This window comes from Camelus dromedarius, chromosome 31, assembly GCF_036321535.1.
Source record: "Camelus dromedarius isolate mCamDro1 chromosome 31, mCamDro1.pat, whole genome shotgun sequence".
NCBI lineage: Eukaryota > Metazoa > Chordata > Mammalia > Artiodactyla > Camelidae > Camelus > Camelus dromedarius.
The window spans coordinates 17,613,167-17,757,345 of NC_087466.1; the positions used below are offsets into that span (position 1 = coordinate 17,613,167).

The following is a 144,179-nucleotide window of genomic DNA, read 5'->3' on the forward strand; positions in this document are numbered from 1 at the left end:
TGACAGCTGCAATGGTGTGTGTGTGTGTGTGTGTGGCTACATCACACTGCATACGCGAAGAGTAAATATTAGATCTCTCGATTCTTAAAAGCCCTTCAGGCTTTCCCCCCTCAGAGAATGGCCCCTTGCTCCTCTTTCTTCCTCTGACTTGTCCAAAGCAGCAGTGTCCCTATCGGCAGGCAGTTGGCATCTTCTCTCTCTCTGGGTCCATACCCATGTCCTGCTGCATCAGGGCACACACCATAGATTCTGAACAAACTTTCCTTCATCTTTTCCTGCCCGGGGTCTCCCCTCTCCTTTTAGTTTCTCCTTCTGCACGTTGAGCAACTATTCACTTGGCAGGATTTGTAAGTCAAGCCTCATTCATCACGATGAGGGTCTCCCCCGCATGAAAAAGTCACATCGCATCGTAGAGGGGGGTGGAGGAAGAGCTGAAATTTTTAAAGTTCCAAGAGAAATAAGCCTTCCCTCCCTGGATGAAGCCTCTCAGTTTCTCAAATCAGGCAAGCAGTTGTCTTATTTGATTAGGATTAACAGATTTTCCAAAGATAACCTATTTTGGTTTTATGATTCTATCTCTCCAGGCAGTGTTTACAATATGTATTTGCAGAAACAGAATGTATGCCAGCAACGAGGCGAGGGCCCTCGCTGGCGCTCACACAGTCTGTCATAAATATAATATTAGGATGACGCCTGAAATTAATGTGAATCATTTCCCAATAAATATAGTCAGTTAGTGAGGTGTTCCAGGACTGCTGATGGGAGATATATTTTGGTAAAATATGGTTTTTTTATCGGTTGGGCACTGGGGGTGGGGGTGCGTGGAGAGCATAAATCTCCACGGAAGAAGTATCCTTTATGATTATTCAATTCCACAGTAGCTCTAAAAGCCTAAAGTAGATTCATATTTACAGTTCCTGGAAGCACCTGGTTTTTATATATTGGGGGCAGAATTAGCATCAGGGCCTCCTCATGGAAATCACTGACTTACGGGTGGGGAGGTGAGAAGACTTGGTGTTGGGCGAACTCTCTGGGACTGTGTTCATTTCATCTGCTTTCGGGTGTGGAGCAAAGGAAGCTGCCTGAAGCAGTCAGATGAGAAGGGGCTGCTGGGAAGGTGGTCCTGGCTGGGTCCACCTCAGGAATCTGGGGTGCATGGAGGGGTTAGGGCCCTTTTCCATTGGAAAAGGGAAAAGTGTGCATGGGAGAGAGCTGAAGCTAGCTAGCTGAAGTTGACGGTGACAGGGGTGGATGTGCCCCTGTCCCTAAGAGCTCAGGCTAAGCGTAAATATCTGTGCGTCATCCCACCTGCCCAGATCCTCTCAAAGGCCAGAGGTGGAAGAAGAAATCCTGACCTTGTCACTTGATGTTAACTTCCCTGCATGGGTCTTATTTACTTCATCTTAAAGTTATCTTTATTGTTTTATTTTTTCCTGCAAACAAAAGTGATATAGGGCCACAATCCATTAGCTAAAATCCTAAAGTCCAAAAAGCTCTGAAAACTATGAATTTTTATTGCTAACACATTTGATGGCAAAACCTGCTTTGAACAGACATGAAGCTATTTATATTCTTTATTCACCCCACTTTGTGAGGAACATTTATACCTTTTACTGCAAAAATATTAATGTGTCTGATTATAGGGGGCTGCCCCAGACCTCACTGGGAGTGTCAGATAAGATAAGGCATATAGACCCCAATGCCTTTCCCATAGCCAAATAGATTCTGAATTCTGAAATACATCTTCCCTGAGGGCCTCAGATAAGGGATTGTAGACTTGAACTTGCTAGCTGTAATAAAAAAAAAAGTCAGATGACATAATGTAGAAAGCGAAAGCCTTAAGGAGACAAAATTCTTAAAACTTTCCAGTCTCCTTACTTAAAACTTAAAAGATGGGCAAAGCATGTGGATAGTCACAGAAGAAAAACAACTGGCCAGTAAACTTGGAAAGAATTCAACTGCCCTCGTAATTGAAGGTGGCAGATGGAAACCACAATAAGCTTCATCTTTAGCAAATTAAAAAGGGAGATGGTCTGGCGTTGGTTCACGATGTGTGGAAAGATATTCCCATCCACGCTGATGATGGGGGTAAATCATCCAACTATTCTGGAAGACAATTTGACAACACCTATCCACATTTTTAAAGTATATGCTCTTTGGAGAAGCAATTCCACTTCTGGGAATTTAGTTATGCTCACCTGTGCAAAGATATTCATTCAAGGATATTTGTTGCACCACAGACAAAACAGCAAAAGCTAGAAACAACCTGAACTTAGTGCTAAGTGTCCACAATAGAGGGTTGGTTACATATACTCAGAGCATATAGACAATGGAATAGTAAGAGGCAGTTAAAAAGAATGAAACAGATCCACACAAAATGGCTTGGAAGGATGTCTGTGATACAGTGCCCCACGAACAGAGCAAGAGACATAATTCTACAATTCTGGTTTCACTTTCTAAAAGTAATTCTATATATAGTGTATGCTCACCCTGTGCAAAGAAAAACTTGTGGAAGAACATACCCCAAATGGTGGTTGTACTTTCTTTAGATTTTATACATTTTAATACATTTTGTAATTAAAATAAATAAAAATAAGTGCAGTGAGGGAAAATAAGAAAAATTTCCCCATAATTCCACCCTCTTGCCCAGAGATTAGTTTTGTTAAAATTTTGGTATTTTCCCCCTTTTCTTACAACATTATTCACAGAGGCTAAAATGTGGAAGGAACCGAGGTGTCTACTAATGGATGAATGGATAAGCAAAATGTGGTGTATACATACAATGGAATATTATTCAGCCTTAAAAAGGAAGGAAATTCTGACATACGCTATGACATGGATGAACCTTGAGGACATTATACTGAATGAAATGAACCAGGCACACAAAGACAAGTACTACTTAGAACAGTCAAATTCAGAGACAGAAAGTAGACTGGCGGTTGGTAGAGGCTGGGAGGAAAGGGTAGTGGGGAGTTAATATTTAATGGGTACAGAGTTTCAGTTTTTCAGAAGAAAAGAGTTCGGAAGATGGATGGTGGTGATGGTAGCACAACAGTGGAATGTATTTGACACCACTGAACTAAAAAATGGCTAAGATGAAAAGTCTACAAATGATAAATGCTGGAGAGGGTGTGGAGGAAAGGGAACCCTCCTACACTGTTGTGGCAATGTAATTCGGTGCAAACACCATGGAAAACAGTATGACAATTCCTTAAAAAACTAAAAATAGGAGTTACCATATGATCCTGCAATCCCACTCCTAGGCATATATCTGGCGAAAACTCTAATTCAAAAAGATACATGCACCCCAATGCTCATAGCAGTACTATTTACAATAGCCAAGACATGGAAGCAACCTAAATGTCCATCGATGGATGAATGGATAAAGAAGTTGTGGTATATGTATATGTGTATATGTACACAATGGTATATATATAATATATACGATATATATATGTATCTACAATGGAATATTTCTTAGCCATAAAAAAGAATGAAATAATGCCATTTGCAGCAACATGGATGGACCTAGAGATTATCATACTGAGTGAAGTAACTCAGAGAAAGACAAATATATGATATTACTTATATGTGGAATCTAAAAAATTGATACCAATGAACTTATTTACAAAACAAAGAGACCACGGACATAGAAAACAAACTTATGGTTACCAAAGGGGAAGGGTGGGTAGGGATAAATTAGGAGTTTGGAATTAGCAGATACAAACTACTATACATAAACTAGATAAACAAGTTCCTACTGTATAGCACAGGGAACTATATTTGATATCTTCTTTTAGCCTATAATGAAAAATAATATGAAAAAGAATACATATATATGTATAACCAAATCACTTAAGCTATACACTGAAGCTAACACAACATTGTAAATCATTTATACTCCAATTTAAAAATATGGCTAAGATGGTAAATTTTATGTGTATTTTATCACAGTAAAAAAAGTGGTGTTCTTTTAGAATTTTCTCCATGAATACATCTAGCTATATTTACATTCACACACCTGCGTATTTCTTTTCTATGCACAAGAATGAGTTTATATCGCCCAAATTCTTCTGCAATTTTCCTTTCCCTTCTAATGCCACGTCCCGGCCATCCTTCTGCCCAGTGCCCGTGGACCCCCCCCGCCTGGCATGGCCCCCATGTGCCGGCATCATCTATTTCACTCGCCACCTTTTGATGGACACATGGGCTGGCTCCAGCATGGGGGCCTTATGTTTTGGAAGACTTTTGTCAACCAAACTGAATTTATTAAGTAATAATTAATTCTTTTCCCCATTTTTTATTCATCAAAGACACACAAACTGCAGACCAGGGCTTCCGATTAGCAGGAGGCTCCTGGAGCCGAGAGAATCCCAGCCAAGAGGAGAGAAGGTGGGTGTCGGAGGGAGCCCGGGTGGCCCTTATGGAAGACAAATGTCTGAGTTCCTGTTGTGTGTAAAGTTTTTGCTTTTTTAACACAGGAGTGAAGCTGACCCCAGACAGACGGAGGCAGGGGGTGGGGGAGGTGGGTAGCGAGGGCATTGAGAGTGGAAAACTCTGGTGGAAGAGTTTTCAAGGCAAGGGGATCAGCAGTTACAAAGGCACAGGAGAAAGAGAGAAGGTGGTTTAACTTTCTGAGCCTCTGTTTCCTTATCTGTGTGATAGGGGTTAGCTCGTTCCTGCCTCCTCACAGAGTTATTCTGAGGACTTGCACAATGGCACATAGTAGGGCCTCAAGAAATTCAATAGATAGTAAAAAAACAACAACTGAAAATGAAGTGGGGCTTCCAGCTTGTATTATATCAATAAATAAATACTGAGCTCAGGGCTGACTGCAGGGGATGTAGACGAGAGTGAGACCCAGTCGCTCCCATCCGGGCTGTTCTGTGTGTGAGGAGAGATCCCCACAGGAAAGTCATGTGTTGTTCCAGAAAGGGAACTGGGCGCTGGACAAGGCAGGCAAGACAAGCTAGGAGAACACAGGCTGATGGATGCCAGGGGCCAGGGGAGGGTAGGTGGCAATGAGTGCTTAACGGGTACAGGAGTTCCCTTTGGGGTGATGGCAATATTATGGAGCTAGAGATGGTGGTTGCACAGCATTGGGAAGGTGTTCAGTGCCATTGAATTGTACACCTTATAGCAGTTAATTTTGTGTTCTGTGACTCTCATGATAATAAAAACAAAAATCAACTCACTTAAGGGCACTTAAGGGCAAAGGCAGGGAATCTGGACCCCGACTTCCCGGGATCAAATTCCAGCACATCCCTTCCTAGCTGAGTAAAGAGAAGCTCAATACATAACCTCTTGGTGCCTCAGTTTTTCCCTTTCAATTGGGGGTAATAAACTTCTATCTCATAGAGTCGCCAGAAGGATTAAATCAGGTAATAGTTGTAAAGCAGAGCCTGGCCCACAGTAAGTGATCAACAGATGGCGGTTGTTATTTACTAGTGAGGGGGAACAGTGTTCAAGGCAAGGGGAACAGCAATGACAAACACAGAGTTAGGTGGAGACATGGCACAGGCTGTAAATAGCAAAATGTTTGGTTGGGCTGGAGATGCCTGCAGGGGTGAGGAGGGGATAGTGAGATGCCTCTCTCTAAATCCAACTTAACGTGCTAAGAGGGACTTCAGGGAGTCCTCAGATCTCATCTGATCATAACATTTATTGCAAAGAACAAATATATAGTTTCCATGTCATATTTCTTACCAGACAAGGAAAACAGCCATTCTGCCAGCATCTGGGATGCATATGACGTTTTTAAAGGGACTGTGACAAGAGCAAGGTTCGGGTCAGTTGCAAACATCCCATTGTTTCAAGTAACTTTTTGTGAGCGCACGTGAACTATCTCTTGTCTGTCTTTGTAGAAAACCAATTATGCATTGTTGTTTGTACGATACATGGAGGGTTTTTAAATGCACATTAAAAAATAAAAATAAAAATGCACATTGATGGCTATTCTGCTGTTTAGGGATGCTGGCAGAGCTTTGGGTAGCAGCACCTGTGGACGATATACAGAATGTGCACTTAGCCCCATCAGATATTCTGGCACATTTTAGGTACTCCATAAATGTTTGTTGATTGAATGAGTGAAAAAGTAGGTGAAGCTGTAAAAGGAAGAGGTTGGGTGCGGTTGATTTAAACTGGCAGAGGAGTAGCATCCCCTGAGACATATTTTCCCAGCTTTCCACTAAAATACCTAAGAAGGCAGTAAGAATCAAAAGCTCACAGTGCTGACACCCAAGACTGACAGGCGCCTGTTGCCAGAATCTGGGAGGAATTTCCATAAATACGAGGCAGATGGAGCTGGGTTGAGATAAACAATCGGGAATCTATTCAAGTCATATTTTCTGAAATCGGGCGCTCCTCTGGGGCAAAGGGAGGTAGGAAAATACGCAGCCCCCTTTCCCGTGTGCAACCCCAGACCCCGAGGCCCACAGTTCATGCCAATCAGAAGACTGGGGGGGTGGGTAGAGGAGGGGTTTTCTCCACTTCATGGGGGTCAATTCTGCAGGCAAATTACTCTTCCTCTTGCTGGCCCAGATTTCTACCACATAGAGACTGGACTTTCCAGAAGGCAATAGTTCAAGGGGGAATGGAAGAGAGGGAAGAACGTCAAAGGCATTTTGTATCCTGAGAGGAACAGCTTCCAGGAGTGCCACAGGTGAGGGAGGAGCAGACACAGAGCGCACGCTGGGGACTGTAGTTCTTTCTGCTGAGGGACCAGGGGTGCTGGGGGACAGGAGAGGATCCCTTCTCAGTTGAATGAGCACCTGCTTGACACTCACTCTCGCTGCTGTACAGACGAACCAGCCTTCCCTCTCCAGGTGCCGCTTATGAAGTGATGGGGGCCGGCCAGCACTTTAGTGGACAGTGAGAGGTACCAAGGACAATTCGAACACACTGACTCTCATGCGTCCCAGGATAGCGTGTATTTTGTCAGGAATCATGCACACCTCTCTGGAGCTCAGGAACAACATCCTGACACCCAGTAGAGAATAAAAAGCACTACGAAGCCTCCAGACCAGGGATCCCAGACTCCAGTGCCTTTAGGGGCTGGCAGGAATTGTCCGAGGATAAGGTGGGTCAAGTGTAAGAGGGAGTTGAGGAGAACCGGGGAACTGGGCCCCTTGGTGTCCATTTTACAGACGAGAAAAGAAAGCCCTCAGAAAAGGGAGTGACCTATTCCAGGTTTCAAAGTAATTTGAACCAGGGTAGCTTCTTCATTCTGGAAGCTTCCTTAGAGGAAGCTTACAGCATTGCTATCAGCCTTACCTGGAGGTGGAAGTCTGTGTTTCTGAGGGGTAGAGGTGGAAGCAGCCATCAGCCTGGGGCTCACGGCTCTGCCGCTGGGCTCATTGGTCTTGCCAGGCCCCCCAGCCTTCCCTGCCCCACTCCTTCCTTGAGTCTGTCCTCGCACTTCCTCTCCCTTCCCACCGGCCTTCCCTCCTCCCTCTGCAGTTTCTGCCTCCCTCTCTTTGTCCCTTCTTCTCTTTCCCAGTCAGCCAGCTCTTAGTGAGCACCTACTGTGTGCTCATCCCCTGGGCTGGGTCCTGAGTGTGGCCTCATTCACACATCTGGATGCCAGAGCATAGCTCCCTCTGCAGCTTCCAGATCTGCAGAACCAGGATTTTACAGGAAAGAAATACAATGACTTCCTGCAAAGCTCATGATAATTACCCTGCAGGCACAGTCACTAGAAATTAGCTGGGAAACTAACCTGGTCTTTGAACTCTGTCCCTCCCCAGTAATTTCGACACTGGAATATCGTCATTTATACTTAAGGACGAGCTGGGGAGCGGGATGGGAGATATGGCCTTTGTGGGGCCTGCAATAACTCGGCACACTCAGACTGAGGCGGGCTCCGGCGTCCAGTCTGCAAGGCCTGCTCTTCTCTTCCTCTTGGGTTCATCCCTGACCCTAGTGGGTTTCCTTCCTTTCCTGGGCCGTGGGGGTGTGGGCTCAAGTGAAGGAAATGCTTCATCGTAGGACTGCGCTGGCCTTTGCACCAACACACAAATGACAACCCCCACCCCCACCCCACGCCACCCCCCGCGATGGTGAATTTTATGTGCTAACTTGACTGTGAAGTATGATTTCTGAGTGCTGCTGTGAGGATGTTTCCGGGCAAGAACAGCATCTGAACTGGGGTACACAATAAAGCAGCCAGCCCTCCCCAAATGTGGGTGGGCATCATCCAGGCCTCTGAGGGTCTGAATAGCACAAAAGGAGGAGGAAGGAAGAATTCGCTTCCTTTTTTGCTTCCCTCCTGACTGCTGAGTTGGGACATCTCATTCCATCTTCTCCCACCTTCCTACTGGGATTTAAACCATCAGTTCCCCAGGTTCTCAAGCCTTCGGACTCAAACTGAACTACATCACTGGCTTTCCTGGGCCTCCAGCTTGCAGACAGCAGACGGTGGGACTTCTCAGCCTCCAATGCCGTGTGAACGCATTTGTCATGATAAATCTCCTTTTATATTTCTACAGGCTCCGGAATACACCCTCCTTCCTCTGTTCTCTCCCTTCTCCCTCCCCAGTTCCCAGCCTTAACCTCCTTCGGTAAAGTCATAATGTGCTATTTGCCCTGGGATTAAATTAAGCCCAAACTTCTGGTTCCTCCCATCGCTGCGTCATCACACTGCAGTGGCGGAATTCAGCGTCCTAGGTTGGTTTGGGTCCTCCACGTCCTTTCTTGGTGAAAACCATCATTTTCACGATAACTTTCTTTTAAGCTTGTGCAAATTATTTTACGCTTTTATGCAGTAATCAAAACTATGTGAGACAGACATTATGTTGAAAGAAAGAAGCCAGATACTGTATGAATTCATTTATGTGAAGAGTAAGAACGAGCAAAATGAGTCAAGGTTAAAATAATGATTCCCTTCAATGAGGTGGGGGTAGGTATTAACGTGCAAGTGACACTTGGGAACCTCCTGGGACCCTGGGCACGTGCTGTATCTGTATCTTGAGCTGAGGGGTGGTTATATCGGCATAGACGCTTGTCAACATTCATTGAACTGGACACTTAAGATATGTGCTCCCTACAAGCATTATACCTTAAAAAATACATGACGGCTAGTCTCTTTCCAACGCAAGTTAGTGCTAAAATTTCTCCATTTTCTGCCGTCTTTTGTACTATTGGCTCTGCTTTATTGGCAGAAAAATGTTGTTCTTTGCTTCTGCCAACTTGTTTTTAAGGAATGCTGCTAAGTTGCTTTTCTAGACTGCCCTCCCTCATCATAATATTACTCCCCACTTAGAGCTCATAATCCAGAAAGGAAGCTAAGATTCATATTCAAGTAACAGCAACGGAGAGTTTCAGTGGGAATTGGGGGGAAGGGTGAGAATCTCTAAGAATGAACGTGAGAATTAAAGAATGTTCTCAGCACAGTTAGTCCAATCTAGCTGGAACACAGGAATAACACACTGGGATTCCAGAAGTCTGGAGTCAGACAGAGAGGGCTTGAATGCCAAGCTACAGTTTGGTGTAGTAGACAGGGAAGGAGCCACTAGGGTTTTTTGAACAGAAGAGGCGCATGAGCGAACACATGCTTCCCAATGAGGAATACAGCAGTGTGACCAAGATGAAGCAAAGCCTACAGACTGAGGAATCAGTTAAGAGGATACTGCAGTGGTCCAGGCAATGTGTCAGGGCTTGAGCTAGTAGGAGAACTAGCTGATAGAGGCCATAAATAATATGACCAGTGGGTCTAGAGGTCAAGGAGGAAAGAGGAGTTGAGGAAATGGAGGACACAAGGCATGGCAGTTGGGAACGTGGGCTCTGGAGTAAAAGCACCTGGGCCTGAATCCCAGCTCCCCCAACATACTAGCTGTTGATTCTGAGCAAGTCTCTTAACCTTACAAAGTTTTCATCTTCTTGTATTTGAATTGGTGATAATAAAAACACCTGTTGTGTAGGATTAAATGAGATAGGCTCATAAGGCATCATTATAACATCTGGAACTCAGTTGGTCCTCAATAAATGAGACTTATATAATTATTTTCATTATCATTATAATTATTCAAGTTAATATTAAGAATGCCTAAAAGATAGCCAATAGAGAGTGAAGGGATGGAAAGATGATGGGTCCAGTCTTCTTTTCAGCAGAAGCTAAGAGGACACACATGGTTTATCACATTCCCCTCTTTCCCCTCTGCCATGAGACCACTGACATCCCAGGCAGAGGCCACTCCATTGGCCTGGATCCCAACAAGAGGATGACATGGAACAGAGCCACAGACTGCCCATGATTTGCACGTAACGTGAATGAATAATAAACCTATGTTGTTGTAAGCTATGGAGATTTAGGAGATGGTTGTTACTGCAGCATGATCCAGTTTCTCCTGACTGTTGTAGAGGGCGAATGAATTGCCCAATGACCCCAATCTGCGATATTAACAAGGTTAAGGCAGAAAACTGCCGTGGGTTCCTACAGAAGGATTTATAAATAAGACATGGCTCCAATCTTTTCCATCATAACAACAATCACAGCATCAGACTGTTAGCACACGCCAAGGGGGATAATTTGGGTGGAGTGGGTAGATGCTCTGTACCCAGTATTTTACTGTTAAGGGCAAATTTGCAGAGATTTGGAAAATTGGGTGCTGTGTGGAGTAAACATACTGAACAAGTTTTCAGCTACAACACAGCTGAGCTCCAGGGAATGGGGTTTGATAGTTAGTGTCAGCATAAAGAATTAAAAAAAAAAAAAAAGGGCTCCAGAATGTCTGCAAAACACCGTCAAGTTAAAAATTGTGCCTGTGGGGTTTTTTAAAGCAATTTCCCTAGCCACTCTGGCTAATAATATCTCATTTTGTTAACTCTGAAAGAAGATCTTTTTAAAAATACTGTAACATGTTACTTCCTATTTAAATTCTTTCAATGTCTTTCCACGGCCTTGACAATCAAGTTGAAAGTCTTCAAATGACCTACAAGTCCCTTCTTCACTGGCCCTGCATGCCTGTCCAGTTTCATACCTGGACACTCTCCCTTCACATGCTATGATCCCACCACTCAAGGACTGAAAATTTCTACTAAAAGCTACACCCCACTGTGCCTCTGAGCCTTTGCACTTGTTGTTCCCTGTCTGGAACATCTCCTGACCATTCAGTTCATATGTCGGGCACCAGCAAAACAGATGCTCCAAGTGTTCAAAATAATTTAAATTATTCTTTTCTGAAAAAAAAAAAAACATTGACCACACGGGAAGTCACAATGTTTTTTTAGCATTTCCAAGTACTTATTTTGCTGTTTAGTATTATTTTTCTTTAGAGTCATACACAGGGCCCCATCATAATCTCCACCATGCTTATATCTAAGATAAAGATCTTAACCTGACCTGGTTTCTGGCTCTGCACCTGGCTAGCTCTTCTTTATTCTTCAGGGTTTAGAATAAATGCAACTCCTCCCACCACTCCTGGCCCCTCCTCCTGTGACTATACCCCTCCCCCCTCAAAATTAGCAGCTTGCCTGTAAGTTACTAGAGTCCCTGACACTTCTTCCATGCCTCCAGGCCCACAATGATCATTCAGTAATTTTTACCTAGAACATAAACTCATGGAGGGCAGAGATGGTGTGAGTTACCGCATTTCCAACAATTAGCTTGATACTTGACACATAGTAAGTGCTCAATAAACATTTCATTGAATGGTAAAACTGAAATATGTATCTCTACTCCATTCCAACCTCAGGCAGGGTCCCAGGGCCTGATTTGGGGGGTAAATTGATGTGCCTAATTGCATCTGGCAATCAGTATAGATTTGGTCACCAAATGGGCTGTTAAATTCAAGGTATGAGTTGTTTGAAGCAGGCACTTAGCTCTCAGAATCCATCCCTATTTTTTTTTTAAACTTACTGTGGTAAAATATATATAACACAAAATTTGCCATTTTAACCATTTTAAGGTATACACTTCTGTGGCATTAAGTACATTCACAGGATTGTGAAATCATTACCATTATTTCCAAAACTTTTTCATCACCCTGAACAGAAACTTAGTATCCATTTAAGCAATATTTCTCCCTACTCCTCCTTCTTTGAACCCCTGATAACTTCTAATCTACTTTTTGTCTTTATGAACTTGTCTACTCTAGATATTTTATAAATGGAATCATACACTAAGTGACCTTTTGTGACTGGCTTCTTTCACTTAGTATCATATTTTCAAGGTGCATCCACATTTTAGCACATATCACTACTTAGTTTCTTTTTAGAACTGTATAGTATTCCATTGTGTGGAAAGATCATATTTTGTTTATCCATTGTTAGTTGATGGACATTTGGGTTGTTTCCACCTTTTGGCTACTGTGGATAATGCTATGATGAACACTGGCATACAAGTATCTGTTTGAGTCCCTGGTTTCAGTTCACTTGGGTATATATTTAGGAGTGGAATTGCTGAATCATATGGAACCTCTGTTTCCCATCCCCCTATTTTCAGGTAGCAATAGTATTGTTTGCATGGCTCTGTGCTGGGCACACGCTGGGACCTTTATCTGAGGCTGTGAGAGCCTCTGACAACTTTCTGCTGTATATGCATTCATGCAACCCACTTTGTAGGTGGGGAAATTGAGGTAGGTCCCGCAACCTGCCCCAAATTACACACCCAGTAAGTGGCAGAGCAGGGACTGGAACTCCAGAGTCTCTGCTCTTAACAACTACAAGCAGCCTTCCTCTCAAATTGCAAAGTGTGGTGGGGGGAGAGGGAGGGAGGAAGTCGGAGGGAGCTGGATGAGACCCCCCTTTCTGAGAGCACCGTTCATCCGACAGGTATCAGCTGTGAGTGAGAATCCTTGCTTTGTGGTTCCAGGACTTAAATTTATTTAAAGGTTTAATACTGTTTTGATATAACATCATCATTTGATTATTTTATATGAGAAAGGAGAAGGCTGGTACTATTTTATGGTAAGAGCAATGTCCATTACCAATAATCAAAATGAAAATGAAGCAAACAAGCAAAAAGAAGAAAACATTAAAAAATAAAACCCCCAAAACTATAGCTGCACCTACTCAGAGGCTATCACTATTAACACCTTGGTGCTAAGGATCCTTCCAAATCCTCCTTTATGTGTATGCAAATACATGGGGATTTTCTTTTTTAATGAGATCATACAGGGTATATAATTTCTTAACATTTTTTCTCATTTAATGTATCACAGCTATATTCCTGGTTAATAGATCTATTTCTCCAACATAAATTTATGGTTATTCTATTATTTCATTTATTCCCTCAGCAATTTTTTTTTTACCAAATGCCTGAAATTGTGTCTCAGAAGGGACCTGTCTGAGTCTCTATTATCGTATAGACAGGTTCTTCCCAACTTCTTACTTGGATAAAGAGCACTGCCCTAAATATCTTCGTAACTAAGTCTTCGTATATATACTTGGATTATTTTCTGGAAATAAATTCCCAGAAATAGAATTGCTTGGTCCAAATGAAACCCCTTGTGGGCTTTTGATGCTCTCTCAACAGGCATATTTGGTTGTCAGAAATAGACACCACCTTGAACTAGCTCAAGTTATAAGTAGCCTATGAAAAGAACGTGGGCCTCAGACAGAGCGAGGGCAGAACAGCATGAGGTTCTCAGCAGCCAAAGTACGTGGCCTTTCAGTCTAATGCTCCCACTGATGTGACTCCACCATCAACCCTTTGTTTCAACTTCATCCAAATTCTCAGGAAAGAAGGAAACTGTTTGGTGTAGCTCAGCCTATGGGACTGGCTCTCCTGGGTCAGGGAGCTTCATGATCCAGGAGGGGCCTACCTGGAGCCAGCTGGGAACAGGGGGGCTCGTCTGGAACTGATAACTTCCTATCACATGAAGTGGATCTTAATCATAGCTTGAGAATAGGAATGTGCCAGTAAGAAAACATTGCTTTCTTTTCCTTTGTAAATGGATTGCCATTCTCAGGACATAGATTAAACAGCATTCTTTTGGTAGTAAGTGACAGAAACCCAGTTCAAACAGGCCTAAACACAAGGGTTTGGAAGAGTCATTAGCCCAAGGTGTCAATAGCTTCACTTGATGGGGAAGTTCAGGGCTAGATCTGTCATCAGACACAGCTGGATCTAAAAGGTCCTCACTGTCACCAAGACTCTCTCTTTCCCTCTTTCTCTGCTTTCTTCTGCAATGGAGTCATTTGCAGGCCACCTCTCTCCAGGACAAGATGTAATGGCTGCCTGCAGTTCCTGGGTTGTCTCCCCAAAATGAAGAGGGTACCCTTTCCCACAAACTCCAGCCAGAGTCGCAGAGTGGGCCAGCATGACTGAGTCGATCATCAAGGCCAAGGGAAAGGAATATCCTGATTGGGCAGTCTCAGGTCCTGGGCCTGCTCCTGGGGCTGGGCAGTGGGGTCAGCCCCTCTGAACCACATGAGAGTAGGTGAATATCGAATAGGAGTCGGGGTGACTCCTAAAACAAAACCAAGATGCTTTTGCCAAAAGCAGGGGAATGTTGCTGGCCAGGGAACACCAATTAAGTGTCACTACAGAAAGATTGTAGGGTTTTGGTTTTTTCCAGTAGAGGGGAGGACTCATACTGAGCCATCCTGAGATTCTTTTCTCATTTCTTCCAAACAACAAATGGGAGGTTTTGTGACCTTGTTGAAAGAAGCAGTGTTGTCTAATAGAACTTTCTGTAAAGACAGAAGTCCTCTCTATCTGTGCTGTCCAGTACAGGGGCGACTAGCCACAGTGTTGCTACTGAGCACCTGAAATGTGGCTGGTGGGACTGAGAAACTGAATTTTTAATTTTAATTAATTTAAATTTAAATAGCCCAATAAGGTCAGTGGCCACTGTAATTGGATAACGTAGAATCAAAGCCTACTGAATTTTCCTGTTAGCATTGTGGAGAAATGGGAGGTCTTCAACGCATTGCGGACATCAGGAAAAGAAAACTCTCTTGCCCTTGTCTGCTGGCGGGGAAACTTTCTCAGGGAGTTTTTCCACCAGAGCGATGGGAGGTCTGTGCCGTGTCCATGGGGCCGGTGGTGAATGCGGCACCTTGTAATGAAATAACAGAAACATCATTGTGACTGTAGAATCAAGGGTCTTCCCTCCTTATCTCCAAAGCGCCTGTGTTTTACATGAAAAAGCGTTTCTAATTAATAGGCCAGCCCCTCTTGAGTTTGATAAAAACAGAGGAGAAAAGGATTTGATTAACCCACAATCTTTTCAATTTGGCGTGTTCTGCATGAGTGAAGTGTGTTTTCTGCAACGGAGCCAAGCCAGGCCTGTCCTGGTTTACCGCGATAACATTCTTCCCTTTGTGCGGCCCTGATTCACCCCCATGCCTGCCAGGAGAGGTTGGTATGAAGAGATTCTCAGAGTTAATCAGCAGCGCAGCCCGCGAGGGTAATGTGGATTCTCATACAGACGGTGGTGGCCCATCAAAGGAGCAAAAGATGACAAAGGCTTCCATTGTCCCCAAGTAAGAGAGTTTGTTCCGTCCCTAGACGGAACAAACGGGATGTTTGCGCCGAGCAGTGATGGGAAACACCATGCGGAAGGTGGGTGAGACACCCAAAGTCAAAAGGTCAGGGACTGGGAAACGGGGCTGAGGGGGAGAGCCAGCTGTAGCCATGTCCAGCGCAATGGTGACCTGGTGTCGGCTGGCTCTCCCAGCTCCAGCGTGAGCCAGAGGAAGCCCTCACTGCCTGGGGGAGAAGCAGGTCTTAGAGCCATGTGTTCTTTGATCAAGGACCCAATTTTGTTTTTCTCTATGTCGACACAGAGATAAGAAACTTCTTTCTCCTTCTCTTTGCTGAAAGGGACAGGCTGGGCAGCAGATAACGTCTCTCTAGACAGGTGTGGCTGTTTTAAACATGACTGCAAATTCTTAATTCTCTTATTGAGATGGGGGGGATCTCTCTGTCCTCTCCACTTAAATCTGGATGGACCTGTGACTGCTTGGCCCCATGGAATCTAGAGGAAGTCACACTCTGCGACTTCTGAGGCTGAGTCTTAAAAGGCCATCAGTTCTCACTTTATTCACATGCTTGGAGGCCTAGGCTACCATGTGACAAGTCACTCGGTTTGTGGTACTTTGTTACAGCAGCCCTAACGAACTGATACTTCTTCAATCTTACTTTGTTGTTGTCAGAGATTTTTTTGGTCTTTCTTTTCCAGTATTTTATTATGAAAAATTCCAATCATACAGAAAAGTACTCATGCATTCACCTCCTAAGTGCTACTATTAACGTTATGCTTGCTTTATTAGATGGCTATTAACTTCAGCATCCTTCTTTCCACCTATCAATCCATCCTTTTTTTTTTTTTCAAGGTAAGTTGCAGGCATCATACACTCCATCCTTAAGCACTTCAATTTGTGTATCATTAACTAGAGTTCAATATGTTTTCTCTCTTTTAGGTGAAACTGAAATACAGTGAAATGCACAAATCTTTCCTATGTCGTTTCATGAGTTTTGGTGAATGTCTAAACCACGTAACCCAAATCCCTATCAAGGTACAGATCATCACCAAACCCAGAAAGTTCCTTCATGTCACTTCCCAGTCAATTTCCACACCTGCTCTCCCAAGAGGATACTACTGCCCCGATTTTTCTTGATAGAGGCTAGTTTAGCCTATTCTAGAATTTGAGATCTATGGAGTCATCTGACATGTACTGTTTTGTGTAAGGCTTCTTTCACTCAATATAATATTTTGATTGATTCTTATTTTAAGAAAGCCATAAGAATTGGTCCAAAGTATCTTAGCCCCTTTTTGAGCAAACTAAATAGTAAATAGCAAATAAATGACACAATGAATAGGAATAAGTGTTCCACCCACTTGGTGCCAGACAATGTGTTAGGTGCTTGGAATACAATGTTGAATAAAGCACAGCCCTGCCCTCAAGAAGTTCACAGGCACCATGGCCAGAGGAAAGGAAAGAGTCAAAACAATAGTATAATTCTGAGTAATAAAGATAAGAACAGAGGAATGGAGCAAGTTGTCAAACTTGGTTTCAGCAGTATTACTGTTCATTTGATATTTTTCTTTAAACCTATTCCTTTTATTTTGCTAAGCTATTTCCGAAGTCACAGTGCCCTTGCTAATTTTGTCAGGCATGCAGTGTGTCTAGCTAAAAATGTGTTTTCAGACTCCCATGTAGCTAGGAGTGGTCAGGAAACTTAGTTCAGGTCAATGAAATGTAGGCAAAGTCTGTTCAGTAAAGTTCCCAGAAAACCTTTTGCTTTCCTATTTTAAAAATTGATAATGATGATGATGGTGTGGTGGTGGTGGTTATGGTGATAATGGTAGACAGATTCAGCTGGTATAGCTTTTACCCTCCCCCTTTTCCCTTCTTCCTGCCTGGAATGAGGATGCAATGCCTGGAAAAGAGCAACCATCTTGAGGCCATGGAGATAAAAGCCTCATGCCAATGCTGTACACCAGAAATTGACACAACATTGCAAACTGACTATACTTCAATAAATATACATATACAAAAAAGAAAAAAAAAAGCCTCATGCCAAAGAAGAAAGCAGGAAGTAAGGAAGGACCCTGGATCTTTCACAATATCCTTGGATAGCTGTACCAGCCTGGACTGTTGATGTCCAAAAATCTTGGTGATTGAAAAAACTTAACGTCTTACTTATTTAAGCCACCATTGGTTGCATGTTCAGTTATTTGAAACCAAATACCTCCTTATTTAATATATTTGGGTTTGAAAGGCTACTTATTTTTTTCTAGTTTAAATCAAGTAAATATACAATTATTCAAATAAAACTGCTTTTGGGTGCCATCTAAAATTGACTTATATAAATCAGAGGAGGGTGACACTTTTAGAAATTCTGACCTAGTAGGGTTATGACTTTGATCGAGCATTTCAGACTTTACCAAGATTTTCCTTATTTAATCTTCATTTATTTAATGGTATAGAGGAAATCTAGAGGCCTGAGGAAGCATGAAAGAGGGTCTCTCTTCTGTTTAGTTGCTCCCCCCTCAAACAGATCATGAGGCAAGAAGTAAGAACAAATGGATTAGGCGGAGGTGATCTGGAAGTGCGGGCAGAGGAGTGAGATTAAACAGGGATATGTGCTTATAAAGGGAGTGGTAATATGCAAATCTTATGCTGTGGCAACTGGGGTTCAACCCACCACCCAGGGGCCCTCTGAACTGTGCAAAACACAGCTCAGAATTGCCTCACTGGGGTAAGAAGCTGCAATATTTATTTACCACCTCTTCTCCCTTGTTGGCTGAGAGCAGCTCCTTGGGGGCATCAACTCCCCAGAACTCTGGCCTGTCCCATGCATGGGACGTATACAGCTAATGCCTGTCACAGGTACCTAATCTATTGAAGGAAATGATGCAAATGGAACCTCTTTTTTTCCCCACATAATGCTGCAACCCGACAACACGAGACAGACTGTTAAGACAGGCTGACTTAATGCTATAAAATGCTTACATATCTTGACATTTGACCTGCTGTCTCATCCACAAGGCTGACCCAGGTTGAACCAAAATCCCATAGTGAAGCCCGGGGTTTCAGGCAAGATCAAAACACACTCCCTTCCAGAAACCTCTTCAGGAACCAGTCTCCCGTGAGGGACCAGGGAACCAGCCTCCAGTTTCCAGCTTCGCCTGGGCTTCCTGTGGTGCATGCTTCTGTCCTCGCTGACACGCCGAATGTTCTCCCCCAAATTATTTCTGAGTTCTCCTGGCAGCGGGTCTGCCTCCCCCGCCTCCCCTCCCCACTCCCTTTGGCAGATCTGTGTTATAAAATAAGAGGCTCAGGATTATGTCTGTCTGACAACTGAAGAATGAGCAACGGAGCAGATGCAGAGTCTTACAAATCCCGTGAATTATACATGGCCATCTGCAGCCTCGAGCCGTCCAGGATTTCCACCCCACACCACAGCGTTCCATATGGAGTCATATGTTTTTAGTACCGGAGCCATGCTGTCAACGTCCAGCAATCCGTCATGTGCCACATGTGTGATGCAAGTGCCCAAATAAATGTTACCAGGCCCAGAAGTGCTGAGCAGAGGAGCGTGGCGGCTCCCACCGCCTTGTCTTCTCAGAGGGTGGTTGCTTGTACAGTTTTTTGGAAATTTTAACAAAATACTAAACACATACTGAATCTCTTTTCTATCACTAGGAAGGCAAATCTCCAACCCTCCATCTCACAAATGCTCTAAGAAAGGGTTGATTTTAAAATGAAATGCAAAAAGTCACTTGGTTTCAGTTTCACGCCGGTAGATTTTAATGGATTCTTTTGGGATGGGTTTCCTGGTTCCTACCACCTTCTCTACGAGACTTGGGCTCTTCCACGGTGGCCTGAGATCACAGGACCCAACCGTGGCCAGAGCTGATTGGCTCAGGCTGGCGCTCCTCCGAGCAGCAGGGCCAATCAGATTCTCTTATCCAGAAACTGGGAATCAGGAGCACTACCCAGGCTGTGGTGGGACCCTAAAGATAGGAAATTTGGGGGGAAAAAAAAAGAGAGAGAGAGAGAGATAAAGAAAGAGGAAATTTGGTGTGGTGAGGAAGCCTTTGGGCCACGGGCCAGGAAGGGAGAGAATCTGGGCTGCAGAGGGAGGGAGGGAGGGAGGGGAGAGAGAGAGGGAGAGGGAGAGGGGAGAGGTGGGGAGGGAGGAGAAAATGGATATGATAATCTCTTTGCCAATCCCTTGTTCTTGTCCCTGTGTCTAAATTTTCCTTCTTGTCTAAGGGCTGTTTCTTGGCTGAAGGTTTGTGGTGAAAGAAGGAACCAGTTCAAGATCTCCGGGTCAATCAGCCAAAAGATGGTGTGTCTGGACAGAATCTCCTTGCTTCCCAGTTGGGAGAGGCAAGGGATGGAAAGGATAGAGGCCAAGGCTTTCAGGGCACCAGGAAGAGGGGCTGAAGAGAACACACTTGTACTGGGCCTGGGTAGCCATCCCTTAGAAACACCATGGGCGTCCAAGAAACTGAGAAGGTGACCCAGCTCTTTGCTGTTCCAGTAACAGGAACATCTGGATCTTGCGCTGTTTTGGACATATCAACTTTATGTCCTTAGGGGATGTCGTCTGTCCTCCCAGACATCTCTGCCTTCCTCTGATAATCCTGATTTTCCTTTGGGAGTCCACCCCTCTCCCAGTCGGTGCATGCGGTTTAGCTGGACTGATGATCTTGTCTTGACCCAGGCCCAGACCATTAGAGCTCTAGTCATGGTTTCAGGAAGGAGCCTTTGATCTAATCTGGGCCAATGAGAGTTGAGTGGCGTAGAAGGCGTCTGCTGAAAATATTAGGAAAGAAGTGCTCTTTTTCTACAAAAGTCACTGAACTGGTAAGCTGTAAGCCTGGAGCTGCTGGTGGCCACTTTTGCCACTGCAAGAGGAGAAAGAGTCAATACAGAAAAAAGGGGGGAGAAGAGATGGGACACAGGTGGAGAAAGGAGTGAATGACAGCAGGAAAGAGATGGATAAAGTTTAGATGACATAATGTAAAGCCTAGATCCAGCTATGCCTGAAGTCCTTCACACTGGGACTTCTCATTTGCAGGAGTCAATAAATCCCCTTATTTATGTAAGCCACTGACTATTAGGGTTCTGTCACTTGGAACTGGTGGAGTCGTAAGTAATGCAACATCCAATACACCCCAAATAAGCACCACTTCCTTGAAGCTAAAGAAGGAGAGGCTTTGGGAATGACCAGAGGATAGAGGGTTCCCTGGAGAGACCAGTGCAGATGGTGGTTGGGAGGATGGGCAGAGAACCAGGCTAGGTCATGTGATATGAGGCTGTGTGTGAAGGGCTCTCCTACCTCATCAGGAAACTGTCTCAGTGGCCTCTGCCTCTGTGGATAAATGTCTAAGCGTGTAAAAGCAGGTTCTCATGGCCCTGAGGAATCTCAATTCCTATGAAAGTGACAGCTGAGAAGACAGAATAAGACCCTTTTAGGCATCTCAAGAACCAGGACAGCCTTCAGAGATCCCGAGACTTGTGGTTGAGACACACCTGGCTTTTGGCAAGTGATACTGGTTTGCCATTGATAACAGTGATCTAAATTTCCTTTTCAAATAAATTTACTGAAATAAAAAAGGGGGCCAATTTGAAGAGAAATATCAAATCAAAAGTAGTACAGATGGCACTTTCAAAAACTGTGTAGGGGACTGGATCAACTCAAAGAGGAACACACCAAGGCACATAAGTAATCAAATTGACAAAAATTAAGGATAAGGAAAAAGTATTAAAATCAGCAAGAGAAAAGCAACAAATAACATACAAGGAAACTCCCATTAGGTTATCAGCTGGGTTTTCTGCAGAACTTCTACAGGCCAGGAGGGAGTGGCAGGATATATTTAGAGTGATGAAAGGGAAGGACTTTCAACCAAGGATACTCTATCCAGCAAGGTTCTGGTTCAGATTCGATGGAGAAATCAAAAGCTCCACAGATAAACAAAAGCTAAAAGAATTCAGCACCACCAAACCAGCTTTACAACAAATGCTAAAGGAACTTCTCTAGTCATCAAGCCACAAGAAAAAAGATACATGCACTCCAGGGTTCATAGCAGCACTATATATAATAGCCAAGGCATGGAAGCAACCTAAGTGTCCATTGACAGATGACCGTATAAAGAAGTTATGGTATGTATATATATATATATATATATATATATGATGAAATACTGCTCAGCCATAAAAAAGAATAAAATAATGCCATTTGCAGCAACATACATGGACCTGGAGATCATCATACTAAGTAAAGTCAGCCAGAAAGAGAAAGAAAAATACTATATGATATGACTTATATGTGAACTCTAAAAAAAAAAAAAAAAGAACACAAATGAACTTATTTATAAAACAGAGATAGATTCACAGACATAGGAAACAAACTTATGGTTATGGGGTGGGGAGGGGGAAGGAGGTGAGGAGGGATAAATTGGGAGTTCAGGATTTGCAGAATACTAACTACTATATATAAAATAGTTAAGCAACAAGGACCTAAGGTACAGTACAGGGAACTATATTCAATATCTTGTAGTAACCTCTAATGAGAATATGAAAAGGAATGTTTATTTATGTATAAATGAATCACTCTGCTATACACCAGAAACATAACATTGTAAATAGACTATACTTCAAATAAATAAATATTAAAAAAAAAAACTGTGTAGGGGAACTTGAATGACTAGTCCAAGACAGTGAGATAATGCCTGATGCCTGGTACAAGGTAGGTGCCCACTAAAAGTGCATAGATGGAGAAGAGGTGGCATTTGGCCCTGGCTGCAGGGCCTTGACTGGATGGAAACACAGGAGAGGGAAGATGCCAGAGGTATGTGACCTGGTGGGGTAGATGCTCTGATGCCTGATAAAGTGCCAGTTGCACAGTAGGTGACTCCAAGCGGTTCTTAAGGGGAAGCATGAATCTTAAAGGAAATGATTCTGAGACAAGTCAGCCCCAGGCCAAGCCCAGGCACTTGCAGGAGTGAATTCTAATCCGCTCTTTGGGTCTGGAAAGCTTCCCACCTCAATGCGTGAACCCTCTTGACAGCTGTCATCACACCCAGCAGGCAGGAGGAAGAGGAAGCCCCAGGCAGAGTCCTGCAAGATGAGTGCTTTTAGCTGCTGGTGGAGGCCATGGGGATGGACTCTAGTCAGGTCACCTTCCCACTGGGACCTGAAGACAGAGTCTTCCCTAGAGGGAGGAGTCAAAGGGGTCCCAAACTTGGATGGCTTTTAGAGGGCTAGACAGGGAAGTAAATGAATAAAGTTGTCAGATGTGAAACAAGGATCCTGGGGGTGGTGGCTCACCAGAGGGCGCATGTGCCCCACCCAAGGTGACCAAATTCACTGAGTTGCTTCATATCACATGAGATCCTGTATGTAAGTGCTTGGCACCATTCCTGGCACCCAGACGATACTCAAGAAATGGTAGCTATGATTACTTTGGCTACTTATCAGCCTGAAAGGGAGGTTTAGAACCAAAGACTGCCATGTCCCAAGAAAGTCCAATGCCCTGTTGATTTCCTGACACCAGCCCACAAGGAACCTGGGGAGAAGAGGAAGGAGAGACAATTGAAAGAGTTAAAAGTGATTGGTTCAGGAAGTGAGAGTTCAGAGTGAGAAAGGGTGAGACAGGAAGTAGAGCAGAGACAGAAGGCTGATCCTCTGAACACCCATCCCAACCTCCTTTTTCCAGCTTTTCTACTATAGAGGCTGAAAACTGAAAAAGACTAACTTTCACCTTCCCTGACTTCTTTGCAGCTGGAAGTGGTCACAAGATGCAATTCTGGTCAATGACATAATCAGAAACCTGCTAGGTATTTCTGGGAATGACTTTGCCACCTTCTACCTACCAGGAACCCAGATGTGATTGGTGACTTGAGGAGCTGCAGCAGCCATTCTGTGGTTATAAGGGAAAGGCAGAAAGAAAGAAAAGAAAAGAAAAAAGAAAAGATAAGATAAGATCTAACCTAAAGTTGTTGAGCCACTTAACCAACCGCTTAACTCTGGACCTTTGGTTGTGAACAATAACTAAAATATTAAAGCTTATATTACCAGCATGCGGGTTTCTTATTACTTGCAATAATGTGCAATCCATAACAAATATGAGGACAGGTTGACTTTTGCATCAATGTATCTGTAATATTTTGATAAACACTAAAATTAAATTTAAAAATAGATAGAACATTTAGAACTGGCCACAGGGATTGCCTGGCTCACACATGGCTCCCATCATTTTTCTGTCAAGGCCCAGTTCCCTTTCTAGAACCCCTATAGTTCCTGGGCCAAGTCCCCCTAGTGTCTTCAAAGATCTCTCTGGCAGTTAGGGGAGAATATTGCCAATGTAGTGGCCTCTTTGACAATCCCCATTACACTCCTGCACTTCACATCTTGACGTTTATAGATTTTTACCTAATGCTGTAAATTACGATAATTGTACTGAGGTCCAATTAATTTAGTTAAATTTCCAGGACAAACACAAGCCAAAGCTTGATAATTGAGTGGAAGCCTGAGCTCCTTTCTGTTGCTTACTCCTTTCTGATAAAGCTACTGCATGAAGGTCTCAGAAAAACATTTCTGAATTCCCCTCTGCCCCACCCTTGTTTCTTTAGAGGTGAAACCCAATAGCCAAGAATCAGAACCCTGCCCGTCATCTTTGACACCTCCCTCATCCACTCTATCCTCAATTCCTGCCTATTTTACCTCCTTGAAATCTCTCAAGGCCGTCTCCTTCCCACCTCCCTGGTTACCACTCTGACCCAAGCTGCCATCAATAAGCTGATGTCATCCTCTCTTCAAAACCCTCCAGGAATTCTTTCTCACTCAATGTGAAGGCTAATAGCCTATCAGGCCCCTGGTGATCTGGTCACATGTGACCTCTAGCCTCTCTCTGGTCCACTTTCCCGCACTCTCCCCATTTCAGCCACATATGTGCCAGGCCCCCTCCTACCTGAGGACTTTTCTCTGGAATATTCTCCTGCCCACCCATCTCCACATGCTTCCTTTGCCTATCCCAACTCTCCCAACTCCTACTTATTCTTTGGAGCTAACTCAGTCCCTCCTCCAAGAAGACTTCCTGGATTCCCATTGTTGTAAGAGCTCCCTAAGGGCAGGATCCAACATTTTCTGTTGTAGCTCCAGCATTTCAGCAGTTCCTGACACATAGCAGGCGCTCAACAGATATTTGTTGGATGAATAAATGTTGGTAGACAGAAGAAAATAATCTAATGTACTAATAAGTTTATAACAAACTTACAATTACAAGTGGCAATGAGGGCCTTGAACACAGCTGTGTTTGGGGTGAAAGACTGCCCTCCAGGGCAGCCCATACATGCTCTGTTAGAAATGTTTTGGGTTCAAGTAAATTCAGCAAAGATGACCAAAAATAAGAGTTGGCAAACCATGCTCCACAGGGCAAATTTGTGGCCCCTGTGAACTTTTGAAAATAAAATTTTACAGTCACATCCAGTTGTTAACATATTATCTATGGTTGATTTCAAGATTCACAGAGTTGAGTCATCAGAACTGAGACCATCTAACCTGTAAACTTAAAATATCTACTATGTGGTCCTTTACAAAAAATATTTGCCAGACCTTGGCCTAACTGAACAGGGGTTGACTTTTCTCATATAACAAGAAATCTGGAGGAGGAGGCTTTCAGGGTTGGTTTGGTGACTGAGAAATACTCAGGGCATATGGGCTTGTGTCTGTTATTCCCTCAGCATTCCCCTCATGGTCACAACATGGCTGCCACAGCTCCAGGCACCACACCCTCACACAACTGCTTTCTGAGGAGGAAATAACTTAAGACTTATAACAGAGGGATTCTCCTATAACATATTTTCCTTTGATTAGGAAAGAAAAACTTTCCCAGAGTCTTCCAGAGGTTGCCTCTTGCAAGGAAGAAAAGAGGGGTGTGTTGTCAATGGGCAACCACAGTGTCTGCCATAACTTTCCTTCCCACTACATTTCTCTTATATTTGACCAACTGGCATTGTGGTCAAATATGGAATCCATGGTAAACTAAGGCACCTTGTCCTTCCCAGCACAGAATCCCATCCTCTATTAGTCTAATAACTATCAGTTGTTGAATGCTTATTCTGTGTCTGACATGATTTCAAGCACTTAATCCTGCCTTATTAAAACCCAGTGAGGATTGGGGATACCTACCTATACCACCATTACCATTTCACAGGGGATGTTTTGAGGCACAGAAAGGTCAGTTCACTCACTCAAGGTCACCCAGCTGGTACACAGCAGAGTCAAAATTGGAACCAGCAGTGTGGCTCTAAAACAGCCCACCATGACCACTCCACGTGGTGAGAGCCAGTCCCTGGAATCCAGGGAGGGAGTTCTTTCAATTTTAAGTCAGGAAGGGGCACATCCCATTTTGCGTCAGGGGCCACTTTTGCTTGTCAAAAGGCAACAGACTGAGGTACTATCCTCTTTGGGGCAACTGAACCATCACCAGAAAAATGACCCATAAACTCGAGACGGAGCTCTGGCATCCTCTGTGGATTCCGCCCTACTTTACTTCCCTCCCTTAATTAATTAATAAAGCCCTGTGCCTCTCTCTGCCTCGCTGCTTCCCTCCTTCCCCACTCAGCTGAGATCCTGTCTTTCCTCCCTGTGGTCCAGCCCGGCTGCCTTCTCTGGCCTCTGCGATTGCTCCTTGTGTGGAGGCGGTTAGAGAAGCAGGACAGAAGGCCCCTGGCTGGATCTGCGCAGTCTTTACAATGAGGGCTCTGTCTCATCAAATCTCAGTTTTGTGAAGCCCTCATGCCAAGCCTGGCCTCTGCTCCAGATTCACCCCAACAGGCAGAGGTTCCAAAGAGAAGTGCAGTCCCAGATCAGGGTCAAGGTCAAAGGTGGGGTTCTGAGCTCTCATTAAGGACACATTCTCTCCAGCTTCCTGTCTGGGGACACATCATCTATGAGCAGCTTGATTCTGGACTGAAAACATGGGGGAAAGAGCAGAGGCCCTACATTCAGACAGACTTGGGTGGGTTCTGGTCCCAGCCCACCAATTTCCTGGCCACAGCATCTTAATCTCTGTGTTTCAGTTTCCTCTCCTACAAAATGGAAATAATAGCAGGAATTGAATGTTGGGGAGATAGGTAACAAGACATGGAAATCACTTAGCACAGAGCATGGTGCAAAGTACTATGGGTATTATCATTGGAATCATTACAATTATTTTATGAACCCCCAGGGCACTTAGCATACTGCCCCTGGAGAAGCAGAAAAGGATAGGGGCTAAGAACACAGGCTCTGGATCCAGTCTCTGTGGTTTTAAATCATGATTCTGTCATTTCTCATCTGTGTGACCTTGGGCAAGTCACTCTACCTCTCTGTGCCTTGTTTGATCTTGAAAATAGTCATAATAATAGTACCCACCTCACATGGTTGTTGGAAGGATTAAATAAGATATGACACATAGAAGACTTACTTTATGGTCTTTGTTTTAGTCTATTTTGTCTGAAATCAGTACTGCTACACCTGCTTTTTTGGTTTTTCCATTTGTATGGAATATCCTTTTCCATCCTTTCACTCTCAATCTGTATGTGTCCTTCTCCCTAAAGTGGGGTCTCTTGTATGCAGCATATTAAAGGTTCTTGCTTTATTATCCAGTCTGCCACTCTACGTCTTTTGATTGGAGCATTTAGTCCATTAACATTTACAGTAATTAATGATAGATGTGTTTATTACCATTTTGAACTTATTTTTGCAGTTGATTTAGTATTTCCTCTGTTTCTTTATTCTTCCTTTTGTGGTTTGGTAATTTTCCTTTGTATTATCTTGGATTTTATTTAGTTTTTGTGACTCACTTGTAAGTTTTTGGCTTCTGGTTACCCTTTTTTGTAAGTCTATCAACCCATTACTATAACTGTTTGTATTAAACAGATAGTAATATAAGCGCAAACCCATCCTGCTGGAACAAAAAATTTAAAAAAGAAAAGAAAAATACTCTATATTGTCTTACTTCCCTCTCCCACTCTTAATGATTTAGATGTCTTCTTTTACAAAGTTTGTGTTTATTCTATCTGCAATTCATGATCATTATCATCTTTCCAGTTATGAGTTTCTCATTTTTGTAGCATCCTGCTCCTTTTCTATTTAGAGTAGACCCGCCAATATTTTTTTAGCATGGGTTTAGTATTGCTAAACTCTTCTAGTTTTGCTTGTCTGTGAAATTCTTTGTCTCTCCTTCTATTCTAAAGGATAGCCTTGCTGGATAAAGTATCCTAAGCTGCATCTTTTTTTCATTCAGGACTTTGACTGTATCTTGCCACTCCCTTCTGGCCTGTAGTGTTTGTGTAGAGAAAGAAGCTGAGAGTCTTATGGGGGTTCCCTTGTAACTCACTCTTTGCTTTTCTCTTGCTGACTTTAGGATCATTTCTTTTTCCTTGACTCTGGCCATCTTGATTTTGATATGTCTTGGTGTGAGTCTGTTTGGGTTCTTCCTGTTTGGGACCCTCTGAGCTTCCTGTACTTGGATATCTGATTCCTTCTTTAGGTTTGGGAAGTTTTCAGTCATGATTTCTTCAAATACCTTTTCAATTCCCTTTGTTCTTTCTTCCCCTTCTGGAGCCCCTATTATACATAAATTGGCACACTTTATATTATCCCAGAGGTCCCTTATATTGTTTTCATTGTTTTTTATTTGATTTTCCCTCAGCTGTTCTGACTGGGTGCTTTCTGGTGTCCTGTCTTCTAGGTCACTTATTTGTTCCTCTGCATTATCTAGCCTGCTTTGTACAGCCTTTAGATCAGCTCTCATCTCAGCCAATGAGTTTACCAGTTCTACTTGGCTCTTCTTTATAGCTTCAATTTCAGTTTTGACATATTTTATATCTCTAAACACTCTCTCTTTTAATTCCTTCAGTACTTTGATCACTCCTTTTTTGAAATCTTGATCTAGTAGGCCATCAATGTCTATTTCATTGATCGTTCTTTCAGGGGATTTCTCTTGCTCTTTTAATTGGGAGTGGTTCCTCTGCTTCTTCATATTGGTTGTATCTCTCTTGCACTGTGGCTTATGGAGTATCAGTTATCTACTGTGGTCCTTAAGGAGTTTATTTTTTTATCTATCTAAAGCCTATGCAGGAATAAAACTTAAAAAAGAGAGAGAGAGGGAATTTTAAAAGAAGGGAGAAAAAAAGGTTTGAAAACAGTGTGTAATCAATAATAGAAGAGCAAGTTGAAGCAGAATAGCAATTGAGTTGAGAAGTCTTTTTAAAAACCTTTAAAAAAAAGGAGAAAAGATCAAAAAACAATATTTGAAACCTGTACACGATCAATAACAGGAGATCAAAACCAAGAGAAATAAAAATGAAATGAGGTGGATTTTTAAAAATAATAATAATAAAAATATTTTAAAAGAAACATTTAAAAGGGATTAAAACTGTAGACATATACTATTGTTTAAAAAGTAAAGATTAAAAAGGTAATAGAGAATAGAACAGATAAAAAAAAGATTAAAAAAAGGGGATGTGTTCTCATGGAGACTGTGTGCTCTTAATGATTTTATCAAGAGGTCTTTCTGTCTTCCCCCAGTTTCGTGAACTCAGCTTGCTGTTTCCAGAGGCCCTCTGTTGGCGCCCTTCTCTGTGCTGCTCCCAGTGCCTGTTGGCAAGCAGATCGCACCCCCTCCCAACACTGGGTCACTGCTGCGCTCTTACATGGTGGGCGGGCAGGTTACTCCCCCTCATGATGCCACAGTCAGATGCTGTGCTCCTGCCCGAAGGCGGGTGGCCACCAGCCCTCTCCTGGCGCCGGTTGCTCTGCTGCTTTGTGCAGCTGCCCGCGCTGCCTTGGGTCCGCGCTCTGTAGGTGGGCTCGGGGAAGCTGGTGGAACAGGCCAGACCCTGCTCTGTGCCAAAACTCAGCTCCTTGTTTGTCTTGGTGGCGCAAGTTCTCTGAAGTACCAGGGCAGAAAGATCCTATCTGCCTGGGGCTGTAAACAAGTCTCAGTCCTGCCTGGGAGGTTGCAGAGCCCCCAGGTACGGATTCAGGGCTCAGCCCAGCACCAGCCTGGGCGCTGCGCACAGGAGGAGATGGCAGCTGTGGCTGCGCCCTGCCTCTCTTCTCCCGAGAAGCGCCAGTAATGGCGCAGCAGGTCTGAGGAGATAAAGGCTATGGCGCCCCTCTCCCCAGGGCACACCAGCAGTGTTGCTTTGCTTTTTTTTTTTTTTTTTTTTTTTGTAATTTATGGGGGACCCAGGTTGTTCTGCTCTGTATCCCCTCTCAGCCACAACGGGCAGCACCCTACAGTCCCTCAGGGCTGCCTCAGTGCAGCCGCCCCAGTCCTCCTTTGCCATTGCCTCCCCATGGGACTGGTCCCACACTGTTTTGCTTTTTCTTCTTTCTTCTTTCCTTTTCTCCTACCAGATTCATGGTCTTTGTCTTTTGTCTTTTGAAGAGGGCGATGTTCTATTGGAGTTCAGCAGGTGCTCTGGTTGGCTGGGTGGGTCCGTGTATTTGTGGGGGAGGGTGAGCTATCAGTGTCCTTCCACTCCACCATCTTGGCCCCTTTCTCGACACATAGAAGACTTCGAATAGCACCTGGCCCTCAGCTAGCACTCAATAAATGTTAGCTATTATTATTTTCTGACACTCACTAACTTCTCAGCAACTGAAAACAATCATTCTTTCAATGATAGAATTTGATCAGTGGTGGGCTGGTAACAACCAACTCTTCTAAAATAATGTATGCATGTGTATGTGTACAGAAGTTTTTTTAATCATGAATTTTACGAATATAAAGGAAGCACAGCTGAAAATTTACTTACAATATTTGTAAAAAATATAGATTCTATAGATTTTGTATAGATTTATAAATATAGTACAAATATAGATTTGTATAGATTTTATAATAAATAATAAAATTTCATTGATTTTTGCCAAGCTGTATCCATCATCCATCTGTGATTGTACATGAATCATGATTTGACAAACGAAGTTGCACCCCAACCATAAGCGTGGTTCCCAGGTGAATGTCGGTGGATTTTTCACTTACATTAATGAATAAGGAGAAAGTGAAACAATGGGGACATAGGTTAGAACTTCACTCATCTGTGAACCATGTGAGCAACTTCTTTGTTTGCTTGAATAATAGTTCTTGAATACTGGGAGAATAGTTCTTCCAATATTCAGCACTATTCACAATGAAATGGGTACAACACAACACAATTTAAAGTTTAATCTGCATCATCAACATTTTGTTCATCTCTTTATTAGGTCTAGACAGTCAACCACATAGCCCTGATTTGTAGCAACTGCCAGTTTCCATGGTGTAAATACTCCCACAATGGCCAAATTCAAGCTACCACTGCAAAGCCATTGAATGTACAGTTGGGAAGAGAGGCACAGTGGAACACCGTTCCACAGTATTTCCACCATACAGATACAATAGACCACTTAACCATGAGAGCACAGACAAGAGCAAAATGTATAAAATAATTAGGAAGTGATGAGCATCACACATTTATTACCTGTTTTAATTGAATCTTTTCAAGAGATTCCACAGTGTAATTCAAAATAATTGCGTGTTTAACAACCAGCATGCAGCAATCCTGAAAATTTTACCGGCAGCTTTCATGAGCCAGCATGAGCTATCTCCAGCATCCCACTGGTTTTGACACCTACATCCCCAGAGGAAGCCTCAAGAAAGGCAAAATGAGGAAGTGCATTAAATAATTATTGGGTATGAGAGGGTTTTTGGTTCATTTGGCATAAAGAAAAAAATTTTTCATAAATGAGGGGTTTTTCCCTTCTATGTTAGATTGTGTTTTTCAAAGATGTTCACAAAATATCTCCTATTGCTAAATGCTCTTCCAGAATCTTGCCACTCCTCTATCGAGAGGTGGATTCAGTGTCTCCTCCCCTTGAAACTGGGAGAGCTTGTGATGGCCTGGATCAACGCAGTATAGTGAGAGTGGCTTCCATCCACATGTCATTTCCAAGACTAGGTCATAAAAGATGGTATAGCTTCTTCCTTGTGAGCTGAAACACTCACCCTCGAGCCTTTAGCTTCCACGCAAGCAGCCTAGATTTCCTGAGACCGCAATGTTATGACTCCCAACTAGCCTAGGCACAGAGGCCACATGGAGAAGTTCTAGGGCTCCGTGATGATGAGAGAGAGATGCCCAGTCAGCATCCAGCAGCCAGCCAGCTCCACTTGACTGCAGCTGCACCAGAAGCTCTGAGCCCAAACCACCCCTCTGAGACCCTCCCAGGGTCCTGAAGCTACTAAAAGTCTAAGAAGCTTTGAGGAGGATGTCTGTGGGAGTTGAGAAAAATGTTATTAGAAACTAGAGGAAAGGGAAACCTTATGTGCTGGCAGGAATTTTGTCACCTGCAGTCACGTGGAAAAGAAGAAACGTGTGTAATGAGCTCAGTGATACAGCAGAATATTGAGAGTGTCATCTGGCTTTTTCTTGCTGCCTATGATAAAATGCGAAAGGAGAGGGCTGAGTAAAGAACAAACTATTAAATATAAAGGAGCCAAGACCTGCTGGGCTTACAAACAGAACTGTTTCTCATTCCCAGCCTCTCCAGATGGCAAAAAATTATCCAACTGAGAAAAGACCTCAGGCTCTTATTACCTGATTTCAAGACTTACTATAAAGCTACAGGAATCAAGACAGTGTGGGACTGGTGAAAGGCTAGACATATAGATCAATGGAACAGAATAGAAAGCCCAGAAACAGGGCCACTCATATACGGTCAATTGATTTTCAACCAAGGTGCAAAGGCAATTCAATAGAGAAAGGATAGTTTTTTCAACAAATAGTGCTAGAACAATTGGACATCTGTATGCACACAAAAAAGAGAACCTCAGCCCATATCTATCTATACAAAAATTAACTTGAAATGGATCACAGACCTAGACGTAAAATCTAAAACTATAAAACTTCTAGGAGATGACTCAGAGAAAATCTTTATGACTTGAGTGAAGCAAAGATTTCTAATGCAGGACACAAAAAACACAAATTGTAAAGAGCAAGCTGATAGATAGAACTTCAAAATTTAAAACTTCTGCTCTTCCAAAGACACCATTAGGAAAATGAAAAGCCAAGAAGTTATAGATGGGGAGGAAATATCTGTAAAATATGTATCATATGAAGGACTGGTATCCAGGATAAGTAGCTTAAAAAAAAAAAGTATCAGAACTCAATCTTAAAAAGAAATTCAACTTTATTATAAAATAAACAACCCAATTTAGAATGGAAAAAAAAACTGTCTGTTCTTCACTGAACTGCCTGCAGCTTTGTAAAAAAATCAGTTGTCCATTTATGTGTGGACCTATTCCTGGACTCTGTTTGGTCTCATTGATCTATTTTGCCTACCTTTACACCAACACCACACTGTCTTGAACGTTGTAGTTTTATAATAAGCCTTGAAATCAGGTAGTGTTAGTTCTCCAACTTTGTTATTATTTTTCAAAGTTGTTTTGGCTATTTTAGGTCCTTTGTATTTCCATATGAATTTTAGGCTCAGCTTGTTGATTCCTACAAAAAGCCTGCTGGGATTTTGATCAGGGTTGCATTAAATCTATGTTCAGTTTGAGAAGAACTGACATGTCAACAATACTGAGTCTTCTGATCCAGGAACAAGCTATATCTCTCCACATATTTAGGTCTTCTTTAATTTCCCTCATCAGTGTTTTCAGATTTTCAGTCTACAAGTCTTGCACATCTTTTTATCAGATTTATCCCTAAATATTTCTAATTTTGATGCTATTATAAATGGTATTTTTTTAAACTCCAAACTTCCAGTTGTTCATTGCCTGTATATAGCAATGCAATTGATTTTTGTATAATCATCTTGTATCCTGCAACGTTGCTAAACTCACTTACTAGTTCTAGCAGCTTTTTGAAGATTCCATCAGATTTTTCTAAATGTCATCTGCAAATTTTAATTCTTCTTTTTCCAATTTAATGTTCTTTATTTCTTTTCCTTGCCTTATCAAAGTAGCTATAACCTCCAGTATAATGTTGAACAGAAATGGTGAGAACAGACATCCTCATCTCCTATAAAAACATTAACTCAAAATGGTTCACAGACCTAAATACAAAACTATAAAATTTCCTGAAAAAAAGAGGAAATTTTTGTGACCTTGAATTAAGCAAAGATTACTCAGATACAGCACCAAAAGCATAAGCTGTTTTTAAAAATTGGTAAATTGCACTTCATCAAGATTTAAAACTTCTGCTCTTTGAATAATACTGTTGAGAATGAAAACACAAGCCACAGACTGGGAGAACATGTTTGTAAGTCATATCTGATAAACAACTTGTATCCACAACATATAAAGAACTCAATAATAAGAAAATAAATCAGTTTTTTAAATGGGCAAAAGATTTGAACATACACTTCACCAAAGGGATACAGATGGAAAATAAGAGTGAGAACAGATGCTCAGCATCACTGGTTGTTAGGAAAATGCAAATTAAAACCATAGCAAGACACCACTATATACCTATTAGAGTGTCTAAATTCAAAAGAATGACTGTACTGGGTTGAATAGTGACCCTCAAAAATTCATGTCCATTGAAACCTCAGAATATGAAAGGAAGGAATGAAGGAAGGGAAAGAAAGAAAGGAAGGAAGGAAGGAAGAAAGAAAGAAAGAAGAGGGAAGAGAAGAGAAGAAAAGAAAAACAAAGAAAAGAAAAGAAAAAGAAGGAAGGAGTGGGCCTCAGATCAAATATCAAACCAGATGGAAATATAAGTTCCTTTGTTAAGATACCAGAAAGATATAAGGCAGTGCTTTACAGTACTTTCAAGTAGACAAAAGCCCCTCTAACAATCTAAAGGCCATGACTCACAGATGCTTCCCATTGTACAACAAGACTTCTAAGAATTTTAAAGGCATTCTTCCACAGTAGCCTCAATGGAAGCCCAAGGTAGAAAAGTTCTCATCTTGAAGAGATTTGTTATTTTGGCTTTTCTTTAATGGCATGAATCTCAATAAGATTCATAGAAAACCCACAGTTTTTTCTTTTTTTTCTTTTTTTAATAGAATTGTGCTAGTGGAAGCAGTGCCTGCTGGGATTAAAAGGAACAGAGACAGTACACCATGAAATGAGGCCTTTGAATCACCAAACTTCTACAGGTAGGAAGCAAGCTGAGAAAATCACTTAACCGCAAACGACGACTATATTTTTCGGGAAAAGAAGGACAGCTCAGAATAATACCCAGGGCGCAATACTGGTTTCCCATCAAGGAATTGGCAACATTTACCTACATCTGCCCAGCTGGATTCAGAACTGCTCTGGCCCTGGGATTACTGTATGCCTCCCATTTTCTCCTTCTTTGAATGGGAATGTCTACATCAATCGTCCTACACCTGTGCCCCCACTGTGTGTTGAGTATAAGAGGCAGAACCCTCGCTCTTCACAGGTCTTCAGGTCAAGAGGAAAGGTACTCAAGGAGCTATATCCAGGGCATTGTAACTGAGGCGCCTCACCTGGACCTGGACCTGGACCTAACTAGATAATAAGACCCTGGGTCTTGGTATCGAGCCTGATCCTGTAATGGGATGATACTTCGGGAGGTCTTGGAAGGGTGCATTTTGTATGTGGGAGGGATGTTGTTGGCCAGAGAGCAGACTTGGAAGATTATATTTTCCCCAAATGGCTGCAACAGTATTTCCGAGCCTGTGTGCTCCTCCAGAGCTTTGCAACTCCTCGGTCGAGAGGTGGAATCTATATCCCATCCCCTAGAGCTTGGGCTGGCCTTTATGGCTGCCCTAACCAATGGAGCACAGCAAAGATGACACTTCTGAGGGTAAGTCACAAAAATACCAGATACTTCTGCCTTGATTTCTTGGCATGCTCACTCTTGAAATCCAGCCACCATGCTGTGAGGAAGCCCAAGGAGCCTCTGAAGAGGCTCCCGTGGGGAGTCTAGGGCCCTGGCTGGAACCCTAGCCAACAGTCAGCACCAAGACACCCCTATGAGTGAACCACCTTTGGACTGGACCTTTCTATCTCCAGTTAAGCTGCCCCAGCTGAAGCCCCAGGGAGCAGAGACCAGCCGACCCCTCTGAGTCTTGTCCAAATTGCTGACTCATGAGCAAAATAAATGATTATCGTTTTTCCAGGCCACTAAGTCTGTTACACAGTAATGAATACATAAGGCCCTCACCTAGAGTTATTTTAAAACAGTATAGAAAGGACCCTAGAGCCAAAGCAATAAGAGAAAGATTGACAGAAGAATATTTTAAAATGTCAAACTTCTGCAAGTGAAAAAAAGAAGTCATAAGCAAAATTAAAAGGCAAAGTTAATAGTTAAGGATATTCATTTCTGGGTATATACACGGAAGAATTAAAATGAGAGACTCAAACAGATACATTTGTGCACCATGTTCACAGCAGCATTATTCACAATAGCCAAAAGGTTGAAACAGCTCAAGTGTTCATTGATGGGCGAATGGATAAACAAAATGTGGTATAGGCATAAGGTGAAGTAGTAGCCACCTTTAAAAAGGAGGGAAATTCTTGGAGGGGGTATAGCTCAAGTGGCAGAGCACATGCTTAGCATGCACGAGGTCCTGGGTTCAATCCCCAGTACCTCCTCTGAAATAAATAAATGAATAAATAAACCTAATTACCTGCCCCCACCCCCACCCCAAAAAAGGAGAGAAATTCTGACACAGGTTACAAGATGCATAAACCTTGATGACATCAAAGTGAAATAATCTAGTCACAAAAGGACAAATATTGTATGATTCCACTTATATGAGGTTCCAAGAATAGCAAAATTCATAGAGACACAAAGAAGAATAGAAGTTACGAGGGACTGGTGGAGGGGCATAGCAAAAATAGGAGACAGTGTTTAATGGGCACAGAGTTTCAATGTGGGATGATGAAAAAGTTTTGGAGATGGATGGTGGAGATGGTTGCACAACAATGTGAATGTACTTAATGCTGCTGAACTGTACAGTTCAAGATGGTTAAAATGGTAAATTTTATGTAATGTGTATTTTACCACAGTAAAAATGAAATAAAATAACTTCAAGACAAATAGAAAACTGGAAAAATATTTAATTTATTTGCAAAAATAATTGCAATATATTGCCAGTTTTTTTTTTTAACATGGGAAAATGATAGAAACACGTAATGCAAAATGAGAAGGATGGAGAGGAGAGGAGAAACAAAAAGTGGCCAAAAAGCACTTTGGAAATACATTCAATCTCTCAAGTAAGCAGTTTTTAGGGAGTATATGGGATAATATCATATACAGCTGGTGAGTGTGTAAATTAGCATCTTTCTGGAAGGCAATTTGGTTCTACGCATCAAATCTTTTTAAAAAGTACCCTACAATTGCACTACTGGGAATTAATTCTAAAGAAGCAGTCAGGTAAGATACAAAGATGGCGATACAGAATGGCTTATAAACAGACAAAAATTAGAGGTCCATGAAGAGGGGGAGCTGTACATAAATGCTGGTACATCCGTGGACTACTGTGCAACATTTAAAAAAGATGACATTCTGCTATATTTATTGACATGCAGAGGTGTTCATGACATATTTTAAGTGTAAAAAATGCAGAGTAAGAAGCAATATGTTTAGCATGGGGGTGGGGAATGCATGTGTCTGAATACATTAGAAGTCTAGAAGAAATGTTAACCGTGCTCATTTCTGGCTGGGGAAACTCCAGATAATTTTTTCCTCTTTATACTTGTCTGCATTTTCTAACTTTTTTTTTTTGGCTATGAGCATATATTACTTCTATCCAAAAATTTCAGAAAGACCTTTTTTTCATAGCTACAGAAAAGCACAGATGTGGTCCTGGCTGGAAACTGAAGATGCTGGTATGAATCCCACTGTTCTCATCCGCGGATCTCAAAACACATCATGAAACATCTGCTGAGGTCTTGGCAGACCCTAAGGATGTCTCAGTCAAAGTCGCCTTGCCTGGGAGTCTCCTTGTAGGAGAGTCCTGGATACACGGACGCCCTTCCACACAGCTCACTCACTGCCACTCCTCAAGTCCTCCGTCATCTGGCAAGTGCGGCAAAGTTCCTGAGCACCCAGGGTCTCATGCACGGCCCCTTGCCTGGCCTCTCTGTGGCTTCGGGCTCCTGCTGGCACACCTGATTCACTGCTTTCTTCTGCTTCCTCGAGCCTCAAGCTGGTGGCACATGACAGTCCTGAGTAGAGACAGTCAAATCATGGTCCCTAGATGCCAACTTTCTCTGAGCAGAGTCTGGTTCTCTGTTCTCTGGATACTGGAATGCTGGCGCCCTGGGAAAGCTGGCAGTTCCCATCCTGGACATCCGGAGTTACTCATCAAGGCTGCCGCAGGAGAAGCTTGGGTCAGGGAGCCAGAGAACGTGGTGCATCTCAGGACAAGTTCTTACCTGTCACGTGTGAGTTATGAGTTATGCAAACCACCTCGTGGTCTCTTCCTTCAACTTCTTTACCTGTAAAATGGGCACACTGACCTTCTTTCTTGCTACTCATAGAGGTGAAATAGCAATAATGATAGAAATAATACCAACAAGAATTATTTTCGCTGCTACTTCCTGAGAACCTCTTATGTGCCCAGCCCTGTGAGGTACACTTGCAGATCTCAGTCAACTAATCTTCCCCACGCCATGAGGTGGGGACTGACTACCTACTTGACAAATGAGGAAACAGAGGCTCCCAGAGGTTGGGTGAACTGCCCATATCTTGCAGCTAGGAGGCGGTAGAGAGTGCGCTGAAGACTCGGCTGCCTGTCTCCCAAGCCCCTGCTGAGACCACATTCCGCTCTGCCCTTCCTCTTTCTCCTCGCTGCCCATCTCATGCCTTCCTCTGGTTTGTTTCTTCCTTTTGTCCTTCCTTCCTGAGCAAGCCCTAAAGTGAAGCACTGTGCGAGGCACACGGAGGATGCAGAGAGGGGTTCTGCTGACAGTGGCACACCCTCCCAGCCCTGCTCAGTATGATCCTGCCCTCAAGGAGGCCACAGACTAGAGCCTGGAGATGTTCCATGTATTGTTGTTTATAATGGCAGAACAACAGGCTTCCATCCACAGGGGACCGAATAAACAATTCATGTGACTTTCGCACAGTGGAAATCTCTGCAGCCATTACAAAGAACAAAGCAGACTTAGAGGACAATCTAAAAAATAATAAGTGGAGAAAGCGAGAACAGAAGGCATGTTTTAAATGGGCCCATTTGATTTTTTAAAATGCGTACCATGACCTTAATTTGATTGGTTATTGTTATGGCAATATTTTTTTAATGAGGTAAAATTCACAAAACATAGAACTATTTTAAAGTGAAAAATTCAGTAGCATTTAGTACATTCACAATATTGTGCAACCATCACTTCTATCTAGTTCCAAAACATTTTCATCACTGCTAAAGGAAACTCTGTACCCATTGAACAGGCACTTGCTAGTCCCCCCTCCTCAGCCCCTGACAACCACTAATCCGCTCTCTGATCCTAGTGATTAATTTATTCTGGATAATTCGTATAAAAGGAATCATACAACATGTGGCCTTTTGGGTCTGGTTTCTTTCATTAGCATCACGTTTGCAAGGTTCATTCGTGTTGTAGCAGGTATCAGAACTTCATTTTTTAATAGCTGAATAATATTCCATTGCCTGGTTTTAACACATTTTGTTTGTCCATTTATCAGTTGATGGACATGTGGGCTGTTTCCAGCTTTTGGCATCTGTGAATAGAGCTGCCGTGAACATTTATGTACTAGATTTTGCTAGAGGACCTGTTTTCAATTTTTTGGGATATACATCTAGAAGCGGAATTGCTGGGTCATGTAGTAATTCTATGTGTAACTTTCTGAGCAACGGCCAAACTGTTTTCCATAGCAACTGCACCATTTTACATCCCCACCAGCAATGTGCAAGGGTTCCAGTTTCCCCATATCCTTGCCAACACTTTTATTTTCTGTTTTTTTCTTTATAGCCATCCTAATAATACAAAGTAATATCTCATTATAGTTTCTATTTGTATTTTCCTAATGACTAATGACATTCAGTATCTTTTCATGTGTTTCTTGGCCATTTGTATACCTTCTCTGGAGAAATGTCTATTCAAATCTTTTGTCCATTTTTAAATTGGGATATTTGTCATTTTGTTGTTGAGTGTAAGAATCTTCCATCCAACCCCATTCATAAATGTATATCGAGCACTGACTACAGGCCAGTCACTGCTCAGTGGTAGACAAGACAGTTAAAAATGCTTATCTATAAGAAGCTTCTTGTCTAATAGGCGAGACAAAAAAAAAAAAAAAAAAAGAAGCAAATAAATAAAACAAGATCTATCCAGTCTGTGGTAAGTGCTAAGAAAAAAGTAAAGCAAGACGATGTGACAGACTGAAAGAAGGGGGCCTCTCTCTCAGGAGGGACATTTGAGCTGAGACAAAGAGATAACAAAGAGCCAGCTTCTGAAGATCTGGGAGAAGGTCTCCAAGCAGTGAAAACAGCTGGTGCAAAGGCCCTGAGGCCAAATGAGTCTGGTGTATTTGAAGAATAGCAGGAAGGCCAGTGTGGCTGGAGCAGAGAAGGCACAGGGAAGAGAGATGGGTTGATAAAATCAGAAATGTGGGGTGGGCTGGGCTGGACCATGTCTAAAAGCTGGACACACAAAATCGATTGTGGCAACTTCTGGGCTAATATAGACCTTCCCTATCTACTTTGTAGATTTCTCTTGTGTTCGGTTTTTATAAAAGGCAAATATTGTTTTTGTGAGAAAAATTACTATAAAGAGCAATGCATGCCCAATATAGAAAAATTTAATATAGAAATGCATAAAGAAGAAAATTAAAATAAAAACTACCCAGATGGCCAGTCCCTAGAGACAAGCCCTCTGGTAGGGATTTTATTTCTCTTCAGAAAAGGCAATTTTGAACGAAACAGCATACCTTCCAGCCTCTGTAGGGTCGCCCTGAGACCCTCCCAAAGGCCCTCTTGAGAAACAAACGCCCAGGTTTCACAAATAAAAGCTTTCAAAGTGTGGATAACCTTCGGTCCAGCATTTCCACTTGTAGAATGCATTGTAACAACATAATCGGATGTTGGACAGTGTAAAAATGTTACAAGAATGGTGGCTACATCACCATTTATAATTGAGAAAGATGGAAAACAGCCTAAATGCCCGTTACAGGGGGAAATGGTTGAATAAAATATGGGACATCCATACAGTGGGACATCCTACAGCTGTTACAATAATGATGTGGATCAATATTTATTGACACAGAATGATCTTCTGGTTGTATTACTAAGCAAATACGTGGTTATGAAACTATATGTGTGGAATGACCCCCATTTTGTGGGAAAAAAAAAAGAACATACATGTTGTTTTGGACATTTTGCATGCTTAAAAGTAGACCGCAAAAACATACACCAACATATCAACAGCTGTTATTTCTGGGTAGAGGGATTAAAACTGACATTTTTCTTTTTCAATATCTAATTTTTCCACAACAGGTGAATATCACTTTGTACTTTCAAAATTAAAAACTAACATGCCGGCTCGATCCCACCCCACGGCCTCTGCCCTGGCAGTTCCCTCTGCCTGGAATATTCTTCCCCAGATAGCTTCCATTTCTTCATGTCTTTGCTCAGATGTCATTTTCTCCAGGAGCCTCCCCGATCATTTTATTTTAAATTGCTCCCCCCTCTTTCCCTCTCAATATGCTATATTTCCCTCTTTTATTTCGTAGAAGAACTTAACATCTAATCGATTTGTAATTTGCTTATTTATCACATTTATCATCTATGATCTCTCCCCACTCCCTTAACCAAAAGGTCAGCTCCAGGAGGTCAAGAATTTTTGTCTGTTTTGTTCCCTGTTGATTCCCAGAGCCTAGGACAGGGCTTGGAGCAGTGTAGGAACTTGACAAATATTTGAAGAACGAACAAATGAAATATAAACAAGCAAATGGTTTTCCTTCACGAAGACTTTCATCCTCGCCCTTCTGGTTTTCAGAAGTGGCATGGGAGATGGATCTGGCTGGCTTGGTGAGGGACAGGTGGGAGAAAAGATGTCCCTCTCCCTTTCCAGATTCCTGCTCCCTTCGGTTGCCAGCGAGCAGACGTAGCTGGGCTGAGCCCTAACATAGCACCGCCCCCTGCTGGGAGGTTTGGAGAACTGCAGTGCTCACCTGTGGCCCCAGATACACTTGAAAAATGATTAAACCCGGGAATTTGGAAGGGTTCCTGGGGGTGAGGCCCCCATGTTATCCTCTGAGCAACCCCAGAGAGGTCTGTGGAGGCCTTTTCAGGCTGGAAAATGGGCTGAGAAGGAAATGGGGCCCATCCTCTCAGCTGTGGGGTCCTGAGGGGTCCTGATTCAGACAGAGCTCACCTCACAGAGGAAGGGTTGCTCCTGATGAGAAATTTGGCCGAGACTGACCCTGACTGGTATCAGCCACAATTCAAAGTCAACTCTCCAGAGATATTTTTTGGAACTTCTGGCTTCCCTGGGGTCAGTTCAACTCCAGGGTTTTTCTCAGGTCTTCTGTTTAGCCTGTATTCTTTTTATCCAACCCATCGCACAAAAGAACTTCAAACCCAGTTTTTACCTAGACTTGTAACAAATGTGCAAGTTGAGTCCCAGAAAGAGGAGATGGATTGGTCAAGTTTGTTTTCTGACTCAGCACTTTTATGGAGCAGTGACTGTTAGCCAGGCATGGCTCTAGAGGCCGGGGACACAGCAGAGACAAAGACCAAAATCGCAGCCATCGTGGAGTTGGTATTCTAGGGAGGAGACAGATGCTTAACCCATAAATAAATTCAAATATCTAATTTAAAACTGTGGTGAGTGCTTTGAAAGAGAACAGAGTGTCGTGAAGAAGAGTAACAGGGTAGACTTCAATTTTGGGAAATCCACACCAGAACGTGATATTTAAATTTGACTTCTGCTGCCAGGAGCCAGGGGCAATTGAGAGGGGAGGAAATTTCCAGCCTTTCAACCTTGGCAACGTACTTCCCCAGAGAGGAATAATCTGCCCATTTTAGTAAATGTTTGCTCTGCAGGATACAGCACAGCACAGTGGTCTAGGATCAGACTCCTGGGTTCAAGTCCTCACTCTTCCCTCTTCTTTAGTTTCTACTTTCTTAGTCCCATAGAGTTGTTATAAGCATTTAATGAGATAATAGAAATAAAGCTATTGGTACAGTGCCTGGCAACTAGTCAGTCCTCAAAAAATACTAATTGTTATTGTTAACGGCTCTGATAAGTTCTGCGACCAAGAAATGTATTTAACTAGGCTCATTCTCTGGCTATAGAAACTTTCTGTAGCAGAATATTGTATATTCCACTATATATTTAGGGAAAATTTTCTTCAGCTATTATTGGAAGCGGTGGGGAGCAGACACTCTTCCTTGCTTACCCCAGATCCATTTGCCATCTTTTTTCTTGCTAACAGAACTCTATGCTCAAGATTTGGCCAAAGAACTTTTGATCTCAAAGAAAGTAGGCCAGTAGACGTGGGTATTTTAGCTTGTTCTGGTCAATGACATGTATAGCGTCTCCCAGTGATACTGCTTCCCTGATAAGTAGAGAGGCTACCTGGCTCTGTCGCTGCCGTCTTGGGAACAAGACAGGAAAGTTACAGAATCACAGAAAGAACATCACAATCCTGAGAGTCCAGCTCCTGAACAACCCTGCAACTACCTATTCCCAAACTCTTTGTTACAAGAGAAAAACAGTCCCCGACTGGTTTAAGCTCCTGCTAATGGTTTCCTGTCACCTGCAGCCTAAAGCATTCCTCATGAACCCAAGGGTCCCAGCCCTCTGTTCAAAATTAAGGTCAGCCTGGTTTTCTTCATCTGTATTAATACCCACTCGTTCACCCTGACGACAATCTCTGGGCATTGAACAGGCAGAACCATTCCCTTCCCTGGGGCCTGTTCCTCCTGTAAAACCATGACTCACTGCAGAGGCTCTTTTTGGCCTCACACCTTCATTCCAGAGTGGATTCCATGATCCATCCCTCTTTGTCTTCCTTGTCTCTCCTGTCTATTTTTGTCCTTTGTAAAAACGCTCTAGCCCCTGGCCAGGATACTGAAGTATTAGCACACACTCCCGCTTAATCCCTCAGGCTCCTGTTTCCTTGTCCAAAGTCACCCAGGAGAATAGGGCAAACCTAGCTTCCTCTTTCTGACTTTACCTGGGGAAACAGAACTGCTGCATTGTGTGTCCCAACCCCCAGAGTCTCTCCTGTTCTCCTCACCACACGTAACTCAAGTTCCTTCTTTCTGTCTCAGATCTCAGAGGGTACCTACAAAGGATTCCATGGCGCATGGCATACACACACCACTCCCCTCATCCAGCACCCATGGCAGACATTGCTAATCAATCACAGTACTCTTTCCTATTGAGCCAGGATGGCCATGCTCAATTGAAGTTAGTAGGGGAGATCTTTAACCTCTCTGACATAGATGGTGATGAGGGATAAAGAGTGATGTCCTCACCCAACTCAAGAAGTTTGCCCCTGATACCTGTTACTGTGATGCTCTCTTAGTCAGCCAGAGGAACCCAGCTAGCCAGAAACCTTGGACAGGTAGGGGTGGGTGTCAAGACCCCTGACTTCAGCTCCCAGAGATATTGCATAGGAAGTTTGCCCAGGCCTTTTACATGTATGATCTGGACTCACTCCAGGACCATCCGCAGTCCCTTTTGAATTCAGTTCCATGGAATAAGTCTATAGCGATCACCTACTGTGTGCCAGGACTGAAGGCCCTGGAAAGATGAATGAATCCTGGCCTCTGCCTTGAAGGTTCTAGAGGCAGAGACAGACTCACAAAATGATAAGCAGATGCAGTGAATGCTGCAATCAAGCATCATTCAGTCATTCAACAAATGCTGATTGAATGCCTACTACGTGCTGGGTGCTGGGGGAAGATGGTGAGCAAGATGGGCACTATCTCCACCCTGTGGAGGTACGGCCCAAGCAGGGAGTCAGATGCTCATCAAACAATCAGACAAAGAAGCGTGAAATGCGACGGTAGTAAGTGAGGGAGAGAGGAAACCAGTGCTGGAGACCTTCATCTGAGGAGTGAGGGAAGAATGAACAGACCAGTGGTTCTCTAATGGAGACAATTTTGTGCCTCACTCCCCTGCACCAGGGGACATGCTGCAATGTCTGGCAACATCTTTGACATGACATGGTGGCATCTAATGGGAAGAGGCCAGGGGTGCTTCTCAACATCCCCCAGTGTACAGGTCAGCTCCCAGCAACAAAGAATTATCTGGCCCCAAATGTCAAAGGTACTGATGACATCACTCTTTATCCCCCACCTTCAACCATGTGAAAGAGGTCAAGGGTGTCAGCTCATCTTCCCTGACAGCTCCATTCATGCATGACCATCCCGGCTCAGTAAGAGAGAATGCTGTGATTGATTAGCAATGTCTGCCACCGGTAGTGCATTAGGGAGTGGTGTATGCATGACATGTGCCTTGTGTCTGCTATTCCTCCTTTGTAGGTGTTCTCTGAGACCTGAGAGAAAGAAAGTTCTAAGGGCATGTGTGGTGACATTGAGAAACCCTGATCTAGACAAAGAGGGAAAGGAAGTAGGGTCCAGACTGATGGAAAAGTCTTTATCCTAAGAGAGTGGGCAGCAATTTAAAAGTATGGGTGGAGACAACCGACTTTGTAAGGGTCCCTCTGGCTGCCATGTGGCAACAGCCTGAGAACACCAAGGACAGGAAGCAAACAGCTGCTGGGGTCACCCAGGTAAGTGGTTACAAAGATATGATCAGGACAGCTGTGTACCCACTGCCAGCCTAAGCTGAGGGAGGGGAAGACTTGACAGGAATTCAAAGATGAAGTTTGGAATTCTGGTTGCCATTTTGGGGCTGGACTAATACTGAATTCTAAATACTGAAGTAAGACTGTATTTGGGACTGGATGACCATAGGGATGTCTTTTAGCTAAGAGTGAGCAGAAAAGCCATGCACAGAAAAGTCGATTCTTCATCCTAGGGCAGGCATAGATTTCCCCAGGAACTAGGATTTATGAAGACATTGGAAAGCAAAACAAAGCTGCGTTTTGTTCAATGTTATCTCAATCCAGCTTCACAGCCCCCATGAGGCTGTTGGTGTTCTTACCCAACCCATTTCACAGATGAAAAGAGGGAGGTTCAGTAAGGAAGAGCCACTTGCCCTTCATCATCCAGGCAGCAAGCGGCAGAGGCGGCATTCTATCCCAGGCCTGACTCCAAGTGACCCTCCTTTCCCAAGGCCAGGCCAGGAGACAGTGCAGGGAAAGGCAGAGGGTGGCAGGGGGACTTCAGCACCCTCAATGTCCTCAGTCTCTTCACTGGCAGGGAACCCATCTCTCCTATCTTAATAATTCCCTAGGTCAGTGGCTCTCAACTGGGGAGAATTGGCCCCCACCCCAATGGGACAGTTGGCAGTGTCTGGAGACACTTTTGGTTGTCATAGTCTGGGAGGGGGTTGCTACTGGAATCTACTGGGTGGAGGCCAGGGATGCTGCTCAACATCCCGCCCCCCGTCCCACAGCAAAGAACGATCTGCCCCCAGATGTCACGACAGAGCCGAGGCTGAGAATCCTGCTGCAGAACCAAGGTCCCGTGAATGCCCACGGCTGTGCTGGGAAGGGGCAGGGGTCCACCCCTGCAAAGCTGTGTGTTAGCCGAAGACATGCTGAAAGGTCCTTCACTCAAGAACCTCAGGTCGGATGACTAATGAGCCAGGAGCGCAGCCTTTATACAGCTCCAGAGCAAGGCCTTAGTGATGGTTTCGCTGTCACGGGCCCTCGGTCTCTGCAAAGGGGGCTCAGACAGGCGGACAGGGGAGTGCGGAAAAGCTGATGGTGGAGGTCAGGGCAGCAGCTGTTGCTGGAATCTGGGCCTCACCGAGAGGAACAATGCTCCCGGAATGCCAGGCACGCCACCAAGACAGCTGAGCCTGCGGGGCGGGCGGGCGTGGGCAGCGGGCATCTGAAGGGCACCAGTAAAAATGGAATTGTCTGGGTGCCTCAGTCCCCCCACGCAGGCAAGACAGATGACCGAGGGCTAAAAATACCAGGAGACAAAAAGCCACCAGAGGGTTGTCTGGCTCACTGGAGCTGGCTCTGACCTCTGGGCTTCCTAGGGGTGATGAGTGCTGGGAATCAGATCCCCAGGCCCCCAGACCAGAATATCAGGGTGAGGCAGATCCCTGCAGAGTCTGACATCCTGGGCTCAGATCTGTCAGGCACTAGGAGGAGCTCCCTGGGAAGTGATTGCACTTCTCTGAGCTCTGAGCCTCAGTTTCCTCATCTGGAAAATGGGCCTAATACTAGTACCTCCCTCACAGTGTTGTTGTGAGGATGAAATCGGGTGATGGGTAAAGTACTGAGCACAGCACCTGTCACACCGGGGGCTCTAGGTAAGTGGGACAATTTGATTTCTCTGGGGATCTCAGTTTGGTGAGCTCACGATGCAGTGACTGGGCGGTGGCCACAGTGGGCAGGCCTGCTTTCTCCAGGCCTTATTACCTACCCTCAAGGATGCAGCACAGGCCTTGAGATCCCCGCCAGGACCCAGCACATGCCAGCTCGTACTCGGTCAGCTCGTGTGTGTCCCTCCTCCACCGTGAAGCTGTCACTGAAGGCAGGAACAACTCAACAAAGGAAGCAGCCAAATGTCACAGATCATCTTCCCCCAAGAGCTCTGCCCGAGGGGCTTGGAAGGGGAGGTGGGGCTGGAGTCTGAAATGAGGCTGGAAAGGTAACCGGTAAATAACTAGCCACCCCACACACACAGGCACACCCTCGTGGCGCACACATTCTGTGCCTGGCGCTGCGCGAAGCCATTCACATGAATTGCGTGAGTTACCAGGAGGATGGCACCTGGGACGGTGCCTGGCACAGAGGAAGCACACCATAACGTTAGTGACTATCGTTAGCATCACAATGGTCTGGTTTCACTTTAAAAGCAATCTTTGAAAGTCAGCTTATTGTTTCCTCCGTTTATAAGAAAGGAATCTCAGGTTTAGGGCAGTTAAGTCACACGTCCAGGGCCCCAGTCAGAGAAGTGGGGGGCTGACCTAGAACCCAGCTTGCAATCACCATACCATTCTGGTAGTTCAGGGGCAAGTGGCAAAAGACCCTAAGTGCTGGGCCAAGGAAGGGAGGTTTCCTCCGCAGGTAGTGGGGAGCCAGCGAGAGTTCTGGAACACGTGTTGGTCATCATCAGAGCTGGGCATGAGGGAAAGCACCGCAGTGGGGTACGCGGAAGGCAGGGGTGGAAAGGCTAGAGAAGAGAGGTCCCGAACAAACCGAGATCTACTACCACAGGCCAGACCTGGGGCAGATGCAGGGGAAATGGATTTGCAAGACAAGACAAGAGGCAGAATAGAAAGACTTTTTTACCAATGGAGCAGAATCAAGACGGCTGAGGATTTTGCTCTGGGTGAAGAGAGCAGTGAGGTCGTTAATGGACAAAGGCTTTGGTGGAGCAAGAAGAGAGGGAACAAATTCGTACTTGAATATATTACCTCTTTTTCCCCCACCTCCCTGGACACAGGTGACAGGCAGCGCTCAGGAATAAGAGCTGACACTTACTGACACTCGCTGCGTGCCCAGCGGTGTTCCAGCGCTCGGCAAGCGTGAGTTAGCTCGTCCAAACCTCACACAAGTGCTTGGAACACTTGGAAATAAGCACCTCTATCACCCCCGTGTCACAGGTGAGGAAATCGGGGCTCGGGTTGCTGATGCTGCTGGTCCAAGTTGCACTCAGTACACAGTAGGTGCCCCTTCAATGTGGCCACCCCATCCCCTCTGGGCACAAAGCCTGTCCAGTCAGTCTGACTTGCTGGAGAAGCCGCCTTCCCCACTTGGTGGCTCTCGCTGACGCCTGGGAGCCCTGACACGCGGAGATAGGAGCTATCGCTTGGTGACAGAGCCCATCAGCCACCTGGCTTCGGACTGGCAGGGCCTGGTATGCCTTTGTTCTATCGGGAGACGGCTGACTTCACCACCCTCCTTAAAGGGGCATTATGCCCAAGGCAAGCCCACCCGCTAAGCCAGTTTGCTTCCAGTGGCATCACAGGAGCACAGACAGGCACTTTCCTGTGCCCGATTCTGTCCTAAATATTCATGTGTTACTAGATTAACTCTTTAATTCACTGATATTAATATATGTATGCATTTGATCCACTGGAGAGTTTTATAAAACAACCATACAGAGAAGGGTTTCCTTTCTACCTTACAAGGTGGGATATAAAGGCTTAGACTTGAAATCCAGGAGCTAAAGAGGAAAAAGTACTTACAAAGGAAACAAATTTAAAAATACCCCCACCCAGAGCTGGATTAAAACCTTTGAAAGACTTAGAAATGGAAAAAGCGCTGACTCCCACCACCTCATCTGAAATGCAAGATAAAAACAGGACGACATGGTCAAACCAGCGTAAGAACATCCCACGATGTTCTGATTTTCCCCCATGGTGACTATTTTCATCCTCTTTAAAAATATATCTAATCCTTTTCCCAAAAAAGTACATTGGGTTTTCCTTTGTTCTGTTCTTGGCACCCCTGCTCAGCTGGTGCTCCAAGCATGTATCGAGTGTGTCTGCGGCGTGACCTGGCTCTGCCACCAGCCTTTTGCTCAGCCACAGATGGGAGGACACGCATCCTGTCCCCATTGGTGAGGAAGGGCGGCGGACTGCTTGAAAGGTCTCCAAGGCACATCGTGGAGTAGAAAGGTCCAGGTGGCTGGTGTGTGTGCGTGTGTATGTGTGATGTGTGTGTGTGTGTGTGTGTGTGTGTGTGTGTGTGTGTGTAAAATGATACCATTAATATGAAAAAGCATATTAGTATGTGCACGTATGTATGTATGCGGTATGATATTAATGTGAAAACTTGTATTTGTGTGTGAAAATGAGAGCAACTAAGAGAGAGGGCCAGAGGGAGAGAGAGGAAGCTGAGATGCAATCCTGGATTAGATCATGGAACAGAAACAATGACAATGGTGGAAAAGCCAGTGAAATCCAGTAAGTTTGGAGTTGAGTCAACAGTAATGTACCAATGTTAGTTTCTTAGTTTTGACCAATGTCCCATGGTAACGGAAGGTGTCAACGTAAGGAGAAACTGGACGAGGGGGAAAGGGGAACTCTGCAACTTTTCTCTAAATTCTAAAATTGAATTTTTATTTTAAAGAAGTCTGGGAAGAATTTTCTGAAGTTCTAGAAAGGGCAAAACTAATCTTTGGTGCTAGAGGGAAAAAAAAAAAGGTGAAATATTTTGTGTATTGACCTGGGTGATGGTGACGTAGTGCATGCAGATGAAAAATTCATCTTAAGAGGTGTGTGCCTTACTACAGGTGTATCTCAGTTTTAAAAAAGCAAAGAATTAAAAATACATCAAGCCACAAACACTGATTCCCTGAAGGGAGGAGGTGGCTGAAATGATAGAAAGGAAGATTTTTTAGTCAAAATATTTCTGTAACATTTTAAACTATTCTATAGGAAGAAGGTACACATTCACATTGTACTAATTTAACTTTTCACAGAGATGCACATGGAGAGAGGCACTGATCATAAAAGTACAGCTCGATGAATCTTTGCAAACATAACACATCTGTGTAACCAGCACCCAGAGCCATAAAAAAGAATAAAATAATGCCATTTGCAGCAACATGGATGGACCTGGAGATTGTCACACTAAGTGAAGTCAGCCAGAAAAAGAAAGAAAAATACCATATGATATCACTTATATGTGGTATCTTTAAAAGTGGCACAAATGAACTTATTTACAAAACAGAAACAGACTCACAGACAGAAAACAAACTTATGGTTATGGTGGGCCGGGGGGAAGATGAGGAGGGATAAAATGAGAGTTCGAGATTTATAGATACTAACTGCTACATATAAAATAAACAACAAATTTCTTCTGTATACCACAGGGAACTATACTCAGTATCTTGTAGTAACCTATAGTGAAAAGGAACATGAAAAGTAACGTATGTATGTACATGTATGACTGAAACATTATGCTGTACACCAGAAATTGAGACAACGTTGTAAACTGACTATACTTAAAAAAAAAAAAAGATACAGAACATTCCCAGTGCCCCAGAAGACCCTCCAATTTCTCACTGTTTATCTCAAATTCCAATTTAACTGGGCATTTTATATATATATATATATATATATATTTTTTTTTTTTTTTTTTTTTTTTTTTTTTTTGCTAAACCTGGTAACCCCACCATAGAGGTCCCTCAGTTACTACCCCACACTGTCCAGATCCCTCACAGCACATTCTCATTTTGCTTTTTCATCCATATACTGTTTTGAAATTCAGAATGTTAATATTTACCTTAGAAAAGTATCAGGAGCAATGATCGGCAAAGTGGGAATCAAAGGCTTAGAAGAATCCAAAGTCTCCTCATCTGCCTCCCCTCATTCCAAGCCCCCGTCTATCCACTGAAAACAGTCAACCCAAAGGCATCGAGTCCAAGTTCAAATGGGGACTTTGACTCTGAGACACTCCATGTAGAGACTCCAAATGATCAGTGCAAAGAGGACTGTCCCTTCAAGGATTCCCCTCCAACCAGTCAGACCACGTTTTCCAGGCCTGGGAAAAGGTGAGAAACTTCCTGGCCCCAAGTGGGGTTCCAGGTCTAACAGTCAAGCACCCCAAAACAATCACAGTGGCTAACATTTATCACAGGCTCACCATGCATCACCCTATTTAATCCTCAGGACAACCCCATAAGGTGATGCATTATTAACCCCATTTTACAGATGAGGAAACTGAGACTCAGAGAAGAGGAATAACCTGCCTGAGATCACACAGCTGGCCTGGAGCCAAACCTTGCTCTTTTCCAATTCCAAAGCCCTGAGCAGCCACATCAGGACATCTCAGGGAGCATCAAAAGCACATATTCCTCCTGTCCTTGATCTGGCAGAAGATGATTCCTTGTGGGACCTGGGGTCTGAGGGCCACAGCCCCGTGTTCTCTAACTCCTTGCTTCCAGTGTTGCCAAGGAGAAGTCTGATGTTAGTTAGATTTTTTTTTCCACTGGAGCTGTGTTCTTTCTGCCTAGAATGTGTCAGACTTTCTCTTAATCCCGGGAGTTTGTGAATTTTGCCAGGATATACCTTGATGTATGTTTTTTCCCTCATCCATCCAGCATGGAGCTTGGGAGTCTTTCAGTTGACAGATTTTGTTCTCACTTCAGCTGAAGAAAATTTTCTTGTATTACTTATTTACTTTTGGCCTCTCCTTCTGGAATGTTCATGATTTGCATTTTTTTTCCTTATTTTTCTCCAAGATATTCCCTGCAAATCATCCTCCAGGCCACTATGTGGATTGCAACCAGGACTTTTTTGAGTAATTCATCTACTTAAGTTCAGAAATCAGGTCTTAAAGCTCTAGGAAGTCATATTTTTGTTTCACTGGCATTTCCCTATGTTTGTTAACTTTTATTTTATGTAGTAAACCAACATATGGGCTTTGAAAAATAATGAAATTAATACACTGCTACATTTTCAATAGAAGATAACTGTTATATACAGTTGAATATAAAGTCCTGCTTTTCTCAAATTGAAGCTTAGAATGTGTGTATCTCCCCTTACGTGAACGAAGTTTTACTAACATACATCAGGCCCTTAGAACAGGACCCTGTGTGTGGTGGGGGGCACCAATAAGTATTTAAGTAATTCATGTCTTTTGAAATTGGGGTCAAAAATCATTCTTGCTTAAAAACAGTTATACACCTATAAGCATTGTTTAACATATTTTCCCCTCTCCTCATACCTTCTTTGAAATCTGTCAATGGATAATTTCTAAAACTACCATTCAATAAAATTGGCCTTTTTTTGTGTACATGAATTTTATACGCTTAAGTGTTATTGTTGTAATTAACATTAATCCACTCCTGGTCTGCTTCCTCCCGTGCTCACAAGATGTGGGAGGCAGCTCCCCAAAGATGTCCACGTCCTAATCCTCAGCCGTGATGATGATGTTACCTTCTGTGGCAAAGGGGACTCTGCGATGCGATTAAAAATCCGGAGGTGGGGAGATTATCCTGGATTACCCAGGTGGGCCCACTGCAGTCACAGGGGTCCTCGGAAGATGGACAGGAGACAGGAGGATCAGAGAGACTGAAGTCAGAGTCGGGAGCCATGCAGCCCCCAGCTGAGGAGAGCGGGCAAGCACTAGAAGCTGGGAAAGGCAAGGAATGGACTCGCCACTGGAGCCTCCAGAGAGAATGCAGCCCTGCATTTTTGACTTCTGATCGCCAGAGCTGCGAGATTAATAAACCAGGGCTGCCTTAAGCCACCAAATTTATGGTAATATTTTTACAGCTGCAATAGGAAGCTGATGAACTAGGTTTGTTCTCCCGTTGTTCTGCAAGTTCCTATTCTGATCGTCCTGCGCAATGCTCTTCTCTCTGGCGTCTGAGTCCCTCAGGTGGGCAGTTATTTTTCTCTCTGGCTCCATGGAACTCCGGTCTGGGTGCTGGACACTGCTTAGTGGTAAGCATCCCACCGGCAGTAGCAAGGCCTCGGGCCCTGGGGGACGCGTTCGCAGGCGAGGTGCCGTAGCCTCGAGGACAGAGAGGCCTCAGCACACCCACGAAGCTGCCCCCCGCAACGTACTCTTGAAGGCCGATGCTGAATCATACCCCTGAATGTCCACGCAGGCCCAAATCCAAGTCTTCCCAGAGGGCCACCCCCAGGGCCTTGTCCCAGGGCTGTGGGGGGCTCCCTAGTAGCGACCCAATTCACTGACAAGAAGGGGTATCTGGGTCTCCAGTTTTCTCAACAGAACCCAAGGCCTAACCCAGCCTGTGGGCCCAAGTCCTGACAGCCATGTGGCTCCACACCCTTCTCAGGCCGCCACGTTCCCAGAATCCCCCTGAGACACACAATCTCATCTAATCAATCTTCCCAACAGTCTTATGGGGATGTGTGTACTAGTCTAGTCTCCATTTTCCAGATGAGGAAACTGAGGCCCTGAGAGGTTTAGTGCCCTGACTGAGACCCCACCCCTCTGTCTATGGAGCCAGAACTCTCCCTCCAGCACCTTCTCCCAAAGGCCCAGTTGAATAAAATTCATTTGCGGACGACCGGGTTGTAGGATGCCCGTCAAAAGCACCACCTGCCTCTGGACGGCCTGAGCCCACCCTAACCCTTGAGCGGGGGCTCCCCAGCCCCACCACGCCCTCTGCTCATCCGCTGTGGCTGCAACAGCCTTTTCACTTGGCCACTTATAGCTCCTGACTGCTTGCACAAGCGTTTTAACGAAAATCCATGGTGTGCCTATTAGCTACGGAAACATTTGTTCTGGTGTTGTCAGAGACTCTTGGACAGAAAAGATCTTTTGACCTGTCCGTGTGCACATGTGTGTGTATGAGTGTGGGCGTGTGTGTGTGCCTATGAACAAACAGGAAAACACATCTTTTGTTATTGAAGATTCTTTAAGAAGAGGCTCCGGAATAATTCTAACCTAAGTATGGCTGGAAAGAGGAAAAATTCCACATCTCTTCTTTTTTTTTTCTGTCTTGGCAATAAATAATTCTTGGGTCTGTACCCCCAAAATTGAAACATTCTGTTCACCTGAGAAGGGAAGTGAGTAATGGATGCCATTTACTGAGGAACTCCCTGGACCCCACCTCCCTTCGCCCTCTGGAAAACCTTATAAGGAAAGTCTTTTTAATGTTCCCACTTTATTTGCTCAGAGAGGTGAAGTCACTTGCCCAAGGTCACACAGAGCCTAGTTCAAATGCAATTTCATCTGACTTCCCAGCCTCAGGGCTAAATCACTCCACTCTACTGCCTCAAACCACCTAAGGTTGAAAGGAAATGTTGTAACAATCCCCTCTCAGGCCCTTGACAAGGAAAGCAAAGCCTGTGTTACTTGTTTAACTACTTTGTTCATTCCCGGGGGCCAAGGAGCTTCCAGCAACAACCACGAAGGTTTCAGCACCTCAGCACGTATCTGTGGATGGATTTGGTTGATAAGATCTTGTTCCAGTGAGATGCTTGCTGGCCTCGCTCCCAAATCAGGACATCGCTGGACACCAGCAGCCCCGGGGGCTGTTAGACAACTCCCTACTGCTCCCCTCGCCTCTGGAATGAAATCCCAAAGACACACCACGCGATCTCCCCTGCCCACCTTGCTGACCTCACCTTGTACCCCGTCTTTCTGCGCCTCAAAGATTCCCAGTTCATCCTCCTTTGAGGTTCTTTGTGTCCCTGCAGCCAGTGCACTCTCCTCTGGTCTCTGCTCAGAGAAGTGCCCCCAGCCCAGGCGAGGCAGCTCCCAGCCAGCAGCTCCCACCTCTCTATTTCATCCCTACATAATATCTGTCATCACCTGGAATGATCTGGGCTGTGCAGTTGTTTATTTTTGTCCATCTTACCCCTTGCACGTAGTGTTGCTCAGGGTGTCTCCCCCACACCAGTACCGCGCCAGGCATACAGTGGGGCTCCACAGAGAGGGGTGAATGCTGGCTTGGCCGTCGGCCCTGTGGCTACACCACCAGGATGGCTGAGAGAATGTTCTACTTCTTAAGAGGCATGAACTCTGGAGCCCAGTACTCGCGGCCATAAATAAGGCACAACTTGACTCCAAGCCCTGACTTCTGACTCCTTGGATCCCAAGGCTGCCTGCTAGGCCACAGGAGGAAAACCATCCAAAGAGGGATTAACAACTACAGTGTCTTGGGCTCTGAGAGCAAGCTGTCTTTCCCAAGGCCCTTTTTTTCCCCAAGAGCATAGATTATGGAGGCAAATGGTCTCAGATCCACTCCCAGCTTCATCACCACATGATCCCAGGCGTGATCACTTTGCCTCCAAGCCTCAGTTTCCTCATCTGTGAAATAGGGACATAGAAAATAAGGTGTCTCTACCACACAGGACGATTGATTCGAAATTTAAATATGAGCACGAGACGTGTACCAGTGCCGAGCACGTGGCAAGGGCTTGGTAAGTGAGAGCTGTTGTTGCTTTAGTCAGTCAGCAAATGTTTGCTGAGCAGCTGCTGTGTGGCAGTCACAAGCTAGGAGCCGGGGAGAGAGTGGTGAGGGAAATAAAGAGGACCCACCCTCCTGAGCCAACTGTCCACTGACACTTAACAAATAAGTAAGTGAATTGCAGAGTTTGTTAGAAAGTGATAAATGCTGGGGAGAAAAACAAAGCAGAGAAAGGACTCTGGAGGGCAGGGGGTGAATGGCTATTTTAGTTTATTATCTTTCAGTATTTCTTTTTTGTTTTTTGTGGGGAGGTTGGTAATTAGGTTTGTTTGTTTTAATGGAGGTACTGAGGATTGAACCCTGGACCTTGTGCATGCTAAGCACACACTCCACCACTGAGCTGTACCCTCCCCTGAATGGCTATTTTAAATAGGGTGGTGGGGAGGCCTCACTGAGAAGATGACATTTGAGCAAAAACCTGAAGGAGGTGAGGGAGGGAGCCTGGCAGATGTCTAATGGAAAAGCATTCCAGGCAGAGGGAACTGCAGGTGCAAAGGCCCTGAGGTGGGATTCATGCCTGATCATGCTGGAGAATTTTAACAGTCTCCTCTCTTTGCCATTTTCTTTCTCAAAATTGACAAGCACAAGTGTCGGCCGCACAAGCGCGGCAGAAAGCATGCAGCATCTCTCCCCGTGAACCGGCCGCCCGTCTCTTTAACCTTGAATGCCTTTTTGGGTCTCACGTGTCACCGGGTGGCGAGTGAGCTGCCCTTACTTCAGAAGAACGGCATGGGGTGGGGGGGCCTTAGGTGGTGTCCGCCTCACCTACTACTGCCAAAAGTGGTCATGGGGTTATTTTTAAACTTGAGGAGGAAGTATTTATTGTTCCCAGGCCGAGGAGAGCTGAGCAGCCTGTGGGATTCTTCTGGGGGAGCAGTGCTGAGTCCTTCCCACCATGGTGAGTATGGAGGGCTCCTGGAGGTGAGTGATGCTGGGTGGCGAGGAGGGGACGCCACCTACAAGCAAAGGACCAAAGAGGGGAGGGGGAGAAAGGCGGCTTTCAAGGGGCCCAGACCCTGGTGGAAAAAGCACTCCTTGCTGTGTGCACACAGAGGAACCCCAATCAATGCCCAGATAAGCCACAAATAACAGCAGCTCCCGGGGACTCGCAAAAACAAAATAAGAGAGTTGGCTTTTTTATGGCTTGTCTACTGACCTCTGGAGGAATCAATAACTCCCAGGGCTTGCAAAATGGGATTGAACGCTTTTAAGGATCAAATTGTAATTCTTTTCTCTTGTTCAGGCAGCTGGGGAAAAGACTCTTTTTGTTTTCACCTTTTGAACTTGCAAATTTAAAACCTTTCTCCCTCTGTTGTTGGGTGAGGTGCCCCCTCCCAAAGCAGGAAGCCCCGGATCAGGGTCAGTGCAGCATTGTGGTTTGAAGCACAGACTTTGGAGTCAGTCTGCCCCAGTTCAACTCCGGCTCTGCCTTTTTGTGACTGTGTGACCTTGGGTAAATGACCCAACCTCTCTGGGCCTGGCCTGTAAAATGGCGATGGTAATAATAGCCTCGACTTGACAGAGCAGTTATAAGGATTAAATGCAATAACATATGCAGTGTTCAAGCGCCCGCTGTAACTGAAGTCAGAAGTGGGTGGGGGAAATGTTAACTCGCTCTTCTCTGCTCCGTTAGCATAATGCAAGGACAGAACATTTAGAGAGGAGATCCTGCTGCCATTTGGATCAAGGGAAAATCGAGGGGGACAGAGCACTTGGGTTTTAACACCCTGAAAAAGTGTTATTTCATCTCCACATTCCTCATGGTTTAGTGAGCCTGACTTGTTTTTTTCCCCTCCAATCAACCCTCCTTCTGTGCGTTACTGAACTTTTTGTAAAGTGCAATCCGGGGCCTCCATCCCCAGAGACACACCTCAACCCTCCACCCCCTCCTCTAGTTTGCAAAGGAGCTGCTGCAAGACCTACAATCTCTCACGATCCACCAGAGCTGGGGTGCTTTTGAGAAACTTTATTCCGTGTCCTTTTACCTTTTTATCTTTCCAGCATCACTATTTTGAGATGAGTGGGGACACCACACCCCATTTCACAGATGAGCAGCTGAAGCTTATCCAGAGATGGGACCTGATCCGCTTTTCTAATTGCCAGCTTCTGACCCTTCTAATTGATGCTTTTTTTACCCCCCAGTCGCCTAAGAAAGCCAAGAAGAGAGCCGAGGGCGCCAATTCCAATGTGTTCTCCATGTTTGAACAGACCCAGATCCAGGAATTTAAGGAGGTGGGTGCAGCTGTGGAATCATCCGCCCCAGTGGAGATTCCCACGGTCTGAAAGAGCCTTTCCCTTATTCCGTTTCCCTGCAGGGACCTCTCAGTTCGGTGTTTTTATCCTCCAAACAAAACCCCCAAATTGAATCTGAACATGTGTGTGAACGACTTAAAGAAATTATTTTAAATAACCTTTGCTGATCATCAAAGTGAAGCATGTGTCTTATTGAAAATGTAGGAAAGAATTTCAAGAATGCACAAAGAATAAAACGACCTACAATTTTACCACCCAGAGATTATCAGTTCACATTTTGGAATACACCCTTCCAGTTATTTTTGTTACATATCAACATATTTGTTAAACAAAGTTACCATTTTCTGTGTATGCTGACTGGTACCTGCTGTTTTTCTTTGAGCAATTCAGTACCAACATTTTCCATCATTTCTTTAAACCACTTCCTACGGTTGGATGTTAACGTTGAGAAGGTTTTACTATTATAAATAACTCATCTTTGCTTGTATCTCTGGTCATTTCCTTGAGGGTAACTCCTTAAAAGCAGAACAGTTGGATTAAAGGAACTTAAAAGAGAAAGGAACTAAACACAAGTACAACCACTGGTCCAAACTGCCTTCCAGAAATGCTGTGCTCAATCTGACCCCCATCAGCTCCAAGAGGAGAAAGAGCCTTTCCCCCACGTCTCCACCAACATTGAGTATTCATGTCTAAAATATTAATTTTGCCAGTCCAAGAGATGAAAAAAAAGCATCTTAGATTTTAAATTTTACAGTCCTCAATGGCTGAATGCTAACTGGGTCTGAAACACTATCATAATCGCTGCCTTAGTGAGCAAACCAAAGTACCAGTTAGTCAAAATTAAGCAACTGCCCGCAGGCTCAGAAGGACAGACTTGGAATTAATTTTACAGCAGTCGTGATGGCTCACATTAAGTCATCCACACTCTTGTTCAGCCCTTTGGAGGAAAATATGTAAACACTGTGCTGAAGAGGCCACTGTGATTTGTATGAAAGGGGAAACCATTTGGGGCTTCCAGTGGGACACTTGCCCCATTTGTCCCCATCAACATTTGGATCACAGGAACGCTATACCTCATAGGCCGCCAGGGGAAGAGGAATTCCTGGGACAAAATGTCATATATGAACTTGAAAGGGACACCTTCCATGGTGAAGACTACACTCTCCCTTCTCCCTCACTGGGTCCCAACCTCTGGAATGAGATCAGCTGTGAGGGGCGTGGGCTGGGGGTGCAAATACTTTCAGGAACCAGCTGCAAAAAGAACTCAAAAAATGTAGACATGATACATCATTTGTAAAATACCTGGGCATTTACAAAGCTATTGGAGTCTCCCTGGGAGCCAGCTGGAGATTAAAGATTAAAGATCAGCTGGCTCCATTTCACAGATAACGTGAACTTTCGGGTTGGAGGACAGAGGGGACTCCAGTTTGTAACTTTTTTTTTTTCAGTAACAACTTTCTAAAGATATAATTCACATACCATGTATTCACCCTTTTCAAGTAAGTATACAATTCAGTGGTTATTTAATATAGTCACAGAATTTTGCAGCCATCATCACTACCTAATTTTAGAACATTTTCATCGCCCCCAAAAGAAACCTCATATCCATTAGCAGTCACTTCCCCTCCCCCCCTCCCCCAGGCCCTGCCAACCACTGATCTATTTTTTGTCTCTATGGATTTGCCTATTCTGGACGTTTCATAGAAATGGAATCATATAATATGTGGTCTTTTGTGTCTGATGTCTTTCACTTAGCATCATATTTCAAGGTTCATCCGCACTGTGGCACATGTCAGAACTTCCTTTCCTCTTATTGCTAAATAATATTCCATCATGGGGATAGACCACATTTTGTTTATCCATTTCTCAGCTGATGGACGCATGGGTTTGTGTTTGTGTGGACATGTGTTCTCATTCCTCTTGGGAACACACTGAGGAGTTGAATTGCTGGATCCTATGGTAACTCTAGGCCTGACATTTTGAGGAACTGCTAGCCTGTTTATCTAATGTCCTTTGACGCTCCTTGAAATCCTTTGACGCTCCCCTGAATCCCACTTCCCCCAGCCCTTGGCACAATCTCTTGGGCTCCTCCCCGCAAGTTCTCCTGGGCTGACCAGCCAAATTCCTCCCTCTCACAGGCCTTCACCATCATGGACCAGAACAGGGATGGCTTCATAGACAAGAACGATCTGAGGGACACCTTCGCTGCTCTTGGTATGTTGCCCCCTCCACACCTGCAGGAGAGTCTTCTTACCCTCCCCTCATGAGGGGCAGGAGGTGGGACCACCAAAACGGTCAAGAGCGTGTCATTGTCAAAGAAATAGCTCGGCCAGGATTGGCCTTTAAGACAAATTTCAGAGGGTAGGAAAGAAGTGTTTAGTCTTTGAGTGTCTTCACATATCTTTTCTTTATCTTTTAAAATAATTTTGTGTGTGGTTTTGAATGCAATGGCAATTCACAATAGAAAACTTGGAAAATTCAGAAAAGTATAAAGGCGAAAACAACACTGGCCATTAGGCCACATTCCACTGTTAACATCTCAGCCCCTAAGTTTCTTCTAGGCATGTCTTTGTGTGTGTGTGTGTGTTTAATAAAAGGAATCATTCTATTTTAGTTTCAGTTTTTTAAATTTAACATCTTAATAGGGTGAGCATGAGTGCATGGAGCTGTTTCAAAACATACCTGTCCAAGCTGCCAACACTAACCTCTCCTCCACTCCTATCCCCAGAACTCATGGCCGTGAACAGCTGTGCAGGTTGTGCACTGCACAAGTATACAGAGTACTATTCATGTTTGTAGCCACCACAGATTTCTACATTTAAAACATAAATTATCTTAAGAAGGGGTGGCTTTTTCTGATTTACACGGGGTATTATACGGGCTTGTGGCAGTGGCTAGAGCAGGTATATCACAATCCCCAAGGGTTACAACAGATACAATTTGGAAAAGTTCTTTCAGGTAATTCTACTCCGTCTTTCCCACCTCCAAGTGAGAAGGGCTAATTTATAATATGAGCATTTCCCATTTGAGTAAAATATTAAAATACCTGTATAAAATGCTCCAGATTCTGAAGACACTTTTAAGAATAACTAAACCCTCTTTGGGTTGCTTCCAATTGTCTGGCTATTATAAATAACACTTTCGAGAACATCTTCTCATGTGACTCTTTGGCCCCATCTGCTCTGTCTCTGATTATTCCTAGACTAGATTCCTTGAAGTGGGATTACAAGGGCAAATGCCAGTGTCCTGATAGCTGTTTCTGTCCCAGCTCGGAATTGCTGAGTGTGTGTTTCCTGCACTAGGGCGTGTGAACGTGAAAAATGAGGAAATTGATGAAATGCTCAAGGAGGCTCCAGGTCCAATTAACTTTACAGTGTTCCTACAGATGTTTGGGGAGAAACTTAAGGGTAAGCTCATGTGAATATCTGTGCATCTACAGCCGTATGCATACACCTGTGTTTGTGTATCTGTGTGGGCATGTCTTGTCTGTTTTTATGTGTCTTCATTTTTGGGCATGAATTAAAATGCTAGGAGAACATGCAGGGGGTGGCAGACTAAAATCGGGGCGGGGGGGAGGAGTAAAAACAGCAGTTAACAGTGCTCCAAGGCTTACCCTGGTCCAGACTCATGCTAAGCACTTTACATGCACTATATGCATTACCACATACTTCACCACATCTAGGAGGTAGGGTCTATTCTTATCCCAGTCTACAGATAGGGAACTGAGACTCAGAGACAGAAAGCCACGTGCCTGTGGCCACACAGCTAACAAATGCTGGAGTCAGGATTTGAGTCCCAGTCTTTCTAAGTTTGGATCCATGTTTGACCTTGGGTTTGCTCAGAAGTAACTGGACTCTCAACCCACTCTTTCAAAACACCAAGGCTCAGGGCTCAGAAGAAGGCAGGGTCTTTCCTCCTTAACAGAGGTTCCCAGCCATCCGTGGCACATTTCAACCCCATCTTCTGTTTCAGGGGCAGACCCAGAGGAGACCATTCTCAACGCGTTCAAAGTGTTTGACCCTGAAGGCAAAGGGGTGCTCAGGGCCGATTAGTGAGTGGGGTCTGCGGGGGAGGACATGAGGGCTCCTCGCTTTTCCCCAACCCCCTTCACATACCTGGTGCCAATACCTGCATGTCTATCTCTGCAGCGTCAAGGAGATGCTGACCACACAGGCCGAGAGGTTTTCCAAGGAGGAGGTAACCGGGCCCTTTGGACACTCTCTGCACCCCAGCTCCTGGCCTCACCCTTCTGGGGACTCCCTCGCTCTCTCTTATATAAAACACCCCCGAACCCACACTGAGAGAGAATCTTCTCTTGTTTACTGAGCCCGTCTCAATCACCCTGTGAGGTAGGGACGAATATTATGGTCATTTTACAGATGGGGAAACTGAGGCCCAGGGAAATAAACTCACTTGCCTAAAAGGACAACACTGAGAAAGGCCAAGACCGGATTCAAACCTAGGTCTGCCTGATCCATAATGTATGGAGACCTGGTAAAAGCATCAGTTTCCTGTTGGAGTAAGTAAGGCTGGCAGGCAGGGTCACTGCATACTGTTGTGTAGGTTGCACACTGCACAGCCCTCCTGGACACAGTTCTAAGATATATTGTAGAGTATTTATTTGTTGCAATAGTTTTCCAGCAGATGGCAGTAAAGTGTCTATAATATAATTTTTTTAAAAATCAGAATATATGCCTTTTTCTGGCAGGTGGCAGTAACGTGCCTGGAAGAAGGGGCACTACTGCTAATTCACCAAACATCCTGTATGAACAAGCAACTGTCTTGTCAACATTACTAATGAACCTTAATGAGTCTATTTAAAATAGCCCCTTGGAGCCTCTCAGGCCTGATTCTGTCAAGTTCCACATTTTACTAAAAATTTTATTTAGATTTTCCCCTCAAAACTCAATCAGTTGAAAGAGCCTGACTTTCTACTCCCACCAGCTTTGTGACTTTGGACAAGCTCCTTAATCTCACTGTGCCTCAATTTTCCCATCTGTAAAGTGGGGGCAATAACAGAGTCTACCTCATAGTACACTGTGAGGATCAGGTGAGTTCTCATGCATAAAGTGCTGACATGTGATAAGGCAATCTAAGTGTTACCCACATTTTAAAATAATTAGTCAATACTTTTTAAATGTGGAAACTGCCTGTTAAAAAATGTTAGATTTCCAGTTTTCCTCAAAGAATCAAATTTCCCAGAGTCTGACCTCCTTGCCCACATGGCCACATTTGGCTGGCCCTGAGCAGCTGCCACCTCTATAGATGGACTGTGTCTCCATTTAGCCACAGACCCCACCAGGCCCATCCTGCTCCCTGCCATAACCTGCCCTGCCCCTTTGCACACCTGAGTTTGTAATCCCAGCTTCCCCATCACAGCTTGAGCTCCCAGGAACATCCCTGCAGGGTGGCCCTTGGGGTCAGCACCCGTGGAAGAGCAAGGACAGTCAAGGAAGCAGGAGGGCACAGAGGGAGATGTCCACCACACCCCGTGTCCTCCACCCGGCCGCCTCTACACTCAGGCCTGCCCGGCATGCAGCCCTCCCTCCCACTGCCCCTCCACCTTGTCCTCAGCACATGTTGCTGGTTCGTTGCAGATTGAACAGATGTTCGCCGCCTTCCCCCCTGATGTAACTGGCAACCTGGACTACAAGAACCTCGTGCACATCATCACCCACGGAGAAGAGAAGGACTAAGCGGGGGCTCCCTGCCCAGCCCTGGGCTTGCCTTTGGGTAGGTTGTGGGGGCGTCCCTGCCCTCCTCTCGCTTTGCCCAGTAATGCCGCCACCCCTGCCCCTGGCCTGTGGGCTGTGTGGCTGCCTCACTTATCCACCTCCATCTTCTTTGCAGCCTGGATGCCTTATAGATACCACGTGGCCACATAGCCTACAGATGGAAATCCATCCAGAGGTCATGTTCAAATAAACAGACGTCGTCTATTTGTTTATGGTGTTTCTCTGACAGAAGAGCCTTGAGTAAGGAAGACCCTTTGCTAGTTCCCATGAAGGTGGTGTCTGAGCCAGTGATGGCCCTGCTGTCATTGTTGAATCTTAGTCACTCTTTATTTAAAATAGACCTTCACAGCCACTCAGGACTATTTCTATCAAGGGCCAAATTGTACTGGAATGTTAACTAAAGGACCACAACTCTTTCTTCCAAAGAGTTCAAGCACTGGTAGAGCCTAGCTTCCATGCCACCCTTTCCCTTAGGACATCACTGGAATGTTTCTCCCCTAGGTGTGCTTAGACAGGCCCCAGGACAAGCTAAGAAGAGGAAGCCTCACATGCATGCTAAGAATATGGCTTATTTGGCAAAAAAAATCACAATCATGAATTGTAAGAGGTTAATTTCTAATTTCAGATAAAGTAGAAGCTGTCTGTATTCCTATCCTGGCAAATAGGGGGAGGGATACAGATGCATACAGGTACTGATTTCTGTCCCTGCCCAGGGTCTAAGAACTAGGCCTAGGTGTGAGTTGACTCTTGATTTTGAGTGATCAAAGTCATTGTTGAAGCACTGAGGTCTGTTTTGGCTGCAAGAATCCCAACTTAGGAGACAAATGGGTTCACATAACTGAGAAGTCCAAGGGCTTCAGGCATAGCTACATCAAACAGTGCCATCTAAACCTGAGGAGGACTCTCCGCTGCTTCACTTCCTCTCATGCTGCTCTGCTCTCAGTGGTGGCAGAATGGTTACCAGCAGCTCCTGGCTCCTGTCTATCCCCTCAGCAATCCCAGTGGAAAGAGGGTACCTCTCTCTCCCAGATCCACACAAGTAACAGAACAGGGCCCGTGGGACTCCTGAACCAACTCTGAAACAAGTGCAGTGCTCTGATTGGCAGACCTGCTCACGATATTAACCCTCGCACCTGGGTTGAAATCAGTCCTTTCCAAACCATGTGGCCAGAGGGTGAGAGGGGCCATTCCCCAAAGGAAAATCCAGAAGCCTTTCAGGAAGAAGACGGAGTGGATGTCAGTACTCTAAGTTCTCAAGAGCATCCCAAGAACCCAGGACACAGCCAAAGTGAATGATGTGTTGGAGATAGAGCTGAAATTGGGGGTGAGAGTGACAGCTGGGGTCACCTAGAGGGAACGAGGAGGTCTGGGGGTTGGAGAAGCCAGACCTGAAGCGAGTTTTCCAGGCTCAAGAATAACCACAGAGCCCCTGCAGGGGGAGTTCAGGGTCAGCTCTATCTGTACGACAAACAACATCACTCTTGACTGCTGGGAAATGGAATCCCTTTCAAAGCCAACAACAAGCTGGGCAGGCAGGGACTTGGGGTGCCCCCAACCCCGTGATGGCCTGCTATGATCCGCACCCTGTGACGATTCATGTCTCTTGCATCCAAAACCTGTGATTTGGGACTCCTGCAGACACGCAGCCAGGCCTGGGAGAGGACCCAGCTCAGGGCCCTCAAGTGGAGTTTGTGTTTCAGGGTAAGAGGCTCTGGACACAGCCCTACAGACACACTCATGCATGAGACACACACACACACACACACAGATACAGACTCAGGATCTCCGTGGTTCCCGGGTCCCACCTATGAGCATCTGCTACATCCTGTATGGTTCTGGGGTGTGATCAGTATTTTGGCTCCCACGTGGCCCCTACACTTTACCTGGTGGGCCATGGTGAGGGGTGACCTCTGCTGGTCACCATCTCAGGGATTCTTGAGGGCCATGGTGACCTCACACTACTCCTGCCCCCTGTGCCAACTTTGGAACTCAACCCTTCTGCCTCTACCCTCTCCTGGGGTGGCTCCATCACCCAAGTTTCTTAGTAATGAGTGTGAAAAGGCACTGGGGTTACAGAACAAAACATTTATTCTCCCTGGTTATGGTATAAATGTGGCCCCAACCATCTCAGACCATTAACTTCTTCTTGGGCCTCAGATCGTCCCCTTTTTCAGGCACACTCTCCACGTGTACTTCTCTGTTTCGAGACTCTTTTGCAGCGTGATGGCTGAGCACCAGCTGCCGAAGGCTGCTGTGGTCCAGGGGCTGGTCCACTGTGCCAAAGACAGGATTTGTGTGAGGAGTTTGGAAATCAAACCCAGCACAGCGGTGGAGGAGGCGGTGGGGGTGGGGTGGGGTGGTTTCTTCCCAGGAACACTGCCCCTCTGCCTCATTCAAGGATGTCCAAGCTTTGTAAGGTACCCCTCCACAGTGCTGGGGTTTGGAGTGTGACCATTCTCTAAGTTCAGGGAGGGATAGGATAGGTGGAGATGTACTGCTCAAGGATGCCCAGACAATAACTGTTTTTTTCTCTTAGATGAAGATGTGAAGCTGAGTTTGGTTTGATACCAAGGAGACAAGGCCATTGTGTGCAGTTGACCAGGATGTAGACTGCACAAAGACACCTGGTAGAAACAGGGCTGAAATCCATCCCCCTACTTGATTGCGAAGCCATGTCCACCCAGCAGGGGCTCCTTTTCCTAATTAACCTGCCCAGAGTGGGTGCCTCTTCTAATTCATGCCTACAAGCCATAGAGGCTAGTGGGCTAAGAGAACCCAGTGTTTATCAACATTCCGTTGAACGGAAGTGAAGACATCATCTGTACGTCCCTGACCTTGTGAGGATAGCGTTACCAACAGCTATGCCCTGCCACTCTCCTCTTTTAGGAACATGAAGAGCCAGGGGAAGCTGTGCTAAGGTGGCTGACACCAGCCCCAGCTTTCACTCCTGCTAAGTTTCAGTTGCCTTGCATAAAACAAACAAGTGGTGTGTGTGCACCTGCCCGTCTATGTGTGCACATGCATTGGCACACCTGCACACTTGAAATACTGCTCAGAGAAGTGGGGCTGCTTTTTAAAAAAAAACAATTTTTTTCTCCAAATACCAAAGTCACGCAAGGTCATTGTAAAAGAAAATTCTAAGCAATACAAGTTGTTTAACTTAGAAATGCAAAGTTCTCTGCAAACCACCACCCAGAAATACCCACCGTTAAGTCAGCCTACACATCCTCTTCATTTTATATGTATAATCAGGATACTGTCCTCCTTCCCGCCCTCCCTTCCTCCTCTTTCTTATCCTCCTTCTCCTTCCTCTTCTCCCCACCCCCCTCTTAAATATCAGGGTTGTGAAGGGCTGTCCTGTGCATTGCAGGATTTTTAGCAGCATTCCTGGCCACTACATGCCATACATACGTGTGTCGGTTTATAACACCCTATTGCATTCTTTTTAATGGTTGCATAGTATTCCATCCATGGATGGGTGAACTGTAACTTATTTAACCACTCTACTGGGTGAGCATTTCAGTCGTTTCCAGTTCCACCATCCTCCCACTTTCACCTTTGACCCTCGAATAAATTTTTCTCTGAAGGACCCACCTCCACAAGAAAGACTATAGACTCAAGGTGTGTAACTGAAACTGTGGATAATCTTTAGTTAAATCCATTTCACCTGTAACGTGCCATCACTAATCAAGGTTGCTTTAATTATTGCTGCAAAAGACTGGGTTGTTCTCCAAACTGCAGGTAGCCTAGACAATAAGATGTCTGCCTGAGCTGTTTCCCAAGAACTTGGAGTCAGCTGCATCCACTTCAGCTGAGCCAGGAGTCAGCAATGTCTAGCTCCAGCTAGGCTGGTTAACACTGGATGGAAACAGCGACCCTTCAACTGGGCATGCACGAGGGAGACTCGGTGACCTCTTGAACGTGCAGAGCACTGTAGCTGAGTTAAGCCAGTGCACAGACCAATGATCACCGCACCTTTTCCCAATCACTGCTTCCCGCGCTCCCCACGCCGCAGACCACCCTTCTTTTTTTCTTTATTCTGTAAGTACCCCGAGCGCCTTGCTTTTGGGGAGGCGGGAGTTGAGATTTGTTCTCCCACCTCCTCTCCTTGCTTGGCTGCCTCGCGAATAACCCTTCTCTGCGCTGCAAACCTCGGCATCTCAGCATCTGGCTTGCCACACATCGCGAAACACGAAACCTGGTTCAGTGACATATCCATTTGGCGACAACCGAGGTGTTACCCAGTGGACCTGATGGGCCCAGGAGGCTCAGAAAGAAGGGGAAACTGGGGCTTGGCACCGCGGACCCTCTCCTGCACACGCTTCCTAGCAACTTGCGCAGATCCGGGGAGAAAGAGAACTCACCTTCATCCAACTTGTCACTAAAGGGGTCAGCCCCGAGCACCGGGGGGGTGACCTTGATGGGTTCTGCAAGCTTGAGGAGGGCGGAGCCGCCCCAGAAGGGGTTGATGAAGGGTGGCGGGATATCGGCCTCTGCCACTTCCATATCCAGGATCCGCTTGTAGGATTCTAACAGCAGCAGGTCATTGGTCTTCTTTTCAATGATGGCTGGAAAAAAACAAGTAGAACCAAGACGGCTGCCAACAGCCCTGGGTCCCGGGGGAGCGAAACGTGGCGCCCCCTGCTGGAGAGGAAGGGAAGGACAGGGAGCGGGGGCGGGTCCTGAGATCCTGCAAGAACAAGGGCTTTCTCTTGGGTTACACCGCGCGTTCGCAAAGAGGGCAGTATCACCCACAGGGGGCACAACTTGGTTCTTGAGCAGAACAATCTCTTTAGTGGACAAGGCACAGATATGCATACAGGACATAAACAGTTACATGGTGTATATGGACAGTATTAAAATTCCTCGAGGAGGGGCAGGTAGGAAAAGAGCGTCTAAATGGTTCCTTAGGGGGCAGTCATGAAAAGAAGACTGAGAAACACTGGGTTCTACCAAAAATTAGCGGAGCCATGGGCAAGCTCCACCTTAAACGGCTGATTTGTTTTTTTCCTCAGTGCTTTCCCTGAGTTTGAGGGAGCTGTCCTTCCCACTGTGCTTCATGCAGCCCAAGCCCTGGGCAATGAGTACCTCATGAGCTTCCCCGACTGACACCACTTCACTAATGTTGTCACAACCCATTGCTGGGGGAACTAAGCACATCCTGTGTGACCCCCACCCCCACCCCCAGGAGAGAACCCCTGGAAGCTTTCTCCTGGGTTCCTCCAGACTTCACCCCATGCCCCCCCTTTCCTTTGCTGATTTTGCTTTGTATCCTGCTATAACAAATCATAGCCATGAATATGACTCTCTGCTGAACCCGTGAGCCTGCCAAGTGAATCCCTGAAACTAGTGGGCAGGAGGTACTGGGACTCTCCCAAACACAGATTGTGTTAAGAACCTTAGGTTTCATTCTAAGAACAGTGGAAGCCTTTCATCTTAAATTGCCGTGATCTCTGTAGGTGCATCCTGCCCCTCTATCCTGAGCTCAAGAACTATGCCTGGAAACGTGTGTTACAGTTAACAGGCATTTGCTACATGCCAGGCATTGCTTTGAGCACTTTATTTCTTCCTTTCCAGTCTGTATGCCTTTTGTCTCTTTTTACTGCCTTATTGCGTTAGCTAGGACCACCAACACAATACTGAAGAGGAGTTATAAGAGCAGGAATCCTTGCCTTGTTCCTGGTCTTAGAAGAAAAGCATTGTTTTTTCACCATTAAGTATGAGGTTAGCTGTAGCTGTTTTTACAGATGCCCTTTATCAGGTAAGAAAGTTTCCTTCTAGTTTTAGCTTGTTGGGAGTTTTTATCATGAGTGGATGTTGAATTTTGTCAAATACCTCTTCTGCATCTATTGAGATGATCATGTGTTTTTCCCCTAAGAACTACTCATTTATTTAACACCCCCCAAAAACGTCATGAGGTAGATTCTGGGTTTACCCCTCTTTTTTTTTTTGGATGAAAAAACTGAAGCACAGAGAGGTTCAGAAAGTTGCCCAAAGTCACACAGCTAACAAGAATAGAACCAAGATTTAAACCCAAGCAGGCCGGCTCTAGTGCCCACATGCTTCACCACCAGGCTCACTACCTCCTACTGGCACAAGTCCTCGTGCCTTGTCACAGGGAGCCCTGGAAATCATTGCTCAGAGTCTAGCGGGCGCCGGCATAACTCACCGAGGTACTGCGGGAGGTTGGTATCTGTGATTTTCCCCATCTCCCCTAACTGCACCAGGATCTTGGTGGCATCACAATCTATCTTCTTAAACAGATTCTCCACCGAGTTCTTGAGATACTCCAAGGTCTTGCTGATCTCCTTGTAGTTGTTCTCGTACAAATCTGCCTCCTCCTTGGTCTTCTTTAGCTTCTCCTGGTGGCAGACCCCAGTTCCCATCCAGGTCAGCCTGGCCGCCACCCTGGCCTCAGCCCACTATGAGGACTTTCAGTGGGGATGAGGAGGGCTTGGGACCCTCCGGGGCCAGAGTCTCCAAGCTGCCGGTTTTCAAACCTCTAATGGGGGTGCAAGATGAATTTAATGGGCTTCAATCTACATTTTAAAAAAATGAAATAAAATAGAACAGAAAAGGAAGAGAAAATACTAGGATGCATTGCAGGTAGTGAGGGTAAATACTGCTTAAGGTAAGTTTTGTTTCACTTACACACGTGCAGGTGTGTCTACATGTGTACTGGATTACAGTGTTTTCAGAAAGCTGGTGACTCATTTTTTAAAAATTGTGGTCCACAGGAGGAAACACATTTTACATTGCTGCCTAATACATGCATACATACATGTGTGTATTTATCTAATCAAATGAAATTAAAGTTCACAAATCGATTTTCTTTTTGTGTGTTCTAATATATTCTATGCTGTTCTGTTCTGTTCTGTCTTGTTATTTTTAAATGCTGATTGCAATCCAACAAACCAGTTTCACCAGTTTAAATCACATTGCTAGAGCCCAGTGGTTCTCAAAGTGGGTGCCCAGGACCAGCAGCATCAGCTTCACGAGGTTGGGGGGGGGGGCTTGTTAGAAATGCAAATTCTTGGGCTCCAGTCCAGACTGATTGAACCAGGGCTCTGGGGGTGGGCCCAGCAACCTGTGTTTTAGTGGACCTCCAGGTGATTCTGACTCATGATAAAGTATGAGAACCCTCTGTGATTTGGGCTTCACATTGGTATCACCTGGGAGTGTTAAACTATTTGCTGCCCAGACCCCAGCCTCAGAGATTCAGACATCTTGGTCTGGGATGCAGCCTGGGCATCGGGAATTTGAAAGCCTCCAAGGCGATTCTGACTTGCAGCCCAGCCTGAGCATCGCTGCTCGGGGATGAGGGCTTCAACCGCTGCCTCTCCCTCTGAGTTCTCAGCTTGCAAAGGTGACCTGGGCCCTGAAAGGACCAGCCCCATCCACACAGTCTCTGTGCCATCCCAAATAAGGATCCCAAAGGGCCCTCTCCACACCCACATTTTCCAGGTGAGGAAACTGAGGCTCTGAGGAACACAGCCAGGAGAGGGAAGACATGATTTGTAATGTCTCTCAACCACCACCAGGCAGCTTCCTCTGTCCCAGCCACTGGAATATTCAGTTCCCGGGGCTGCATGTCCTCATATGACAGCAAGAGCTGCCCTCTCCTTCTAAAGGTGCACTAGAAGATCACATGCTTAAAAAAAATTATTAAAGCCTGATATGGGTATTTATTTTTTGACCGTTTATCATCAGAAGTGACACCTGTCATACTTAAACTCTAAGTATTACCCATTTCTTGCTCCTCTTGCAGCTTCACGAAGCATGGGGATGACCTCTCCATAGCTTGTTTTTTTTTTGGGGGGGGTAGGGGGAGGAGGTAATTAGGTTTAAAAGCCTGATGTCATGTTGATATCACATATCCAGCACCTAAAATGTTCCAGCCATTTTATACACATCATCTTAACTGCTCACAATGGCCCCAGTTTTCAGATGACGAATATTTGAGGTCAGAGAAGAAAAGTGAAATTGTATTCAGCCCCCCTGAGTTGTCTAAATACCTGACCTTGGGCTCAGCTCTACTTGGGCAATTATTTAGTAATAAGGAGATGGTAATTTGAGGCTTTACTGACTTCTGTGGAAAACAGCAACAATAATTATAGCTGCATTTACAGCTCTGCCCTGCAGGGTGCCATGCGTGTAATGCATGATTTTATTCAAACTGCACAGTCCTACAAAGTGAGTCAATTATTATCCCCGTATTGTAGGTGAGAAAACTGAGGCTCAGAGAGGTTAAGTCACTTTGTCAAAGTCACACAGCTAGGAAGCAACACTTCTGAGAGTCATACCCAAGTGTTTGTTCCCAAGGCCTGATTGCTTAACTCCTGTGCAAAACTCTCCTGTTAATCCTACCACCGATCCCACCACTTCTCCCAGAGGGGATGGTGAAATGGAGGATGAGTGGAAAGGTTCCAAGAACAGAGGAGGCAGAAGTGACCTTTAGCAGGGGGTAAGAAAAGTGGGCTCTCATGATTACAATTAAATTCTCTTAGAGTATTTGCATTTGAAAAGAGGCCTCTAGGATTCATGCTAAAGCCAAAGGAACAAAGAGCTGCTGGCGGACTTCAGGCAGAGGTGGGGGAGATGCTGGCAGTGCCTGGTTGGCCTCCCCAGGCTGTGTCCCTCTTTAGGCTTTCAAAACCCTGAGATGCAGAGCAGCACCAGTCCCAATCCGAAGGAAGCATTCGGATGCTGGATGGCCTTGAGCTGAGAATATGGGACCCCAGGCATGTGTCCAGCCTGGGGAGGGTCTCCCTGGACTTGAACCCTGCCAAGAGTCTATATTCCCCAGTCCCGGGTCCTGGGAGAGGTGGCTGAGCCAGAGAGGTTCAATGGGTAGCTTGTGCTTTGCTGCCCTCCAGTGGCCGACCAGAGAATGGCACCACCATCCCTGTTGATCATCTGCATGCCAAGAACAGAAATAAGTCACAGAGAAAAGAAGGGATGTGACCCGGGAGTGCAGTTCCTGGGCCAGGAACTACTGGATTAGAACAGGGCTTTGTAGTCAAGCTCTCTGGGCTTATGTCTTTGTCAGACATTTGCTATCCATTCTCCCCTTAAGCCTTAATAACAAAACGCTGACTGTATTTGGTGCCAGCTAAAAGTTGTATTTCCAACCCTGCTTTGCAATAGGGATGGCCAGTGAGATGTAAATACAGAAGTCATAAGACCTTTTAATCTGGCTAACTCAGTTAGTAAGGCCTTTTTTCACTTTCCCATTTTGTTCCTGCTTGGAATGTATCTGTGATGGCTGGACCATTGGCAGCCATTATACAACCCAGAGGCATCCTTGGGAATGTAAGCCACACACTAAAGATGGCAAAACAGAAAGGAGGAGCCTGGCCTACTGATGATGTCATGACCAGCCTTGAAGTGCTTATCTCCAGACTCATGTATTAACAAAGTAGAGAAACTTCTATCTTGCTTTGGCCACTGTTATTTTGGGTCACTGTTATTAGCAGCTGAATACAATGCAAAGCTCATATAGTATCCCAGCTCCATGATGTTGGGCTTTACCTCTCTGAACCTCACTTTCCTCATCTGTAAAATGGAAAGATCACAGCACTTATTTCATAGGGCTGTTGTGGGCTTTCAATGAGACAGTGCAAACAAACCACTTAGCCTAGTGCCTGGTCTATAGTAGTTGCTCAAGAAATGTTTGTAATTACTATTATTGATTGAGAACAGGCCACAGCCAGGAAAAGGGGGAGAGAGAAGAAAAGACTGAGGCAGAGATCTATCTGGAATTTGCTAGTCTAGGATGAAGCTACAGGCACAAGGGCCTGGGATAGGCTTCCTGAAGTGGCGGAGTCTTTAAAAATGGACTAAGAAGGCCCTGATGGACAAAATTCTGCAGCACCATCTATAGCAGAGGCTGCCTGTGACAAAGTGTCAGGACATGTCAAGACATGATCCAGGTCAGTAGTCATGGGGCAGGTATCCTGCTCCTCCTGAGAATCAACTGACAGGTGGCCTGACAGGCAACAGCGACTCCCGCGTACCTCCCTCCCTCCCTCCCCACCGCCGTCTTACCTCCAGCTCTGTCAGGATGGAGTGGTTGTCATCATGGGACGATTTCTGCTGGGATCGCAACTGGATGATCTCATTCTGCTCAGGAGAGAACCAGACCATAAGGAAAAGTGAGTGCTCCCCTCCCCACCACACCTAGAAACGTGCCATCGCCTCGAGGAGGTGATGAGGATTTAAATGACCCATTTCGAGGAGCCCCAGAACCCCCAGGCCTCTCTTATGCCCATGAAGTTTCTTTCTGATGATTCTTTTTTTTTTTTTTTTTTTTTGATGATTCTTAATTAAAAGGAGAATGAGGGCAGCAGAGGGTGGGTGGTTCTTCCCTTCTGGGGAACTGCCTATAGTCAATAGAATTTGCTGCAACGGCAGCAATGTCCTATCTGCACCGTCCGGGACTATAGCCACCAGCCACACGTGGGCATGGAGCACTTGCAATGTGCCTATTTCCACTAATGAATGAATTTTTAAATTTAATTTAAATTAAACGTAAATCTCCTCCTACGTGCCTGGTGGCCACCATAATGGATAGGCAGCTCCAGAGCAGAGGTTCTCAAACGTTGGCACGAATCAGAATCGCCTGGGGGTTTGTGAAAACACAGATGGATGGGGCCCACCCCAGAGATGCTGATCCAGGAGGTCTGGGTGGGGCCCAAGAATCTGCATTTCTCACAAGTTCCCAGGAGATGCTGCTGCTGCTGGTCCAGGGACCAGGCTTGAGAACTCCTGGGCTAGAACAGTATGTCCAAATATAAAAGGCACACACCTTTCGATGGGGGCAATTTCATCTCTAGGAACCTGTCCTTTGGAAATAGTGGGACACGTGGGCAAAGGGGGCCACTCAAGGTTGTCTTTTGTGTTATTATTTATAATGCTCCCCACCCCATTAGGGACAGACCAAATATCTACTGGTAGGGGATTGGTTAAATAAATGATGGTACATTTATGTCACAGGGGGAAAGAGTCTCAAATAAAAATATGGTTTAAATGCAGGTTCCTGGCCTGTTCTCAGCGCACCTAGGTTTTGTAGGTATGGAATAGGGCCCGAAATAATCGGCTGTTTGACAAGCATTTTGTGGTACCACTACAGAGCATCAGGGTCTCCAGAAACCACTAAAAAGAACACAGAGGATGTTGGCAGGTGTCTATGATGAATTGTTGGGAGAAAATGTTTACAAAACAGCACGAAATTCTTAGTATAATCCCAGTACTGTAAGTGGGCATCTGGGTGTGTGTGTGTCTGTGTGTGTGTGTGTGTGTGCGCGCGCGCGTGCTTGTGCGTGCAGGCACATGCTTGGGGACACACTGTCTTCATAAGCAATGTCACCAAAACATTAATGGACATTATCTCCGAGTGGTGATATTTTAGTGACCTGTACCTTTTCTTTATATTTTTCTGAATTACATTCTCCCACAGTTCTGCAACTTAAAAAAAGAGCTCAGCCTATAATGAAAAAGAATCTGAAAAAAAAGATGCATAAGTATAATAAACTAACACAACATTGTAAATCAACTGTACTTCAATTAAAAAGAGAGAGAGAGAGAACTCAAAAGCTACTATTCTGGTCCAAACAGCATTCTAAAGATGGGGAAACTGAAGCCCAGAGGAGGCAGGTACTCGCCCATCCTTCATCAGACACACTCGTCCTAATGCCAGAGGCAGGTTGTGTAGCTAAGAGAGGGCACCACCAAGATGAATGAGACAGATCAAGGCCAATTCAGTTCAGGAAACATTTCCCAGTCAGGTCACTTTCCGACTGACGTGCTCGCATCCCTCTGCTCTAGCTGTTCTCTGTCATTGCACTGGGATTAGTAAGGTGCTCCCCCCCCCCCCGGAAAATGAGAATTCAGGATCCTGCCCACTCCCAGGTCCCAAATGAACCAATCCTTCCATCCTCTTCCTTCCCATCTTTTGCCCCTCGAAAACCTTTCCTGCAATACTGAAGATTGCCACCAGAGGGTAGTGGTGAGACGCCTAAAGAAGGGATCGCAAACCCAAAGGCCAGCAGGGCTCCGTCGGCCTCAGACCGCTTGGCCTCTGAGAAGCAAATCAGACCCAGCGGGTCTCAGCTGCGGATGAGGGCGAGTGTGGCCTGACTGGCTTAAAGGGGCAGCCGCACTCAGCTGCCCGCGGGAAAGTGGGCCGGAGTTATCAGATCTGATTTTCCAAGAGAAACCAGAAATCCATTTTCACGTGGAATGACCTGATTTTTAAAATGTTGGCAACTAACGAATTTTAAAACTTGGGTATGAGGAAGACCAAGCAACAGAAGAATGAAGGCTGCATTCATCCAGTTTATGGCCTCCAACCCCACCTCTCTAGGGCGGGAGAAGTCAGATATTAGAATTCTAATTGCTTTTAACTTAAACAAAACAAAACAAAACAAAACAAAACAAAACAAAACAAAACAAAACAAAACCTTTATCCTAATTTGAGCAGAGGTGCCCCAAGAAGGCAAAATATAAGGTCCCAGGCACCCCCTCCAATCACCTATCCCACCCCACCCCCACCCCCTTCACCCAGGACCGCTCCATTTCATCTGTTTTGTAAGCTGGTGTCTCCCCATAACCTGGGTTTAAACAAAAAGTCCTGTAGCTTTTTAATAAAAGTTTGGAAACTACTGCTCCAGTCCAAGGATGTCATTCTGCAGATGGGGAGACTGGAGCCCAGAGAGGGCGGGAGTTTGACCATCTTTCCTCAGACACACTTGTCCTCATACCAGAGACAGGCTGTGCAGCTAAAGCAGAAAGGAGGGTTCCCTCAAGGTGACTGGGAAGGTCAAGGTCAATTACTGTTGGGGAGCCATTTCCTGGTGACTTCCACTGTGTGTGTGCAGGGCCGTCCTGGGCTTTGGGAAGGCAGCGGGTATATAAGAGGGTGCCTGTCCTCTGAAGATGGACTTCCAGAAGAGAGGCAGAGGCAGAAGCTCCTCTCCCCTCTGCCCTCCAGCTGGGCTTGGACCCAGCCAGTGGGAGATGCCAGCTGGAGACTGGACAGTGGAGGGAGGGTGAGGGTGTGCGTACGCATACTTGTCCCCCCTCTTGACAGGTCACTAGTTTGGCCACATGCCTCCAGGAAAGACACACAGACAGCCTTCTCCACACCGCTGTCTCCTGATTCCAGACACTCCTCCCTCCGCTCACAGGTTCTGGAGCTCAGCTGTGCTGTTCTGCACTCTTCCTTCTTAATTTCCTTAGGCTTTTGTAAATTGGCCCTTTTTAAAAAACCCTCAATTTACCCATTTTGGACGTGCCATCTGTTTGCCATTACAGCCCTGACAGGACCACCTCCATTTCCACGTGCCACCTGTGCTATTACTATCACTATTACCATCTATTAGTTTCTTCAAATTGACCACATTATTATTATGTTTATCATTATTTGTTTACTGTTAATACTTATCACCACTAAGGAATCATCTCCATTGACTCACCATGCTCTGCAGGCTATATTTTTCCTAATCCTTATTAAAAGTAGTTCATCACCGGGGGAGGGTACAGCTCAGCAGTAGAGCCCGTGCTTAGGAGGCACAAGGTCCTGGGTTCAATCCCCAGTGCCTCCATTAAAAAAAAATTAGTTCATCACTAGCAAATTAAAATGTTTTCACCTGTATTCTAGCTACTGTGGACTTGGCCATGGCCCCACACTCAGGAAGCAGTGACACTGCAAAAGGAAGTGTCTCCCCTTGTCATATAAACAGAGAGCAGGGACCTCAGAGGGAAGTGCAATGAATTCCCAGAGGAGGTGACATTTGTGCAGGGTCAGGACTAATGAGCAGTATTTCTAAAAAAAAATCAGGGGGTGGGGAGGCCTCAGAGGAGGGAAATGCAGGGGCAGTTGGGATGGGCAGCTGCCGAGAGTGCCCTGGGGGTTGTGATGGGAACTGAGCTGTAAGGGGCAGGTTGCAGCCAAATTTTGAAGGGACTAGAGTGTCACACCAAGGAGTTTAGACTCTCTCCTGTGCAGACAGTCCCAAAGGCTGTTTATGTGTGTCCAGGGGAGTAAGTAGCCCCGGGGAGCCAATTAAGTTTGGGAAATTACGGGTTCAACAAAGGTAAACGGGTTCTTTACTGCAGGACTTGTCAGAGCCTTGACTATGCTCATGTATCTTAAGTCTCTACAAGATGCATTGACCATCTCTCCTCAATTCTGTGAAGCTGTTGATTAACAGAGGTCAGCAAGCTTTTAAGGCAAAGGGCCAAACAGTTGCTATTTCGGGCTTTGCAGGCTACAGACGGTCTGCCTTGCATACGCTTCTCTTTTTCTTATAACCCTTTAAAAATGTGAAAAGCCATTCTTAGCTCATGGGTTATACAAAATCAGGCCAAAGGCCACATCTGGCGATGGCTATAGTTTACTAAACTCTGGATTATAAAATGTACTGTGGATTCTGAATGTCACTTACTGGGGGTGAGGGGCCATGAACACATTAACTGTATGTATCCATTGAAAGACAAATACCGATTTCAGGAAGGTTAAAATGTCGGCGGGGGAGAACCCTAGGAGAACACGGTGTTTCCCAGACTGATCTGACTCGAGGCCCTTTTTCCTGCAGAGCATCTCAAGGAGTGGTCTGAGGATCCCGCTGTGGGGAAGGCTGCTGTGGGAACGGCTGGGCCCCTGTCCAGGAGAGAAGAGGTGCCCCAACCTGGATCCTCTCCGTCTTCTTGTGCATCATCTCCATGTCGTTGTTGAGCTCCGTGACATACGTGAACCGAGCGAAGTTCTTCTCCTCCTTGGCCAGAAACTCCTCAATGAGCTGATTCAGGTTCCCATTCTTCGTCAGCTTCAGCAGCCGGAGGTGAGCCACCTCGTAGCTCTCAAAACTCTCGCTCTTGTTCTTCTTCCCTTGCTGCTTTGTCTTGAGAGCTAGAAAAGGAGGAACCACAACGATGCATCGGAAAGGAGAGCTGCTCAGAGCAGCACCAGGCGAAGGGATGCGCCAGGCGGCGGGATGCGCCCGCATCGTTATCACTGCACCTCCGGGAGGGGCTCGACTTTCCCAGAGACGGGACGGGCAGGAGCCTCCTTCTTTCGCCGTTTCACAAATATCTAACTGAGCGTCTGCTACGTGCCAGACACTGCACTGGGCTCTGTGGATACAACATCCTTGTCCTACGGAGCTTTTGTGGAGGAATTGGCCACAAAGAGAAAAGAAAAAGAGACATCCAAGTAAGAAAAAGAAATCCAGTAATTACCATTGTGGCCCCTGCAATGGAGGAGATGTAAAAGGTGCTGTGATGGGGAGGGGGTGGGGGGAGCTGGGTGGCCAGGGGAGGCTTCTCCAAGGAGGTGAAAAAATGAGCAGGATGAGGGCCAAGGAAGCCCTGTTGGCAGAGGGCCTTAGGCAGGCTCAGAGCTTGGCAAATTCAAGGAATTAGAATCAGGAAAGGTCTCCAAGACTTGTTCTCCAGCCTGATACATGCAACAGCCCCACTTCTCCTGAACCCAGTCTTGTCTCTCTGATTTGGCCTCCACAGGTGATCAGAAGGGTCCCTCTAGGTCTTCTTAGGCACCCCTAAGAAGGGGTGTGTGGCTCCCCACTGTCCTTGGGATGAAGCTGAAGTTTCTCTGCATCATTTAAGATCTGGTCCCCTCTACCCCTCAGTGCCTTGTCACTGTCAGAGGCAGTCACCACTCTGCCTAAATCCCCTGTTGACTTCTCACCACACTTACAATCAATGCTGAGCTCCCCTGTGCAGCCTACAAGGGCCTCTGTGATCTGACTCCTTCACCAACTCCAATCTCATCTCCTACTACTCTCCTGCTGGCATCAACTGATTCCAGCCACACTGGCCTCCTCTCTGTTCTAGAAAGATGCCAACCTCACTCCCACCTCAGGGCCTTTGCATTTGCAGTTCCCTCTGCCTGGGATGCGCTTCTCCCAGGACTCCACGTGGCTGGTTCCCTTGTGTCATTCAAGTCTCTGCCCAAATGTCACCTCCTCTGAGAGGCCCACCCTGACCACCTAGATAAAGCAGCCCCTGGTCACTCTGTCAATTACCCTGTTCTGTTGTCTTCATCACGCTCACGGGCTCCTAAGAGATCAAAGTCTGCATTTGCCTATTTGTTGTCTTCCCTGACGGGAGGTCAGCTCCGGGAGGGCAGGATCTCTGTCTTATTCCCTGCTGTCTCCCGACACACAGCCTGGTTCCTGGCACACAGTCAGTCCCGCAGGAGTAGCCTCTGCCTTCAGACAGAACCTTCAGAGTTTTCTCCAGTTTCGCCTCTGTGCTCCACTAAGCACATTCCTGCCTCTGGGCCTTTGTTTCTGCCTGGATTCCTCACCCTCACAACTGGATTTTTTTTCATCCTTTAGATCACAGCCTGAACACCTCCTCCTCAGAGACCCTCCTCGGCCCCCCTATCCAAGAGAGGTCCCCCAGTTACCTTTCCTTCTCAACCCCTTGTTTTCTTCCTTCAAAGGTTCTATTACAACTTGAAGTGTTTGTATTTGTCTATTTGCTTGTTTTTTCTGTCTCCACATGAGGAACGTAAACTCCATGACATCAGTGCTTAACATTGTCTTGGTCACTACTCCATTTCCGGTCCCCAACATGGTGCCCACTTCAGGGTAGGCAATCATTAAAATGTGTTGGAAGACTAGGAATGCATCAGCTGGATGGATGAAGGAAGGAAGTAACTGATCCTGAAGAACATACCCCTGCAGAGTCACAGGCAGAGCTGTTTGAAACAGGAGGAGCCTGGAGGCTGGGAGAGACAATGGAAGCTGCTAGAGGGAATGTGATGGGGGAGATGATAGGCCTGAGCCAGTGAGAAGAGGAAAGATGGATGCACGATTCAACAGGGGTGTCAGAGAATGAGAGGAACTCCTGACTGACTCCACAGTTTGGGTCTTCGATGCTTAGTGGAATCTTGAGGCTGCTCAGTGGATTAGGATAAAGAAGAGGATGGTAGTAGGGACCTCAGGCTTTGGGGGACAAACACATTCGGGATGGGGTCCTGGATCTGTTACTTACATTGCAGAAGACCTTGGCTGTATCCATGTACCCACTCTGAGCTGCAATGTCCTCACCTGTCAACTGGGGGTATTAATAATAATGTCTGCCTTTTGGAGATATTGTGAGGGCTAAATGGAACTCATGCATGCCAAACATGGAGAATGGAAGCTGGCATGAGCCTGTGGCTCAATAAAAGGATGGAAGGATGGATGAATTGGTAGATGGAGGATGGAGGGATGGAGAGATGGATGGGTGGAGGAGGGATGGGTGGATGATGGATGGAGGGTTGGAAAGATGGATGGGTGAAGGATGGAAGGATGAATGAATGGATGGATGGAGGATGGAAGGATGGGTGGATGGAGGATGAAGGGATGGAGAGATGGATGGATGGAGGATGGAAGGATGGAGGGATAAGTGGACAGAAGATCCAAAGGTGGTTTTTGTTATATTCGAGAGTGACAGTTGGGGTTTCTTAGAAACACACTTCTAACCATACAGTCCCAAATGATAAGGCAGGAAGAGACAGAAGGGGCTGAAAGAACAAAGAACAAATGCAGCTGCACAGGGGGCTCTCTAAAGAGCTCAGATCTTTCGATCTGTTCAGGAGAGAGTTAACATAGCAGCCCTGAGACTGCTCTCCCCTTAGAAAGGGCTGCTTGCAAGGCTGGCCCTTGGCCTTCATCTGGGACCTTAAATGGTAAACAGTTCCCTATACTGACATAAAACTATCCGTAGATGGTCAGAGTGGCTGCTGTGCCTAGACTGTACAGATGGTGTGGCTTACGCCGAACACCTGCCTTCCTTCTGGGGGGCTGGAATTGTGGTGTGTGCTAGGGACAGATGCGTACGTGACCAGCCCCAGTAGGAATCTTGGGCACCGAGTCTCTAATGGGCTCCCAGGCAGACAGCTCTTCACATGTGCTGTCGTAAGTGGACGCTGGAGGAACTAAACGTGTCTTACGTGACTCCCCTGGCAGAATATCCCAGAAGCTCGGGCCTGGTTTCCTTTAGATTTCACCGCACGCACCTTTCATCTTTGCCGATTTTTCTGTGTCGCTACATCACAGCCACGTGTGCAACCACATGCTGGGTCCTGTGAGTCCTCCTAGAGAATCACCAAACCTGGGGGAGGTCTCGGGGACCCTGACACACGAGTTCCTCCTCTAAACAATGGAAGCAGAGCCACAAAGTGAGGATACATTCTGCAGGTTTCGAGTGGCAGATGAAACACAAGGCACCCAGTTAAATTTGAATTTCAGATGAACAATATATTTTTAAAGGTATAAATATGTCCCAATTGTAGATAAAGCACAAATAATTTTTTAGTATAAGTATGTCTCAAACTACTGCATGGGACTATAATTTTATTGTTTATCTGAAATTTTTAACTAGGCATCTTGTATTTTGATTTGCTAAATTTGGTGACCCTACTAACAGGAGACTTGGGCACTGTCAGTTGAGAGAGAGAGAAAGAGAACCTGGACAGTGTTACCTTCTTCCTCTTCGGCCTGTTCCTCAAACTCAGTACGATCATTCAGCTTGATGAGCAGGAAGGACTTGAGCTTGGTTTTGTGAGCATAGAGACGCTCCAGCTCTCGGATCTCCAGGTTGTACTGAGAGATGTCCTTCTGCTGGCGGTCCTTCATGGCCGCCATTCGAGCCATGGCTTCCAGCCTGGGCAGGTGGGACAAGAGGCTGAGTGTCCAGAGGCTCCTTGCTTCCCCTCCCCTCTCCCCACCTCTCCCTACCAGTCCAGACGGACTTCCTGCCTGGTCAATGACCATCACTTCTTTTAATCATGACATTTCTGGGAGTGGAGGAACATCCCTCCTTACCTGAACGACAGGAGCTGACAGCTCTAGACCACCCCCAGGAAGTGGTTTCCCATCACCATCATTATCACCACCACCATCACCATCATCACGATTACCATCAGCATCACCACTTGTCAAATACTGTCCCGGACACTCCCTTATGTACATATATCATTTACTCCTCACTACCACCCAAAGAGGTCCTACAACAATGTGGTAGTGATGGGGCCAGTGTTCAAACCTAGATCTCTCTGACTCCAAAATGTGTACTCATCACAGCTAAACTGTATGCCTCTTGCCCCTCTGGGTGTGAAGGCAGGAGACAGTCCTGACTGAGATGGCCCTTGGGCTAGAGGCAGGGGCACCTGGAGGAGATGGCAGAGTGTAGGGGTTTGAATCTCATCTCCATCATATCTGCCATTTACCTGAATCTCAGGTCAGTATTTCGGCTTCTTTAAGCCTCCATTTCCTGGTCTGTAAAATGGGGATAATAACTCCTAGGGCTGTTGTGAGGGTTGAAATACTACCCAGAGCATCTAGCATCATGCTTGGCAGACGCACAATCAGTGCCCAGAGTCAGTATGATGATGATTTAAGGTTCCCGATGACATAAGCACAGGGGGTAGAGGTGGCCCAGAGCAGAAAGCTCAGCAGGGGGCTAAGAGACATTGTTGCCCCAGGGTCTCCCGAGCCCACCTCTGGTCGTAGGCCTGCGCAGACTGCTCAATGGCCACATTCATTGTTTTCTTCTGCATCAACAGGCGCCAATGGAGCTGCTGGTAGACGTTGTCATAAGCAGCCTTCTCATACTGCAGGTCCTCAATCTCCTTCCGGAGCCTAGCGTTGGTGGTCAGCAACTTGTCAAAGTGTACAGTGACCTATGAGGAGGGCAGTGCTTCACGACAAGGCCCACTCTGGGGGCATGAGTCAAGCTTCCAGAAGGCAGCCAGAGGGTTGAAAGGTCTTCCCCTCACCTCCCACCGCACACCCACAGAGCAATGGTTGGAGGCGGGGTGAGAGGCTTGAGTTGGCTACCAATTAGCTAAGTGGCCTTTGACAAGTTCTTTTATCCTGGATTTCAAGTTTATCAACTGGTTTTATGCCTAACTTCTAGTTTTCAGCAATTACAAGGGAGAGAAGAACAAGCTAAGTGACACCATGAGGGAACAATCAGCCAAGTCTTGGATCACGGCATATTCTGGAACCCTGAAATAACCTTTAGAGACAGCTCCCTAATCAACTACAAGGCACAGCCAGACCTGGTTAGGGAAGAGGAGAAAGGGGACCAGTCTGAGATAACAAAAAGCAGACCGCTAAGAAATGAAAGAGGGGACATTACTACAGACCTTACAGAAATAAGAATTATAAGGGAATATAGTAGGAACAACTATATACCAACAAATTAAGATAAACTTAGATGAAATGGACAAATTCCTAGAAAGAAGCAAACTACTGAACTGACTCAGGAAGAAACAGAAAATCTGAACAGACCTGTCAAAAAAAGCAGACCTCTGTGGACAAGTCATCATGAAAGCATGCATGCGTTTATTAATTCATTCAATCAACAGATGCTTGCTGAGCACCTACTCTGAGCCTCACACTGTGCCAGGCATCATGATTCTTAAACCAAGGGGACTTCAGCCTCACTGGAGTTGTTAAGAAAGTGCAGATGCCTGGGGCCAAGCCCTGGAAGTTCTGATTCAGTGAATTTGGAGGAGACCCAGGAATCTGCATTTTAACACACATCCTAGGCATGGCTGCATATCACCGTATCTGGATATTTAAAAGACATGGCCCTGCCCTTGGGCAGCTTTCAGGCTACTGAGGGAATGCAGAGAGAGGTCAGGTCCAGTTAGCTTCAACCATGGCTGGTTAAAGCCTGGTAGTCAGTTCTGGGAAAGAGCTTTCCTCTTAGTAATAGTAAGGCTTTCCTCCTAATCAATGCACTCTCCTCTCCTGGCTTGTGTTGTAAGAGTGACAATTTCACAAGTCAGACTGGAATGTGTGGTGTGTACTTGCCCAGCATTCCTTCTCCCCTTCTTTTTGCTTTTCCAGGAGAACCACTTCTCCCCAACTCTCAGTCCACATAGTTAGATAGGGCTGCCCTCCCCTGACTTGAGGTGGGTGGTACAAGGAGATTTATGTGACTTAAGTCCAGGTACTCCATTCTTCCAATCACAATGATCGATTCAGGAGTGAGCACATGACCCAAGTTCGCCCAATGGAAACCCTCGCTGGGACTTGTGATTGAACCCTTAGGAAAGAGACACTTCTCTACCATGCTTGTTCATGTTGTGGGCAGCCCAAGAATGAAATCCACTCCGAGGAGCAATGGAGAAGGCGTCCTAAAGACATGTTTGAAGCACCTAGATCCAGCGATGCCTGAGGCTCAACTTCTCTCTCTGAATTTTTCAATTCTATCACGAATACATTTCCTTTTTTTTTTTTTTTTTGGCTTAAGCCAGTTTGCAATATAGAGAATCCTGCTTAATGCTAAAGTCATTGTAAATTGAAGGTGATCAGGAAACACCAGTTTTCTCTTCACCAAGTTATGCATGTTGATGCCTAATATTTCTTAGAGACACAAACAACTGCCATCAAGAGGCACTGGCTCTAGGAGAAGCATGAGCAGATTGACATAGGGGAGAAGAGTCTAATATTCTGCCTGATGAAAGGTCATATTTGAGCTGCTTCTTGAAAGCAAGCAGGAGTTTTTGAAGCAGGGAAGTATGAACAGGCATCCCAGGAGTGGTTGAGGGGACAAGAGCATGTGCTAAGGTGTGGAGATTGAGAAGGAGAAAGGCTTCTCAGGCCACAGCGGGATAAGAGTGGATGGACACAAGTGGGTGGTAAGTCTAAACAGCTGCCTGGCCCGTGTGCCCACCATCAGTTCACCTTCTCCTGAGTCAACCAATAAAATGGGTATGTTCCGCTAATGGTGTCACAGACATCCCTCTTAGCAAAGGGAAGCAGAGCTATTTCCAGAGCTGCAGAGAACACCTTACATACAAGATTCAAACGGGTTTCCAAAATGTGGATCTGTTTTCGCAGTTTCCGAGGGTTATTGGCCTCCTGCATTTTTGCGAATATTTGTTTTTGGTTTATAATTTTTTTTTCCATCTGAACAATCTGGGGGAAAAAAAGAGAGAGAGGAAAAACCCAGCTGTGTTAATATCTGTATGACTATAAATGCAACAGCTCACTAACTCAAGTGTGCTAAAACAAAAACTGCAGTGTTCTTTCTTTTCCTGGAATTTAATTTCTCTCTTGGGTGTATGCTCAATTCAACTTAATCTTAGCCAGTTTAGGGTAAAATGAGGCAATTTATAGAGTTTTTACTCTCACCAGTGCATGTAAATTTCACCCATCTGTGGGTGAAAATTTCACCTAACCCTAAAGCCTTGGTTTCCGGCAGAAATGGCATGCTCCTCCAAGAAGCCTTCTGTGACCTTGTTTTTATTTTTTTTCATTCTTGCAATGATGGGGACACTAGAGGCACTTAACTGGCAGATGATGAGATGTCACACCCCTGCAACATCTAAGCCATCACCAGACATCCAAGAATTGTCCCCCATCCCTTGTGACTTTCCAGTGCCCCTCTGGATGTTTGGCAGGTGAAAAACCTCTCTATAATTTTCTGTACCAAGAATCAAACTTTTACATACACGGTATTTTTCATTCAGTCCTAATAGACACTTAATTATCCAGGAATGTAGTCACTGTATAAATCAAGAGATGTTTGCTGATTTATTTGGAATTTTACCAAGAGTTGGCTGCTGTTTTGGAAATCATGTTACTGGCACAATCTGGGTCATGTTCTTTGAGTTTTGACTACAACAAGCCCCAATCAGTCTACAGCGTGGAATCTTCAGTGATTCTGCATATGAATAATACTGGCCTCTGAATGCATCTTTTAGACCAGGGGTCTGCAAACTAAGGCCCTGGGCCAAATCTGGCCCACTGCCTGTTTTTACAAAGTTCTATTGGCACAGAGTCATCTGCATTGTCTATGGCTGCTTTCCTGCTAAGAAGGCAGAGTGGAGTAGTTGCATCACAGACCATGCGGCCTGCAAAGCCAAAATATTTCCTCTCAGGCCCTGTGCAGAAGAATTTCCTGGCTCTGGTATTGGTGAGTCAGGCCAGAACATTCACATATTGAAACACATATAATTTTAGTATAAATAACTTCCCTTTATTTCTCCTTTATATTACCGTTAGGGCATCATATTGATTTAAAAGAAGTAAGGGTAAAGGATTACATCATTGATGAATTTCACTTCAGGATTGTAAAGGAGGTATTACAAAATAGTTGCTGTTAAAATAGAGTGTTGGCATTTGAGTGAAAGAAATCGGACGTGAAGTGCACACACTTGACAAGGCCAAATGGCTGAATGGCCCAGTTCCTGTCCTGGAATTGAGATGAGGGAGGTTAAGCGCTTGGAGTGATGAATAGAAAGTTTGTCAGTGAGCTGGAGCAAGGAACCCCGATGCAGAGCTTGGGCTGATGAGTTCTGGGAGCAGCTGCATCTGGGATCTTGTGTCAGCATCTCTGAGTTTTCATTCCCTTCACTTGCCCCCAGGCCTTCAGGAAATTTACACAGCTATGACCATGAAAAAATTGTATACACACACACACACACACACACACACACACATATATACACATGTATATATATATACACACATATATACATATACATACATATACATCATACATACATACTAGGCCTTGCAAATTGTGACCAGGCAGGTGGTATAAAAGAATAAAGTGGGCCAGCTCTAAGATAATATGAGGTGGTAGAAACTGTAGCAAACTAGAGCACGTACACTCTGCCTTAAGGGGCAGCAGCTTGTATCAGTTAGGAACACATGCAACTACAAATTACAGAAAGCCCAACTAAACAGTGGTTTAAACAAATTATAGTTTATCTTTCTTCCATAATACATTGCTGGCTTAAGTTCAGTAACTCAAGGAAGTAAGCACAATATCTCTGTAATTCACCTGGCTGCTCCCTTATAGTCAAAAGATGGCTGCCACTGCACCAGCCTTCACAGTCATGTTCCAGGAAGGAAAGTAGAGGAAACAATATGGATGAAGGGTAAGACCTGTATCTGGAAAGCAAGACTTTCCCTGCCCCGTCCCCCAATAGACTTCTTATGTTTCATTGTCTATCTTTAGCTGCAAGGGAAGATGGGAAATGTAGCTTTTTAGCTGGGTACATGCTCATCCGGAATAAAGTCCAGTGACTTTAGGAAGACACAGAGAATGGGTAAAAGAGTTGGCAGTGTCACCCATAACACTATTTAATTACAGATCCTCCAAGGAAATTCTAGCCTGATGTTGCTAGATGTTCCAGTTTTTTAAAAGAGAAATCAGATATCTAAGTTTTTACATGAAATCTCCCGATTTTTAACACATTAGGCCAAAGCATTCCGGTTGTCAGGCTTAGTCTGTCCTGAAGGTCACAAATCTACTCACATATTTAGGGCCATGGAGGAACCACAGTAAACTGATAAACTGATGAACAATGGTTTTTAGGCAGCAAGAGAAGCAGAAGACAGAAGAATGCTCCAGAACCAGGCAGCTGGCAGAGCTGACAACAGCCAGCACTGTGGCTGACCCATCACAGGTATTCTGGGGCCCCACCCCAGAAGATTGATCCAAGCCAACCATGATAATTCTAACCACTCTTCCTATAATTTATTTATTCCTGGATAGGCAGAACTAAACCAGTTGGAGCCTCTGAGGTGAGAAGGGATGTCTGGTAGGGAAGTGTCTGGAAGAAGTTTTCTCATTCCTAAAAGAAAGTCATAGGAAGACATGGCCTATCTTCTCTGGAGGATATTGTTCTATCTGGATGTGGTGCCTGGAATTGCTGCTGCTCTATTGCCCCCAAGGGACAGAGACAAATACCTTGATAACCTATTTGAGCTGCTGAATCAACCAACCTTGAAGCTCCTATTATCTTTATACTTACTGTTATATGAGATAAAAACATTTTCTTATTGCCAATAACCTACTCAGGGAAGGTGGGCTCTGCCCCAGACCCAAGGGATAAATATCATTGGTCCACATTGAGGGTTGGAAAACTTTTTCTTAAAGGGTCAAACAATAAATTTTTTAGGCTTTGAGGACTGGAAACAAGAGACTATTATGTAGGTATTCATATAACCATTTAAAAAGTAAACTTTTAAGATGTAAAAAACATTCTTCGCTGGAGGGCTGTAAACAAACAGACCAGGCTTGGTGCTTGACCTGTAATCTGTTGCCCTTGGTCTATCCCAAATCAGTCATGGAAATTCCATTTCCCTTTGCCAGTGAGTGGCCAAGAAATGGGCATATACCCTAGCTCTGGCCAATGAGAGAAAACCTGCTGAAAGGATTTTGTGAAATAGTCTCTCTCTTGTAAGAAGACAATATCATGTACGAAAACCTCCCGTCCCTTCTCCATATCTTTGAATATGATTACATGAGAAGTTATACCAGCTACGCTTTTGCAGCCATCTTGTGACCATGAGGGGAAGGCAGACCAAGAGGATTAGAGAGAAGAAGAACAACCCACCACTGTAGAGCTGCTAAACCATCCCTGGGATGGCCTATTTCCAGACAGACATCTTATAACATGAGGAAAAACAAAGCTCTGTTCTTCCAGCTGCTTTCAGTCAAGAAGTCTGTTACTTGCAGCCCAACACGTTCTCAGACAAGATGGTGGCTCAGAAGATCGGGCATCAAGGGAACCACTGGCTCTCACACAAACTGGTGAAGTGTATGAATGCTACTTATGATCAATATTAGCCAGGCTTTAGACTTTAGCATGAACACACGAACACACACACACACACACACACACACACACACTCCCCACCAAATTCCCTAAGAGCAAAAACAAATTGCCTCATCAGCGCTGACAAAGTCAGGTTCAAGTCAGGTTCCTGTTCTACTTTGTTGTCCTCTCCTGTCCTAAGCACCGGCAGCACCCTCAACACAAACCCCCACCAGCTCTCTTATGAAATAAAACAAATGACTTGTTTTAATATGTCCCATATATTAGGCGTGGCATCACCTGCTTTGAAGGGATGCCTGCCCCTGCCTGAGTTGACCCCCAGAGTCCTCGGGCTCCAGTTCCTTGTCAAAGGAAGCCGTGACCTCAGCTCTTGTGATTAAATTCAGAGTCTATTCCCTTTGACACCTTTGTGTCAGATGTTGCTTTTGTGATGCTGAAAGTAATTAGGCTTCAGCCCAGTGGGAGACATTATTCAAGGCTGTGACTGATAGGGGAAATGCATCGCCTACACAAGATGTCCAGCATGAAGGCATCGGCTTATTAATTACTTAGTGAGGCCAAGCAGGCCCCAGTGACAACCCTGCCTCCAGTGAGCCATTAAAAGGATGAAACTCTGGGCATTGTGTGGTGGCAGCAGCAGGAGAGGGTCCTGGGAGCTGCCTGCACGGGGATGGAATTGGGCCAAGAGGGTTTCTGTGTTGGGCAGTGAGTGCCATTTTCTTTGGAGGATTCCTAAACTAGGTTACCTTTCTTAATGTTTCTGAGGATCCATGTCCCCATTTTTCTTCAACTTCCCTCTTCCTTGGCTTTTATTGCCTCCTTCCTCATTCATTCACATATTCACTCATTCATTCATTCATTCATTCATTCATTCATCAATGCTTATTAAACCCCTGCTCTCTGCCAGATGATAACCAAGACAAAGTGGTCCCTGCCCTCAGGGAACTTACAGTCTAGGGCTGGAAACAAGCCAGGAAGCGTGATGCTTTAGGAGCTGGGAGATAGAAGGTATTTTGGATACATGCAGTAGGGGCATCTAGCAGGAGAAGATAAAGGGATGACTATCCAGCAGGAATGGCATTTGAGCTGAGACCTGAAGAGTGAATGGGAGTTCCCCCAAGCAAAGGGGATAGGGCACTCCAGGCAGAGGGAACAGCATGTGCAAAGGCCTGGAAGTGAGAGACAGCAGTGTGGGCCCATGAAGGCAGCCAGTGTGGATGGAACACAGAGGAGGAGGTGGCAGGAGAGAAGGTGGAAGAGGCAGGAGAGGCTGATGCAGCAGAGCCGGCAACTACACCAGGGAGTTTGGCCTTTATCGCGAGAACAGCAGAAAATTACTGAAGAGCTTGAGGCAGAGGGAAGGTGTATGAGATTTCCAGATTCAGTCAGTCAGTAAATATTTATTGAGGACCTACTATGTGCTGGGCACTGGGATAGGCACAGGGGATATAATAGGGAACAAAACAGACATGGTCCTTGTCTTAAAGGAGGTGACAGGTTAGGGAGACGTTAGACAACACCGGTCTTAAGGCATAATTACCACTGTGCAAGGTGCTGTGAAGGAGATGCTGTGTGGGGTGCTGTGAGAGGATAACGGGGTGTGCTGGGATTGCCTGTTTGCTCCCCGAGATCCACTCTCCATCCTGCTCTGTGCCCCAGGAAGCTGACTGGGAAGGATCCACAATGGCTCCCTTGTCCTGGGGGCCAGCAAGGGAGAAGAGAGAGAGGTTGGGGTATTTACTCCCCCTGTTTTGCTCCCTGTCTCAGGTTTCAGAGTGCCCTACTCTTCTGAGAACCCTACTGAGTGTGCTATTTGTTCCTGGCCAGGAACTTAATCCAAGGGGGATATAGTTTAAACTGGAGAGAGGGCATAGAAAAGGCCTCCCTGAGAAAGTCACTTTTAGGCTGAGATAAACAACTAGATCAGCAAAGATCAGCAACTAGGATGAGGCAGTAGGGGAGCATGTACAAAGGCCCTGCGGTGAGAAAAGGCTTGGCATTATTTGGGGAAAAAAAGTCTTTTGCAGCTGGGATGAGAAGAGATAAGGCAGGAATGACATGGGATGAGGTCAGAGAAGTAGGCAGGGGCTAGGTCACGCAGGGCCTTCCAAACCATAGAAAGGGATTAACACTGTCCAGCAAATGTATCCAGCTCTTTGCCTTCTGGATCCATGAGGGCTGCACTGCCTAGAGCCTTTTATGAATGGGTACAGTTGACTATTTGGGGTGTGAGTATGGGTATTTGAGGTATCTGTGGGTTTGGTAGACTATCTTGAGCCAATGACTCAGGAGCAGAAGTGACACACGTCACCGGAGCATTCAATTGGCAGTGTGAGACCCTCAGTATCTCACTTCTTTTCTACCACAACACCAGGCAATGTTCAAGATGGGGGCTATCCCATCAGCCTGGCCCTAGGGTGAGGGGATATAAGAGCCCTTAGCCAATCCATAATAGAGTTAAACCATGAGTGATAAAGAAACCTTTATTATTTTAAACCACTGAGTTGAGAAGAGGGGATATTTGTTACTGCAACATAATCTAACCTCTCCTGACTGATACAGTAAGGATCTAGGCATTTATTCCAAGTGTAATAGGGAGGCACTGGAGTGGAGAAATGGATTAATAGAGCTCGGAGATCAGGGTTACAGTGGTGGTGGAGACAGTGACCACAGTAACTTTAGAAAGGCAACCATGGGAGGTACAGTAGTGGGGGTGGGGGTGTGGAGGAGAAGGGTCTGTCAGATCTGGCCTAGGACATCATGGGCACTTCCCCACTTCTTCCCTTTGCTCCATGTTCTGGTTAAACCTTTAAGAGAAAGACCACACCTTCTCATCCAGTTCAGCCAACAGCATTTTCATTGATTTAATCAGGGCCTCATAGTCCTCCTTGGTTTGCAGCAGAAGACGCAGCTCCATGTAGTTTTTCTCATTCAGATCCAAGTTCCTGGAGGACTTGATGAGATTCAAAAGCAGAGTGATCTCATCCTGCTCCTCCTGCAGGGTCTTGATCTCCTTGCTGTTGGGAAAGCAGCGTGTGATTAACCCTGAGCCCAAGTTTACCCAGATCAGATGCTCCAGGCCCCTTGGCCATGAGAGGAAACTCAGAGAGGTGCTTTCTACCCCAGCAAGTGGAAGGGACTTGCCTAAGGTCTCCAATTCAGGTCTGGAACTCAAATGGCCTTCAACCCAGTTCACTTCCACTGCTCCACCCTTCTCTGAGGGTTTTTTTTTTTTTCCCCTCTCCTGGGAACAGTTTGCAGCTGTGCCTGTCAAAACCCATTACCTAGACATGGTGGGAGCCCCCAGGTTCTTTTTTGCCAGCAGCTCACTAGCATCTGTCTGATTTTGCAGACTCTCCAGACTTTACAGTCAATTATCTCCAGTAATGAGAGGCAAACCCATCAGGCACGATTTTTCGACTATGCAACACAGAGATGCAGTCACCTCCCACCCCCACCAGCTTCTCTACTCGGGTGCTAATGATTTATTAAGTTAGTTGCCATGAGACTCCTTTCTCTCCCTCTGTCTACTCTGGAGAAGAGATGGGGTGGGGGATGTGGGCAAATGGGAATTTCGAAAAGAGAAAAGAAGACTTGGATGACTGCACAGCAACTGATCAACGGGAAATGGTACAGAGGCTGAGTTCTTGGCACAGTCTGGGCGGCTGAGCACCCCCTGCTCAGTGCGGTTTGCAGACTAGCTGCCACAGCATCCTTTGGAAGCTTGGAGAAATGCAGAAGCTCGGGCTCCAACCCAGGACCTATTGAATCAGAATCTGCTTTGTAACAAGATCATCAAGTGACCTGTATGCACTTTAAAGTTTTGGAAGTGCCACTCTGGAATAGCAAAGAATGTTCTAGGGCAGGGGTCTACAAAGCTTTGTCTATAAAGGGCCAAAGAGTAAATATTTTTTAGGTTTTGTGGTCCAGAGGTTCTCTGTTACAACTACTCAGCAAAGCAACCATGGGAAACACATAAATGAATAGTTATGACTGTGCTCCAACAAAATTTTATTTACAAAAACAGGCAGCCAGCCAGACTTGGCCCCTGAGTCACCAATGGCTGACTGCTGCTCTAAGGCAGCTCTGTCTGATAGACTGTTTTACAGTGATAGTAATGTTCTCTAGCCGTGCTGTCTGAGCGTCCACCAGGCACGTGTGGTGTTGAGCACCTGAAATGTGGCTAGTGCAAATGGAGAAGTGAATTTCTAATTTTATTTATTTTAATTAATTGCAAATGTAAATGGCCACATGTTGCTAGGGACCACTGGTGTGCACACCCAGTTCCAGAGCATCTTCTCTCCTCAACCTGACCATTGGGACTTTTTTCCCCCTCTTAAGCCCCTCTTGGGAGAGGTCTTTGTTAAGGTGGAGAGAAAAGAGAGTGGGATAGTCCATCTGAGTTGGGCTTTCTAGGGGTGGAGGTGGAGTGGTAAAAGCAAAATGAAGGTTTGTCTGTCTTGTAGGCAGGGCTGGGACTGCAGTGAGGGGAATGAGACGCCTCAAAAGTTAAGGAAGTCTTCACTCTCAGGTGGTATAGGTGCAGGATCAGTGCTGGGAAAAAGCACCTCCTTAACTATTGTGCCCTAAGCACCTCGCTCACCCCACCCCTCTTACTTACAGGTGTTTATCTCCACTCTTCCACTCCCCTCCCCTTCAGTTCCACCACAGTGAAACCAGACCAAATGGATCGAGGTATGGTAAAGTGGGGTGCAGAAGGGTAAGAAAGACTCAAGGAAAACTGCCAGAGACACACCAGGAAGGAGGCATTTCCTGATGCCCACCAAGGGTAGACTGTGAATCAGGGTTGCTGGGCACAGATGTGCAGGTTGTGGACTGCACAACCCAAAGGAGCACCTTCTGCTTGAAAACTGATCACTGATTTGTTGATTTATTACACTTTTCTGGAAGGTACTTTGTCTTGTTCTGACAAAATCCCTAAGTAATGACAATGTTTCCAACAGATGGCAGTAAAGGGTCTTGAGAAAGGATGCCTTTCTCACATGAAGATCCCATAGGGACTAGCAGTGGCTCTGAGTGAGTCAAATCCATGGAGAATCTAAAGAACCCCTTTTCCTTATCCTTTGAACTTCACGCATCATCTAACAGTAAAATTCTTTCTAATAACAGGCAGTTGCTGCTTGTATAAACATTATGGATGTGGTTAAGGAATCATATACCCTTGGCCAGAATCTAAGAATGCCTGTTTAATGTTTATTCAGCCCCAGGGAACACCTTTCTGTTGCCCAAAGAAACTATACACATCATAATTTCTAGGGCAACCTAATTTCAAATATTCAATCTTGCAGATCCCATAAGGACGCACAAGCAGGAAATGTCTTTTGGGGTGTTCGTGGCTTGGTGATTTCCCCTTCTCTGGGAACTCCCCGCCGTCACTGCTAGAACCTGTGGGAAGAGTACCCAGAGCTATTTTTTGTTATATGGCCCACCCCCTCGCAGCAGCTAATTGGACTAGACGTAGACACTGGACCCAAGCTAAACCAATCAGATTCTCCCTCTCCTGGCAATTTTGGGATTGGAATTGGTTAAGGACATTCTCTCTGTGTGGCCCTTGGTAGCTCAAGAATTGAAGGCAGCCACCTCCCACCAGCCAGGGCTGAGATTTAGAGAAGGAGGGGCAAAACCCATGTGATGAAAAAAACAGGAACCAGAAATGGCTTCTCGTTTGGGTCCTTCCCTGAGACATGGGTGCCCTGTTCCCTCTGGAGTCCCTGAGACACCCTGGATTCTGAGAATAAGCCTCTTTTCCCCGCTGAAGCTATCCCAAGTGGGTCCCAGCCCCAGAGGCCACGTGAGAAGGCAAGCCCCGTAAACCCAAACCTGACATTTCCTCCAAGTTCACAAGTACAAAACTCTGGCCAACACTTACTGCTGGTTCATGATCTCCTGCTGAGAGCGGAAGTTAAAGGACTTCCGACTGTCCACCATCTTCCGGAACTGCTGCCTCAGCTTCTGAAGCTCCACCTCCGCCAGCTGCTCTTTGGTCTTCTCCGAAGGTTCCTGGGAATTTTCGGAGTCTTTTCTCCTGTGCTTCTTCTAGGTGAGATGGGGTGGGTATTAAGCACAAGTTAGGTGACTAGAAAAACTCACATTTCAGCTCAAGGGTGGAGGGCAGGACGGGGTACTAGGGGCAGGGATGAAGTTGGAAGACCACCCTTGGGTGACGATGTTAACTGCTTATGTGTTACATGGAAAACCCACCCTGGGTTGCCAGGGTGGAGAGGAAGCTGGGCCTCATTATTGCATACTGAAGAGGCAGCCTTGCTGTGTGACCTTGGATGAATCACTTAACATCTCTGAGTCTACAGTCTCTCGTCTATATAATGGATGCACACAGATTGTTGTCAGGATGAGATGAGCTAATACGTACAACGGATTGCATAATGCCTGACCCCACAGGAAGCCCTCCGTACACAGGAGCTCTTATTACCTACCATCGGCATCTTGAAGGGATTATGCTTTCCCTCTGCTCAGACACTGTACCCAGGGAGGGCAAAGCCAGCAAGTGTTCCTCTCTCTCTTTCTCTGTGATGCCCTGTCCACAGCTGTGAAAGGAAGAGAACTTGTGAGCCACCCCTGCTGGCGGTGCAGGACCCAGCAGCACCCTCTCCCTTCCCCACCCCCCAGAGACCTTCCTCCTCCCACAGCTTGGCACATGAGGAGGACATGGCAGATGGCTGCCCGGGTGTGAGAAGAGGGGTTTTTTTTTCAGCGATGTTTGCCTGAAACCTGTTCCTCTCACGATTTATTATTAGGAGTTGGCAGATGGTTCTGGCGAGTGTCAGTTACCCTCTTGCTCCCTGTGTTCCCAAAGAAGAGGGGCAAAATGGCGTCAGGGCAGTGTATCCCCATGAGGTTACAGCGAAATTCGCCCTCCTGCAGCTGTGGGGGCACCCCCACACACACCTTTTTAAAGCAGGATCCAGTGATACTGAGAGGCACTGGGTATTCGGAGGAGGAACCAATGTTAACCCTGAGCCCTACAGGCCTGTAAGATCCACTGCACCCCGACTCCCAGACCCCTAAAACAGAAACCTCCAGCTTGGCCATGTGCTGAGGGGTCCTACAGTGCAGGGGTTTCAAGCGTGGCTGAGTCAGTCACCAGTTCTCAGCAAAAATCCCTCCTTGGCCACTTGTGAATTTTGGGCAAGTCATTTCCGTTCTCTCAGCCCTGCTTCCTTCATGTGGAAAATAGGAGAAATTCTGGAAGCCACCTCACGTGTTGTTCAGCTTATAAGGCACTAAGCCTGGCACAAGGTTAAGTGCTCAGTCAACAGTGGCTGTTATGATACGGTAGGATATGGGTCTTTTCACATGGTGAAGGTCCACTGTAAAAAATATTTATGTGGGCTTCTGGGGCACCCAGCACTCCTCTATCCCATGGTAACAATACGTGGAATTTCCCATGGGAAGCCACCCCCCCCCCGACTCCTGGTCATGTTTTGCCCACCTGGGGTGGCCCCAACCCCACCAGCTTCAGGACTGATACCATGGACGGGCCAGAGTGCAAGATCCTTGGACAGTCTACATAATCCCAGCCTCCTGGCCTGAGTGATCCGTTCAGGAATGGGCACATGACCCCAGCTAGTCCAAGCAGAGTGAGCAGTGGGATTTAAGCTTGCACACTCAGGAAGAGAGAAACTCCGTTCCCTGTTGCACTTTAACCTAAGTGAATGAGGTCAAGAGTGGCTGGCAGCCGTCTTGCCTCTGCAGGGAGCCTGAGAATAAAGCTGTCATGGAGGAGAAAAGACAAAATGGAGAGAGATAGAAACTTGGGGGACATCATCTGAACCCCCTGGATAGAGCCAAGCCTGAAGATACCTCTGGGTCATGTCCAATTACATGAATCAACATATTCTCTTAAAGCAATCCGAGATGAGTTCTCGTGCCTGAAGTACCTAGATCTATTTAGCACACAAACTAATCCCCTACTGTGTGCTAAACTGAATTCAGTGATAAGTCACCTTCAAGGTGCTAGGAACCCTGCCCAGGGTAAAAGAGTGGGAAGAGCTGCAAAAGGAGATGATTTTCAATTTGGGTTTTGAAGGATTAATAGGAGTTTACCACGCAGAGAAGAAAAGTGGGGAAGGAATTTGTAGTGAGAGGACGGCCTGGGAAAAGGTTGGGAGGCAAGCGAATAAAAGGAGTGTTCAGAGACTGATGTGTGGTCTAGTGTAGGTGGCAGCAGCCACTGGAAGTAACTGGCAAAAAATTTTGGAAAAGCTGGGATAATCCTTAAAAGCAGGGCTGAAAGGAGATCAGCCTATAAGAGATGAGTTAATTGCCTCCCATCAGCCACTTCTCCTATGAAGAGTTGTTGCTAAGGTAGCTGACTGGCCAAGGGTTACACATCCCAGCTCCTCCTGAATCCAGGCAGGGCCATGAATTCTCACCAATGGGGTGCGAGCAGAAAAGTGAGTCACTTCCAGACCATGACTTTTTAAGAAGCGGATGTACATTTCCATCTTCTCTTCCCCCATGTGACATTTGTGGGAGGCAGAGCCATAAATGGGCAGAGACACAAGGCAGGTCCCCTAAATCACCTTGTGGAAGAAGTCACCTGCCAACAATGAATATCCTTATTCAACCGTTAGAGAAAAGAGAAATTGTTGTGTTAAGCCAATGAAATGTGGGGATATCTTTGTTACAGCTGCTAGCATGACTCTAAGAACACTCTAACTTCCTCCTTCCTAACAGGACTCTGACTTTATCCCTCCTCAATGTGCCCAGTCTGAGAAGATGAATTATGATTGGTTCCCACTAATCATAGTAACCCCATTTCCCTTTGTCAATGATTGGTCAAAAGATGAGCATGTGACCCAGATTTGGCCAATGAGATGTAAGAAGTCTATTCCTAGTCCTTTGTGACAAAAAAGAACTTGTCCATTTTCCCCTCTCTTTTGCTTTTAGACATTATTGTGAAGGCACGATGGGTGGTGCTGGAGCAACCATCCTGTGACTGCAAGGAGAAATATCAGTGTCACACTAAGGAGAACAAAGACAAAATATGGGGGGAAATTGAAGTCCTTACTGACACTGTTTGCCACTGCCCCATTCTTGGAACTGCCCACCTCTAGGCTCATTCAGTGAAATAGGGTCACTGTTGTTTAAGGCACCCTTTTCAAAGACTTTGTTCCTTGCAGCCTAGGGCATTCCTGTCTTACCTGATCTTGAAAATGATTCTCAAGCTGCTAGGTGATAGGACAGTAGTGGCTCAGAAAGTAAGAACCCTTGGCATTTCCCTGATATGTTCTAGAGGGTTTGGGAACTAACTGAATTTTGGTAAATCATATTTGAAGGAAAATACCTAATGTTGAAAAATTCCCACAGGCAGGGAACTTGGGGTAAAGACAATGGTTCCATAGCTTGATTTTTTCTGGAAAAGCCTTCAAGGTAGGGGTAGGTGTTATAACAGGATTTATTAGACTGATAAGGTTTGGGCAAAGGATACTCACTTTGGGGCCTCTCTCAACTCTAGAATTTTGTGCAGCTCTAATTTCGTATGATCCAGGAGCTTTTCTATGTTCAAGGGCTCTTTTGATCCTAAGTGGATCCGTAATACACCTTTTTAGAAGCATGATTAAAGTATACTTGACATTCACTGACAATGTGATTTTATTTCTCTTATCCTCAGTCCCCTCATCTGTAGAATGCGGATACTCACCCCTACCCTCAGCATAAAATAACATATATAAAGCTCTGGCACATAACAGATGTTTGATGAATGTAGCTTGTCTGTGAACCAGCTTTTCAAGTATCAGTTTATCTTGCCCTTGAGTTAGTTGGCTGTGCTGATTTTCCCCAGGAGCTGGAAGCTCCATCAACTCCCACCCATTCCCTGATAGACACACACACACACACACACACACACATGCAGAACCAGGCTCCGCTGGGACACTGGCTTTTCTCCAGTTCCAGATACCAACTCGGGCCTTTCCCTTTCTGTGCCCTCTGGGCTGGGCCCACTCTGTCCCCTGGGAACAGATCCATCCCCATTCTCACAGCTGGGCCTTCAAAGAGCCCTGCAGGAGTCCTGGTCCCTGGCACACAACCCTCTCATTCTGGGTTCTCAAACTTGAGGCCCACAGGGCAAATTCAACCTGCCTTCAGCTCTGTTTAGCAGGCAGTGTTTTAAAGTGTGAATATGGGTCATGCACTCAAACTCTCCTGGCTGCAGGCCCCATTCCTCCTCATGGCCTAGCTCCTCCTCCCCCCAGTTCCCACATTTCCTGTAACAGCCTGGAGCCAGCAGGAATTTGAGTATGCAGTTCTTGGGAGAAGTCTCAAAACTGCCAGCTTGTCTATGCATTGGAAAGTGCTGAAAAGTCCAGGGGTCCAGGCCAGGAAGCATCGGGAAAGTGTCTCTCGCTCCCTGTGCTTCAGTCTACCCACTACAGTCTGTAGTCCTGGGCACATGACAAGCTCTTAACACATACTATCTGACTGAGTGCAGTCTCCTCCCGGGCTATTATCTTTACCGTCTAATATGTAATTAGCTGGGGTGGAGGAGGCCAGCTCCTTCTCTGCTGCTGAATTTTAACATCTCGCTTTAAAAGAAAAGCCTGGCCCCTGAAGAGCTCTGCAGGATCCCTGGGACAGGTCACTGTAAGTGCCAGGTCTGAGAGAGGAGGAACCTGTGGGAAAACAAGAAAACAAAAAAACAACGAAGCCAGGGCTTCCTAACCTGATGGAATGTTAAACGTATGCCTGGAGCACTAACCAAGCAAGAGTGCAGAAACACATACACATTTTTATAAATTGGGGTCGTTTATGGGGTAAATGGAAGTTTGTTGGAGTTATTTTACGCGCTGTAATTTATTTATGTTTAATTGAAGGGGGCTAGGATATTTTCCAGCTTTAGGGTCCGCTAAACGTCCTAAGGGGCCAGGGGCAACCACCACGTCTTTGCATTTCCCAGCAGGGGGCGCTGTGGATCAGCAGGCGCGGCTGCACTGGCGGCGAAACTTACCAGGGGCGGCCTGCAGGGCCGCTCCCACCGCGTGTCCGACGGCGGCCGCGGCTGCGCGTCTGACGGCGCCGGCAGGACTGCTTGCTGCGCCGCGCCAACCCCCAGCCCCACGTCAGGGCGTTCTCGGACCCCTGGAACGGGCGCCTTTGTGACTCGCACAGATGGGGCATTCTCCCCTGGAAGGTGCTGGGAGGGTGCAGGACTCTTTAGTGAGGACTCGAGCAGCTGAGGGGTGTTGGGGGTGACACACCCCTCAGCGACACCCCTCCTACGCGACACCCCTGCCAGACTAGCCAAACCCTCACGCCGCTAACTTCTTAACTCAATCAACGCTCTCCTTCCCTGACTCGGCCATTCACACCGCCATTCAGTCGCCATCCTGTCTCCTCTCTCATTCACTGGCATCTCCTCCCCACTGTCTTCTTACTCCCCCTCTCACACTCACGCGTACTTACAGCAACTGCTGGGCACACACTTTACACGCACTGACTAAGGAACCCAATTCCTCCTGCTCTGCAAAAAAGAGAAATAACTTGAGACAGCTACCCACCAGTGCAGGGGAATTTGTCCATCAATTTTCTTTAGGAGCACCCACCCCCACCCTCTGTGAGCATGACATGGGGCACCCCTCTCTGACCCAGGTCACCTGTCACTCCTGGCGTGAGCATTTTTCACCGACCTTACCAAGTTTGATCATTTAAAGATAAAACATTTTTTATATATATATACAAAGGGCACTGAAACACAAGCTGACCATTTCCCCTGCGGCTAAACTCAAGAAGCAGCCACACTGCTGAAGGGAAATGACTAGGAGTACTGGTTTTCCAGGGTAATTTTGATGCCCGTGATTTTCACCTTACCTCCATCCCCTTGAGTGAATTGTGCCTCAGCCTTACTAAGATCTCCATTCTCTCATCCCTAAACTCTTGGGACAAGATATGTTTTAGAACTTACTGTATTTTTTGGTTTCAGAAAGCTAATATGGTGCACAAGGAAGCATGTTGCCCCTGCTGGCAACCATGAGGGAAGTTAGTGTGATGGTATATTTTACATGTGGGATTTGGGCAACATGTCAAAACCAAACACATTTCTGCAAAGAAACATGATTATTAATGAAAAGTAGAATAAATAAAGATCATTAGCAGCCTCATGTCAAGCCTTGATGATTCACAAAAAGTGTTTTGGGACAAGTGTTACCATCCTTATTTTACAGATGAGGAAACAGGCTTGGAGAAACAGTGACTTTTGCAGTAAGTGGGGGAGCCAGGATTTGAACCCATGGCTGTCTGTCTCTAGAGACCCATGTTTTACCGCAGTCCTGAGTAAAACCACAGCTCCAAACCTGAGAAGTTCTTCTGGAAGTTGATATGTACCAACTCTCTGATATTTAAAAGGCTGTTGTAGCCCTCAGCTCCATATATAGCCCAGTGACTCATACATTTCAAGTGTCAACCACTGAAAAATGATTAAGTTCAATTAGGTTCAGGACTTGTTAAAAATAGGCTTTCGTCAGAAGAATTTACTCTCTCTGCCTTTATGGGCACAGATCTCAGCAGCCCCCATGCAGGGAAGTGCAAGGCTTTCTAAATTAGAACATGCCAGAATCAATTCTGCTAAAGAGATCTTCAGCTTCATCAGCAAGGCTTGGAGCAGAGTGAGATGCCAGCTTGCCAAAACGATGAGCCAGTGGTGAGAAATGTTGGCAACAGCAGAGTCTACAGAATGGAGGAGGAAATTAGACTCGGGCTGCAGAGGGGCTGGGCAAAGGCATTTGGCCACAGACCAAGAAGCTGATTGTCCCAGTGTCTTCTTGACAATAAGGATCAGAAAGCCATCCAAAAAAACTCAAAATGATTTTTTTTTTTTTTTGCTCTCCAGCATCTGTTCCCCCTTCCCTCTTCCTAGCAGATCCCAACTTGTTCAGGTAACCATCCCTCTGCCATCCAGCCTAGCTCGCCAGAAGAAACTGATTTTCACACACATCTCCAAGACAGACCTCAGTTACCCTCAGCCCATCACAGTCTTCCCATCCTCCTTGCCAATGACTGGATCCAGAACCTAATTTTAAGCCAATCTGTGCGTAGCATTCTCATGGAGACTGCAACTGGTCCAGAAACAGGCACATAAACTGACAGTGGCCTAATCAGACAGAAAGGAAGGATTTAAAGTCCAGGGTTGGAGGGGAGATGCTTTTTTCTAGCTCCATGGATGGCAACAAGGAAGTATGTCACCTTGTTGTTGCTGGCAGCCCTCCTGTAACCATAAGGGAAGGCAGTGTGAGATCAAAGCCAACACATTATGGAAGGAAGAGCCTACAGAGAATTGTAGAACAGTATAGATGGAACTCTGATCATACCATACCTGAAATCCTCCATGGGGCTGCACTTCTTATTAAAGGAATTAATACATTTTCTTATTGTTTAAGCCAATCTGGATTGCAATTTCTATGACTTGCCACCAAGAGCATGCTAAATTATATGACTATCATGCTTGTTGCAAGTAAGCTGGAGGCAGATCCCCATGAGGAACAAGAACCAAGAACCAGAAAACTGTCAGAAATTAAGGCAGCTCCTCTCTCTGGAATCACCTGGTCTCTCAACCTGGCCTCTTATTTTTAAAGACAAATTTCTCTTCCCCTCAGCTTGCTTCTTATGAATTCCCATTTTGAAGCCCAGAAAGTAATCGATGTCTTCTTAACCTCAGCTTCCTAGGAAAGAGAATCCAATTTGGCCAGTCTAGGTTTGATGTCCACTGTTGGGCCAGCGGGCCATTATCAGGTGGCACAATAGCACCTCCACAGGGACTTTGAACATAATTCTCAAAAAAAAAAAAAAAAAGGGTGGGGCACAGTCATATAATGGAAAGAACACTGGACAAGGTGTTAGGATATCCAGGTTCCAGTCCTGGCTCTGCCTCTGATTTGCTGTGTGCTCTTAGGAAAGTCAGTTGACTTCTCTGAGCCTTAATTTCTTCAGGCTGCCAGGGCCAAATTGTGAGCTTTAAAGCTTGAAAGGATTGTAAAATATTTCATCCCACCTCTGGCATTGAAAATAAAAACAGTACTAATCCATAAGATAAGGGCCGGGCAGTCTGACAGGATTTTGCCATGATGCTTTTTTAAATGAAATAACAAATCATTTTGGAAAAACAATACTTTGGGGTGTCCCTACTTTACTGGTGCCCTCGGTACTGTCTTCTTTTGTCTGGGTAACTCGGTAGAGGCTACCTGCTCCAGCCCTGTTCCATCTCTTTCAGCCCTGATCTCTGTGTTGGTAGCACGTGGTGTTACCCAACCCTCCCTTCTGCAATGGCTGATTGGATGAGATTAGAACTCCTCACCCAGGTTAGACTAATCAGAGCTTCTTTCCCAGGCAACAGAATTTGGACACAAAATTCCCTGGGAAACAAAAGACTGTTAGGTGTTGGGTGCCAGAGCCAAGAAATTGTGTTAAGTCAGGGCTGGGCAGCCATTTTTCACCAAGTATATGGACTGCTCAAAGCCCTTCCCTCACGCCTTCCTTACTAATAAAATCCTGGGTTGTGTTCCAGAATTGAGTGGAGAACACTGAACCTCACAGAAACTGAGCCCAATCCGAGGTCTTAGGGTGGCCAATGAGATGAGAGGGGAAGTCCTCTGGGGGATTCAAGGACAGAGATGCTGGCTGAATGGTCAATGCACAGAGTCCCTGGTGTAAGCTGAAGTGCCTGGGCCCGGGGAGCCAGGGGATCTGAGTTCTAGTTCCTGTTGCACAGACGCAAACCCACCCAAGAATCCGTGGACTGCCTAAATGCCTGCAATGATCTTGGTATCTGCCTAAACCAGTGTCTGTCGTTTGCAATCAAAAACTGTCCTATACAAAAGAGCGAGCATTGCTGGTATTCAGAGTTTCGGATTCCTCCCTGATAGGATCCAGAAGTGCCCTTCTCCTGGCCTCCCTTCCCCTGAAGCCAGAGTCACCGATTAGAATCTCAGTGGCAGACTTCTGAGATAAGGAGTGACAAGGAATCTGTACATCCTTCAGAAAGGAATGCAGCCTCACACAGCAAGAGCTATAAATATGTTTATCCGCCTCAACCCAGGAAACCTAAATCTGGAGATTCAGCCTAAGAAAACAAGTCAATAGCAAAAAAAAAAAAAAAAAAAAAAAAAAGTCCATAGACACAGAGATGCCCACTGTAACATTACCTCTACAGGAGAATGAACCTGTGCTACTGGGAGTCAGAATCCAGGTTCTCTGGTGGAGGGGAGGGAGCAAAATTGGAGCAGGGAATCAGGGGGCTTCCAGGGTGCTGAGGAAGCTCCGTTTCTTGATCTAGTTACATGGATGAGCTCACTTGTGAAAATTCATCAAGCTGTGCACTGCTGACACATACACTGTACATATGTATACTGCACTGCAATAAAACAGTTCTCTACAAAGAAGAATAAGAGAAGGATTTTTAAAGTAAATTGTGGCAGATCTATGAATGGAACATTTTGGAGTACTGAAAAACAGTTATAAAAGAAAACCACATCTTTTGGGCATATGCATATTATTACTCATTCTCCAGCCTCCCCTGTGTCTCCAGAAGTGGACAGTATGGCCCACATCACCCCTTGCCCTCTGGCTTCTGACTGGGTGTAGCCAATGAGAGGGACCAGCAGGAGACAGAAGGCAGGGGGAGAGGGAGGTGGGGCAATTCTTTCAAACTCTCCTGGCTTCGGCTTCCCGGCTCTGGCGGTGGCTGCGCACGTCCCCGGCCCCAGGCTCTGTCTGGACGCCTCTCCCCAGCTCCTGCCCTCGCGGGGCTTCAGGCACACCAGCTCCTTCCTCAGCCTCTTCTTGCCTTTACTGTGGTAATGGCTTCCCTCAGTGCTAATCTCTCTGCGTCACAGCCTCCCTTCTCTGATCCCCTGACCCTGCCCACACTCTGACAGCAGTCCCTTCTTTACAGTCCCGTGAGCCATCTGAACCGGATTCTGCTGTCTTCTGGGGCCCTGACTGTCGCAGCCCCTCCCCCACCTTCCCCTGTGACAATCAAGTGACCTTCCCAGATTCAGTGCTGCAGAGTCCGTGCCCTCTGGAAGGGATGGGAACCAGCCTGGGAGTGAAGCCAGCATTCATTTCAATTTGGCACCAGGAGCGGTGCCAAATGCTTCCATCTTTTTGAACAAGTGAATGGGGCCTCCCTCCCCCACAACGTCCCCACAAGCGCTGTCTCCCTCTCCCTGGCAGGGTCCCAACAGGCAAAGAACAGGTAGAGCGAGCTGAGCTGGGAGAGAGCTGAGAGGGAAGAGAAGACTCCTCCTGAGGTGTATGCACTTGCTGGGCCACTCTGGGCTGCTCTGAGGAACAACGGTCTCCTCTTCACGGGGAAACTGAGGCTGCAAGTGGCAGACGTTGCCATTTGCCTCCCCAATATCTACTCTCTCCTCCCCTCCTTTTCTTCCTTTTATTGGGGGTAACAGCTCCCCGTGAACTGGAGCTGGCCTTGTGACTTGCTTTGACCCACAGAATGCTGCAGAAGTGACGCTGTACCAGTTCCAGGGGTAGGACTGAAGAAGGCCTGGCAGCCTCCACTTTGGCCCTGGAAGTCAGCCACGGTGAAAGTCATTTGACTTCTCAGAGACCACCATGCTGTGAGGAAGCCCAGGCTGGCCATGTGAAGAGGCCACAAGGAAGGGCACCAAGGCCCTAAATGTGGGAATGACGCTTTCTTGGACCTTCCAGCCCAGCCCAGCTGCCAGCTGAAGGCAGTTCAGTGGATTGGTCCCAGCCAACGTCATGTGGGACAGAAAAGCCATCCAGCAGTACTCATGTCAACCACAGAAGCGTAAGAAACAATACCTTGTTTTAAGCCACTAAGTTTTGGCAGGCTTGGTAACACAGAAATAGATAACTGAAGTACCTTTCCTCTTGCTGGGATGCTGTCGTGCGGGCCTTTGATGCCGGGAGCTGAGTCAGCTTCCTGGGACTACGTGGAAAGACATCACCAACATGCTGAGCAGAAAAAAAGGCAAAAGACAGAAAAAGTCTGGGTCTTGGATGATACTGTTGAGTTGACAAACTGAAGCTGGAAGTTTCCTCCTCAAGACTTCTTGTTAGGTCAAGACTGAACAGAACATCTTATTTCTTAAGTCTCTATTAATCAGTTCTTTTGTTACTGGCTGCTGAACTCACTCTAACTGATACAATAGATTGGTTGCAAATATCCAGCAATATGGTACTTGCAGGGCACTGTGGTAAGCATGTCTTTTTATTCTGATGCGTTGTTTGACATCTTGGAGCCCTGCTGACATTGGGAGGACTGCCTCTCCCAAGGTCAGCTAATTCCTAGAGAGAGCAGACAGCTCATCTGGGAGTGAAACTTTTACCTGCAAACCAACCAATCCAAAGTCCACACCCCCAACCACCTCCTTTATCAAGCTCTTAGCTCCAGGCTGATGTCCCTCTGCCCTAATCACCCCAGGGCAAGGTACCAGACAACTGGGGAAGGAACTCACACCCCCAGAGCCTGGTGGAATTAATCAAATGAGCTAATTCTAAACCTCAGACTGCTTACCCTGCCTTGCCCGTTCCTTCCTGCAGAAACCATAGTACAGCCTCCTGCCCACCTCTCCCCCCACCCCCGCCTCCTAGCTGACCCTGGTGCATCCCCATATGTGCCCCTCCCCACAGTGAAATAATAGAAGTGTATATTGGTCTCCAGTCCCCCCCACCCACCCCAGTTCCTAGCACAGAGTTCCTAAAACCCTTGGAATTTCCTAAGTGATAAGAGCACTGGGAGCATCTTCTGTCCTAACGTTTGATCTTCAATCCCAGTTCCTGACAGAGAGTTCCTAAATCCTTTGGAATTTCCTGGATGATAGGACTCTTTTGCTCTAATGAGGTGACTCATGGTAGGCTCTTGGATGGGGTCTGGTCACCAGAAAAACCCTAAGCCATGATCAGAAGCTTGGAATTTTCAGCCTCACCTCCCATTCTCCGGAGGGAGTGGGGCTGAAGATGGCCTTAACGATCAGTCATGCCTCTGTGAGGAAGCCTCCATAAAAATCCCCCAAAGTATGGGTTCTGAAGAGCTTCCTGGTTGAATACATGGAGGTGAGGGAGGGTGACCCACTCAGAGAGGGCGCGGAGTGCTGTGCCCCTCCCCTCACACCTTGCTCTCTGCGTCTCCTCCATCTGGATGTTCCTGAGTCAGATCCTTTATTATATAATAAACTGGTAAATGTAAGTCAGTGTTTCTCTGAGTTCTGTGAGCTGTTCTAGCAAATAATCGAATCCAAGGGGGAGGCAGCCATGGGAATCTCTGATTTATAGCCAAGTTGGAGAGAAGCTGTAGGTAACCTGGGGACCTATGACTCAGCGATTGGCATCTGAAGCGGGGGTGGGGGGGGGAGCAGTCTCATGGGACTGAATGCTTAACCTGTGGTATGTGGGGCTGATTCCAGGAAGAGAGAATCAGAATTAAGTTACATTGTAGGACACCCAGCTGGCATCAGAGAGGATTGCTTGGTATGGGAAAACCCCCACACGACTGGTGATATTGTGACAGTGTGAGAGTAAAGGAGGAACACAGGAGAAGTGAGTCTTCCCTGAACACTCCTGTCTGTGGTGCCACCTGTTTCTGGGGATCTGAGAGTAGAAACGTCTCGCTTCATGGCAGTCAGTTCCGGGTCTGTGTGTCTCACCACATCTGGCTGAAACAAGTCCCAGGTACCCTTGAAACAGTCACCTAGTCTGGTGCCTGGTGCCTGGTGCCTGGGGTGCCTGAGGGCATCAGCCAACCAGTCATCACTAATATTGTGCAGAAGACACAAAAGACACAGCTCAGACCTCTAAGGGCTTATATTCTAACTGGGGGATCCCCATATCTGCTGGGACAAGACTCAAGTGGCTACTGTCCCAAGCACAGACCAGGGTCCCCTGAATGTTGAGTCGGGGCAGAGCCCTGGGAGAGCTCAGGCTCCCAGGCTCCCAAATCCTGGGCACCACCTCCCTTCCTTGGACCGTTCTGAGCCAGACTAGGGCTGAGCAAGGGGCAGTTTGAGGCTGCTGGAAGGTGAAAAGAGTTGGACTGGCCAGACTGGAGTGGGCTCCCGAGGGCAGATCCTCGGAGAGTTTTCTGGACTGCTGAGCCCCAGATCTGGGCTGCCCTTCAGAGAAGCTGCAACCTTGAGTGGGAGGCGGGGTTTGTCAGTTAAAGGGGCTGAGCCTGTTTAAATACCTGCTTTTCCTTGTCTCCCCTCCCTCAGGTTTCTGGAATGGGAGCAAGAAGGGACACCCCACAGATTATAGAGGTGAAGAATTTGGGCTTCAGTCTGACACACTCGGGTGCAAATCTCAGCTTCACCTCTCACAGCTCTGTACCCTGAGGCAAGTCACGTCCCCTTTCTGAGCCTCAGTTTCTCTTCTGAGAAACAGGGGTAATAACTACCTACCTCGTGGACTATCTGCAAATCAGCGCGTAGACTAGCACATGTAAATGTGTAATAACTTTCTGGTTATTATTTAGGAAAATCTAATTAGGGACCTGATTAGGATTGACTGTCAGGAGGGAGAGCTGAGTTTCATTTCTGCGTCTTTCCAAGGACTCACTAGAAGATAGTACTATTGGTCATAAATATTCACTGCTCATCCCATGTTGAACTCAGATGTGGTCACATGACTACCGTGGCCAATGAAATGTGGACAGAAGAGATGTATCATTTCTGGGCAGAAGCTTTAAGAGCTAGTCTGTGGTCCACCAGGCTCTCTCCCCTGTGCCACAATGCCTGGCAATTTCCAGGTAGGCTGCTCCCTCCCTTGGGTCTCAGAATGAGCTCAGCTCCATTGTGGACATGGAGTGTATGGGTCAGGTTGGCTGACATGAAAACAGAAACCACAGCAGTCATTTTAACAGAACTAGAATGGATGTTGGAGGGCTGAAAAGCGAAGGAGAGAAACGAGACAACTCAGAGACGCTCAGGAAGCAGCAACTGTCCCCAGGGCCGGTGGACAAAGGATGAAGGTTGGAGTGTCAGAACCCAGATCCTTGGAGAAGAAGGGCCTTGGAGCTGGGACTCCAACCTCTGAGTGGGGAGTGCTCAGCACTTGTGGGGACACAAGGAGGCTGGTTCCAGGGGTGTGTGTAAAAAGCCCAGAGACTGGCACCAGTGTCTACTGCCAGGATGCAGAAGTGTTGCTTGGGTGACCTTCACCTGAACAGAAAACAAAAGGAAGGAAGAATTAAGACCTTTCTCTTTCCTCCAGCCTGCCCCCTATTGGCAGAGGCTAACAGGAGCAGCTGACAAAGGAGGCATGTGGCTGGCAGGGTCCCAGCCCCAGCATCACAGAGCAGAGTACAGAAGGGTAGCTTTGGAGCTGGGAGACAGCAGCTTATTAACTAGCACATGGAGTGAGAGTAAGAAATAAACATTTGTTTTAAGCTGTTGAGGTACTGGGACTATTTGTTACTTAGCATAGCCTAGTCCATCCTGACTATCCTGCAGCTTAGCCCCAAGCCTGAATCCTAAGTCCCTTCCAAATACAATGTGGGTCTTTCCTTCTTACTTCTTTACCTCCTTACCTGTCTTGTATCAAATGTCTTCCCTTTCTAAGAGGTTCTAGAAGCCTCTAAACCCCTAAACATTAATCCCCTTAGAGAGGCAGAACTCCTAGTCCTTGGCAAAAGGAAGAAAGAGAGGTGAAGAAACTTGTTCAAGGTCACACAGTGCATTACCTGTACAACTCAGATTTGACCTCAGGATTCCTTATTCCCAAACCTGGTTGGTTGCCTTGGGGAAATTGCTGTTAAAAACAATAACAATAATAACAGATACCCAGACCCCAAGCCAGGAGATTCAGGAAGTCTGAGGATGTCTGTTTAACAACAGTGATAATGTGAAAACATCTATCGAGCACTTTCTTCACACCAGGCACGGTTTTAAGTACCTTACGTACATGACTTCATTTAATCCTCATAACAAACCTATGAAGTCTGTGTTATTCTTTGCCCATTCTACAGATGAAGAAACAGAGGCACTTCTCTACAACAAATGGGAAATTCAAGGTTGGGGAGTATCCGATTCTTTCAGGAATTGCAAATTATTTGGCCCACAGTGGCCAACAGTTAAAAATTAGGAACATTCATGCAAAAGGAAATAGAGTACAGTGCTTAAGAGCAGAATGCTGGAGCCAGACTGACCAGGTTTGAAACCAGGGTGATCAACAGTCCTCGTCCTCCCAGACTGAAGAGTTTCCTGGGGCATGAGACTTCCAGTGCTAAAACTAGAACGCTTGGTCACCCTATATTCCAGTTCTACTACTCACTAGTGTGTAACTCTAGGGCAAGTCATGTGACCCTCATACCTCAGTTTCCTCATCTGTAAAATGGGATAATAAGCCTCTACCTCACAACATTTACTCAGTACTTAAGGTGTTTCTAAATTGCCTAAGTGTTTGCTATTAATATGGTTATTGTTGGGGAGGGTACAGCGCAGTGGTAGAGTGTGTGCTTAGCATGCATGAGGTCCTGGGTTCAATCCCAAGTATCTCTATTTTTAAAAAAAAAAGAAGAAAATATGATTATTAAAACTTGGATTTCCAAATTTACTTCCTTTGAAAGATTGGAAGACCTGACAATGAAGGACTTATATTCTTATTTATGTAGCAAACATTTATATATAGTGCTTTTTACTACATACCAGGAACTGTTTTAGGCATTTGCAAACATTTATTCATTCAGAACATCTCTATAAAGTGGGTTTTATTATTGTCCAGTTTTACAGATGAGGAAACTGAGGCACGGGGAGAGGAAGTGACTTGCTCAACATTACACAACAAGTAAGAGGCAGAGCTAGGATCCAAATCCAGCCTGTCTGGCTCTATTCAGCAACCATCAACTGGCACTGGATCTTAACTGGCCCCTTGGGAAGGGCATGAACTCCCTGAATTTTCTTTCTCCTTGATTTTTATCTCCATTACTCCCAGACCCCTTTGAGCTCCATGTTTTCTGTCCCCCACATCCCAGGGGGTCTCAACCGCAATGGTAGCTTTTCTAAATGATTCCAGGGAATGAGTCTGAGGTCACTAAGACCAGCTTTCATTTTCTGGGTCCCAGGCTTTCTCGAAAATCGTCCTCTCCTCCAAGAGATTTAGATTAATCCCCTAATCCAGTGGCTCAGGATCAGGCGGACAGTCAGGTCACCTGCTTCAGCCTAGCCAGACTGGATTACCGCCGTGACCCCAAAATTCACTCATGCACACCTGCTCCTGAGACGTTTGCTGATTAATAACAGCAGGGACTTTGTGGATGGCATGTCTTTCACCTTCTGGGAGCCTCTCTGGCTTGAACATGGAGGCTGTCTGATGTCGAGCTGTACATAAATATGCATCTCTGCACCCTTGGTCCCCATCCCCTCAGCTACCCACCCTGAATCTGCATCATCTGAGAGTTTCACCAGACTCCACAGAATTTAATGTCCCAGAAAATAAAAGCTGATAGAGTCAATGGTCATCCAATTAAAGAATTTGAGAGCTGCCAGAATGTTCGGAAATCATCCGGGTCAGGGTCATGTAATGAATGTCTGTCGAGTTTTCCTGCCCTCTTGTGCTAAGAGCATCCCAGTTTCCCCTTTGACGTTTATCCCTTGACCTTTCCCAGTCTGTGAGGTTTGCAGGGGGTACCCCCATGCTGCCTGGATGTAGGTGGCCTGGCCAATGGGAGCTGTATTCCTCTCCCTATAGCCTGGCTCTGTCTCAAGGCTACAGCTTTCTCCAGGTTCCAAAGCAGCCTTTCCCCTCACTCCTTCAGGCCCAGAGCTCCCTGCTCCTGCCAGTCCTAGGAGCGTCATCACCCGCTGCTTGTTCCCTTTTCCCAGCCCACAGCTGTGTTACAAGCCCTTCACTAATGCTCATCAGTTACCCCCACGTCCCCTGTGGGACCCTATTCAATTGACATCCCTGCAGATGGATTCACCAGCAGCCCTTTTGAGAGCTGAGCACCCCTCTAAACCCCTCAAATCTGTTTCCTCAGCCGCCTTCACCTCTTTGCCCCAGGCCCAAGGACTCACCTGCTTCCCTCTCATTGAAAATCCTACTGCCACGCTCTTTCTTTTAGGGTCACCCTCCTCACACTTAGTTTCAGAGTGGGTTTCAATCTCCCCGCAACCCTCACCCTTACGGCTCTGGGTAACTTTCACCATGAACGAGGCACTGTGCTCCGGATTTTCACACGCATGAAAATGAACTCATTTGCTACCTATCCCTGCAGAAAAATCCACATAGGGAAGTTACACAGCTTAAGCACTCTCCCAAAGTTCAAACCGTTTTTCCAGGCTTGGCAAATCGGTGGAAGGCAGGAGGTCATGGTGGTTACAGGCTTGGACTGTGGAGTCAGACAGACCTGAGCTCAAACCCTACCTCTGCCGTGTGCTAGCTGTGTGACTTGGGCAAATGACTCAACCTCTCTGGGCCTTGTTTCTTCATCCAGGCACACGGGACGTCACACACCGCCAGGAGGTAACCATTCACGCCGGCGCCCCTGGGGGCGCCATTTTCACAGGCTACGGAGTGGACGCCACCCCCGGCTTCCGGCAAGGACAACGCGGCCTCCAAGGGCTGCTGAGTCTGCGTTCACTGCGGCAGCGGCAAGCAGTCGGCAGTCAACCCAATAACCCTCCTCCGTTTCACAGGTCAGGGAACGGAGGTTCCGAGAGGTTGAATGGTCTGTCCCGAGTCACGCATTAAACGAGTGACTGAGTCAGGATTTGACTTCAGAGCGTCTTTTCTCCCAGAGCCCGCGCGCTCCGCATCCGCCGGCGCGTCTCGCCGGAGACCTCCCGCCGCGAGAGCCGCTACCCCGCGCGCCTCCGCAGCCACAGTCCGCCCCGTCTCCCTCGGGCACCCCTGCCGCCTCCAGGGAGCTTTCCCTGCGGTGCCAATGGTTGCCTCCCCTCTCTCCTTCCCTCACCGCGGCGTAGCTCCATGCAGACGCTCGCTTTGTTCTTAGTCGTCCCCGTCTGGCCACCTCAAAGGCCATTCCAAACGCCAGCTCGGGCGTCTCCAACTCCAGGCGCGGCAAACACTTGGTTCTTCGCGGGGAATCCTCTGGCAGACATTCCTAATCAATCCCGGCACACTTTCCCACAGACCGGGCTGCCGCAGTCCAGGCAGGCAGCCATTACTAATTGATTCAAGCCATCTGTCAAGAAAGAAAAAACAAACCGCATTTGCTATTCCTTCCAGAGATTATAATCTCCTTGAGAGCAGAAGTAGCGTTTTAATCTGCTCTGCTCACTTCCTGTCCCAAAATAGCAATAGGTTTTCATGTATTAAGAACTCAGGAAAGTTTTGTGGTTAAAAAATTCGGCTTTCTTTTCTACTAGTATGTGACTTTGGATGAGCCCTTCATCTAACATCAAACGGAAATGGAAGCTCAGAAAAACGAAGGGACTTGCCCAAGGTCACAGAGCTGGTAAGAAAGGCAACACACAATTATGTCAAACAGAGACAACAACATCTTCGCTATATGCTATTAGAGACGTGGATCTACATGAAATTCTTAGCACACTGCTTGGCACCTGATATGAACTCAATAACGCCAGACTTCTTTTGTACCAAAGGGACTGGCTCTGTTCCCTGGCCCCAGCCTTACATAAAACTGTTCTCTGGGGCTCTCTGGCCAGAATCCTTCCTTGACAGGAGAACATAGAAGGCCCCAGAAACCCTTGGCTTAATCAACTTGTGAGAATGCACCCTCTGGAATACTGGGACAGAGTAATTGAGTACTTTCTGGAACCCTAGGCTGGATTCAGGAGCATGAGTTCATACTTCTGCCCAGTTTGCTCAGCAGAGAAGCCAAAATAAAAATACTGATCCCAAAATGTCCCTCTGTCTTCCCGGCTCCCTCCCCATGGCCCACAGCAAGCTGGTGGATGGTAAGGATCTTCCCAGCCTGTTGTGCAACCCTGGGCTGTCACACCACGGAAGATGAGGGAAGGCAGGGACCCAGGAGGCTGGGCCTGGCTCTGAAACAGACAACTTCTTGTGGGACATAGCTAGACACGGAAGGCACGACCACTGATGGAGTCTTTCTTACCTTCCCTGTCTTTCTTTTCTTGTTTTTGTTTTTGGCAGAGGAAGTAATTAGGTTTACTTATTTTTAGAGGAGGTACTGGGGATTGAACCCAGGACCTCGTATATGCCAAACATGCATTCTGGCACTTGAGCTATATCCTCCCCTCTTTCTTTTTTTTTCCTTCCTTCCTTCCTTCCTTCCTTCCTTCCTTCCTTCCTTCCTTCCTTCCTTCCTTCCTTCCTTCCTTTTTCTTTCTTTCTTTCTTTCTTTCTTTCTTTCTTTCTTTCTTTCTTTCTTTCTTTCTCTTTCTTTCTTTCTCTTTCTTTCTTTCTTTTCTTTCTTTCTTTCTCTTTCTTTCTTTCTTCCTTTCTTCCTTTCCTTCCTTTTCTTTCTTCCTTCTTTCTTTTTCTTCCTAACCTGCTTATAACCTACTGATGGAAACAAATTCTGGAGCCATGGGACCAAATCCTGGCTCCACCAGTTACTAGTTCTGTGATCTTGGACAAGTTGCTCAAATTCTCTGTGCCTCAGTTTCCTCATTTATAAAATGGGGATAATAATAGTACTGACCCTCACAGTACAGTCTCATAGTCCTTGGCCTCATGGAACCTACAGTCTGGGAGGGGAGAGCAACATTAAATAAATAATTATACAATTAATTGATAATTATTCTTGCCAAAGGGCAGGGTAATCAGGGAATGTTTCCCATGCAATTGTGGCCTATCTATTATTGTCTCTTCCACTAGCTTGTAAACTTCAAGAAGGCTGGGGTCATGTATATTTTATTTACTAATGTTTATCTAGCATTGGGAGTCACTCAGTAACTATATTTGGCTCAATGGATGAATGAATAAAGTGACTTTCCACTGGAGACCAAAAGGATGAGTAGGAGTAAACCAAGTGAAGAGAGTGGATGGAAGAGTATCCTAGGCAGAGGGAACAGCATATGCAAAAGCCCTGTGACTGGAAAGGGGTTGGAATGTTTGAGGAAATGAAGCACGGATGGTATGTCTGGAAAAAGCGGAGTGACAAGGAGTGTGTGGCAGGCTGCCCAGGGCCTTGGGAGCGCCATAGTGGATTTTCTCCACCAAGTGCCCAGCCAGGGATATAATAGGGGCTAAGCTAGGGTGTCAGAGAGGCCTGAGTTCAAATACCAGCTTCTACATTTTCTGGCTGCATGACAAACCAATTAACCTCCATGAGCCCTAGATCTTCTTGCAAAAGGGACATAATAATTGTAACCTATTGCATGGGGGCTAGGGAGGCTTATAGACTGTACAGCACTGAACGCAGTGCCTGGCAGACAGGTAGGGCTCAAGAAATGTAGCTGTAGTCAGAATATTAACATCATTATGATTGACCCAGGTCTCTTTCATTGTCCCTGCAGCTGATTCTTCCACATAAAGAGGGTCCCCATTTCCAGGCCCTCCCAAGGACATAGTTGTCCCTGCTTTCCTGATGTCCTGTTCCCACAGACCCTCCTGGGGCTGTTCTCCTTGAAGTTCCTGCAGCCAAGACTGAGGAAATAATTCCCTTGGCTCAGGGCAGAATCTGCATCCATGTTGCTAGGCAACCAATCCCTATCCAGATGCCAGCTGCAGCCTGGACAGAGGGATGAACGTCAGCACTCTCAGGAGGGCCTCCTGGGGCGCTGCCAGGACCACAGGCTGCAACCAGAGCTGTGTCAGGAGAAAGCCAAGACAGATGGCTCACTGAGAGTCAGTACACAGAAGTGGAAAGCCAGTGGGGTCAAGGGCAAACCCAAAAGCATTCAGACCCCAGCTCTACAATTTACCAGCTCTGCAGCCTTGATAAAGTGAATGAGCCTCTCTGAGCATCCGCTTGCTCATCTCAGCAATGGGATACAGACCTAACTATGAATTCATCATGAGAATTACATGGGATGATGTGTATGAAAATGCCCAGCACACAGTAGGTGCTCAAAGAATCTTGAAATACGGTCTTCTGTCAACCTAGTTACCTACTAGTCCAGTGTCTCTTGGCACTACTGACTTAAAAAAAAAAAACTTATTGGCATATAGTTCCCATATCTTACAATTCACCCATTTAAAGTGTAAAATTCAGTGTTTTTTGGTATACTCACAGAGTTGTGCAGCCATCACCACAATCAATTTTAGAACATTTACATCACCCAAAAAGAAACGCTATACCTATTCGCAGTCACTTCCTGGACCCCCTCCCCCCAGCCCCTGGCTACCAGTCATCTGCTTTCTGTCTTTATGGATTTGCCTGTTCTAGAGATTTCATACAAATGGAACAGGATGTGGTTTTGTGTCTGACTTCTTTCACTTAGCATACTGTATTCAAGGGTCATTCATTTTGTGGCGTGTATCAGTACTTCATTCTTCTTTATGGCTGAATAATAGTCCATTGTAAGGACAGACCACATTTTGTTTGTCCGTTCATCAGTTGAAGGAAATTATTTGGGGTTGTTTCTACTTTTTGGCCAATGTGAATAATGCTGCTGTGAACATTCATGCACAAGTTTTTGCGTGTTCAGCCAGACAAGTCTTTGTGGTGGATTCTGTCCTGAGCATTATAGGAGGCTTACCAGCATCCATGGCTTCTATCCACTGGATGCCAGTAGTACCCATGACCTTGGGCTGTGACAACCAAAAATATCTCCAGACTTTGCCCACTGTCCCCTGGGAGACCCCATCACCCTGGTCAAGGACCATTGCACCAACTCTCCCTGAGCAGTTCCCCAAGCTTGTTCCCTGAGCGGAAGTACCAGGAGATGCTCTGAGGAAAATTACCTTCTGTGGTCAACCCAATTTAGGCAAAGACATACAGTCCACCTGCCTCGCTCCTGTCTCTGGAAATTTCTGGTGCGTATTAGCATTTTCAAGGCTCCCAGAAAATCTGCACAGCAACAGAAGTACAAGCTGTGGGATGTTGTGCAACTCAACCTTTCCCAAATTGACTTGGCCAAAGAACCCTTTTCTAATCTTCACCGAACACCCATGACAGCAGCTCTGGGGGACATTCCTCAGACGTGTCCTCCCCTCTGACAACACTGGTTTGCTTGCCACTTTCTTGAGCACACTCTGCACGTTTCAGCCACAGAAACTCTGCTCATATTGTGTCCCCAGTGTTGCAGAACTGTCCCCACCAGGGGACAAATCATGATTAGTCACAGCCAATCCCATTTCTCTCTGCCAACAATTGGTGTAGGTGTGGACATGTGGCCAGTCTTGGCCAATGAACTAAAGGTAGAAATTTCTAGAAAATATTTTTCTACTTGACAAAGAACTGGTCAAAAAGAAAGCTCTTATCCACTGAGTTGCAACTTCATACTTGGGATGCTGTTTTGCCTGGGGCATGTGGCAGCCATCTTGGTAACATGAAGGCACGAGGATAGGAAAGTTGGCAACACGCAGATGATGACCTGCCAGACAGGTGAAGGAAACTGGTGTCCTTGGTTGCATTGCTGAGCTGCTGAATCAACACTGCCCAACCCGCCCTGGACTTCTTGATCTGTGAGATAATGAATCTGTCAAAACTTATAACCAATGCATGCCCACTAATACCCCTTGAACCAATTGGCTTTTGCTGAATAGCAAAACACCCCAAAACTTAACAGCTTTAAACAACAAACATTTATTATTTCTCCTGACTCTATGAGTTGGCTGGGTAGTTCTGGCCTGGGCTGGCTCAGCTGGGACTGGAAGATCTAGAGGTCCTCTGGAGACACATGTCCAGCAGTTGGCTCGATGACCAGGCACCTCTCATCATCAGTGGGCCAGCCTGGCTCCTGCATACCGTGATGACTGCAGGGTTCCCAGCAGCAAGAGGCAACAAGCCCCAAAGCACAAGTGCGTTTCTTACTTGCATCATGTTTGCTAGCATCTAACAGACCAAAAGAACTCACACGGCGAAGGCCAGCTTTGAGGGCTGGAGAAATGGACTCTACTTCTTGAGAAGAGGGACAGCAATGCCACAATGACAGGGGTGAGCAGACAGGAATGGGAGGGACTTGGGGCTCCGTTGCAATCCCCCATACCTCTTACTTCTCAGTAACATCTGCAGAATGAATGAGTGAATTCCCTCAGCCCTGCACTGCCCCTGGCCTCAAATCCCCACCCGAGACCTCTCTTCTCACCCCGATCCTCCTCAGACAGGCCAGGCAGAGAAGGCCTATGGGAGACGACATGGGATTCGGCTCCCAGCTCCCCTGCGCCATGGCAGTACCTGTCCTGTGGGGTTATATGATGCACCCCACAATTACAGTTCAGTTGGTTGAGTCACACCAATGTAGGCTCGAATCCTAGCTCTGCCACCATGTTTAATATTGAAGTCAGCTTGAGAAATAAAAATAGCTTAAAGAAGAAAGAAGCTCATTTCCCTCTGATGAAAAAGTCCAGACCAGGCCTGGTTATGGTGGTCAGCAGTATAAGGGACCCAGGGTCCTCCCAGCTAAATGCACCTTCAGTCAGGACCTACCACACAGTCCAAGACGGTGGCATTTATGTCCCAGACAGCAGACTAAAAGAAGGGACAAAGAAGCCACAGCAAAGAGTATATTTGCCATCTCTTAGGGAGAGTTCTCTGGAATCCTCACGTCCTTTCACCATCATTCAGTCACATGTCCACATCTGCATGCAGAGGAGGCTGGGAAATTCCAGGTGGCCATGTTTCCTGATGAAAATTGGGTTATTTTTACTTTAGATGAGGATGACTTTAGAATGGATGTTGGGGGACTCACAGCAGTGCTTGCCACAGCTCCAGGCCTCAGTTTCCTCTTCTGTGAGTTGGGGGTATCAAGCTCTGCCTCATAAGGTCCTTGTGAGGATTAATTAAGTAAATGGGAATAAAGAGCTTAGTCAACTGGCAATAAATGTGGGCGATTATGATGATTAGTAAAACGTCGTGATAGCAAACAAGCAGGAAAAAAAGAAGTCGGTGTTTTCTGTGCCAAGTAGGGGTGTGCCCAGGTTCAATCAGGTTCATTGATTGGGTAAATGACAGGGAGCTGCTGCCCCAGAGAGCAGTCAGAGGTGAATTCTTGCCTCCCTTTGCCTCCAGGAAGTGAGCCAAAGTCCTCACGAACAATTTGTGCTCTTAAGAAACCAAAGGTGGCCCTTGAATTAACCCACACAATCCATGTGTTTTTCCAACCTTTTTCCAGGAGCCTGGGTAAAGAGGGGCCTGATCTCCTCAGCAACTGGGCGGGGTCTGAAGATGGTAAATAGGGGTGGGGAGTGAGTGGGCACTGCAGACTGAGGAGACCTGGGCAGGACTGGAATCCTTTCCAGGGGGAGTTTAGTGCTTGGACGCTGAATTCTAACAGGTCGTCTCCTTCTCAGGTGCAGGGAGAGATTTTCTTGGAACGGGGGAGTTTTTATTTCTGATTTCAAAATTAGCAAATTGTCTTGGATCCCAACAAGCTGTCCCAAGTATCCGACAGGACCAGGAGCACGCTGGGATTCCACTGGGGGGTTCCCATGATCTAGTCTGCACCAGGGGCTTGTTAAACATGCAGGTGGCAGAGGCCGGCCCCAAGAATTTGGAATCTGTAGGTCAAGGTGGAAACAGGAATCTCATTTTTCAATACAGTAAAAAAAAAAAAACAAACCACATTTCTACAGGATACATGATGTGCTGTATTTATGGCAAGCAGTGAGAGATAAGTGATATCACCTTTCTGAGCCTCAATCGCCCCATCTGTAAAATGGAGCTAATGATGTTTCACCCAGGGGAACAGCTGTGGGGACTGAATGAGCAAATTCACCCAAGCGCCCAGCACCTTGCCTACACGTTGTGCCTGTGGAGGAGATAGTTACTGTTTTCTGCTGGCCTAGTCTTGACCCCTCTGTCCCCTTTTGCTTCCCAGCAGCCCTCTTGCAGACCTTGCTGGGACTCAAAGCCGGGAGAAATTAAAAGCCTAGTAGGATCCCTTTGGATTCTACCAGCTGAGCAACCCAGGCAATTAAATAATCTATTGGATTTGAGTTCTGAGCAAATCAGATCTTTAAAAAAAAAGTCCCAAACTCTAAACCCCACTGAGGAGCTAAATCTGGTATCCCACAAAGCTATTTTTTAAAAAGTCCTTTGAGCATCGGCATTATTGAGAGGTCAGAGTTGTGTGTATTTGCATCTTGGGCTGCCCAATCCTCTCAAAGTGCTCAAGGTCGAGGGAGATGTTAAAAATACAGATTCCCCAGACAAATGCCAACTGTACTTCAAAATGTCAAGGTCATGAATGACAATTAAAAAAAAAAAAAGCTGAGAACTGTTTCAGATTAAAAGGGACCAAAAAAAAAAAAAAATGACTAAAAAGGCCTGTGTGATTCTGGATTTTTTTTTAATGGGGGGGGGAGGGACAATTAGGGAAATTTGTCGCATACTGTGGATTAGATAATAGTATTACATCAATGCTAAGTATCTTGAATTTGATAACTACGGTGCAGTTATGTAAGAGAACTTCCTTGTTCTTAGGAGATAACACAGATAAAGAGGCATATTTACAGCTTCTCAAACGATTCAGAAAAAAAGTACTATCATATTTATACATGGAAAGAGAAAAACAAAGCAAATGGAGCAAAGGGTATACTTGAATCTTTTGCACTATCCTTGCAACTTTTCCATTAAGAGTGGAATTATTTCCAAGTGAAAAGTTTTTTTAACTGCAGATTCCTGCATCACATTCCCCCCTTCCTGGAGAGCCAGCTCTTTGGATCTTTGGAAGGACCCAAGAATCTGCATTTTTAGCAAGCTCGCCAGGGAATTCTGGCACACAGGAAGCCTGACTGTCACTGCAGCTCCGCAGAAAGCTGGGGCCTTCTTTCCCAGTCAGAGGGCAGAAGCGCAGCCCCTGCAGTTTTGACCTTCCTTTCCCCACCTGCTCTAGGCAACAATCAAGGAGCTACTAATTGAGGGTTTTGCAAACCAACAGCATGAGAAGTGCCTCCAGAATTTTGCCGAGAGCAGAGCTTTCTCTGAGCCTCTGGCCCACTTAGAACTACAGGACTTAAAATACAATTTGCTAAACACAATCTGCTGGGAAGGGGAGACAGAAGAAATAAAATGAGAGTAAAGAAGGAGCCTTCCAAGACAGGCTAAAGGGGCACCTGGGGGACCAGAGGGCTCCTGTGTGTGTTTCACCAGGGGTAATGACGACATCACTTGGCTTTAATCCTCCTTAATCATTTTCATTTGGAGACACTGACAGCAGCTGCCATTTCTTAACGCATGGGAGGCACCAACAGCTCAGCTCAGCGTTGGTGTTTAAGTATGCCAGGGGACTGTCTCACCAAGACAGGACTGCCTCTCACAAGTGGATCCTTGGAAAAAGCGACTACACCCCAAAAAGCAATTAGGAGGAAAACAACTTGGGCAGAAGAACAACCCAGACTCGCCAGAGGCTTGCAAACTGCTTTGACCAGGACCCACAATAAGAAATACATTTGCATCACAATCTGGTTCACTCTAACACACACACACACACACACACACACACACACACACACACACACACACACACACACACACACACACACAATGACAGACGTGAAATGCTGCATCCTCATCCCAGGAAAGCTTTATTGCCCCAGCTTCTGGGAGTGCTGTCTGCAGAGAGCTTCCAGCTATCAGCCCCTTGGACCGAGTCCCTGCCTCATCTTCAGGGAGCCACTTCGCCCAAGGTCACCCCTCTTCCCTGAGGTGGTTCATGTACCATGAGGGCAGGATAAAAGCCTGCCCATCTTGGCCCAACTCAGAACAATTCTGAGGAGCCATTTTAACTCCTAGATTCCCTGTGGAGTTAGTCAAGGTCATTGCTGGACCTTCATCCCTGTTTGACCTCCCCTTGCCCACTCCTGTTTCTTTCCCCTTCCTTCCACAGGAGTTATCTCAGGGACACCTCCTCCATAAACCTTCCAAACACTAAATTCTGTCTCAGGGTCTGCTTCCTTAGAGAATCCAAACTTGGACTCACATAATTAAAACAAGAGTTCTGCAGAAACAATATTTATCCTTTCTATGTGTTGTGCATTCTTATATTATCTATGTTATTTTATTTTTTTAAATGTTGGTTATGATCCAATAAATTGATTTCATGACTCAGCCATGGTTGAAAATGCTAGTCTGGACTATGTGCATGAAGCATGGAGGATGGTCAGTGTGTCCTTTGGGCTGTCCTTAGCTGCAAGTAAAAGAATGCCTAACTAAACATGGATTAGATAATAGAGGTTTTCTTTTTACATAACAACAGATTTGTCAATAAGTGGTTCCAGAGTTTGTTCATGACTCACACCTTCATCAGAGTCCCAGGTTCTTTCCATATTTCTTCTCCATCATCCTTGACATGTCAGCCATGTCTCCTCATAGTCACAAGATGGCTGCCATTGCTCCAGGTGTCATGTCCTTATACAACCACCTCCAAAGGGGTAGGAAGCATCACTTCACACGTTTCTTTCAATTCAGGAAGAAAAAAATTCTGCAGAAGCCCAGGAGCAGACTTCCCCTTATTTCTCATCGGCCAGAACTGGGTCACTGTTTATGTCTAAATCAGTCTTTGCCATCCAATACCTAAAGTTCCACCAGCAAAGACATAAAGTCCAGTGAAGTTTGATAAATAAGCAACAAGATCTGCCATAGCCTATGTCAGGTACCCCATTCAGCCCTTATTTCCTTCTAGAGTCCAATGTCAAAGACCCTGAAGTGGGGTCATTGATCTCTGGCAGATTCACAGCGATCTGACCACCACACTGCATCTCAGACCCACACCACATGTCACTAGTTGATCATAGCAATCTTTCCCACTGAGCAGGTATGTGATCTCACAATATGTCCCAACAAAATACTCCATGCACCTTTTAGAATTAAAACCTGAGATAAAATCTGGTTCTTGCCCTGGCCTTTAGACCAGAGGATAACAATAGGAGCTGATATAAGAGAGGATTAACCAGTTGTTGCTCTGTATTTTCAGAACACTCTTCACTTGAAATATTTCTTCCTTCCCTTGGCCTATGTAAATCCCACTTGTCCCTCAAAGAGGTCCAACTCAAGCCTGACTCCTCCAGAAAGTCTCCCTGGGTATCCCAATCTTGGGTAACCCACTGATCAATCCTAACATCACTCAGAGTGGGATAACCAGACATTGTGTGCCTGCTGATGCGATGTAGTGGAAGTATCCCTAGGAAATATTCTTGCCAAAAAAACCAACCTGAATCAAATCCAGCCTCGAGATTAACTACCAATTTACAATGGGGACCAGCATTAAATGATGCATGGGATATAATTATCTAGAATGTAATGTAATGACACATGAAATATTAAAGTCTGGAATGTCAGAAACTAAAGAACCAATGACCTACTGTCTTATCCAGTAAATGACATTTTAAAAAGGAGCAGAAATTGTGTAAGATTTGTAGCAGTTATCTGTTTGCCACAATATTATTATGTAATAAGCCATACTAGAACACAGTGTAAACCACATTAAAATAACAATGTATTATTGTTCATAGGTTTGTTGTCAGATGGGCAGTTCTTCTGGGCTGGTCCAGCTTCAGCTGATCTGGGCTGGGCTGGCTCATGCTTTTATGGTAAGCTGTCTGTAACACCCATCAGACACTCATTAATCTCTCTTTGTAACCAAATGAAAGCAGGTCTCAGGCTCCAGGGCCCTTGGCGGGAACAAGATACAGCAAGAATTTCGTATCGTGGTTTGATTTTTATTGCATTTATGTTTTACTATTACCTTCTCTGTACCTCGAGTGAGGCTGCTTTCCTATTTATGGATAGTGACACCAAGTTCCCTTTTTAAATAAATGAAGGTCACAAAGAGTGAGTTTTAAGTGATTAAATCAATGATGTTACAGATGGTAAAACATTTTGGCTAAAACTGTGAAGGTGGTGGTTCTCATTAAGGTCAGCTACCCTCCTCCAGGAAACAATTCTAAATCTCATTGGCTTTTTCTAATAAAGTTCTGTTTCTCAAGTCACAGCCCAGTAGGGCAGTGGGGACATCTGTTCCCCAGGGACCCACGCTCCTTCTAGCTAATGGCTCTGAGACCCTCCAGGCCTTGAAGTCCACCATTAGACCTTTCGCATTTAGCTGGCGGACTAGAGAAATGAGAACAAATCTTCAGTGTCACATGGAAGGATTTGGGGTCAAGGCCTGAACATACATGCTTCACTTCAGCCCACATTCTACTGGCTAGAACTTGTCACATGGTCCTGCCTCCAGCAAGACAGGCAGGAGATGTAGCCATACGCTCGGGAAGAAGGGAGTTTGGTGAACATTTAGCATGACCTTTGCCACAGCGGCCCTCAAATGACTAAAATTTGAGAAAAGTCACTCTAAAAAGATGAAGCCCAAACTCCTCAGCGTGGCACAGAAAGGACTTTAGGATCTTGGCTGTTGTGGTCAAGGTTCAATCAGAGAAGTGTGATGAACACTGTAGAGGAAAAGATTACAGGGACAAGACTGGACACATCACGGGAGCTGGTAGAGGATCTATTCAGTGGGATTGTCTCCGTGTCACTGAAATCAGATGTCTAGGACGTGCTGGCATGAATGAGAGCGAGGATAAACTGGAACCTGGGGGGATGAACTTGGAGCCACAGGAACAGCTGAGAGGACCGATTGGCACCCGTGTCCCCAGTGCCTGGGGCCCTGCATCAACCTTCAGAGCATAGAAAACACGGCTTTGGTTTCATGGCCACCTTCCAAAACTCACACAGATTTCTCCTGTGGCCCGTGATAGCCAGAACCATACAGGGAAGGTAATCCTGGAAAACAGGTTCTAGCCCAGCTGGACCCAGTACAAGCCACTTCATGGATCCATGGGACACGCTCAACCCCCACCACCGCCCAGCTCACGCCTTCCACTCCAGCTACACCAACTGCAGTTGACCCTTGAACAACACGGGTTTGAACATCGAGTGTCTGTCTACTTATACATGAATGTTTTTCAGTATATACATGCTATAGCGCTACAGGATCCAAGATCGGTTAAATCTGCAGATGAGCACTGTGGATTCAGAGGGTCAACTGTAAAGTTATAGGCAAATTTTCAGCTGCGTGGGGGGTTAGGCACGCCTAACCCTCACGCTGTTCAAGGGTCAACTGTACTTGCATCCTTTCAACTATACCAGACGTTTCCTCACTTTATCCATTCTGTTCTGGCTCCCTGGGATGTTCTTTCCTGTCGTCATCTAATACCCACCTCTTCCTCAGCCTTCAAGATCTGGTCAGATGTCACCTCCTCCAGGAAGCCTTCCCAGACAGAGAGGGAGAGTGCTGGAGCCATAAATACGGGAAGGGGTTGTACAAAATGCCATGCGATCCATGTCTGTAAGCCTTGAAATCGTCCCTAAAGCTGCTAAATGCACTAAATGCTGAGTGTGACTTGATTTCTTTTCAAAAATAGCAGTGAGGCTGGGCTTCTCATCTGGGTTTGACTCACGGTGGAAATGAGACAGCTCACACAGGCACAAGAGCCCGGAGACAGGGAGAAGAATGGGGAAGAGAGAAGCGAGAGGGAATAAGATACAGGAATGGGCAGAAATTGTGGGGAGACATGATGCTGCCCCAGAATCGGAATTTGGATTTATGATGTTTACCCAGATCTCTAAAGGCGGAGGAGCAAAATGTTGTGCAGGTGTGGTAGCTTGAATTATTGACCTCAAGTCTTCACTCCCTCCCTTCATATAGCCTTGAAGGGCCTGAAAGTGAGGCAAGTGTATTTCCCTTTCCTGTGGATATTGGACTTGGACTTGGCCATACAATATCTTTTATCAGCCAATAGAATATAGGCAGAAGGGATGTGCTATTTCTGAGCCAAGGTGGTAGGAAACCTTACATGTGTCTACTCTCCCCCTTGCCTTTCTGCTGTTCACCCCAAAGGAACATACCTGAGTCATTGCTGAGCCAAAGAGGGTTAAAGACATGTAGAAGAAACATGGGGAATATACTTCAACTCATCTGCAATCAGGAGCCAAGCCCCAGATTATTCCCGCAGACTTAGAGTTCACTCTAGACTAGTGAGCAAGAAAATAGATGTTTGCTGTTGTTGGTTTTAAATAGCTGAAGTGAGATATCATTCACATACTGTAAAATTCACCCATTTAAATGGTACAATTCAATGGCTTTTTGGCAGATTCGCAGTTGTGCAGCCATCACTACGATCAATTTTAGGATATTTTCATCCACCCGAAAGGAAATCGCATATCCAATGCATTAGCGCCCTTTCCCCTGTTTGTTGTTACACAGCGTTATTGTGGCGATAGCTCACATACACACAGGTACAAGAAATGTGTCCAGTGTTAGCAATTTCAAGCAATTTCAAAATTTCACATTCTCCTTACAGAAGTTCAGGATGAGAAAGATTTGTGTGCATACATCCACAAAGACGTCCCTACACACATACACACTATCATACACATGCTCAGACATACTTCCACATCACACACGTCTACAAATGTATCACACACTCACACTCAGACATAGACCCAAACTCATTGCCACTAACACAAAGACATATAGACTCATGTGTACAAGCTTGTACAAATTACAAGCTTGAAGACACATTCACCCAGACAGCAATTTCCCAACCCCCAGTCGTTCAAATGACTCATCACAATTTTTTCCATATCTGCATAGCACATATGCTTTTATTTCCTTAATTTTTTCTTTGAATGACTCATATTTTTATTTAAATAAATTGTTTTTTTTAAAAAGTGCTATAAATAGATGGTCCTCATCCTTCCCATGTGCTCTTGCCCCTTCTTTCCACCACACCCAAACCTACCCATTATAAGCATAAGAGGGGGACTGAGCGCCACCTCCTCCAGGAAGCCCCCCTGACTGTTCAGTAACACAGACCCTGCATTTAGAAGGACCTCCTGCTTACTTGAATACTCTACTGTCAGTATCTGGGAATTTATAATAATTTATTAAGTATAATCATAATGTATTTTCATTTTGCACTGGGACCCACAAATTCTGTAGCCTCTTCTGTCCCTGACCACAGAGTATCCCAGCTCCTCCACTGAACTGTGAGCTGACCCAGGGGAGGTCACACATCACACAGCCCAGACCTCAGAGTCCAGACAGGTGGGAGTTTGACTCTCAGCTCTATGTACCAGCTGGGTAACCTTGGGCCAGCCTGCCCTGACATACAGAGCACCCAGGACAAGAGGCCAAACGGAGGCCCACAGGCCGTGTGTCTAAAAATCTTCATGGTAAAAAATCAAGCTTACAAATTCTCAAATAAAATATATTCTTACCTTCTATTTTAATAAATATAACTTCATTAAAATAAAGTCAACAAATACGTGTAAAACTATGGCAAAATTTGTCTGAAAATTGGCAAAATATCAAAGATGACAGAATTAAATTATGGTTGTGTATGTCTGGATGTTGTATTGATGTGCCAGTTATTTCTAAATGAATGATTCAGAAAGACATATGTAATTAATAAATTGCTATATAGTTATTCCACAAAATTTATTTTTCTTGCCTGCATTTTAGCAAAATCACTCATCATGCTGTTATAATCAAGACCTTTACAGAATTTGTGTGCTATTGGCAGTAATAATCTAAAGGGATAAAAAAATTGAAATTATATCTAAGGACACAAAGCTTGAATATATTTTCATCCAAAATGCATACTAAATTTTTAAAAATTAACAAAAGTATTTCAGATGTTTTATAAAGTTATTTTTCTTGTAAAGTATTTTATTCACTTTTTTCTGTTCAAATTAAATGATTTATTTAAAATAAAAAGGTAAAACACATGGTAAAATTAGAAATAAAATTTTAAAATAAATGGTTTAAATAAAGCTACAAATGTTAACTTTTAAATTTAATTAAATACCAACAAATAATTTTTAAAAACCTGCTAACAATCCTTGAGTTCAGTGTCTGATAGTCATGAAAAGAAACATACCGCCTTTCACACATTTTACATCTAGATCTACATACATTCAAATTGAAGGGTAATATGAATCATTTAATATTTCAAAATGATCCTCTATTGCTGTGTTACTTACATGCTGTGTACCAAATTACTACCCATTTAGCAATTCAAAACAAAACAGATTTATTGTCTCACAATTTCTAGATCAAGAATCCAGACTTAGCTTAGCTGAACCCTCTGCTTCAGAGTCTCTTAAAGGCTGCAATCAAGACGTCGGTCAGGGCTGGGGTCTCAGCTGAGACTCAGCTGGGGAAGGACCTGCTTCCAAGCTCATGTGGCGGTTCAGGGCTCAATTCTTTATGGGCTGCCAGACTGAGAATCTCAGCTTCTTTCTGGCTGTTGGCTGGAGACCATCCTCGGTTTCTTGCCATATGGGCCTCTCCATCAAAGCCAATAGGGAGAGTCTGCAAGCAAGCCGGTAGTTACAGCTTATGCAAGGGAATCACGCATATAAAATCCTATCAGCTTGGCTGTATTCTGTTGGTTAAAAGCAAGTCACAATTCCTCCGTACACACAAGGGGGGAGGATGAATGTCAGAGGGGCACTGCATGCGAGAAGGTGAGAATCATGGGGGAGGGGCATTTTAGAGTCTGTCTCCCACAGTAGCCATGGGCGGTGTTTGTGAAGATTGCACAAATGTGTGAGTACCTCCAGAATCACAAACCGGAACACAAAGAGAAGTCTCAGAGTTCCTTATGCATTTATGCTATCAGAGAGGACGGAGTTAGCAAGTTAATACATTGTATTTGCTCTTATCTAAGTGCTTCCAATTCTCAGATTATCCGCGCACTAGAACCAGAGCTAGAATGTTCATCTCCAATGTGGGCAGCAGCACAACCTGCGAACCTTCACTGCATTCAGACAAGAGGTCACGGTGTAAGAGGTGTGGAGCAGCTTTTCCCGGGGGCCTGGATGATGTTAATCAGGAGAGCGGATGTATAGGATTACAGGTTGTTCTGTGACAGGCCTGGGTGCCAGACTCCAAGGGACAGGCATCTCCATGTTTTTAAGAAATTCTTTGTTTGTGTATGCTTGTGATATTTCGGACTGCCTGAGCATCCTAACATGGCAGCTGGATTTCCCCGAGAAAGAGTAATCCAAGAAAGAGAGAGCCAGCAAGGCAGAAGCCATAATGTCTCTTATGACCTAATCTTGGAATTCACACACCATCATTTTTGCAATATTCTTCATTCCTATTCCATGCGGAGGAGTTCTATACAAGGGTATTGTGGTTGGCAGAATTCTAAAGTAGCCCCCAAGACTCCCACCCCATGATGCGCATGCCTGGTAGAATCTCCTTCCCTGGAGCGTGAGCCGGACTTGTGAGTATATTGGGATGTCACTCTCATGCTTATGTTCTGATATTTGGCAGAGAGATTTTTGGGGATGTAATCAAGGACCCCTGATCAGTTGACTTTGAGTGATTCAAAAGGGAAAAATACACTAGATGGCCTGACCTAATCCGATGAGCCCTTAAAAGAGATCAGAAAGATTTAAAGCAGAAAAAGAAAAAGAAAAAAGATTTCTGCTGGCTTTGAAGAAGTAAATAACTATGTATGAACTGCCTACGGAGAAGGCTGTTTAGCAGGGACCTGAGAAGAGCCTGTAGGAGCTGAGAGTGTTGCCCTGTCAACAGCTAACAAGACAACCGGGACCTTCATTATACAACCAGAAGGAAATGCAATCTGCCAGCAACCCATGAACTTGGAGGAGGACCCTGAGCCTCCGATGAGATTACACCACCCACTGACATTTTGATCTCAGCCTTGTGAAACCCTGAAAAGAGAACTTCCGACCCACAGAAACTGTGAGAATAGGCAGGTGTTGTTCTAAGCTGCTAAATTTATGGTAATTTGTTACACGGCAGTCGAAAACTAACACCAGCGTGAATATCAGAAGGCAAGAATGATTGGGGACCATCTTGGAGACTGGCTACCAAAACTTGATGTTGTTTAGACTTTTACTTTTGTTTTTTCTTGTTGGCGTCCACTTTTCTTCCCTCTCTTATGCATAACCTTCTTTACACTTCACTCATTCACTCACCTACTCCTCTTTTGATTCCTTCATTCCACAAACAATTCCGGATCCCCTACTCTGTTTGTGTCCAGTGCTGGCCACTGGGGACACAGAAGTGATCACATCCGTTCCAAGAGCTCCAGTCTGGAGCAGAACGCATTCCCTGGTATTTCTTCACCTCCTTTTTTTTTTTTTTTTAAATTGAGTAATAGTCAGTTTACAATGTTGTGTCAACTTCCAGTGTAGAGCACCTTCGCCTCCTTAAGGCTACTCCCAACATAACCCATATGTGTTCAGACCCCAGGACCTTCCGGAAACTAGTTTCAACACATTGTTCTACCCCAAGCCACAGATGCAACCCCCAAAGCATTGACATACAGCAGATTTTCCTGAATCTTCCAAGTAGAGACCAAGGATGATATTATATCACATGTTACAAGCTAAATGTTATCAAATTTTATATTAAACTCTCTTCACAAGCTCCATAATTCAAGGTGTCTTCTCCCTATCCTCCTCTGCTAAACATCTTTATTTTTCTGGGAAGTTCTTTTTTATTCTCATATCCCATCTAGCAAAACAAAAGCCTTGTGAGGATCGAAACCAACGTGGGTGTGGGTGAGTGAGGGCTTTGCCTCCCTGGTTCTGCAGACAGCTCCACCCTAGCCCTTGTGACCTTGAATGAGGTACTTGCTGTCCCAGTTTCCTGGCCTGCATTCTAATAAAGTCCCTAAGGGAAGAATGGAGGCTCGCTGGGGATCCCAAGCAGGCTTTTGAAGTTCTTGGAGAAAGGTGTTAGGTAAACAGCAATTCCAGGTGATGCTGTCTGAGGGCCTTCAGACTGGGGGCACTAGAACAGGTCAAAGGCCCTGTGGACAGGGTCTAAGATCTAGCTCCCGGAACACTGCTCTGCAGGGCCCCGCTGGGTTTGAGGTTGAGCTGGCCCATGTCCTGGTCACCATTCTGGAAGCCAGCTCCCCCACCTCATCCTCATCACGCATCCTCATCACCCTCATGTCTCTTAATGGGAGGGTCTGTGCTCACTCGCTCCTCATGCACTCTCAGCCAGTCTTGCGGCTTTAATGCCCTCCATATGATGACTCGTCAGTCTCCTGCCCTGCCTTCTCCCCGGAGTCCCAGACTCAGTTTCCAGTTGCTAACTGATACATCCACTGGGATGTCTACTAGGCATAGCAAACTTCCTGGGTCCAAAATGAGACTCTATTTCACCCTACCTCCTTCTCAATGGCCCTCACAAAACCTACTGCTCCCCGACCTTGCCCATCTCGATAAATGGTTCCATCATCCTCCACCCAGTCACTCAAGCCAGAAGCCAAGGAATTATCTTTGATTCTTCGCTTTCTCCCATTACCCAACTATAATTCATCAGCAAATTTTGTTGGCTTTCCTTGCTAAATGTATCCCCAATCTGTTTTCTTCTCTTTGTCTCCACGGCTCCCACCTTGGTCCATGTCACTGCCATCTCAGGCCAGATGACCACAGTAGCCTCCTCCCTTTGCTCCCTGCTTCCTCTCCTGCAGCCTCACAGTCTATTCCCCATGCAGTAACCTGAGAAAATTCTACTCCCCTACCTAAACCCTCGAAGTCCTTATGTGGCTGAAAAGCCCCTGCATGATCTGACCCCTGCCTGCATCTTGAACTTCAACTCCTACCACTCTCCCTGCTGTAGCCTACTGGCATTCTTTCTGTTCCCTGAAAACATCTTGATCCAACCTCAGGGGCTTTGCATGTGCTGCTTCCTCTGCCTGAAATCCTCTCCTCCCTACCACCTATCTGTATGGTTGGACCCTTCTTGCCATTCAGATCTCAGTCCAAAGATCACCTCCATATACATCCTGTCTTGTCCCCACCTAAAGTTGGCCCACACACCTCAATCTACTCAGTACCTCATCTTATTATCTTTCCTCCATAGTTCCTATTAATATTCAATTATCTTATTTTTGTTTGTTGAATTGTCTTCCCCCACTAGAATTCTACTTTGAGAAGGCTGTCTGGTTCACAGTGCCATCTCTATGCCCAGACCAGTGCCTGATAAATAGGACCTGCTTGGGAAATCTCTCTCAAATTCACTCACTCATTCGATCAGTGCATACTTATTGAACACTTACTGCTTAATGCCTTAGGGAGTCCTGGGGACAAGGGAAACCAAGATGTCTGATGTTAGTGGGTTCAAATTCAGGCATCACCATTATCCAGCTTTGACCTCCTCTATTTGAGCCTGTTTCCTTGTCCATAAAATGGTATATATGGGAAGATTGTTACGAACTAACTTGTAAAAGCCTCCCAGACAATCTGGCACATAGTAGGTGCTCATTAAATGAGTACTTGCATACCATGACCAAGGGGGATCCTGTATGCTGTAAAATGTGGGCACAGGCCTGGGAGCTCTGAGACAGCTGTGGAACATCTGGTTGCCCTCATGGGAGGAAGATCAAAAACAGATGTGGGCAGGAGGACCCTAAGGCCAACTGCTGACCCACTTGGCCACAGGAACAAGGGGGAAATGACCATAGACAAGCCAGGACAGCTTCTTGAAATAACAGACAGTGGGAATAGCCTCAGGGCCACAGGATGTCTCCTAGAGACCTTCCAGTTCCAGCCTCCAAGACTCCCAGTTATGCCAAGAAATATTTCCGGCTCTCAGAAACCTGTGTCCCACCCAGCCAAACAAGGTATCTGCTGGCCAGGGCCAGAGAGAGGTCTGGCAGGGACTAAAAGTTACCAGGCTTCTGGGCAAGTTTCGAAAATGGAAGTTGTCTTCCCTTTCAATAGAAAACCCTGCAGTTGCAAAAAAGAACGAGGATGCTCTTTTCTTTTTTTTTAAATGAAGGTACTGGGGATTGAACCCAGGACTCGTGCATGCTAAGCACACGCTCTACCACTGAGCTATTATCCTCTCCCCAAGGATGCACAGGTATGAGTGGTCTCTAAGAGATGCTGTTGAGTAAGAAAAGATGAATTTTAAAAGGATTTTTAAAAAGTGACATGTACACGTGTCTGCTCGTGTATACTGCCACTATCTCTGGAAGGATGTGTAAGAAGTTAGTGATGGCAGTTTTCCTTCTGGAGTGGAATAAGTAGTTGAGGGATGGGATGGAAGACTTTTCACCAGAATGTCCTTAGCCCCATTTGAATATTAAATCACTTGAACCTAATACCTATTCAAAAATAAGTAACTGAAATTTGAGAAAGGAAATACAGCTGCCACTCACCCAGGGGAACTGCCTTGTCCCAGCCTCTTCCACCAAAGTGGGTGAGGGGGAGCATATTTCTTCCAGATGATCTACCTAAAAAGTAAACCTGGTTCTATTGCCCCTCTTCATGACCCTTCTCTGTTTAAATCACCTTCAGTGACACACAGCTGAACATATCATATAACCTCCACAAAGAGTATCTGTTGAAATGAGTGAGTAAATGAATAAATGCAAGAATGAGCCAGATTATGTTCTATTTCTTGATCTTTATGTGTTGATATGGGAAAATGAAAAAAGTGAAAAGAAAAAGTTAAGTGAAAAAAGAATATTGCAGAATGTGAAGTCAAGAATGATCTTATTTTGACAATTATATGTACATAAATTATATTGCACATTATATTTATATGTATTATATTTATTTTTACATAAATTATTTTATATATGTATGTATTATAAATATACATAAAATTATGTTGCATATTAGCATATCCATGTATATATCTCTATATATTAGTATATACATGTATATGGACGTGATTATTGGTCTATAAATGGGAAAAAAAATCTAGAAAGTCCTGAAACTTGCTGGTTCTTTGTCTTGATCTTGGAGGTGATTATACAGGTATAAAGATGGGTAAAAACTCATCAATCTGTACTTAAGAATTGCACATGTTCCTGTGTATAGTTATATCTCAATCTTTTAAAAGGAAAAAAGATACACCCCCAAATATTATTAACTATCATCTCTTGAGACAGTTGGGTTTATGGGGACTTTGATTCCTAATGTGTATCTGAATATTTTACAATAAGCACCCAAGTATGAATCTTTTTGAAATGTATGTATTTTTAGTTCATTTTATTTCCGACTCTGTAGCTTCACATGTAAAGCCTTTCGCTTCTTTGCCTCCGCCCTTCATTCCAACCACATCAAACTGCTTATGTTCCCCAGCGTGTCATGCTGTTTCTTACCTCCAGGCCTTTATCTTTGCTGCCCTCTCTTCCTGAGACACCCTCTCCCACTTCCTTGACTCCTCCCATCTGCCTAAGTTCTTCTAGTCATTTATGTTTTAACTGAAATGTCACCTCTTCCAGGAAGCCTCCCTTGACCACTCCAGGCTGGGTCAAATGCTCTAGAAACACTTCAGAGTTGCTTCTGTCACAGTCTTGATTTGTCCATCTCACCCATCCAACCATGAGCTTCTTGAGGCAGAGATTGGAGTGACGTGGTCACAAGCTATAGAACATCTCTAGCCACCGGAAGCTGGAAGAGGCAAGGAAGGATCCTCCCCAGAGCCTCCGGAGGAAGTGCAGCACCCCTCTCATACCTGGAATTCAGCCTGGTGATGCTGATTTCAGACTTCTGGCTTCCAGAAAGGTGAGAGAATAAATTTCTGTTGTTTTAAGGCACCAACTTCGTGATAACTTATGACTATGGTTCTAGGAAATGAACACAGTTGGTACTTCCTTTCTGGAAGACAATTTGGCAAAACCAAATTATAAAATTGGTATATGCACAATGATGAATCAGTAATTTTCCTTAGGATAAGCCTTGAAAAAACACTAGCCCATGTCCACAAAGAGACATATCCAAGAACATCCCTTGCAGAATTGTTTACAATGACAAAACCTGGAAACCAGTCCCATGCTCATCCACAGGAGAATGGATAAACTATGGTATATTCACATAATGGACCCATGTGCGACAACAAGCATGGGTCTCTAGACCAGCTGAATCCCTGATTGGACCAGGCATGGCCACCTGATGCAAAGCTAGTCAACCCACTGGCTGGCCAGGAACCAATTAGAGTTTCTCTCTCAAAGGTTCCCAAATTTCTTCAGTTCCAGCTGTGTTTAGCGTCTCCATCATTTTTTCACAGGAGCCCTAGGCCAAAAGAAATACCCAACAGCTTCTTTTATTGAGTAGTTAGATCCACAGCTTAATAAGTCTTCATGGCCTAACAATTTAGCTGACTTTGAAAAGGTAAGTTGAAAGAAAAAAGTTTTCATTTAATTCTTAAATCATCGCAATTGCTATCTAACGGGATGTGCGTGCCTGTTGGGCACCGCACAAATTCTCAAACCTTGGAAGCAGATTGGACAACATCTTATTTCTTGTTCCTGTTGATTTTCAATAATTGCTTTTTATTACAGGAACCACGGAAAACCCAGCTAGCAAGGATATGACATCACAGAAAAGAGCATCGTACAGACTAATGCTGACACTGCCTTTAGCTTCCTTGAACTACCTTGGGCTAGCAATTCTCCAGGCATCTGAGAGATGTCAACTACCGCTGTACTTGCCTTGAAAATGTAAAGTATTCTGTGGTGCCCCTGTGAGTTTGCTGCAGAGCCCCAGGATGCCTTGGCATACAATTTGAGAATTGCTGCTCTAAAGTACAAACTAAGAGAGCTACTGAGGTGGTTAAGCAGTGGTGGAATCAGGAAAGGGTTTGGTGTGTCTATGCTGAGGCACAAAAAAAAAATCAGAGAAAATCTATTTGCAGAGAGAAGAAGAAAAAAAAAAACCAAAATACAGAAAAGAAGCCAAGAGGCCCCACAAGGAGCAAAAAAGAAAGAGCAACCTCTTAATGCGGTAGTGCCTGCAATCCAACTCCGTGATCTCGCCCCAGAATTCTTGTCTGACGTTGAACTGATCTGTTGCCCTAAACCAGCTGGTCTCACAGTCTTTCCTGCATTCAGTGAATGGAGGCAGCTCCACCCTCTCAATTGCTCAGGCCAAAACTTTGGACCTTGACTCTGGTTCTTTCAAATTCCATGCCCAATTCGTTAGCAAATTCTGTCATTTCTTGCCTCCAACAAATCTCCAGAATCTGACCACTTCTCCCCACTTCCATGCTACTTGTCCAGCCACCATCGCCCTCACTTGGACACAGCCATGGCCTTCTCACTGTTTCTGCTTGGTCTATTCTCAACCCAGCAGCTAGGAGGACTCCTCTTAAAATGCAGTTCTGTTCTGGGCTCTAAACTCTCTCATGGCCCCCATCTTGCTCAGAGTCAAAGCCAAAGCCGTTAACATGGCCTTGAGGCCCTACAGGAGGTGGTCTCAGGCGCCTCTGACCACATCACCCGCTGCTCTGGCTCCTCTCCTCATTCCAGACTGTGGCAGACATCAGCAATAGATCACAGCATTCTTCCTCTCGGAGCTGTGGCTCAGAACTCCTTTTCACACAGCACTCTGGGAAGCCACTACATGGGAGCTGCAAGGGGATTTCCTTCCTTGTTCTAGCACTATCTACACGGCAGTCGGCTCTGCACCTCACAGCATTCATCAAGAAGCCTCATTCTTGTCCCAAAACTTTTTTTTCCCCTCCTGTTAAAAAGAGAAGGCTGATGCTAGGTGTTTGTGGAAAGTAGATAAACCCTCACACGCTGTCTCTGGTGCTCCTCAGAATGTTCTCATGTTATAAGGAGAAAAGGGGAAAAAAAAAAGAATAAAATGATTCCCCATTTGGGGAGCAATTACTTCTATCAAAAACATTTTTTAAAGCCCAGTCTTTCCTCTGAGATGATTAATGTTTTGCATTAAGGCCTAACACAACACATTCTGACTCCCAGGATTTTTTGGCAGCACAGAAAATCCTGATGACTCTTTTTGAATGGTTTATTTTCTTTCTCTGTGTGCGTCTCTGTCTCTCCCAGTCTCAATCTCTCTGTCTCTCTCTACCTCTGCCCTCTTCTCCCCAGTGGGCCGGCAGCCCATCTCTTTGAATATTTCTGTGTGTGTGTGTGTGTGTGTGTGTGTGTTTGTCTCTGTTTCTTTGTCTCCATCTCTGTATGTGGATTTCGTGTTCTCAGTCTTTGTCAGTTTCTCTCTCTAACTCTGTATATCTGTATCAGACTGCGGAAACCTACTCCATCATTCTACCTCTTCCTATGTTTGTGTCTCTGTCTCTTCGCAAATTTCTCTTTCTTTACCGCTCTGTGTTTTTCCATCTCACCCCATCACCTTATTTGGGCTTCCTCTTCCTTTCTCTCTCTCTTCCTCCCACTTCCCATCTATCTGTCTGTCTGTCCCTTTGTCTATCTATTTGTGTGTGTGTTTGTTAATGAATCTTTCTCTCTCTGTCTTTGCCCTTCAATCTCTCTCTCCCTCTGCTTTTTCCTCTCCCCGACCCCTTGCCTCCAATCCATTACTATTTCTATTTTTTTCCTTCCCCTTTTCTTCCTCTAGAGCCCTATGGTTGGGTTCATACAGCAAGACAGTGAATATAAAATGAAAAGTCACCCAGAGGTTTTCAGGCCACCAGATGGGCAACATATTTAGACAGAACAGCTGGATAATTTAACAACTTCCTTGTTTTCCCCAGAACGTCCTCTGCTGGGGCGTCGCAGACAGCATGTCTATGCGAGGACATACATGTGTATGCACCCATGTGTTCCCTCCTGGGACCCTGTGCACATATCACCGTTCTCTCAGAGCTCCCACTTGGACCCTTCAATGTAAGCGGATTCAGATTTCTCTCCCTGCAGCGTCCCTCTTTTTCCTCCTCCTATGCAGTCTGGCTTAGACACATGGAGCTGTTTAAGCATCTCAAAGGCCATCCACCTGTGACCTGTGATCCTCATTGTGATCTCAGGAATGAGTGAGAAAATGAGGTAAGAAGGTCTAAAGGAAGACCTAAAGGGAAAGCTGGAAAGAAAACCCCCAAATGCGGAGCACTGTGTTATTCTTGGCCCCATTTTACAGAAGAAAAATACTGACAGACAAACTCTGGGGCCCAGAAGTTCAACAGAACTAGTGCTGCAACCCAGAACTATTAGTTCTCAGCATGCAACTCAGCTCCCAGCATCTCAGACCAGCGAAACTGGAAAAGACTTCACCAATGAGTCAGGGTGGTGCAGGGGCCATTGCCTCAGGCTCCTGAGTCAGACAGACAGCATGAGTTCAAATCCCTCCACTGGAACTTAGAAGCTGCGTGGCCTTGGGCAAGCGGTTTCAGCTCCCTCAGCCTCTGTTTCCTCATCTGTGGAAGGGAAATAATAATCGTATCTACCTCAGAGGGATGTTGTGAAGTCCAATGAAATTAGACATGTAAAATTCCTGGATGAATGTAAGTACTCAAAAAATGTATGTTGCTGTTGTTAATATTAGTATCAATATAACTGATGCCCAAGTTTACACAACCTAGTTAACAGCAGATCTAGACTTAGCATCCAGGTCTCCCAGGTCCCACTCCAGGGTATTTTCCCCCAAGAGAGTTTCCTGCTACCTGTCCCCACCGAAAATCTCATGTGATCGGACAGATGATTCCAGGAAATATCAAGAGGGAGTAGGGAAGGAAGACAGGGAAAAGAAGTTAATATTAAGGGTACAAATTACCACCACAGGCAGCTGGGGATCTGGAGGCACACTGGAAGCTGTGTAGAACATGCCTCAGAGTGACCCCACCCAAGGGGAGGGAGCAGAGTATTTATTCTCCAACTACTGCCAGTCATTGGTTGAAGAATGCTCCCAGGGGACTTTAACTCCCTGGCACTTCTGATTTGCCCCCACACTTGCTCAGCCAGCAGTGGGGGACAAAGCCAAGTCCAGGTGCCGGCAGTTAGCAGGTCCAGGACTAGAGGGAAGTGAATGAGGTGCCCAGGTTGCAAAATTTAAGGCAGCACTCACTCTCAGGGTTGTTCGAGGGCAAGGTGGGAAGTGTGAACCATCGGATTGTCTTGCACAGAGAGGTGACTGCTGAAAGGATATGGGGAAGGCACTGATAGCTTCTGCTAGAGGCTTTGCAGTCAAGGCTGCCTGGGTCTGAATCCTAGCTCCGCCACTCAAGGACTACTTATTTAACTTCTCTGTAACTCAGCTTCCACATCTGTAAACTGGAACAATTATAGTGCTTGCTTCATAGGATTGTGCATGAGGACTACACAGGATGAGTCACATAAAACAAAGCTGGGCCTAAAATAAGCCTCCCATACACATTAGCTCTGATGAAATTGCAATGAATGTTACAGTATACATATCCTGATGTCTTTTGAGGACCAAGGAAGCAAGTTGATCTAATAGTTAAGAAAAGGGCCTTCTGGAGTCAGGCACCTGAGGGTTCAAGTCTCCATTCCACCACTTACTGTATGACCTTGGGCCAGTCACTTAACCTCTCTGGGCCTCAGATCCCCGATGTTTAAAATAATTATTAAATAATAAGAAGCTTTATCACAACTAAAAAAAATTAAATAAAAATATGCATGCAAGATGCTTCTCTAAGCAGTGTGCCTGACTTGAAGTAAAATCTTAGCTGAGATTTTTGCATGTCCAATTTTCCATACGAGCAGGAAGTTGCTGCTCTGTTGGAGCAGCCAGGAAGATATAATTCACTGGGCAATATTTACTGCACAGTGCAAGTCACAAGACACTAAGATGGGAAATGAGGACTCTTAAAAAGAAGTGTTAACACTCTGCCTTGGCCCTTTTGGTGGACTGGAGTTCTTGCATTCCTCCCCCAGTAGAATCACACACTCACACCAACTGCTTTGCTTCTCCCTCCAGTGGGCAGAGTAAACTTTCCAGCAGCCTTGAGATCATCCAATTTATAAGTCAATTCAAAAGAAGGCAGAGGGCAAAGTTAGGAAAACTTGGTCTTTGGTGACTCTGTGGCATTGCAAGCCCTGGGCTGCCCACCCATGAACTTGTTTTAATGTGAAAGAAAAACAAACTAGTATGTGCAGAGTTTCTGTTTTTTGCAGCCAAAATTAATTCTATGGTGTCTGTCCTTTGTATTTTATTATTTTTTATGCTCTGGGCATGGCCCAGGGGGAGAATTGTGTTGTCTGGGGGTGTTGCCCAGGAAATTCTCAAGTTCTACAAAGAGGAAACAATTTCCAAGCTGATTCCTGCAGAGTTTTGCTGCCCTGTCGCCATCCTGGAGTCCAGCCCTCTTCTTATGTCTGTCACCTTGTCACCTGTCAAAGGGCTCCAACCGGGTGTGTCCTGATTTCTCTAAAGACGTGAAGGGGAGACTTGTATCAGTGTGGGATCGAGCCTGAGGGGTTGGAGCTGCCGGGATGTCAGGCAGGCCTTCTTCCCCTCCCCCTCTGCCCTGACCTCACCCGGCGTTTGTACTCACAGGACACCTGTCCGTCTTCCTGCCAGGCCCATTAATTAAGCAGCTGAGCCTTTATATCCTGACTGATGCTTTTTTTTTTTTTTTTGGCAGAACACGCCACAGCTGCCGAACAATTTTCAGAAATAATTTTCTGACTCAGCCAAAGATAGCCGGGTTGGAACCTTGGAGAAAGGAGGCCAACTGTTCCCTACAAGTTCGGCTACCATCTATTGACCACCTACTGTTTCCCTACCCACCCATCCCCCTTTGCCCCCTTCTTCAATGAACAACACCTCAGTTTTCCCCAGGACAGCCCCTGCCCCCACCAATGGTTCTTTTGGTCTGGGTGATGGCAGCTCCACTTTGGTGACCCGGATGGTCATGTGACCCAGGCCTGGCCCGTCAGAGCCCCACATGCCTTTGGCTGCAGTGATGGCCAACTCAGTTTGGACTACTGTGAGTCAGGTCAGGATTTTTTTTCCAACTGTTTGGGAAAGGCTGGCTCCCTGCTCTGCTGGTCTTGGTGTTATGACAGTGGCAGCTGCTGGCAACCATCTTTCCACCCACAGAGCAACATTTAACTGGGAGAGTAGAGTTAGCACAAAGGGAAGCTGAAATGAGTGATGGGAGGAGTGGCAGAGAGAGATCTGCCCTGATAGCATCATTTGAGCTCCTGGATCAAGCCACACCTGAATGTTTTCATTGTTCATGTACTTTTCATTCACATAAGCAATTAAATTTTCTGCTTAAGCCACTTGGAGTTTGGTTTTCTGTTTCTTACAAGTAAAAGTCCCAGTCTTCTACCCCCCCTTTCCCTCATTATATCACCATATAATATTCTGTATAGTTTACTTATTTATCTTGTCTATTGCGTTCCCCTACCTCTCCCCAGTGCGGCATAAAGGAAGTATTTTTTATCTTTTTCTTTTGGTGGTGGGGAGTCTGTTTTGCTTACTGCCAAAACCCTAGAGCCCAGAATAGTGCTTGGCACATGGCAGATGCTCAATAAATATTTTTAATAGAAAAATAAAGAGGCCTGAATAGTCCTGACTTGGAATTTGCCCCCAACTTACAGATAAGGACACTGAGGCTGAGAAGTTTAGTGTATCCAGAGTGACTGGCCTAATTAATGGACAATCTAACATTTACACCGATCCTCCTGGCTCAAAGTCCACTGCTCTTACATTATATTGCACTGAAGTTCCCCTTATCACTCTGAAGATATTACAGTCACCATGACAACTATCATTTACTGAACTCTTGCTGCTGTAAAGGAAACTCTCAGCCCTCAGTATTGCCTTGTTGAATCTAACTCCCCAATCTCCACCAAAGTAGGTACCATCATCATCCAACTCATAGAGAAAAAAACACTGAGGTACACAGATGGGATTAATGTTCTTATAGGAGACCCTACAGAGCTCCCTCACCCCTTTAGCCACGTGAAGACACAGTGAGGAGACAGCCGTCTATGAAACAGGAAATAGGCTCTCAGCAGACTCCACCAAACTGCAACACCTTAATCTTGGACTGTCCAACCTCCAGAACTATGAGAAATACATGTTTGTTGTTTATAAGCCACTCAGTCTATGATGTTTCTCATAGTAGCCTAAATAGACTGAGACATATGTATTATTACCTCATCAGAATATTAAATCAAAAGATAATTTAAAAATAAAAAAATTAAAAGAGCCAGGTATTCCAAAGCCAGCATTTTTCAAACTTATTCACAATGTTTGCAATGTGTTTATACCCTGTGTACTGTTACATATTTAACATGTTTAATCAACTTGCAATGTTTGTATTTAAAATCTATTTTAAGAAGAAAATGTTCATACATGGAATACCAGTGTCACTTGCCCTAAGTAGAAGATAAACGTAAATATAGATACTTAAATTCTCACAGGGTATTTTCACACCTAAAGGCTGGACCTGAGGTCTAATTTCTCTTTATTAAAAAGAGATTATCAGGGTTAGGAAACCATTAAGACTTATTAGCAACAACTGAGACTTTCTCCTTAAGGCAATCATTGCTTTAAATCAAAATATTAAATTATATTAGAAAGTAAATAACTGCTGTAAACCAAGGGTTGTCAGACCATGCCATGGGCCTGGCACATGTTTTTGTAAATAAAGTTTTATTGGCACACAGCTATGCCCAGTCATTTACATATTGTCTCTGATGCCTTCGGGTTACAATGGCAAGTCAAATAATTCCAACAGAGATCATTTGACCCATGGAGTCAAAAATATCGATTATCTGGCCCTTTATGAAAAAAGTTTGTTGATCCCTGCTCTAAATCATGTCACACTCAAATTCTTTGGTGTAGATTTTTATCACCTTTCAATGGAAGCATCTCCTTGTAATAAAAAGCCCACAGCAATCTGAAAAGGCCAAATGCCATCCAGCTTGTGTTGAAGCAGACTCTTTAGATGCAAAAGCCTTCCCAGCTTTCTGAAGGCAACAGCCAGAAATGCCGTCCCCAGTGGGAGAAGAATGGTGGGCCAAGCCCTTGTTTCTCACTCTGCTCCAGAAGTGGCATCTTCCCATGGACTTTGCTGGGTGATGGAATTATGTATGATTTTATTCTTTCCACGTTTCTATATTTTCCAAATATTTGATGTATTGTATTAGTTTGCTTGGGCTATCATAACAAAGTACTGTCGATTGGGTGGCTTAAACAACAGAAATTTATTTTCTCACAAGTCCAAGATCCAGATGTCAGCAGGGTTGGTTTTTCCTGAGGTCTCTCCCCTTGGCTTTTCAATGGCCACCTTCTCCCTGTGTCTTCTCCTAGTCTTCCCTCTGTGTGGGTCTGTGTCCAAATTTCCTCTTCTTGTAAGGTCCCTGGTCATATTAGATTAAAGCCCATCCTAATGACCTCATTTTACCTTAATTACCTCTTTAAAGACCCTATCTCCAAACACAAATCACATTGAGGGGCTGGGGGTTAGGACTTCAACATATGAATTTAGAGGAACACAATTCAGCCCATAGCACATGTATTAGTTGCGTTACTTAAAAACGAGTAGACTCGCATTTCTCGCTCCCTTATTGTCTTCGGAGATGGCCCGCTCTCTGTCTACAGAGTGTGTACCTACTTTTACTTTAACCTGGGCACCCAACCCCACACCTCGTGGTCTTTCTCTAGCCTTCTGAAACAGCCTATACACTATGCAGTATGTGTCTCTCTACAGAAATCTATCTTTACTCAAAAAAAAAAAAAAAGAGTAGTAGATTGCTAAATATTTTTAAAATGTGGACTAACAATCATAGGCAACACTTTAGCCTAAAACTTCTAATATGTAAATAATGTGTGTCCAAAACTTTAAACATTCAAACAGCACAGACAGTGGCAAGAGGTTGTAGACACCTTCCTCTACGCAACCCACTCCCCGCTGTTGACAGTTTCTTGTGTATCCTTTCCAGAAATGTCCTCTACCTTCATGCTTTTTATTTTACACAGACAGGATTATGTTTTATGCACTGCTCTGCAACTTGCCCTTTTATACTGAACAATGAATAAATCATTGTCTATTTTCGAAGCAGTACATACATCTTACACCCCTAATCTCCATCTCAATGCCTGCTTCCAAAGAACCCAACTTGCAAACAAGTCACTTGGAAGCAAATCTCAGACATTGTGTCATTTCACTCATAAATATTTCAGTAACTATCACCAAAAGATCAGGACTTTTTTATTTTTAAACTTAACCGCAAGAACAATCAAACAAAAACCAGAGTAAGAATACAGGTGGTGGTTTGAAGAAGGGGGATGGTTAGTCTTTTAATTTTTATTGCATTTGATGATATTGCAATGCTGATTTGGGACTTTGGAAAACAAAATCAGTGAAGAGCCATTTGTTCCTCACCTCCATTCCTATCATCAAAATAAGCAAGGCTTTTCAAGCCCTAAGAATCCTGTTGGTGCTATTCCTTCCTTAGCC

The 144,179-nt window shown here is 45.5% G+C and overlaps 2 protein-coding genes across 5 annotated transcripts; one reads left to right on the forward strand and one right to left on the reverse strand.

The window, feature by feature from the left end:
• The first annotated feature begins 56,209 nt into the window (after positions 1-56,209).
• MYL2 (myosin light chain 2) lies at positions 56,210-63,571 on the forward strand. The gene is made up of 8 exons (XM_010995854.3): positions 56,210-56,275; positions 57,520-57,609; positions 59,769-59,844; positions 60,933-61,037; positions 61,603-61,681; positions 61,779-61,827; positions 63,228-63,363; positions 63,481-63,571. Exons 1-7 carry the CDS (start codon positions 56,273-56,275, stop codon positions 63,324-63,326), a joined length of 501 nt encoding a protein of 166 aa, XP_010994156.1. The 5' UTR covers positions 56,210-56,272; the 3' UTR covers positions 63,327-63,363; positions 63,481-63,571.
• Positions 63,572-65,430: 1,859 nt separating this feature from the next.
• On the reverse strand, positions 65,431-113,147 carry CCDC63 (coiled-coil domain containing 63). Of its 4 annotated transcripts, XM_064481230.1 has the most exons (13): positions 111,993-113,147; positions 105,848-105,939; positions 95,424-95,534; positions 94,859-95,025; positions 91,796-91,985; positions 85,193-85,312; positions 82,880-83,061; positions 81,862-82,043; positions 78,056-78,276; positions 73,413-73,487; positions 69,535-69,727; positions 67,730-67,933; positions 65,431-65,638 (listed from the first exon to the last, which is right to left on the reverse strand). In XM_064481230.1, exons 3-13 carry the CDS (start codon positions 95,430-95,432, stop codon positions 65,493-65,495), a joined length of 1,689 nt encoding a protein of 562 aa, XP_064337300.1. In that variant the 5' UTR covers positions 95,433-95,534; positions 105,848-105,939; positions 111,993-113,147; the 3' UTR covers positions 65,431-65,492. The 4 variants fall into 4 exon arrangements, with proteins under 4 accessions (XP_064337300.1, XP_031298561.2, XP_031298564.2 ...); XM_031442701.2 differs by lacking the exon at positions 65,431-65,638 and having other exon boundaries at positions 66,709-67,933; positions 112,892-113,147; XM_031442704.2 differs by lacking the exon at positions 65,431-65,638 and having other exon boundaries at positions 66,709-67,933; positions 112,342-113,147.
• Positions 113,148-144,179: the final 31,032 nt, after the last annotated feature.

What these genes read in the sequence shown, in the direction of transcription:
- MYL2 (XM_010995854.3), top strand. An exon ending in GGGGTGCTCAGGGCCGATTA is followed by an intron (nt 61,682 to 61,778) that starts GTGAGTGGGGTC and finishes CTATCTCTGCAG; the next exon opens with CGTCAAGGAGATGCTGACCA. An exon ending in AGAGGTTTTCCAAGGAGGAG is followed by an intron (nt 61,828 to 63,227) that starts GTAACCGGGCCC and finishes GGTTCGTTGCAG; the next exon opens with ATTGAACAGATGTTCGCCGC.
- CCDC63 (XM_064481229.1), bottom strand. An exon ending in TGGCTGAACTGGATGAGAAG is followed by an intron (nt 85,313 to 91,795) that starts GTGTGGTCTTTC and finishes TTTTTCCCCCAG; the next exon opens with ATTGTTCAGATGGAAAAAAA. An exon ending in GCGCAGGCCTACGACCAGAG is followed by an intron (nt 82,044 to 82,879) that starts GTGGGCTCGGGA and finishes CCACCTGCCCAG; the next exon opens with GCTGGAAGCCATGGCTCGAA.